General features: G+C 45.9%; 6 protein-coding genes across 7 annotated transcripts; 3 read left to right on the top strand and 3 right to left on the bottom strand.

The window, feature by feature from the left end:
* Positions 1-883: 883 nt before the first annotated feature.
* Pdi (protein disulfide isomerase) lies at positions 884-15,979 on the bottom strand. The gene is made up of 7 exons (XM_037431082.2): positions 15,681-15,979; positions 12,537-13,006; positions 11,684-11,788; positions 10,113-10,238; positions 6,082-6,582; positions 3,034-3,123; positions 884-2,386 (listed from the first exon to the last, which is right to left on the bottom strand). Exons 1-7 carry the CDS (start codon positions 15,826-15,828, stop codon positions 2,327-2,329), a joined length of 1,500 nt encoding a protein of 499 aa, XP_037286979.2. The 5' UTR covers positions 15,829-15,979; the 3' UTR covers positions 884-2,326.
* Positions 15,980-16,514: 535 nt separating this feature from the next.
* Positions 16,515-51,314, top strand: LOC119179959 (methyltransferase-like protein 22). Of its 2 annotated transcripts, XM_037431083.2 has the most exons (8): positions 16,516-16,760; positions 27,355-27,483; positions 31,918-31,958; positions 38,113-38,260; positions 45,054-45,269; positions 46,445-46,541; positions 49,967-50,126; positions 51,021-51,314. In XM_037431083.2, exons 1-8 carry the CDS (start codon positions 16,643-16,645, stop codon positions 51,045-51,047), a joined length of 936 nt encoding a protein of 311 aa, XP_037286980.2. In that variant the 5' UTR covers positions 16,516-16,642; the 3' UTR covers positions 51,048-51,314. The 2 variants fall into 2 exon arrangements, with proteins under 2 accessions (XP_075724917.1, XP_037286980.2); XM_075868802.1 differs by lacking the exon at positions 27,355-27,483 and having other exon boundaries at positions 16,515-16,760.
* A 1,984-nt stretch (positions 51,315-53,298) lies between these two features.
* On the bottom strand, positions 53,299-65,716 carry LOC119179813 (ankyrin repeat domain-containing protein 54). Its single transcript, XM_037430933.2, has 9 exons — positions 65,492-65,716; positions 64,038-64,296; positions 62,133-62,180; positions 60,356-60,454; positions 59,663-59,734; positions 58,755-58,802; positions 57,697-57,821; positions 56,455-56,562; positions 53,299-53,750 (listed from the first exon to the last, which is right to left on the bottom strand). Exons 1-9 carry the CDS (start codon positions 65,666-65,668, stop codon positions 53,688-53,690), a joined length of 999 nt encoding a protein of 332 aa, XP_037286830.2. The 5' UTR covers positions 65,669-65,716; the 3' UTR covers positions 53,299-53,687.
* A 4,358-nt stretch (positions 65,717-70,074) lies between these two features.
* On the top strand, positions 70,075-71,316 carry thoc6 (THO complex subunit 6). The gene has a single exon (XM_037430550.2). It carries the CDS (start codon positions 70,209-70,211, stop codon positions 71,244-71,246), a length of 1,038 nt encoding a protein of 345 aa, XP_037286447.2. The 5' UTR covers positions 70,075-70,208; the 3' UTR covers positions 71,247-71,316.
* A 4,974-nt stretch (positions 71,317-76,290) lies between these two features.
* Positions 76,291-78,436, top strand: LOC119179774 (ubiquitin-like protein NEDD8). Its single transcript, XM_075868803.1, has 2 exons — positions 76,291-76,452; positions 77,657-78,436. Exon 2 carries the CDS (start codon positions 77,756-77,758, stop codon positions 78,011-78,013), a length of 258 nt encoding a protein of 85 aa, XP_075724918.1. The 5' UTR covers positions 76,291-76,452; positions 77,657-77,755; the 3' UTR covers positions 78,014-78,436.
* A 23,443-nt stretch (positions 78,437-101,879) lies between these two features.
* LOC142767193 (carbohydrate sulfotransferase 8-like) lies at positions 101,880-107,622 on the bottom strand. Its single transcript, XM_075868420.1, has 2 exons — positions 107,500-107,622; positions 101,880-102,476 (listed from the first exon to the last, which is right to left on the bottom strand). Exons 1-2 carry the CDS (start codon positions 107,620-107,622, stop codon positions 101,952-101,954), a joined length of 648 nt encoding a protein of 215 aa, XP_075724535.1. The 3' UTR covers positions 101,880-101,951.
* Between the last annotated feature and the right edge of the window lie 19,111 nt (positions 107,623-126,733).

Raw genomic sequence — 126,733 nt, forward strand, 5'->3', positions numbered from 1 at the left:
AAGAAGCGCAGAGAATGATGCAGTCGAGAAAGATGCAAATTAAGTAAATCAAAAACTTGCAAGTTTGATTGAGGATTGAACCCTGGCAATTAAAATACCTTCCTTTGCTTGGCAATGCACCGAAATTAACGTTCATCGTTTACAAACACACAATAAAACGGGTAATATCCCAGTCATATTACATTAAAAGGTGATTGCAGCGCTCTATAAAAATGGCTTTCGATGATGTTAGGACAGTTTGATCCCTGCCGAGTACGAAAACGATGCGAGCGTTCTCGGAAGTGAATGAAAATAGCACTTTGTAGTTAAAAAAAAAAAAGATGCTGCAGTTGCCGGACTTCTTGAGAAGCCAAGCTGACGCAGCAGTGCCATGCTAGGTATGCTGCGTAGTTTGCAACAGCAGCACAGCTACAGCGAGGCCTCCACAATTAGTTCCAACAACAGAACATCACAGCACCGTGGAGGTCATGGTTGAAGATACAAGACACTCTCAAGAGAGAACGCATTTTTTTTTTGTTCCACTTTCAAAGTCGATCGAGCGGAGTTGCACTCAGTTTCACCATAGTTTTGCACTCAACTGACAGAGTCTTTATGATGCGATCTTTTAAAAAGTAAAATCTACGCATTTTCCAGCATAGTCCAAACGCTACATCTGCGCATGGCCAAGTGCGACACTCGACTAAACGTGCCTAGTAAGTGGCCGAACCGCATGTCGGAGTGCAAACTGGCTCTTCAGTTTCAACTTAGTGGTGCCCCAATTTTTTTAACACAACCAGAAAGTAATCAAAATTTATGTCTGTACTTCTTTTAGCAACAGCCAAGTTTGTTATTGCGAAGTGGCCACAAGTACATGTGAAGAAGATCGAAAGACAAGACACGAGAGTTGAGAAACTTTTTTTATTTTGGATATTTTAGCAGCAACGCAACGCACATTCCTCTGAGAGTTCTTAAGACGAGTGGTAAATGCCCAGCAGATGATTGTGCGCGCAACCACAGCCATGCCTCTGTTTTTCTCTTGCTATAGACAAACGATTCATACGCTCATCATACGCACACGCATTCTTGCAAGAAAAAGAAAACAGGCCACCGCAATAGGCAGGTGACACCCTCCGAAAGAAACCTTACTACAATCCCGCTTTAACAGTCCACAACAGCGCAATGAAGACAAGTACAGAATAAAAAATATGAGGTAAATCAAGAATGGAGCAACTGAAACTTTACAAGTGTAGTACAAATAAATACGTAGTGGTAGGGATAATTTTTTTTGAGACCTCTTCGAAAAACAGTAAATTGCACACATGTGCCACAGTCGAGAGCTGCGAGCCCATATCACGAGAGTGGTCCCTCTTAAAAAAACAAAAAAACTCTACAACATCGCTACAAGGTCTTTGATGCAGTTAGAAAAGCAAAACGGGAACAGGGAAGATTTTTTTTTCTTTTTTTTCTCTTCTTGCAAAAGCCACAACACTCCACGCTAGCTCGACCAGCAAACAAGGGTCGAGAGGCAAAAGCCGAAGACCGTGGTGCGGCTTGTCTCGGCTTCAAGACAAGACGGGAAGCACACATTGGACGTTTTCCACGGCGTTCTTCCTTACATTAACAGCAAGTCTCATTGATGACAAGTCTCGAAAGCAACTATTTCCGTCCTTGTCTGCCTGCACACTTGGTCGACCGCAAACAGAGATCGGAGAACGTGGGGATAAAAGAAAAAAAAACTTATCAGCGTTGAAGGTACGTAGAATAATAATAAAAAAAAACAGAAACTTGGGAGATGGCTGGAGCAAACGGTACAACAATTGCACAATGCGGGGCTTGAAATGAATGAACATGTGAGGAAGAATAAGAGGAGGTGCTACTTGAAAATATTTCTAGATAAACTACGGCAACATGAAGTGGAAAAGTAGGCCTTCCAGCCTGTACATTTACAATAAAAAAAATTTTCAACCTCTATTCCTTTGCATTAAGCGTGAATGTAAACTTGCTAGTAATGTAAAAAATGCAGAACCCGGGGTGTCCGGGTTCTGCATTTTTCCGCAAGAGTGTAGAAGCCCCGATAACTGCTTACTTGAAATTCATAATAAATATACAAGCGATGGAATTTAAAGAATCCTTAGTTTCACGAAATTGAACCCGACAAATGCATTAAAAAAACAAGAATTTGCAATGCGAGACTTAAAATAAAAAGGCTTGCATCTTCTTTTTGAAGCAGCACATCCTCTTAAAATTAAGCAAAGATGAAACAGCGTTGAGGAAATAGAAAACAAGGGTGGGCGCGATGTGAAGGATGAAAAAGGTTGGGTGGTGGTGGCAGGCCAAGCTTGTTCGCTCAAAGCTCGTCCCTCTTCTTGTCGTCCTTGTCTTCCTCCTCCTCTTCTTCCTCTTCAACCTGCAAATCGAATAATGTGGTTGAGAAAAAACACCAGTCCGAACACAAAATATTCACAGACATTCAAAAGAAACAAGGCATAGAACTCAAACCTCGATATAATGAACAAACTAACAATTAATACAGCATTACGATTACACACTTGAAACAAATTTCGGGATACAATAAGCTTGGTTTTGTTTGTTGCGAGGTACAAGTGTGCAGTTGACGAGAACTCCAATGGACTCTGCATCGCCTCTTTTGCGCCTTGTGGCCTTCTCTCCCCGTTCCCGATAAATCTTCATTCCGAAGTTGAACAGAACATTGACCCACACGTAGCTACTAGCAAACTAGAACTTTTTGAACCGAATTACTGCCGAAATGGAAATGTGCCATTCCCGACTTGAACGACCGATTTCATACTTGAATTCTGTGCCATTGTTTGCTTGTCGGCAAACGAAACTTCCGTTGAAAGAGACAAGTTCCCCAGCTTAATATAGGTCCATTGTTATTTATTCATACTGGTATACAGTAGTTCAAGGTTAACCGAAAATGAGACACTATGTCTGGACTATTCCAACCCACTCTTGTCAAAATCCCTCCCCCAATGAGATTAATTGTATTGCAATGTAAATAAAACAAGTTTTAAAATGGGAAAAGTAACGTACTTCCTCAGGAGGTGCCTGGCCATATTCTCCGTTGGTGTCGATGAACTTGGAGAGTCCCTCGAGTGTTCGCTCGCCATTGTACTGCACAACCTGCACAGGAGAACAGAAAGAACGCAATCAAGTCAGTAGGCAGTTTAGCAGGCGTAGCGAAATAACACAATCTAGACGCGAATGCGCAGTACGCTAAACGAACTGTGGAGTTCACCACACGCACGCTATTCTGCAGAAACTGTACATAAAACATGGCGGCGGTTTCGGATGCCCACTTCGAGCGGAATGAACATTCATGTAGACAAATCTACTTTATTTGAAGTAAGCGACTGTAATATGGCTTCCATTTGCCTTCAGGTAGCGTCGACGACCAATAAGACTACTTGTCATTTGCGGTGTGAACAAGGTGACGTTCGCTTTGGTGTGTAGCTCATAATTATAACTTAGTGCGACTGAAAGTACTAATGACCACTGCATGCAGAAACATGGGCAAGCATTCAGTGTTCTTTCCGTTCACATTTTTCTTTTAATGTATTCATCGTCACCAGGAGATGCCACTCTCCCAGCTTGGACACAAACTATCCCTCTGAACTAAAACAAGCTGGAGGCAATGAATGTTTCCGGCACAGCAACGCTATTCTTCGAAGCCCAGCCATCATGCCAACACTAAACTACGACTGTGCAGTGAAAAAAACATGGTCAAACTCTAAAATATTGTTCCATCAAGAAGTGCACTTCTCTGCGCTGCATGTCCACCCAACTAATTACAGCCCGTCATGCTTGAAGTGGACATAAATTCTAGTTGGGTCCGAGTTTAAAGCAAAAGAGCAGGTCCTATTTCACATGCAAACATTGACGAGAAGCTATTTGCAAGCATTATGCGGAAGCTTGTGTTTACAGTTCTATTGCCAAAGAATTGCAGCGAAATTCTGAGCGAGAAAAATGCGAGTACCCTTTTGCAGAATGCATCCTTGAACTACGTTGAATACCTTCGAGACAGCGGGAAGATTGACGAGCATCAGTGGGCGTTCGATCTTTAGACATGTTCATACAGCGCGACCTATGTCGGAAAGAACTCCGTGCACTTTACGGAGTCAATGCAACATTTTGACCGACGGCCCACTGTCCGGTTACTTCGTTTTCAATGAACGACCTCACTTGCAGTATTAAGGCGAGAATGGAAAAAGTCTTTCAAGATAAAGTCTCTACCGTCTTAAATGTCATCACTTTCCCAAAGCTTGCAAAAGACGGAAACTCGAGCCTTTTAGCATTTATGGCAATGAAACCTCACAAGAACGCGAAATTCGTACACCTCGACAGGGTTCGAACCCACGACTATCAGCTTAGCAGCACAATGCCCCAACCAGAAACAAACCTTATGTTTTTAGATTTTTGTGCTCTTGACATCCCAAATGAAGAAAGCAAGCTAGGATTCACAGAATAGCGATCTTTCATCCTGCATTTAGTCCCACCTTTCTTTTCAAAGGAAAGAAATAAAAAGCTTTGACTGACCGATTGATGGCTAGCACATAAGTCGCATTAATAAGTCACAGTAACAAGGACAAGTGTAATGCCTATGCCACACACTTGCAGAAAAAAAAATCACAATAAACTGCCAAGACATGAAAATAATGCATCAACAAATTAGTGTCATCTGGCCGGTTTATCGTTAACTTGCTTGCCAGAACCTGTCTAAGTGCGAAATGTGCACCTTCGACACCATAGCTTGCATGAGGCAGTTTACGAAACTTTTCAAATATATTCCCAAGGAAAAATACACACACCATGGGCGCCTTGTAACTTTACTTCGTATCCAACATTCATTAGCTAAAGTTGTTGCAGTCAGTTGAAATGAGAGAAACCTTACACTGGCCTTGTACACAGAACTCAAGAAAAAAAAATATGCTGTCTCCCGCAAAAGGGAGGCACGTGCAGATGCGAAGCAGTGGGCGCCAACGCATCCACTCGCGGCGGCGTTGACGCTGGGACTCATCGAGGCATTGCGCAGCAGAGAAACTTGGGGAGGTGCAATGCGCGCAGTGATGGACCGGTGTTTCCTACTGAAACATGCCAATCACTGCTATTGGGCAATGAGGGATTGAAGACTGATTGGTTACAGAGACCTCAGTCCACTTGCAAGCACGCTGCAAGTTATCGTTTCAAAAACAGACACGAGAAATCGCCCACCAGGGGAACCTTGGAGGTCAAGATGTGGGGCGGCCAGTGAACGATTGTGCATCGGAACCAGCCCGTTTCAATCAGTGAACTGTAACAGATGTTCCCAGTGTCGGCGTTGCAAGGCGAGAGAGGAAGAGGGGACACGCATGCGCAATGGCCGTGTAAACACTGCGGGGAGGAATGCCTAAAGGAAAGGGGGGAGCAAGCGCAGGCTAACAGACACTCCTTGCGTCTGCATTGCAAGAGGGGGGAGCAAGAGAGGAGAGAAGGGAAGAGATACCCATGCGCAATGGGGGCGGATACCCCCATTGGGGGAATCCACCCCTAATGGATACACTGCTAGGAGGGATATCCAGAGAGGGGAAAGCAACCGCAAGCAGGTGGCGGTTGGTGGAAGTGGAGAGAGTAACAGTTTGAGACAGGCAAGGAGAAGAGTTGCGCATGCGTAGTGCGAGTGAGGACATTGCAGACCTCGCAGGAGATGGGTCCGAGCAAGAGATGCTTCGTATCTAAAATGCCCAGTGGCGGCGCTTCACCTGTGAACGACAGCCCCGCCTGGGGGTTTCCGCTCGAACCACAACCACTTCCTATGGCAACGTAAAGGCTTCAATGAAATTTACAGGATGGTTGAGTTTCAGACCTAAAGCAAAGACACCAACATGTATGCATGGAAAAGTCGACTACTCAAAACATCAAAGAAGTGCTTGATGCAACCGCTATAAGTAAGCACTTCTATATGGAGCATTTGTGCTAATCTTCTGGGAAAGGGATGGCCGTGGGTGGAGGCAGCACTTAGGTTGGAACTACAGACTTGACATCTTTGCTTGAGACATAACGGACTACAGATCTTTACAGACTTCTAGAAGTGCACAAACTCACCGCATTTGTTTCTTTCTTGTAAAGCTTGATGGTCGGGAAGCTGTCGACCTTGGTGTGCTCGAGCTCATTTGCTGTGGCGTCCATCTTGACGATGAGCACATCCTTGCGGTCCTTGTACTTCTCGGCCAGCTCGTCGTAGATGGGCGCCAGCTGCTTGCAGTGTCCGCACCACGGGGCGTAGAACTCCACCAGGACGTCCTTGGTCTTGTCGAAGACAACCTCGTCAAAGTTCTTCTGCACGACCACCTTGACGGGGTGCTTGTCCCAGTCGTCGGGGAGGTCCTGGGACAGCAGGCTTTGCTTGATGGTGCCGTCCAGCACGCCCTGGACGAAGGTCTTGATGTCCTCTGCCTTGAGCGAGTCCGTCTCGGGCTTGAAGCGAGTCATGTCACCCTCGAGCTTGATGAAACGCAGGGCCGGCACCTGGTCCTTCTTGAGGCCAAAGAACTCGAGGATGCGCTCGTGGTCCTCGTCATCAACGTCAATGGTCACAAACAGAACCTGCCCCGTGGAGAGAGAAGTCGGCAAGCATTGGAGCAATGTAGAACGGCAAGCACATGAAGAGAGAATGAGTCTGCAAACAAGGGTAGTCGATTGCTGGACAACATTACCGGCGACACAGCGTTTAACTAGGACCGATTGCGATGACACACGAGTAGAAATGCGAGCCAATTAAAATAGTTTGAGAAGCTACAAAACACCAGGTTGACCGCTCGCTTTATTCAACACTGCATTCCTTTTGTTCTAAGGTGTTTAGTTGTCTAATTTTCATGCTAGATGATAGTCGTATGTTTGTGTTGTATTGTTTGTAGCAAGATTTTGATTATAAACTGCTACAATATTTTTTAATGTTCTAAAAAGCTCATGTGACAGGACATGTTTGATATCAACACAAAGATGTGAAAGCTGGGAAAGTAATAAAATTCTGCTGGCAGACAAGAACACCTTCCTAAAGCCGGATATGCTCTTCATCGAATCTGGGATTTAAGGGGAGATGCTACTCGAAAAACGATTTTCTTTAATAAGAGTCTGAATTTTACACAAATTGGCATGCTAATAGAGTTTTTGTCCTCTTTTCAAATATGTCATTTTCATGTAGATTGCTTGGTTTTGTTTCTACAGGTCAGATACTGCAAAATTATGGCCATTGTTATGCAACAATTCTGACCTATAAGAATTTGAGATAAAGCATGCAGATAGAGCTGACTATGATCCTTTGGAACTGTAGAGTGCAAAAAACTATATAAATTTTGTGTGTAAAAAGGTGAAATACAATAATAAAATAGAAAAATTTGCTATGGCTCTAGTTGCCAAGGGCTTTCAATGTTATGCAATTTTTGAATAACATAATCAAGCAGTACTGACAATCTGAATAGATACTTGCACTCTATGGGCCTTCATCATGCTATGTGCAAAATTTTATAGAGGTATGATAATTCTAAGTATACGAACTAGCGTGTATAAGAAGCACAGATCACACAAAACTGCAAAAGGAGAAAAACGCATTTGAAAGTTTGAAACCTTTTTTTTTTTTTTATGACAGAGTTGTTAGAAATGCATAATCTTTGGCTATAATGTTCAACAGAACTTTGAAAAGCACTGCAAGTTACTAGAACTGTCCTGCAGCATAAATTGTGCCCTCCCGGCATTTGCGAGCACTCTCTTCTAGCCGTGCCCTTTTCACTCCACGACGACAGTGGGCCCTTGCTTCTGCTGTCAGACGCTCGGACATTCTGTTGATGCGCCTCGCATCGCGGGAATCACTGAAAGTAACTAGATCTCTAGATGGCAGTATGTTGAGCTCTTCCAGAATGTGCTCAAAAGTAGCATGACCCTTTTTGAACCACAGAATTGCCATAGCTGCGTCAGTCTCGACAACCGTTCGGGAGACAAACTTAGTCTTGGGGCAAAGTAGCCAAATTTTGCTGTTCAGGGATTCCGATGCGTTCTGGGTTTTCCCTTTGATGCATCGAGCAAGGAGCTTCTCATCCGTTAGCGGATTATAAATGGGCAAAAAAGCCAATCCCTGTGCTTTTGTCAGGAGAGGTGTGTGGCGTGGTGCAGGTTCACCAAGTGCTTCAGCGCGTTGATGTTTGCACCACGACTGTTCCTGCAGGGCAAAACTTGTGGTTGCCAGCATAGTCAGTAGAGCATGAGTGGAAGTACGAAGCCCATACTGCAGTGTACATATCCCGTACACTGCCCCTGTTGCTTGTTATGGCAATCTGATAGTATGTGTGGAGCTTCTGAATGGCTGGCTCTCATTTTCTGCCCTCGTGGTAATGGCACATGCAGCTTCCGTAGCGCGGTGCCAAGTCTCTTGGCCACATGATTAGTGCAGTCTTCTTTTCCTATATTGACAGCACCATAGACTTGACTCTGCAACTGCACTATATGCTTTGCTGTCACCGTCACTCAAGAATGTCATGAAATGCAGTGGGGTGTCATAAGTCAATGTTCTCTGCCAAATGCGCATTGAAGCCTCCGTTTCCATGGCATGGGAGGAACAGTCTGCATATTTTTCACAGACTGGGCCATGGAATGCCTGCCACACTTCCTTGTCTGGACCCATATCCTTGTGCCTACTGCATGTCGGGCAGTAATTTGATATGACCTCGAAGTCTAAGCAGAGGCCAGTATCTAAGGAGATAACTGCGTCAATCCTGTTGTGGCTTTTGTGGCCCCTCTTCTGCCAAGTGCCGTCGAACATAACAGCCACATTAGTTTCGCCTGCTACTTCTTTCGTCAACTCTCTGGATCGGCGCAAGTTTTCACTCGCAGCTGCCATGTCAGTGGTGTGCACCTTCTTTGCTATTGAAAAAAATCCTCTGTGGTGCATTGGCTTTGGGAGTCCAATAATGGAGCAAAATCTCGACAATTGCTCATGCCCAATGCCGACAGCGCGTGCAGCCAACACCGCCTTCACATTTACAGCGAAACTACCTCGGGAGCTCCCACTGTCGTACCGTTGGCTCATTCGGCTGCTGGCGTTCGCCGTAACGCGCAGTGAAGTATAGGAGCACAAAAGAACAGTCGCTGAGCATTCGCTGTTTTCGCAATGAAGTTCTAGGAGCGACGAAAGTCCCTTGCGCTTTTCTGCCGGCTCCTGAACGGCAAGTTTTTGAATACCGCAAGCAGGGCATGCCGCACCTGCCACAAGTGCCGTCGGCAAGATTGTGTCGCACAAAACAGTCGTTGCACAAACCTCATCGCGCTGCCTTTCGTCTTTTTCGAAGAAGCCGAGCTTCTTTTCCGAAGCACTGACGAAAGAAAGCGCAGCGTCAATCCCTTCATCGCAGCCACTGTCGCTTGCGCACTCGTCGATGCCGCCGTCAGGCCTAGCACACGTAGGCGCGTTCTCGTTCGTCGCCGTCGTTCGGGGCGCTTTACGCCGCCTTGCCTTGAACTTGTGCTTCGTTCGAAACTTCTGCGGTCTCACGTGGCACTTTTTCGGGCTTGTCATCGCGGAAATATGCGTAAACGCGCAGAAAAGCAGACGGACCAAATGCCAATGGCCGCCACCAACACAGCTGACTGACTCGGTAGCCAATGGCGATGTGGCTTAGGGTGCCGCGCGTTTCAAACTGCTCAAACCACGTGATAAAAAGGCCTCGTTTTTTAATTTTTTTTTTTGCCCACGTATGAAACTGGCGGTCGTCGGAGCTGTAAGAAGAAGGCCGGACGCAACTTTCCCAACCGATCGCGATGGCGGGCGACACTGCGACGGGGAGCAGAGCGCAGTCAAAGATGGCCAGTATCGGCGCAAATTCACGAAATTTTGAGCTACCGCGATGCCTTCATACACATTTTTTTGCATTTTGCGGTGCGAATGTAGTTTAGTTAATGTAGTTCGAATTTTCACAGATAAAAGAAGAAGGTTTGAAGATTACAATGCAATAAAAATAAGAAATACGAGAAATTTCGCTAAAACGCGATTTTTCGACTCACATCTCCCTTTAAGATGCGGGATTTTGATCTGGGCATGATGTATTGAAACTAGGCATCGCTGCACAGCATGATTAAAGCCTCACCTGGTGCCTGAAGGCAGCAGCAGCCTCCCTAAAGTTCTCCAGAACTTCCTTGAAGTCTGCGCTCTTCTTGCTGAGGAAAAGCAGGTTGTGTTGACGAATCTGGCCGCTGAACACGTTCTGGGCGCTCTGAAATGACACGAACAACCAGATGGCTTACCATGGCCGTCTCCATACAGTAGTGTTTTGTCCAAGAAATCATTACGTGTGCAGAGTCGAACGCAGACAAGATTAACACCTCTGTATTCAAGACCAGATAGAAGCCGACGTTTAAACGAGGTGGAACTCCAACTAATACGATGCGTTTGTTTGCAGAAGACCTTGTGCAAGAATGAAATAACACTGCATTTTCGTTTGCTTACACCTTTCCACCCAAGACTGGATAATGTGACTGCGACAGTGAGTCTGGAGCAATATATCTAGAAATTTCATTTTCATTCTTCGGTATACTAGCTTGAACGGTGTTTCAACAAAACCATAAATACACATTGCAGAGCCCTTGAGGCCACAGCAGCATTGGTGCTTAGGATTAAAATAGATTGCTCCCATGCATGGCCACACCAGTACGAAATTTGCAGCTTTGTCCTGAATGCAGATGTGACCGAGCAAAGTACAGCTTTTTTCTCTCTCTCTTTCTCTCTCTCTCTCTCATGTGCAGCAGATTAGGTGCTTGTCGTTGAAACTACTAAAGCACAGCAGAACTTTCGACCATCTACAATGATGAATAAAAGTTGCCCGACAAAATATATACGCTCTCTTAAACAGGTCATTGGTTAATACGAGTTGGACAATAAGTTTAGTTGTCCAGTCCCCGTGAAAAACAAATCAAGATTCTACTACAATTAAGAAAATTACGGCAGTTGACTTAGTAATACAGAAACCAAATTAACCAGGAAATCACTGCAACAGGTATGTTTCGCTTACCGAAAGATTAACAGGGGTGAAAAATTGAACAAAACACATCATTACAGAGGGACTTGTTCCATCAGCATGAAAATTCTCAAGAGTCGACTGTATTGCGTCTGTTATATCCGATTCAATAATGGTACCAATAGACGCATCTTCCGAGAGGCAGAATAAACATTGCAGTTTTACCAGCTTGAATACTAGTGAAGAGTTCACTATCGATGTGGTCGACTCTGGACATATGTGGCATTCGTGTTATGAACACGCCATTGAAGAATAGAACAAGGATTAAGCATTCTAGACCTGGCAATCAGAAACCACAAATCGTGCACAGACTATCAGCTTGCCAAGTCTGAGCAAATCAGTGAAGGCACAGCAAGCCTAATGTCAGAGGGACTGCCTTTATTTTTAGCATTCCCAGATAGGCAATCATACGCATGCTGATTGGAGCTTGGAAGACTGGCGATATCCTGCGGTCACAAAATACTACCACGCAATCATGTTGCTCTGCGATGCATGCACAGATGCACACTCCACCAGAATGTTTTTAATAGCAGCCCTCCCTCTTGACAAGAACACTTGCTACAACAGTACGAACACTAACAGCTAACGCCAAGGAAGTTGACACTAGCTAGAGTTGGCTGGCGACTTGCAATACAAATACTCACTTCGTGCGTGAACTCCACAACCAGGGGTAGGCTGTTCAGCTGAACAAATGTCTGAATGTTCTCGGAGGTGACTTCCTTGTCTAGAGTGTTCTTGCCCTCGTCAAACTGCAAGGACCAGTAGAGAACATCAACAGCCATTTTGATGCAAACATACATTCACAGACTGTTTGCACTGAAACCTGGCCAACAATGGTGATAAAGCTGAAGATCACAAAACAGTTGGCAACAAACCTGTTGCTAGTGAAGATGAAATCCCACTTACATTGCCAGCTATTACAGCCGATAGCAGATTTCAGTTCAGTAGCGACATATGCTATTCCCACCTCCATTAGGACTACATGCATTAACTCGGAGGTGCAGACAATTAGATTAACTACAACTGCTAAAAGCACACTGCAAAACTAAGGCTCTACACAAACAGAATGAGCACAATTTACAACGTCTATCATTTTTAGCTTTTGAATGACATTTTGAACAGGCATGCAGAAGTGCGAGCCCTTTACAGATGAGGGTGGCGTACATTTGGCTGTGCGTAAGAAATCATAATACGTTTCAAAAACTATGGCAATGTACGAGCCCATGAGGTTTCTTTTATTTCGCACGCCTGCATACTGCAAAGAAGGCGCTCCAAAAAAAAAAAAAAAGAATGTAGAGAAGCGGTAAACGTGGCAATATGCTGCAGAGATGAAGGTACACAATAAACAAGCGCCTGCTGCATCTAGACTTCAAAAGCAATACAATCAAGCTTATACTGCATTGAATGACTGGCGACAGTCGCCTCATTCGGATATGCAGTGGAAAGTGGTACGAACTATAGTGTGGCCCCAATCTCCACAAGTGCTGCAGCACTGACCTTCTTGAAGAGCATTACTCCATCCTTGTTGGCACCAAGCTCCTTGTAGATGGCGTCATCGGAAGTGATGGCAAACGCGTGGCGGTCGACGGCATCCGCGGCCTTGAGGAACTCCTTCGCCTCCGCACTCTCCTGGTCCTTGAAGAAGCCCACGACGACGACCTCCGCACTGTCCACAAAAGTCTTGGCCTCGTCCACGGAGCCGAGTGCCTGAGCCGAGGGTCCAGTCTTTTTCTTGAGCCAGCGGATCATCTCCTCAGCAGTGCGGCCACCCTTGTACTCGAGTGGCTGTCCGTCACGGAAGAACTTGAGCGTCGGGTAGCCGTGCACGTCGTGTTGCTCAGCGAGCTGGCTCTCGACGGTGGCGTCAACCTTGGCCAGCTTGATGTCCGAGCCTTCCTCCTCAAGCTGCTTGGCTGCCTTCGCATAGTCTGGCGCCATGGCCTTGCAGTGGCCGCACCAGGGGGAGTCTGCGAGGGAGACCAAGCATTTAGCCTTCACAGAACCCCCTAAGCAACATCTCAAATACAAAGTAGCACGTCGCTATGTACCGATATGACGCGATCTTTGCAACACAATTCGCAATACCGGCAGCCCATATCGCATCACAAGAAAAACCCTCGTCTCTGAAGTCCCAGTTATATAGGGGACTAGAAAGAGGTCAAGATAAAGCCCAACTAGAAGGACTACACACTAAACTATGCACTTCAGTATGCCTCCACTGCACAGAACCGTTCTTCAGACCCTTAAAATTAACAGTTTGTAACAAATCATATCATCTATTTATCTAATAGCACAGCGGAATGAACATATGCGAGCTCTCCAGTAAAATTACACATGCCAAGAGTAAGCAACGTCGACAGTAATAGACTTCCCCATTACCACTATTGCATGTTGCTCGGGAGGTGTAACATATTGCTCACACAATTCCCTCAAGAGGCTATCAAAGCTGCTCTATGCATTAAATCCTTGAAGCCATTAGTGGTCTGGGCAGAAGACGTGTGCCATGCTGCTATCGCTTCAGAAAAGTGCATTAGGTTCAAGTGAGCTGCGTAGGCAGTACGCATAGCTGTACCTACTACAATCACTACACAGCAACTGCGCTATCAATGGGTTCCCGACAGCAGTACATGTCATGTCCTCCTTAAGCCCGCAGAAACACTGCCACGGTTTACGACTAATGCCTCCTTGTTGGGCTAAGGAGAGTGCAATGTCCCAGGGCCATGGAAGAGGACACGACCACAGGGTACAGGCCTCCAACGAAGCCCTGGGGATGAAGGCAACTTGCAAGATTTTCAACCAAGAAAATGGAAAGTGAAGACTGCATGCTCTTGCAAGCAATTCTAGACAGTGCAAACAATGAGGGCACTGAAGAAATGCCACGGAAGACTTGCTCATCTTGCACAAATTAATCCCTCATACCGATTCTTCCCACTGTTCACAATTTGGAAGAGTGAGACACCTACAGTCAGTTACCACACAAGAATAGCAAGAAGCTTCTCTTGCAAGATCTCAACCTGCCAGTCAATCATCTATGCATGAGAAGGCCAAGGGTGACACTACTAGTTCTTGGGCTGTAACCAACTAGATGTTTGTAGTGCCATCTCAAGGAACCTTTTTACAGCTGTAGCAATTTTGCAATGCCACATGTATGGGCTTGCACATCAACTTGGAAGTTGTATGCGACGTCAGGGTTATCAATTAGGCCTCACCGAGCGATATATTGACCATCTGATTAGCCAGCTCATGTTGTAAAGGAACAGACCTTGAAAGGCATGGATAGGTCTAGAAATCTCCAAACTAGGAGTGCTACTACGAGTCTACTACGACTGCCAGGAGCATGGTCGAACTCCCATGTTTTCGACTCCGATTGGTTCAGAGGGGCCGCTACAGACTGCAATTGGCCGATAAATGGCGCGATTTTTAGAATTTGACAACACGGCGCGATTTCAACGTGTCCTGTATGGCAGGCCAGGACTACTTTTTGCAACTGCCAAGGAGCCTTTCCGCGAAATCCATATAAAATTCGGATTGCAGCAGAAATATCCACAGGACAGGTGGTACTCAATTCTTTTTATAGCATCACACGAACAAAATTGAAATTGGGTCTGTTGGCAAACTGACAAGCGATACTGATAACACTGCAAAATTCCATTGACATTGTTGTGGAAAGAATAGAGCGCAAAAAGAGTCAAGCGGCGTGTGCCGACGGAGGCCACGTTGGAAGTGACTTTCCGATTGACGTTTAAAATAGCAAGTGCCGCATCCATCAACATCCGAAGCAAGCGTGACAGCTGGCGAGCGGTGCATCATAAGGACACTCAATTAAATCCCCGAGAGAACGGGGTAAGAAAAAAAAAGAAAGGCTTGTTTTTCTGTTCTACACGTCATTACACTGATGCGGAACGACACGGGAAATAAACTGGCTAATGCTTTTGCAGTAATTCGTACTCCCAGCTTAAGCCCAAATCCGGCGTGAAGAGGAGAAAAAAAAAAAGATAAGCCACCAATCGTCAGAAAGTGCGTGGCAGTCGAATAATCTGCGATAAGCCGTGGGCACTTTTTTTTTTTTTCTGGGCACACGTCCGATCCAGTGGCTTCAAAGTGCTTTCGCGGCCATGGCGACTTGCCATGCACCCACGAAGAAAGGTTTTCGAAAGGAAAAGAAACGAACGGGACAGCAAAAAAAAAATAATAAAGAACGAAACAGCGGTACTCCGCATCGGCAGATCATAGCCTCCCCTATAATATAGGAGGCTATGGGCAGATTTGGTGACGGCGCGTGGCATGTACCGGTCAACGCACTGAAGTGGCCTGCGGAGAGACCAACCGTGCGTTTCAGTGCCGAGAAAAAAGCAACAAGAAGACTGAAAAGCTCTCCACTACCCTTCTTTTAAAATGTAAAACGCCGCACCAGCTGCGAACTCACACCAACGCGTGACAAAAGCTTAGCGCAAGCCGTCCTTGTAGGAGCCATCCTAACTTCCTTGAACTCTCCCCCAACTTGTTGGGCGGTCAACACCGTTTACATTACATGTAATCTCAAGATGACACGGCTAGACTGTGCGGCTCTCTCGATACGGCTGTAGTTAAAAACGTTCCAGCAGGCGAGTTAGAACGAGACGGCAGCTTGGTCATACTCACAGAACTTGACAAAGACGTGCTTGTGGTCCTTGATGCCCTGCTCGAAGTTGCTCTGCTTGAGGATGAGCACACCATCTTCCGTCTCGTAGTCGGTGCAGTTGACCGCCGCTAAGCAGCACAGTAGACCGATTAACCTTAGAGAAATCATGTTTTTGTCTTCGTAGAAACAACGGAGTCCGACGAGTTTGTAAAGACGAACCGGCTTTCCGCACACCGCACCACCTCAACGACCCACCACGACGTTGACAAGACAAGAAGGCCACGACACGAACGTGGCACTTGGGAAGAGCCCGACCCACCGCGTCATCACGGCGCATGCTCAATTTATGGGAGTCGCCATACTCGTGTTGAAGCGCCATTGGTGCGATTGAGGTCACGTGATGAGACGGCACGAATTTATATAAAATGCGAACAAAATTTGAAGAGATTAGATTAGCCGCAAAGTTTGAACATATTTGAGAGGGAGGTGCGCTTGGGTTAGAACAGCATCCACGGTGCTCACTTTTCTGGCTACGTTCGGTCTAATAAGATTTGTTGCTCCCAGAGATTGGCAGAGCACGCAAAAAACAAAGCGCGCCGCGCTGGATGCGCGCATTCAGTCACATGCAGTAGTTTATGGTCTCTCTACAAAATGCGAAAATTAAACAGTTTCGTACGTCCAAATTGCAACTTAAGTGCAATGTCTGGGTTAAAAAGACTTGGTAATATTATTAAATAATTATTTAAAATGTCACAATTTAGTTTAGTAATTTCAGGTTAAACATTTAGCGTTAATTAGGTGTTTATTTAAATACGAGAATCGTAATTGCAACGTGCTAGACTTCACGCGACAATCAGCTTTACTTAGCTGGTTTTGCTGATGGCGGCGCACATGTGTAACTTTGCGGTGGCTTTGCGGCGTCTACGGCGAAAAGAAAAGGCTGACTCTGTGCACTAGTTTATCTCGAAACCTCTTTCGAAGCATGCAAGAGGACGAGATTGTCGTCTCTGAAGTCCACGTCGACTCGGACAACATCGTGAAGAACGAGAACGACCCGCTGCTTGAGATGATGCCCGCAGCTTTGAGAGGCCGACTACAAGGTAGTCGAGCGCGTCTACTCTTATAGGTTAGAAGTAGTGCCGATAATACAACAAATGGCGGTGCTCTGCATGTAAAGAGGTATCAAGATCGTTTCACAGGTGTCGAAATTAGTTCCTCAGTCCCCCCTGTCGAGTGAGCCGACGTTAAATTTCTCTTTTACGATCGGTAGTACGCTTGGTGCGTTCTCAATCGTGCGTCTGCGCCGTGTGTCTGAATCAAGTTGCAATACTGATGCTGATGACCTCAGATAGATGGCGCTCACCCGCAGAGGGGGGTGGGCCGAGAACCTGGTGGCAGGGTACTTAAATGAAACTAAAATGAAATTAAAGCCAATCTGAAAAAAAAAATTAGTTTAAAGATTATACTGCCAATAAATAAAAGTGTTTGCTGAGCAAGCGGTGAAACCATCTCTTGTTTCTGACAGACATCGCTACGAATTATAAACTAAAGATCGGAAAAGGTTAGGGTTCACTAGCACGGTAATCTTTTAGTTGCATTGTTGTAATCAAACGCAGTTGAGCATATATCCCTGTGGCAGTAACCAAATGAAGTGCCGCCAAGTGATAAAAGTACTGGTAGATTTACTTGTATTCCTAGCTTTTGTAATAGGGCTACTAAAAATCTTTTTCTCTGATAAGAATAACGACGACAGAATAAAAAGAAATGTTTCAATTTCGATCCAAAAAAATGCACAGCGGTGACGCTTTGTGTCGAGCTTTGTTAAGGTAATAATTTAGTTGTGGAACTGTACAGCGCAATCTTGTATAAGTGACCTCCAACTGGCGAGATACACACCACTGTTTATTCCAGCAATACCTTAAATGCTCGAAATCTTCAAATTTATCCAAATTACCTAACGGGTGAAGGCAAGCACGTGTCGACAAAATGTCTTCTTCTTTCTCACTTGGTTTCGTCACATGGCGCTGACACACAGAAAAGACGCTGCTGCGTACGCTAAAGATTTGGGTGGCTGTAGTGCATCTCAACGGAGTACAAAACTTTGAAGGTCAGATAACTTCTGGGATAGGTTTGCCTGGCCGCACATACATCATTTATAAAGTATAAATGGCGAATATTGCTGAGAACATACTTCAATTTTTTTTTTTTTTGAGTGCGTGTCGCGCAATTTCACTCTAAACGCCCCGTCTCACGAGATCAACGCCAACTTGTTTTTGTTGTAAACGACCTACAGCCACTGCATGCATCACGAGTTGGTCGTGGTTTTTGCCAGCGTTTGCACCCCGATTTTTCAACTGTAAAAAGGGAGCATTAAAGAGTTGTCAACGTAATATTCATGTAAACTGCTCTGAAACCGCCTCCGAATAATGCACCCTTGTGCACTTGAGCTAACGAGGTTTTCAGAGGAAATAAGTCGGTCTAGGAAAATTTTTGTGTCGGTACCTCTTTAACTACTTTCTTTTTGCTGATGCATAGCGCAATCGACCGACGCAATTGCGTACAGCTGATTTGCGCGTGGCAGTGGTCACACGTGAAATTTCAAAAATATAGGCAGAACTGGCTCCATCCCATTCTTTGTCTCGCGGTCTTTTTTTTAACACGAAAGTGTTTTATGACATGAAGATTTCACTAGTATCATATCACTTTGGTCTCGTAGTCTTTGCCTGTAAATAATGCATGCCAGTAAATCACACATAAAAGAAAAAAATTTTTAGCCAGGCGCTCGACCGAGAAATCACACTAATACAGTCTAGAACATAGGAACAGCTCATCTGCATTACTCGTGCCCATGTGATTCGAGTTGTTGATGAATTCACCTTCGCGCTGCCAATCGTTAGCTTCCTGGTTAGCTCTATTGACCTTTTTCACTACAGGTACAGCGCCCTTAACGGCGAGAGCCAAAAGCGAATTTGGTGGCTTTCTGGTCAATGCGACAGCGTGGAAGCTTGTGCATTCCTTTGCACTTATCTTCTCCGAGATGGTGCGCCCACAGGTTTCGGAGGCCACGAGCCACCAAAAATGCTTCGGGGTGGCGTCGTTGAAGCGTTTTCGTTGCGCTTGCGCAGATGGCACCCGTGAGAAAGGTCCATTAGTAGAGCAACCTCCCTGGAAAGGCCGATCAAGGTCGATCCCTGAACTAGGTCAAATTTCTCGGCAACTAACAGGCTTTTCTTTCTGTGAAATCCGCACGGATTTCTTTGTGGCTTCGTGCTAAAGACAAGCAGTTGTCTACTTTCCCTTTCTTAACCCTCCCACCACCTTGCGGGTCTCCACAGAACTCATTTACATTACAGCCTAGAACATGCTTCAATTTTAAAGTGTTCATTTCGCAATTGCTCCCAAAACACTCCACCTCACAACATCAACAGATAGACTTGTTTTTATTACATGTCCAACAGCAACCTGCATGATGAGTACGCCGTGGATTTTTAGCGGGAAAGAGGGGAAAATAAATCATTTCGACGCGGTGTTCTTGTGAATGCAGTCCTCAAAAGTATGGTATGAATTTGTACTTCTTAAATTAATATTTGTTAATGCACAATCCACCTGCAACTGCTTTTTGTGAGGACACCTAATACTAAATTCACCAACCCTACCCCTGTGAAGGAGGGTTCATCTGCTTTTTATTTATATATTTATCAAAAACCAAGTGTTTTGGCACGAGCAAATCGCTCTAAAGTTACAAACTGCCATATTTGTCGTTGTTTTAATATACGGCGTAGACGTCTTTTACTAAAAGGCTATATATACCTGCGATATATACGGTTGAAATAGGTAACCTCACTCTTAGCGAGCGAGTGTATGAGCTTGAGAATGGCGTTGCGACCGGCGTCATTGTTGCGACAACGAGGCTCTTCTGATGTAGGATCCATTGTGGTAATTCAATGGCTGTGGAATTAAGGCCCTGAATCTGAAGGTTGAAGGTTCGACAAGGATAGCATTTTCACTGGAGCGAGCTGGGTGCATTTAAATTTACATTTGCGAGGCCACTAGATTTGTTTGGGTGCTTGTGTGTACAGATGTGCATTTCAAAACAGCATGTTAAGAAAGTGCTGATGGAATTGATGCCACTTAAAGTGTGTTGAACACATTTTTAATTGGGATTTAGCCATAGGGGTGCATACCCATTTTTATGATGGACTGTGATTACATGACAAACTGTGACAACAGAAGACGCCAACAAACCTAGTTCCACATCGAAAATGAGGCACTGTTGCTGCAAACCTAGTTCCACGACGAAAATGAGGCACTGTTGCTGCAACGGAGATAAGGTTGAAAAAAAAAGAAAAGTTTCATTTCAAGGGATAAGCATTAAATGTAATTGCAGCAAATTGTATTGTAAGGCTGGCAGCGAACTCTTTTGGATCGGGTATCACGTAAATTTAAAAAATGTTGGAGTAAGAAAATGAGGCAGCTCTTGGGAGAGATGCTTTTTTCGCATAGTCTGTTCATGTTAATAGTGCAGTACTTCCAAGAATATACGAGCCTACCATTGATGCCCTTTGCCAGGAATCGCGACTGTGACCTTAGAAATAATCACAGTTGCTGCATGGGCCCTCCGTGCAACAAAAACGGGCTGGCTCGTTTGATCTCTGCTTAAGCCATGTTCATCGCCCCCGCTTGTGCGCTTTTACCAATGGGTATGATGTGCGAGGGTGTGTGATTATTTTGGATTTTATATGGAGCATGACGACGATGACAAAAAGAAACGTCGAGTATGACCGTATAATTACTATCGTTTTAAAACTAACAAGAGGGGATGGAGAGCACTTGCTTGGTCATTAATGCATATTTCGAATCTCCTGAAAAGAGAAAAGAACTGTTTGCTAGATATTTTGGTATGTGACATAACCCCCAGCATATCACAACCATGTAAACTAACATAATGCGCTAGGAAGGCGCATATCCCTAGTAGCAAACGATGGTTACACTTCTGCTGGTAATGCCTTGCGAAAGCCTCTACATCATATTTTTTTATCACCTCATTTGGAGACATGTGAAAGTCTTAATTAACCTAACTAGACAGCTAATTTTGTCAAAATGTGCTGCTTTGAGCGGCGGGGCTCCACACTTTAGGCTCGGCCAATCGTTAAATGACCGCATTTTTATTGTGAATAGTAACTGTTCGTTAAATAAAGGCGGTGGAGGGTGTGCCATTATTGTGGATGCTCAAACTTTCTGGTTGGTGAACTCCGATTAGCCAAGAGATCTGCTGGGACCTCTCTGATTCAATTAAAATGCTGCCATCATGGAATTTCACAGTATGGCGAATGAGCGCGAAAAGGCAGCTGTCTATATTGGCACCTCTCACGTGTAGGTAATAGTCAGGGTGTTGAGAGAAGTGGCTTATTTTGATCAATAAAAAAAAAGAACAATATTGAACCCTGATGCGAAACACCACAATGGCCAATACCGTGTTAAATTTCAGTGTCCAAATAGAGAAACGCTAGCAGGGTGTAGCTCACAAACTTCTAAACAACGTGCCATAAATTCATATGTAAATGCCGCCCCCATCGAAAGTTTTGACAAGGACTGCTTTATAATGCTATACTGATATTACAGTGACCAATAGATGCATTTTTATGGTTTTAGTGATTTTTTAGGCATCCAAACTGCGGCGAGGCATTTGAAAGACCTTTTACTGTCTTCTCCAAAAGGTTAAGTGACTGCGTCAGCCTAGGGCATTACACTCCAATGAAGAAAGAGGAAGAAAGAATCTACTCTGAAACATATTTCTTGGAAGAAACGTGCTGTGTTCTGGTGACAATCGCCCATCATAATTCTGGATAAACTCCTGCTGGCAGATTTGAAGATGCGCTGGCGAGTTGACATTGTGTAGCAGCTTAATTTTGGGCATTTTGTGCATGTTGACCTCGGAGATCCAATACCATTTTGCATGTTAACAATCTCAGAGACCATTGGGTGTTGTACTACATAGAGCATTGCAAGTTCTGATGATTTGATTGATATGTGGGGTTTGACGTCCCAAAACCACCATATTATTATGAGAGATGCCATAGTGGAGGGCTCCGGAAATTTCGACCATCTGGAATGCAAGTTCTGTGCACCGTATGAGGCATCAAACGTAATATGTATATCACGGCGCACTTGAAGTGCTGGAGCAGTGACACATCGCAACAATTTCGATTTTGGGAGAATTCGCCCTAAACATAACTTTTGAAATCCGTGCTACCTTACGTGACATATATTGGCAGCCATGTATACATATGCACACCTTCAGTATGGTGTCTAGAACATACTGGTCGGTGTTTGCTAGGCACTGTATCACCAGCAATGCACACGTGAGTAGATGGGCACACAAGTGCAAATTGAGAGAACGCCATCAAGCACGAGGCAGTCACGGTCGTTTTCTCATTCTCTAACGGCACTCTGATGGAGCGAGTGTTTTTCTTTTCTTGTTGCACGTACATGCAGCTGCTTACAGAAAAGGGGTGTTTCTTTTGAAAGCGCTGACGTGCGACAGCTGGCGTGGCCTTTTGAGCTGTCTTGTTTATAGTCGTCTCGTGTGTCGGGAAACGCGGGGTCCAAGGTCTGGTGCCCAGACGGCACGCTTGAAATAGAAGTAAAGAGTTGTCTCGAGCCTTTTGAATGTGTGGGATTTGTGGAACACTTTTGTCATGATGTGGCACATTTACCCAAGAAGGATCGCTATTAGCCCGTGGTTATGTGCGCACAGCCAGATAGGCTGCACGAAAGGGGTGTGTGGGGAGCAGGGGGGGGGGGGGCACCCTCTCCTGCCAAATCATCTGAAGGGGAGTGCCAATTTCGCCTCATACGTTTACTCAGCTGAACACTTCTCGTCATCGGTTTAATGTGCAAAGTTATGGGAATGCACATTTTTGTCGGTCATGGCGACTTAGGTCAGCTGATGTGGCACATACAAAGAGCTCTTTAGTTCCATCTTTTACTCCATACGCTAGTCAGCAACCAGCGCCATGCCTAGTCACTTCCGTTTCATTTTTGTGTAGCTTTTGTTCAGACTTATCCTGTTTTCAACCAACTGGAATGGGGGAGTGTTAAGTACGTCCAAGAGGGCACAGATGTGCTCTCGTCAATGCAAATTCCATCTCTTGCATGACTGACTTGTTTTTGCAGATTTATGACATTGTTAAAAGGGAAACTGCTAAAGAGTGTGCAGCTGTCATTGATGGATCAGGTTTTGCCCTTGCAAATCCCTGTAACAGGACAAAATTAGATATTGGTGTTTTAATATGTGGCATGTCCTAAAATTAGGCTGATGTGGTAGTATGTTTTTATTCATCTTTGTCAACGTGTCTGTTCATCTATATGACTGTTACAAAGATAGTAGTTTATTTCGTCATGTATTATCCAGTTGTTTAATCCATCTATGCTATAGTGTAAGAAAAATAATGTAGGTGTGGACATTCTCCGTTGGTTGCGAAGGAGAGCGCGTCCGGATAATGTTCACCTTTATTATGTTCACCGCCGCAGTTCTATGGGGGGCGCTGTGACATGGGGGCTTAAGAAACTAAGCAGAACGAGGTGAACGTGAATTTTTTTTTTTCACCTCGTGATATTTCATTTTTTAACTGGGCATGCTAGCAGCTAGCTAGAAATGCATGCTGCATTTTTTGCAACCGAAAGATGCCCTATGTGGCAAATGCCTCAATTGGCTGCATGGTGTCAGAAAAAAAAAATGTTATACTTCTAATGCTGTCAGAAAGACGGGGACAAGCGCTTGTCTTTGTCTTTCTGTCTGCGTCTAAGTAGTGCGCTCTCATTTCAAAACAATCAAATATCACCAACTCACCCTATTAAGCATATTGACAAGTTATGTCTAATGCTGAGTTCTCATGGTGCAACGCCATTACGGACGCTGCGCACACAGCTCGTCTTCTGTAGTACATGCACCGGCCGCAGTTGTGCGGGTGGTGCTGCAACGTGAGGGCCGAGAAAACGTAGCCGAACGTTATGTGGACGTGCCGTCGGGCAGAGTGTCCATACCTAAATTGTTTTTCTTACACCGTGGTCTACGCTTTCTAGTATACCTCAATCGCATCATGCCTAATCCTGCAATGATTTCAAGGTTTAATGAAACACAAGCTCTTGGCAACATACGTTATGTTTTTCGTGGTGACTGGTCACTTCAATTGTAATAAGTGAATGCACCAAGCTGTAAAAGCCTTCTTAAAGTGCTTTTTTTTTTTGGCTCTTTTTAGACATCAAGCATGTAATTCATATTAAAAAAACATAAATGTGGATTAAACCCATGTCATTCTTAGTTTGCCCATTTATTTGCAGGAATTCAATTAACAAGTTTGACTTACTAACTCATCTTGGCAGGCATATACGTCAATGTAAAATTTACAAAATGTTCAACTTGGGCACTGAGGACTTGTCGCACATCACATGCCATCGCCCTCATAACGCAACGGTTACACTCACAGAAGTCTTGTCCGGGAAGTCGTTTCATGCAGTACACGGGGACAAGCGAGTAAGTAACACCCGCCAGGTGTGGGAAGAAAAAAACGACTTCATATTCCAAATGTCAAATGTCATTCGCTCACTGGCTTCCGCAGCGCTCGCTCTTACTAATGCCCTGTGCTAGAGACACGCCTTGGAGTGCCACAAACTGCGGCATGCAACTTTTGTTCTCCCCCCAATACAGGGCCCTGATGCAATTCAGAGAAGCAAGATAAGAAAAATAATAATAAAGAAGTATATACCGTATATACCATTTTATGTCAGATGTGCCAGCGCTGCAACTCTGAGCTCTTAAAAGAATGCTCTGTTATTTTTGTGAATCACAATGTGAGTTGAGTAGGTCATGAAACATAGAACACTGCAACCTAGCATGCACATATGACCATTGTGTTTGTGTAGTTGTTCTATATATACAAAACAACAAAGTGAACAGCCCACTATAGCAGCCCGGAAACTCATTCATGAAATGGCGTATAGTCACTGCTCGCATAACATACAGCCTTGATGTAATCAAAATTTACACATCTCATAGTGTTTCGCGTCTCGTGTGACCTATGTATGCTTTACAGGTGTTTTTTTTTTGCTTTTTTAAGTAGTATTACTTGAAATGTCTCTTGAATATTGCAAAGTTATTTTCCATATGGTACCGTGGTTTTTCTTGAAATATCACTTCATCCATGCGCGGGTGCTAGACACGTCAAATGATAGCTGGCTGCTGTGACAAACAGCTTATAGGCAACAGGCTTTGTGATTGGATAGCAGCCTTGTCGTACTCAAAGGAGGCATTGGGTGTGCTTTTCTTAAGAGCATGTGTTCGTAGCCTTGTAATATCTACACAATGTCGCTGAATCTCTGTTTTAATTTTTAGAATTTGGAATGTGTAGAAATACTGATGCAAGTCGTACTCATTGTGTCATTCTGAGACGGGGACAGATGCTTGCATTGTTGCGTTACATGATGGATAAGGACATCCAGATCGCTTCTTTTTTTTTTCATTTCTTTTGCTTAACTGCAAGCGTTTGCATAGCATGCTACCTCTGCATTTCTGCTATGCAGGCTATGTCATTCCTCAACCGTTCGTGCTTCCGTCATTTACGTAGTACACGTCGCCTAGAGTTTAAGTACACGTGGCTTAATTGTGCAGGTTATAACGCTGTAAACAGGTGCCTGTTTGATGGCCGCTTTTTGCTATCAACATCGCCCACTGTCGCTTGCTATCAACCAGCGAGTAGCCTTCGTTGAGGTGGACAAGTGGCATACGTAATTGCTTCGTGCTGCCAACTGGTACGTGGCGAGAAGAAAGAACAGAAACTGTGAAACAACTACACTTCACTTGCATATTGTGATGCCATGCTGCATACCAGTTGCAAAATTTTTGTGGAATATGTTTTGGACATATTAAGTATTTCATCTATCGAATTAACTACATATGGAACTCTTTTGTGATTTCCTTCAGATTGAACATATTGAAATTCGACTTTGCTTTGAGTGTATGGCATGCAATGTTTTGATCGTAAGCATTGACATCATACTGACCGTGTCAGACCTTTTGGCATCAGAGGTTGGAGCCTAATGCTGAATAAAATAACAAAATGTGGTGTGAACATGGCAGATGCGAGTAGTGAAAGTAATGTTTTGACTCTGTTGTTAAGCCTGCTGTGAAATAAAAAGTGTGTAGTTTTGGAGAACACTAGTTAATAATCTAAGAGATCTAGTTAAGTGATAATACAGTGATATAGTTTGTCTACCACAGCACAATGGCTAAATTTTTGCATTCATGCCTACAGCTGTATCCATGCATAAATTATGATGCAACATTTTAGCCAACTATATATAAGAATAAAGGAGATTGGGTTTTTAACTACATTTATATCTGTTAGACTTGTCCAGTTTTTTTCCTGTTAACACGTACTGGTGTGCCGGTTAAACAGTCATGAAAGCTTATAGCATCGCACATCAAAAGGACGGTAAAGAAACATGAGAATAGATGAAAAGCGTAAGCGCTTACGTCTTTTGTCTATTCTTAGGTTTCTGTTTGAGAACAGGCAATTACGTAAGTTCAGTGCTTATGTTTTTTGTTCATTACGTGTCTGTCTCATCCTCAATGTTCCCTCCGTGAGCTATGGTGACTCCATTGTGTTTGCATTATGTTCTAAAAAACTTTTGTTGACTTGTTATGTTTTTTTTTTTTATAATTTATAACATACCTCATAGTTATTTAAGCGGCCACGTCCTTCCGTGATCTCATTCAACCTTAAGGGTAGCTGAAAAATGTGAATGTAAGAAAAACATTTACCCTACTTTATGTTACTCTAAAGGGGGTTCACAGGTGGCCAGTTGGGCATGTTAATAAACGATCATTCTGATTATCATTCGAATGTGAAGTTTCTATCCATAATTCTTTTAATAAGGTAAGAGTGCTGTTAAAGCAGCTGTCTTACCATTAAATGAAGAATGTGGACATAACATACGGTTAAACATAGCGAGGAAAATATAAATAGATTTGCACCGATATTGGTGCATTATGAATATGTCCTCATAGTGACTATTGCCTAAGGACAGTGTTTTAAGTGCAAAGCTCGTTAAGGCTTTTGTCTGCTGTTGTTTGCTGTCATCTCTTGTAGCTTGGCGCGCGCTCGCACCAAGGCAACGTCATCTCCCTCACGTTTTTCGAACGCCTTGATGGTGATGCTAAGTGCGAAGAACTTTAGGGGTCTGGGTTGTTATATGCTTTCATATGCTTTTCTTTGCTTGGTGTAATGTGGCCAAAATCACATTAAAAATAGAAAAAAGAAGGAAGCTAGCGGGAAATAAAAAAAGGAAGGAAATACGTAGAAAAATAGGAGTAAATATAAATGAAAAGGAGGAAAAGATAAATACAAAAGAAAACTGGAAAAAAAAACAAGAAAGGGAGGCCAAAATGAAAAGAAAGCTGACAAGAAACACAGAAGGCTGCCAGCTTCGCATTTCCTTCATGCTTGCTGCCAGAATTGTGAAGGTATATTAATTTTTTCTATTTGGCGTAAGTTCGTTCAAACTTCTGCCAGAGAGCAGATTAGGCTGCGTTTTGTTGATGATTTGAAGATGCTCCGCACGGGATGCTTTCTTGATTGTGTGACACGTAGGATCCGTGCGAGTGGTACTGATGAAGAACAAATTACGTTTCAGTGGCCCAGTCGAGGTTGCACGTCAAGTTAAACACCTACGTTGAATCGGTCAAACCCGGTTGTTTGACACTGGACGAAGATGGAGATCTCGAGCTTTCCAGGGCCCGCACGAGTGCGAGAGTGCTTCTAGGTGAGGTTGCTTTTCGTTTGCAGCGTTTCTTTTTTGTAGAGTGTGAGAGTTTTAAGAGTTCCTACAGTGTCATTGATGGCACACAAGAGCAGGCTTGATGTGTAACTGAAAGGGACACTAACGGGAAATGATGAATCAGTATTTAGACTGATGAATTGTTCTTGGAGAACTCTACTGTCATTAATTTCACCATCATACATTTGTTATTACAGGAACATCAAGCTAAAAGTCTCTGCAATGCTCTGACATTTGTGTATTGCTTATTGTACGTATGTTGTTGTGTAGTGTATGTCATGTTTCTAGTCTATCCCCCTTAATGTTGTTTTGCCGTCATGACCTCTCACCTAATGCCTCGCATAAAGCCTGTGAGGAAGCCTCTAATGATACTAGTCCCGTCGATATTCACGGACGTTACACCACTCACATCCAACAGCAGGCATGCATGATAATCCACCCTACAAAAAGTGTTCATGAGTGCTGCGTGCTGAAGCACGTGTAGCTACGTGTTTAAGTGTATGCACATCACACGTGCGCTTTGCAGCACCCGCGTTGGTAACACGTGCCACGTTCGCACAATGCACATGCGTACAAGGTGGAGTTCGCATGACCTGTGGTAGGTGCACTCGTTCGTACTATCAATGAGATAGTACATGACCACTGCAAGCCGGTGGCAACATGCTTAGGGTTTGCACGTGCTTCGCGACACTCGTTAGTGACACACGCCTGCCCTCGTGCCGCGTTTATTCAACCCACGTGCAAAGAGTGTAATTCGCACGCTTTGTCCCTGGGCCAGCCGTTTGTACAATCTGTAAGGTGGTCGATTCGGATTGTAAGCCTTCTGGTGCCACGTTTGACAATGCGAAGCGCACACCTGTACCTTGACTCGCACGCTCTCTCGAATCGTGAAGCTGTCCACGGTCTTGCCTTTGGGTAGCAACGTGTGTGCTGCTTCCAATTGAGAGGACTCTTCCTATTGTTAATGGATATAGCCATTCTTTCTTTTCTCTTTGTCTTTAGATGCCTGTAGTGTGGGCACAGCTGTCTTGCTCTTTTTGTGCCAGCTGTTGTGTTCGAGACAGCAGGAAGGGACGTGCTTCGTCGAGTGCAGTGAACTTGTTTTGTTTTTTTGTTAGTATTCTTTCTTTTTTCGTTCTTAGAAATGCTAGACTCATTTCTTTTCAGCTTAAGTTTCTATTTCATATTCAATATAATAACCCTTGAAAGCTGGAGCATTACAGAGAGAAGTGGCATTACAAAAGTATTTGAATGCCAAAAACCTTAACATATACATGGTATGACAAATTTCTGATGAATGTATCAGCATTTCCCAAAGTTGTACTGTAGTCTCGAAGGTAATAATGTCTGTTATGGAGGCAACGGAGGGTTGAAGCAGGTTCCAGTCTTCATTTGTTTTAATTTTTTCAAAAGAATCAAATTAATCTTTTTTTGTTCGTACAATGCTTATGAACGCCTGCCTTGAACGAATGATCTCCATCTGGCGGCAAGCATGGTGGGCACAGAAAACGACACGTAGATTTTGGTTAAGGCGATGCCCTTGATTGGAAAGATTGAGGCTCAAAATTTCGCACCAGAGTGAATGGTTGGGCATGTTAAGATTTCATTTCATATGACTAGCATTAGCAGTACGAAATATTTTATAAAAATGATGTGGATGACACAATATTTAACAGCATAACACTGTGTTTTAAAAAATGGGTCATGCATGGATGACGAAATACTCCAGTCGGGATTGTACTCGTGTTTTATACAACAGCGGTTTAATAGGAGGGCACAAGAAAAAATTCCAATGACAGGCGATTAAGCATGATTACCATTACAGATTGCACAATAAAAGGGAATTTGCAAAGAAAGATCATAACAAATATGTGTATTGCCGTACCTGAGGTATATATGAGAAATTGCTTCGTCGCTGAGAAAGTGTGTGCAAGGATTTTTGCTGGTAGTTGGACAGGGCACTCTTGTTAATTGACATTTCGTTAACCAGGGGTCGAGTGACAAGTAAGAGATGTTATGTCGGACTACTTGAAAATCAAGCCAAGATAATCACACAGAATGGTTTTGAATTTCTTAATATATATTGGCATACGTTTAATTATACATAGCAGGAAAATAAAGAAAAGAAAAACAGTCAGGAGACCGAAGCGCAGAAATTTTTGTGTGCACAGAGTGTGGTTTGCATTAGAAATTCACCATATTTTTTATATTCTAACGTGCATTTTTTTGCGCCAAATGTAGCACTATTTATTTGCGCATTACAATGGAACTAATAAGCAATATCGGCGTCAAGCTATTTTTCTCATTGTTTCTTGCGTAAAACCACCTGCACATTACAGTGGGAATGTGCTGCAATCCTGCACATATGAGGAGATTTTTACAGCAAAGCTGTTATGAGATCGGAACTCGTGTCTCACACAGCGCCGTACTTGTCCGCCACCGCCAGTGTCCACAACCACATCATGCGAAACTAGAAAAAAGAAAACAGTACCAATGACACAGTGGAGCTCGAACCTGGGTCCGCTGGGTACCAGCCCAGTATTCTACCACTGAGCCACGCCAATGCTTGGGGCTTGTTGGCAAACTTGCCTTAGGCTTGATGTTGGGAAAGCAATTGGATTAATACGACTTATAAAGCATTTTAAAACAGCGAAAGAACAAGCAGTCGCTGTACAATGCGAATAGCGTAGCGAGTGGGCCGTCCAATGCTCCAACCCATTACAAAAAATTGTTTTTGTTCAGCTATTAACTGTGGTGCATACCCACTTCAGGCATAATTCCTCATCGTCGTCAGCCACTGCTTGTACAATCGGCACAAATTTCCTTGCAATAGTTTAGCGGATACAACGCTTCTCAGAAGTATGACGAAAAATAGCATCGTGAATGCTGGTTCACTACCCAGAAATTTTTATTGTTGATGCCGTAGTGGGTACCCAGCAAGTGTGCTTGCAGCAGTTACCCAAAGAGTGTTTAGAAAAGGCTGTGAAAGGCCACTCTTCTAGCTTTCGCTGCAACTTAGCTGCGCTTCCGTGCAGGCCTGGTGTTTTTTTTTCTTCGAAAATCTGCCGAATTTAAAACTGAAACTCGCTTGAATGAGGTTCTACTGACACATACATACTCTCAACTTTCTTCTAAAACAGTAATAGTGAACTTCTAATTATTATTAATCACTTATTGTTACTTCTTTATAGGAAAGGTGAAAGTATGCATGCTCCAGTAGAGCCTTATTTAAGCGAGTTTCGGTTTTGCATTTGGCCCATTTCTTAAAAAATCTCCTTGCACGACAATTAATATCCCTTGACTATGGATTACTCAATCTGCTTAATGACTGTTACATGCCAAATCCCGCTATTCCGTCTCAATTGTCCTATTTTTGTGTTGCACGGTGTGCTCGACTGCCAGTCTTGACACAAACAACTTCAACCTGTTTAAAATGAGAGGCATCATGGCATTCTAGCTATCCTGCCCTAGACACATTTTGCTGGCATTTGTTGACAATCATATAAGGTGGGGAAAGCCCAGCTCCTAATTATAGGGCGTGGGAGTGATATTTCGGTAGTCCACTGTCGATAGACTACCGTGTAAATGCCGTTTCCTGAACTTCAGAGCAAGCTGCTCCTGGCCTGTCGCTCGTTTATCAAAAGAACCCAGGGCCATGCTTCTGTTAGACTGAATGTGAAACTGAAGTGTTGCAGACGTATCCCGCAAAATAGTAAGGATAATTGATAAATTACATACACAAATATGTAAACTAGGTCACAAGAGGTGTGAGTGCTGTGAAACGATGTAAGTTTAATTTTGTAAGTTCAACTGCAGAGGCGGTATTGTGTCTTAAAACAATTTACTGAAACTCTTCATACCGTAACATATGGAGTCATTATGGTACTAGTATTAAATTTTTAAGAATGTAGTCTAAGAGTTAGTGGTAGATTCTGTCGGAGGGAATTGAAGTTTCTGCTTGACTAGTAAACTGGCTTATTTATAGATACTCACCAATCACTTAGTATTGCTATTGTTTCTTTCTCACTTATTAAAGGAATAGAAGGCCTGTGCATGTGTTTGACTTAATATGAGACCAAAGTTTTGCAGTTGTATCCTGCGATATAGTGGGGATACTTCAAAAATTTATCATGTAAACATGTAAACTATGACATAAAGACTTCAGTAATGCTACGGAACAGTACACATTGAATTACATTGAGGGTACTTGGTTTGTGGAAGTTGGTATCATGTTTTAGAAAAGTTACCAACACCTTTTTGTACCATAGCATACAGAGTCATTACAGCGCTAGTATAAGAATTTTTAATAATTTAACCCCTAAATTCGCGACAGATTCCGCCGTAGGGGTTTGTAGTTTCTATTTGGCCTAGTTGTTGAACCTCGCCGATCGCTTAGTACTATTGCTTCTTGTTTCCCAGACCACTGCCCTGCCACCACATTGCCTACTGTTGGACTACAGGTGAGACCGCATGCATTCTTGTGCAAGTTATATATCCCCCTCATTTTAAATAATTTTCATATTTATTGTTTGTTAGTTGTTTTGTTTGTGGTAAGTCCTAAATTAATATAGCCCCAAGTTTGAACTCAGACGTGTTTTGAATATGCGAAGAAGGTTTCTTTGCCAACTCTTATGGAACAGTTGTATATATTCTTCTTCCTGGCTTCTAGTTTTGAAATAGTAAACTGGATTTTCATAACCACCGTTTGTGGGGGTGCCGACACCTTCTGTGAAATTGTTTGTGCCGCGTGGCGCACCTGTCTCGCGCAGAAGCCGTATTTCGGTAGTCGGCAACTATTGAGTGGTAGGTGGCGTTGTGCTCCTGAGCATTTATTGCCACTATCATCATTATCGTGGTTAGAAAACGTTAGCGCCGGTGGGGACACCTGGCGGAAAGCCTTGGTGGCAGTGCGCAAGAAATAAGCTGATCTCTTTTGGCATGGGGCGATAGCACGAACAATTGCCTCCAGCGGTGGGTCTGCCGTGGATGGCACTGCGGGCTGTCTGTGGTGGGCCCACGTGGTGTGTCAGGCGTTAGCGACACCGCCTTGTTTGATATGTTGTTTAGTGTTGTTTAATAATGTGTAAGGTTGTCTTAGCATGTTGATTACAATTGATGTTATAATAATTTGGCTGACGATACCGTCATTCTAAAAGTAGTTAAATGAACGAGTGTTGTTTGGTTTGGTCCGACCGTGTCTGCTGTGTCTGTTCACTCCAAAAGCGGTGGTGGCGATCACCACTTTCAGACCCCACACCTTTGATATAGTTATATATTACATTTCATTTATGATAGTTAATATAGCACTTTTTAACTCCCTGCTAATTTACGGTACTATACATATGCACTTTCTGTAAAAGTGAAATCGTTGGTGAATAAAAACTTGGTCAATTGAAGACATCAGTGTGCTGCATGGTGTCAGCTTTAGCATTCAAGCGTTGTTTACCTGCATTTGAGGCTGGTATACCTGAAAACTTGTTGCAACGTGCAGAGATATCTGCTTGAGAGTTTCAACTTCTCAAACTGGATGTGCGTGCATGAAGAAACAATGGCAAAGCTAATTGGTGAAACGCTGCAACATCACTCTGTAATTTAGTTAGAGTTATGACTTGTGCAGTTATGATTGCTTTCCCTGATTTTGTAATCCAGTTGGTGGGGGTGGGGGAATCAAAGCTCTTATGAGATCACAGAAAGGGTGTTGTAGCTGACCGTTGCCTGTGTCCATATTCGCTGTCACATGAAATAAGAAAAAAATATCAAGGATTGAACTGGGTTCGAACCTGGGTCCTCTTTGTGCCAGCTCAGTATTCTACTTTTGAGCCATGCCGCTGCTCGAAACTCCTGCGCATAAAAATCCTACACAAGGATCATGTCAGCAAAGAACTGTGTTAACATGTGCAATATAGCACGGTAGAAAAGCAGAATAACATCTAGTGCATTACGAGTGGATCGTTGAATGCTTCCAACCCATTACAAAGGGCTGAGCCATAATTATTCATCGTCATTGCCACTGAATCAGTTAATGGAATAGCGGGTACCTTGCTAGTGTATTTGTATCAGTATCCCTGTTGCAGAGTATTCTCTTGGAGCGGGCTAGACTATCGAAGAGGATGAAGTGGAGATAAGCACGCGCAAGGAATGGACAGCTTGGTCTCCGTGCAGAATAATTGGGTCGTCTCCGTCTAGCGTCTGTGGACCAGTTATTTTGTTACATTTGGTGCACGAAACCCGGAAGTCCACCCCTTCGGAGACTTCCCTGAACGTCACGACCATGGCGACCGCTGACCATCCTCGGAAGAAGCGCGGCTCGATCAGAGCTGGTGTCACCCGAGCCCTAGCAATGTTATCGGACCTGCTGCAGCAACCGGATCCAGGCGCCTCCCATATTACCGGCCACATGGACTTCCTGAAGGGTAAAAAAGCAGCACTTTCGAGGCTCGACAAAGTCATTATGGCGTCAACGGATGAAGAAAACCGGGATCATGAAGTGGAAACAGCAGACGAGTACAACGCAAAGCTTCTTTATGCCGTGTCACGAGCAAAGTTCTGGCTACAGGAACGTGAGAAGGCAGCCATAGTGCAGTCGCGAGCCACTGGACCCGGGCCAAGCAACCTAGAACTTCCAAGCTCCGGCGAAGCAGCATGGCAGGTGAGAGCGCACTGTCCGCTTGCGGTTCAACTGCCCAAGCTCCAGATACAAACTTTTGATGGTAGTCTTTATCAATGGCAGTCCTTTCGGGACCATTTCTACGCTACCATCCATAAAAATACCGAGCTACCGCGCATCGAAAAGCTCAAGTACCTCCTCACTTAACTGGGAGCGCAAAGCGAGCTGTCGAAGGCATCCGTTCAGCAGAGCAAAATTACGAATTTGCAATCAAGACCCCCACGGATCGCTTCGGACGCCAGGATCTCCTCGTAAACGAGCATGTTGATAATCTCCTTGCGCTGAGCCCTGTGAAAAGCTCGTCAGACGTCCGAAGGCTTCGTCTGCTGCACGATAATGTGCAGTTTCACGTTAGTGCCTTGGAAGGCCTAGGAGTTGCGCCCGACCAGTACACGGTGGTCTTAAACCGTGTCCTAATGCGATGTCCGCCAGAGGATGTCGCCATTATGTAGAGACAGAAATCTAAAGAATCGAACTGCGCCTCCAGCATTCAAGTAGAAATCCAAGAGTAGGGCCAGTTACAGTCTCGTCGTGTGTCACAAGACGAAACCAGAACACACATTTCTGAAGAAACGTATGGCACAGAAATGATACCATCAGCGTCCGCCCTAATGGGGTCTACGTTGCCAGTTAGACTGGCGTGCCCACTCTGCCACAGCAAGGATCACATGATCGCTGCTTGCAATGCCAACCTATTGGCTGAAGAGAAGCGGGCAAGGCTGCAGTACTCTAATTGTTGTTTCCGTTGTGGAACACGCAACCACATCGCTAGAATGTGCCGGAAGTCATTCAATCTTAGATGTACCTGTCAGCGATGCCACCTGACCATCCTCTGCGAGTTATCACGCCCAGCCGAAAATCTGCAACCCAACGCAGGATCCCCAGCATTTTCTCAACCACCCCCATTAACCATGCCAACGGTCACAACCACCCAGAGTCACGTTGAGCCCACTCACGTATCGCTACAGACAGGTCGAATTTGGGCAGAGTCTGGAGACCACTGACTCCTCGTGCAGGTACTGCTGGACAGCGGCAGTCAGCGCACCTACATTCGTGCAGACCTGGCAAGGATGCTTGAGTGCTCCGTTGTGGGAAAAGAACCCTCCCTTGTCACTTTTGGAGAATCCAAGTCACGAAGGCGACTCTGCACCGAGTGTGTCAATGTGTGGCTTCAAAGCCAGTTCGACGATTCAACGATTACTTTAGAAGCGTTGACGATCACTGAAATTTGCTCTGTCACAAGCCCACCACTCGACTCCAACATTTCGCACCTACTTCTTGAATGGCAGTACAACGTAGCTGACCACATTCAACCGAGTACGTGGCAGCCGGACGAGATCAGTGTCATCGTAGGACCCGACGCCTATTGGAAGGTCACCACCGGCAAAATTGACCACGTGACGTAAACGCTAACAGCAATAGAGGCAATGTTTGGCTGGATGGTACAGGGACCCTTGTTGTCTGACAGCATCCAGCGCCCGTCTAGCACACTGTTCGTCTTGAGCCGCAATCCTTCTGCAACGCACACAGACATATCTTCGATGTGGCGTTTTGGTGCCATCAGGAGCGTTAAAGTGTCTTCACGAACCTCAAATAGGCACCACGATCTATCTGTATGGGAGCAAAGTGTTTAGATCTCAGGAAGGAAGTGCCATAAGCCTGACTACGCGGTTGCTGGCGGCAGGAACTTGGAAGACGCGGAGCCGCCGAACAAGCACGTCAAGGCTCGTCAATGCCGTGTGCGTCGACGTCGTCAGCACCAGCATGTCCATGGTGACGTCGTTCTTGAACAACTCGTCTCAGACCAGCCACCTTTTGGGCGATGACGACGACAGGCATCGCGTCTTCGGAATTCTGCACGCGCAGTACGTCAGCTTAAAGCACGTCAAGAACAACCTCCGTCTCATCAGCATCGGTTCCAGAGACAGCAAGGGGTGCGACAGCCACGAATCGACGACCGTAGTGCACAGGAACTCTCGGTAGAAAAGCAAGTGCATTTCAACACGAACTGCGTTCTTGGTGGGTACGATTCTTCTTGGCCCCCCCTGGGATAATGTTGAATAATAATGTGGATCAGAACAACATAGAGTGGTCCAGACTTCATCGAAGTGTGCGAGTCATCTTGGCCCCCCTGGGAGGATGCTGCAGAATATTCTTTTGGAGCGGGCCAGACTATCGAAGAGAACGAAGTGGAGATAGGCACGCGCTAGGAATGGACAGCTTGGTCTCCATGCAGAATAAACGGGTCGTCTCCGTCCAACCTCTGCGGACCAGTTATTTTGTTACATTCCCCAATATTGTTTGCGACGGGTTCTAAAATGGCACTGTTCTAGTTTTAGCTGGGACTGTGCTGTGCTTTCCGCACAGGTGTTTTTTTTTTTAGGCAATTATTTTTTTTTTTGCTTAGGGAAACTACTTGTGAGAATTATCCACAAGTGGTGGTACAGCCGTATACTGTTCTCGGAATGAGAATTCCGAGAACAGGATACGGCTGTACCGTCAATGACACCCTGTATATAGTTATGTGTTTAATCAGTACATACGGAGTTTTTATTTGAGTGGGTAATGGTGTTCTGCTTGGTTGCTCACCCAGGTGCGAATGATGCGAAAGGGCCCTCTGAGCTTTGAGCACTTCGAACAAACAGGTGCAGCACATAGATCAGGTCGCGGTGTTTATGTCAGCAGAGCGAGAAACGCTTTTGTGGCGTGGAAAGTAAGCGAAATTCTAAATTAAAGTTTGCGCACCCTTTTTCTAGTGTGGGTCGCGTGTCAAGCAGGGTCCGAAGTGAAAAGCTCCCAAAGTTATAAAATCGAAAGCGCACGCTGCTTGTACGTCAGTGACGATGCCATGCGACTTTTGTTGATGCGCCTATGCGAAGCTTGCTATGTCATTATTGGAAAGACACGGTTAAGCATAACAGAAAGAGACAAAAGAAAAACGGTGCAGTGCTTGTTATGTAACATGATCCACTCCCTTGCCCTCAGCACATGAAAAAAAAAGCAAGGATGGTTTGGAGCTCACAGGTGGTAAGTGAAAAAAAAAAATAGTGTAGAGAAGTGATTCTCAGCCATGGATGTGTCGGGGACCCCTTGTGGACTAGTGGAAGTGATGGGGGACCCCTTGGAGGGGAGAGAGGGGGGCATGTAGGTAAATTGACACAACTGTAGCGTGAAACAGGTGCCTTTTATTGCTACCAAGAACATCGAACCAACGTGGCACTTTATTTTGGACAGCTCATAAATACGGGGCACAGTCGTGCTTAAACAGTGTTGCACATGTAAAAAACAAAAAAAAGTTTAAAAAATGGGTGAGGGTTTCGCGGATCTTAGAAACGGCTTCGCTGACCCCCATTTGAGAACCACTGATGTAGTGTTTTTATTGACCCTGGCTCTCCCCTTCTCACAGCTTCGTTGTAAGACAGTTCAGGTTCAAATGAAAGCATTTGAACTGCTGCAATAATTGAACTGATCTGAACATCATTTCGGTAAAGCGGTACTCACGGACGGTGCCTTATGACTTCGTGTGGGTAACGAAAAGTTGCTACTTGGTCAGGTGAAGGGGCTATTTTAACGTACGACCGAGATCAGCTCTGAACTTTTAGAGGAATGTCGCTGCGTGGCTATCTGTCACATACTGCCATTGTCGCCTCTTCTACCAGCCGTAACCATGAGCCAGGGCAAAGGAAGCCACACCTCGTGCTCGTGTTCACATCGGGGCGCCACTTCCTTCCCGCTCATTTCTGGTCGCTTGAAGGGTCTTTGCTTCGGACCACCACCTTCGAGGTAGAGCAAAAGACCCTGGCGGGCAGTTCATTTCACGCTCTCTAATAGGCAGTTATTCAAAAGCCTCTGTCCTGTCGTGCCTGATTTACCTAACACTGTACCAAGTAATGTTTGCTGTAGTGAACCATCATAATCATTATCTTCAATCACTTCAATGTGTCCAGGTTTGGAAGGCCGCCTTAGTGATGTCCGACTTCCTGCTGTATCGTGGAAGGGAGCTCCTGCAAGGAAAAGGGGTCGTCGAACTGGGCAGCGGTGTCGGACTGTGTGGCATTGTGGCGGCCGCGTTTGCCGACTATGTCTTCTGCACCGGTGTGTACCTTCTGTGGCTTTTGTAAGCCTCTTCTTATGGTAGCAGTGGCTTTTCTCGTATTGTAACGCACTTTTCAATAAACTCTTTTAATAAGCTAACGTAGGCTGGGCGAACTTGTGCCCGAGAATTATAGCACAGCTAGATTGTCTCGAGGATCGCCTTCTGCCTCTTCTTCTACGTTCCTTTTTTCTTTCAACCCGGTTCGCGCGCAGCTGGGTCCCGCAGGCTCGTGCATCGCAAATCATCAAGAAGGCACAAGTATTTGCTAGCGCGCGTAATTTGAAGTCACATTGTGTCATTGCCCCCCTTTCCAGAGTGCATCGTCCCGATGCTTGTGTCAAACTGGTTGCATGGCAGTCATTCACAAACCCTCGTCGGGGATGTCGTTAACGTCAAAGAACGTTGTATCTTCAGCGTTTTATTGCCTGTCGTGATATGGTTTCATCCTGACGACATGCACAGTTTCCGTGCGATGCCGCCGTCGGGATGAAATATCCTGTCCCTCTGGCATAACTTCGTAGTTGAGCGAGCCGACGCGGCGGAGCACTCTGTACGGACCGAAATAGCGGCGAAGCAGTTTTTCTGACAGGCCACGTATTCGTACAGGAATCCACACCCATACTCTGTCTCCTGGTGCGTACTGGACGTCTCTTCTTCGCAGATTGTATCGATGCGTGTCGGTTTTCTGCTGTTGGAGAATGCGATATCGTGCCAGCTGTCTAGCTTCTTCTGCTCTTTGTATGTAGTCGTGAACGTCATAGTAATTCTCGGGCGTCTCGTCAATAGGTAACATTGCATCTAAAGGTGTCGTTACCGTCCGGCCAAAAACAAGTTGGAATGGCGTCATCCGTGTTGTCTCTTGCATCGCAGTGTTATAGGCGAATGTTGCATAGGGCAATATTTTATCCCAAGTACGGTGTTCTATATCAACGTACATTGACAACATATCAGCCAGCGTTCTGTTCAGTCGTTCCGTTAGACCATTCGCTTGAGGATGATATGCCGTCGTTTTTCTATGACTGGTGTGCGTTAATTTCATGATACATTTCATCAGGTCGGCCGTAAATGCAGTCCCTCGGTCCGTGATCAATGCTTTTGGAGCTCCGTGCCGCAGTACTATGTTGGAGACGAAGAATTCGGCTACTTCAACGGCTGATCCTTTAACTAGAGTCGCTGTCTCGGCATATCTGGTTAAATAGTCGGTCGCAACTATTATCCACCGTTTTCCCGATGACGACGTAGGAAATGGGCCCAGTAAGTCCATTCCCACTTGTGTGAATGGGGCTTCTGGTGGTTCTATCGGTTGAAGGAGACCTGCTGGTTTTAGCGGTGGCGTTTTACGTCTTTGGCAGTCCCGGCAGGTTCTGACATAGTGTCGTACAGAGCTAAGCAACTTCGGCCAGTAGTATTTAGTGCGGATGCGTGCTAACGTTCTGCTTACTCCTAAGTGTCCAGCTGATGGATCGTCATGGCAAGCCTCCAAAATCTCTGGTCGCAGAGGTGAAGGGACGACAAGCAGGAATGTCGCTGTATTGTTGTCAAAGTTCCTTTTATACAGGATGTTGTTTCGTAGGACAAACGCTGACAAGGCACGGACAAAAGGTCGTGGAACATCGACAGACTGTCCTTGTAGGTACTTGATCAAGAGGAGTATCTCAGGGTCGGATCGCTGCTGATGTGCCATCTCTGATGGTGTCACAGCTCCCAAGAAAATAAAATCTTCACCATCCTCGGTGGACGCAGAAGCAGCAGGTTGAATCGGAGCACGTGACAAGCAGTCCGCATCACTGTGCTTGCGACCTGACTTGTACACAAGCGTGATATCATACTCCTGTAATCGCAAGCTCCATCGTGCAAGCCGTCCACATGGGTCCTTGAGATTAGCCAGCCAGCATAGCGAATGATGGTCGCTTATAACTCGAAAAGGCCTACCATATAAATATGGTCGAAACTTGCTGATAGCCCATACCACGGCAAGGCATTCTTTCTCGGTCGCTGAGTAGTTCACCTCAGCTTTCGAAAGAGTGCGACTGGCATACGCAATGACTCGTTCTTGTCCGTTTTGCCATTGGATGAGCACGGCCCCAAGACCTAAATTGCTTGCATCCGTGTGGATATCGGTTTCCGCTTCCTCGTCAAAATGCGCCAGAACAGGATGGCTTTGAAGGCACTTTCGTAGTTCATTGAAGGCATCCTCTTGTTCGGCAAGCCATACGAAAGGCATTTCCTCTTTTGTCAGCCGTGTCAGTGGTTCAGCAATTCGTGAAAAATTTTTAACGAACCGTCGATAATAGGCGCAGAGACCTAAAAATCGCCTAACAGCCTTTTTGTCTGTTGGCTTCGGAAATCTTGCTACGGCCTCAGTTTTTGCAGGGTCTGGGCGGACGCCTTCTGCACTGATGACATGGCCGAGAAAAAGGAGCTCACGGAAGCCGAAATGACATTTCTGCGGTTTTATCGTCAAGTCCGCTGATTTGATCGCAGTGAGCACGGCCCGGAGCCTTTCCAAATGTTGCTCAAAGGTAGCAGAGAAAACTACAACATCGTCGAGATAAACCAGACATGACTGCCATTTAAGACCACAAAGCACTGTGTCCATCATCCGTTGGAATGTGGCGGGTGCTGAACAAAGGCCAAAAGGGAGTACCTTGAACTCGTATAAACCGTCCGGTGTCACAAACGCTGTCTTTTCGCGATCTCTTTCGTCCACTTCTATCTGCCAATACCCACTTTTAAGATCCAATGAGGAAAAATACCTGGCATTTCGCAGCCTATCCAGAGTGTCGTCAATTCTTGGCAGAGGATAAACATCCCGTTTGGTGACGGCATTCAGCTTCCGATAATCAACGCAGAAACGTAAGGTTTGGTCTTTTTTCTTCACAAGAACAACAGGTGACGCCCATGGACTTGATGAAGGCTGGACAACATCGTCTTTGAGCATTTCTTTAACCTGATTACCAATAGCTTCTCTTTCTTTTGGTGACACTCGGTAGGGATGCTGGTGTATTGGCCTCACTGACTCGTCGACAATGATGCGATGTTTAGCGACAGGAGTGCGTCGAACCTTAGATGACAACGAGAAACATTCGGCGAATTCCCTTAAAAGACCCTCTATTTGCTCTTTTTCGCTTGGTAGTAGGCCTGGCTCGATGTCGATGGCTGCAAGGACAGACTCCACGTCTTCGAAATCAGAATCATTGGTTTCAAAAGTTCGCAGCTCCGTAACCTGGACGAAATCATTCAGACTGGCGACGACGGTTCCTTTTGCAACGTGCTGCACCTCATTTCCAAAGTTTGTGAATAGAACATTTGCACATCCGTCACGTAACTTAACAAGGCCTCGTGCCATGCAGATCCCTTTTTGGAGTAGTAAGGCAGTGTTGTTGTCAGCAAATCCTTCAAATTCACTGAATGCTTTGTTGTTTACTGCGACAGATATGCTCGACCTTGGCGGAACCATGACGCCATCATCTGCAATACAAAGGTCATATACGTTTTCTTCCGTTTCAAAGGTACCAATCGCGTGCCTAGTCGAGAATGAGACGGAAGATTCTCGCAAGTTAATTACAGCGCCATTAGCTCGTAAGAAATCCATGCCGATAATCAAGTCTCTTGAGCATTCCGGCAGCACAATAAAACTGGCGACGTACGTGAAACCCCGTATTCCGATTCTTGCTGTGCATATTCCAGTAGGGTCGATGAGGTGCCCTCCTGCTGTGCGAACTTGTGGTCCCTTCCAAGGAGTCATCACTTTCTTTAGTATTTTAGAAAGTCCGCTACTCATCACTGAATAATCTGCGCCGGTATCTACCAGTCCGATGACTTCGTAGCCGTCAACGAACACACGTAAATCGGAAGCAACGTCACTATCGAAGCACCGGTTTCTGAATCGGTCGTCGTTCAGAGTCAGCAATGGAGGTTTTTCTGCATTAGCGTCGACAGCGGCCTTGCCTCCACAGGTCGCTGACTCTAGTTTTCCCGACGCGGGCTTGGGGAACGAGACCTTGGGGAGCTTGCTGAAGGTCGGGGGCTAGGCGATCTATACCTCCCCGTTGTCGTTGCCCGAGGTTGGTGTCGTTGGAAGCCACTTGAGGTTTGACGACCTGACAGGTATTCTTCAATTTCGAAGGGACGTTCACCATTTCGTGGTCGAGGTGCATTAACAGGAAAACCACGGAGTCCTGCCTGGCGGTAGTGGCACGTTCGGTAGAGATGACCAGGCTCCCCACAGTGGTAACACAGCGGTATCCTGTCGGGAGTGCGCCAGACATCGCTCTTCCTTAGTCTCCTCTCTGGCGTTGGCTGCAGGGTGCTCGGCGGCATCGGGTACTGCATAGGTGTAGCCGCCGCGACGTCCGCACGTCCTGGAGGTCCTCGTAGTAGCACATCAGCATACGTCATTCTCGTCTTCTGTTGTAGTGGCGGCCCTGGCTGTGCGTTGCTCGAAGGTTCGCGTACCACCTGCCTGACCTCCTCACGGATCACATCGGCCAGAGACGAAAGCATTGGAGCGTTCTGGTCAAGACGCTGCCTCTGCAGCTCTTCTCGCACAACAGACCGCACCAGCTCGCGTAGTGCTTCCATGCCGTTACCGAAGGCTGGTGGCAACATGTCCAAGGAAGTGACGATCGCATCCCGGTTGTATAACCTTGCTCGCTGTTGTAGCGTCCTTTCCATTGTAGTCGCCTCGGAACGAAACTCGGCGACGGTGCGCGGCGGGCTTCGAATTAGTCCGGCAAAGAGTTCTTGCTTCACGCCTCGCATCAGATGGCGCAGCTTCCTGTCTTCGCTCATATTTGGGTCCGCTCGGTGGAATAAGCGAGACATGTCTTCCAGATACATGGCGACAGTTTCGTTATTGCGCTGATTTCTTGTCTGGAGCGCAGCTTCAGCTCTTTCTTTACGGTCTGTGTTCGGGAAAGCAGCGAGCAGCTCCCGTCGAAAATCATTCCATGACCGGAAGGTGGCTTCGTGGTTTTCATACCACGTTCGTGCGCTATCTTCCAGTGCGAAGTAAACACTTCCAAGTTTGCGCTCTTCCCCATATCCGTTAGCCTTTGCGACGCGTTCAAAGTGCTCAAGCCAGTCCTCTGAGTCCTCGTAGCTTTCACCGTGGAAAGGCTTTGGTAGCATTGGCTGGTTTACGACAATATTGGCTGGAGTGACCTGAGCTGTCATGTCGGTTGCGTACCCGTTCACAGCCGTTGATGTTCCAAGCGAAGTCGATAAAGGTGAAAATTCAGGACCCTCACCACGTAGGCGTCGACTGCAGCGCTGATGAATAGGCGTCAGCTCGTTGGCTCGAAATCGCTGTGGTTCTGGACTGTGCTCCGTCACTCGAGAGGGGCTTGGCATCATACCCAGCACCTCCACCAGATTTGTAACGCACTTTTCAATAAACTCTTTTAATAAGCTAACGTAGGCTGGGCGAACTTGTGCCCGAGAATTATAGCACAGCTAGATTGTCTCGAGGATCGCCTTCTGCCTCTTCTTCTACGTTCCTTTTTTCTTTCAACCCGGTTCGCGCGCAGCTGGGTCCCGCAGGCTCGTGCATCGCAAATCATCAAGAAGGCACAAGTATTTGCTAGCGCGCGTAATTTGAAGTCACATTGTGTCAGTATTGTAAAGGGGTAATGGTACAGCACAAGTTATTCCTCTATTTAGTTTATTTTCGGTGTACAACCAACAACTAGCATGCATGAATTCTTCTTAAGAGAACTGCTGCTGCAGCCAACGATAGAAGTCCTGTTGTTGATATTCGTTCAGCGAACTGGGAGCACGGGAACAGACAAAAGAGAGCCAACTAGGTGACCTTTCTATCCTATTGTCCTGTTGTTTTGCAGTCGATTGCCTTTATGATAAACACTTGTACAACAAAGTGATGTGTAACTAAGTCCTTGCATCATGTTTATATGCTCAAACCTCGATAAAGTGAACCTGGATATAATGAAATACAGCTTATAACGAAATAATTGAAGAATACTGTTGCAATAAGTATAACTTTAGGAATATACATGTATATAACGAGTTTTCGGATATAACAAATTTATTATTGTATAAGATGTAACTTCGTTACAAAGAGGTTTAAGTGTATTGCAAGTGCTATGGTTTGCTTTATTCTTACACACTGTCAGCAGCTTTTGCTTTCTATGATGTCGCAATAGCGTTGGTGATGCCATGCTCAGTGTTTCGGGACAAAGTTCAGTGTAAAATTAAAATGCTTCATGAAGTGTTTGCATTTTAGTGTTATGTTTTTGCCATGTTTCACCCATTTGCTGACTGTAATTCGCAACATTGCATTTTGTAAGTGGTCGAAATTTTGAGACAGTGTCGCTCATAGGCCTTGTACACAGACTTTTTATAACAGTGAACAGTCAAGCATAAATATAACGTATACAGGTGCAATGAATCATTGGTTTTATTGAAGCAATTAGTACAGTGTATAAAGCGTACGTTTACTCTTAACTCTTCGATATAACAAAACGGTTTTGGTAATGGATGCGGCTGTGTTATAGATATGGTCTGACTGAGGAATGTTGTCTTATGGTAATTTCTTGGCGAATACTTCTGTATTTACTCGGATATTGCTGGCTGAAGTGGGTCGTCATTTAGATTGGCATCCACTGTTAATGTGGCAACATTTTTATCAAGGATTTCATCATCGCAGTCCATTGATGGAGTTGTCTGGTTTCTTACGCAGAGTTTTTTTTCTCCCTCTCTCTTTTTCTTTTTCAGCCAAAAAGTGTGTCTGAGCTCCCAACTTGAGTTTCTCACATTTTTTTTACTTCTCAGATGTTGGGGAAGAAGTTCTGCATCTGTGTCGAAGAAACCTGGACCAAAATGAAGACTTCTACGATGCCCTCACTGCGGGGCAGTGTCCGACGAAGGTCAGGTGTTTAGACTGGACAAAAGGACCACCGGGAATGCAGACCGTGACAGGTGCCTTTGCCTGGTCTGCGAAAGACTTGGACGAGTTCCGCAAAGCAGAAGTTTTTCTAGCAGCTGACGGTGCGTCACGTCATTCAAGTTTGTCGTAGAAATTGTGACGATTACCAAGAGTTCGCTAACAGCGTGCATACTCGTGTGATACTTAAATCAGCCTTTTTTTTTCTTTGATTCTGTCAAGGCCAATTTTGAACTTGAGTTGGATTTATGACCACTTTCTAGCATTGCAAATGACATTATGGATGATGTACAAAGTATAATCATGGAAATTTACATTATAGACATGTTTATTCAATATGGTAATTTTGAATGTTTGTTTGTTTATTTAATAATACTGTCAACCCCAAATAGTTTTTACAGGAGTGGAAAGAAATACGTACAATTATATAAGATGACACACATCGTTGTGCTGCAATTCGAGCAAAAACAACTGGCCAAGAAGTACATTACATAATAAAGGCATACAGTGAACGCAGGCATGTACACTTGCATTGTGCGCATTCAAAATAAGATAAGACACTAGCATGTACACATGCAATGAGCGCATTGAAAATAAAAATTGACAAAGAGAGAAACAAAATAGACTGAAAGCACTTGAAACATGCATCGCTATGCAGTCCAAGTTTGTTACTCGTGTGAATATTCCTATTTGTTACCGGCATTTGAACCTACTGATATGTATGATAAAATAATACAAAAAAGATGGCTCTTTTCATGTTTGGGCCTTACGAAGCAACATTGTCTCAGGTCTGGTGTTCTTGTTTTCATTGTGGGAATACATCATTTTCTTGAGTGAACCATGGAAAGCGACATCTTATGCTTGGTTTCTCAAAGCATTCGATGCCTTAATAATAAAGGACCTCTATAGTTATTGATTTCTTACATTCCGGCATATCATGAACATTATTACTATTCACAACCTTATAATGCGTAATAAATAATAATAAGTAGTAATGAATGCAAAATGTGAGTGTAAAGAAGTGTTTTAGACCTCTTTATCACTTCATGTTACACATACACAACACTTCCTTACATCAAGGTTTAACTTGTATGTCATCTGTATTGCCTTACAAACAAATTCAAAAGTGCTTTGCTGCATATGGTACTCTTTTTGCATCAAAGGTTAGCTTAGTTGTGTACGCTGTCTATTGCAACTCAAATTGTGCTGAATTACACCTCATGTGTTTCTCCCCGTTCTTGTGGTAGCTCGCAGTAGGGGTCATCTGTTCTGGTTGCAGTGGTGTACGATGACTGCCTGACGGACTGCCTCTTTGAACTGGTGCTCAAGACCGTCACCAGGGGCAGCCAGACGATCTACGTTGCTCTGGAAAAAAGGTTAGGCCCCGTTTGCTGCGCGTCATCCTGCTGTTGCGGTTTTTGATGCCTCAATTGGCAAATTTGGTGCTTTGAGATTACTGTGGGGTTACGACTTCACAGTAAGTGTCAAGAATGATTGCGAGTGTGTTACTCCACACCGACCTCGGAGCGGTAAGGTTGAGGTTATTGAGAGATAATAATTCCTCTAAGCCTTTCAGCTACACTGGCCTTAGAGCGACAAAGTTGAGGTTATTGTGAGGCATTACACTCGAAACCTCTCATTAGTGCGAGACATTGAGACCCAAACATTGCCATTGTGCAACGTTTGTCCACAGACTTCCGTTGTGTTGTTTCACTAAAAGCAGAAGTTGCGCTTTGAAATGTTAAAGCCCGCCAGTCTTATATGCATGTTGTCGTATATTGGTGAACGGCAGTGCCGGAAGCGTAGATGCGCGCAGGGTATTCCACTTGGGGTGGGGTGGGGAGCCAAGCCTTTTTGTAGCCCCTCCCGCTTCCTTGGTCAAGCTCGAAAAAAAAAAAAACCGAGCTCCGTATTGCATGCAAAAAAAAAATGAAGATGAAGCACTGACGTGCATCTCGCATAGGCCTAACTATTGTCCTTGTGCATGGCTTTCCAGGATAAAAGTGAGGCACAAATATTTCCTTGAATTCAACATTGGGGTTCCTTGGTTGCTAACTGATAACTACTCATTCTCGGCACAATGCCTCAACGAAATCCATACGCATTTCTCGGAAATGTTTCTTAGTTGCCGAAAAATTCATCCTGGTCCGGGGATCAAACTAGGGGGCAAAGCCTTTCCGGGGCGGTCGCTCTACCAGCTGAGCTAACCAGGAAACTAGGAATTAGGAGCATGAGGGTGAATTCATTGATTGCTCGAAGCACACAGACACACGTTACTGCAAATCTGTGTGCGGAATCCAGCGAGATGGTGGTACAGGCCGTTGTCAGTTTTCTTTTCTTATCCATTCTTCCACCTGGTGGGATTCCTCAGATCTGATTTGCAATGGGTATTCAATCCTTGTGAAAAATTCAATGGAGTGAACACTGATAGCACAAGCATCTAACACTCTTAGCACAATGATAGTGGCGAGCAGAGTCGACAGTAATGACGTCTTCAGAAAAACACATCGGGCCTTGTGGGGGTGCTGATACCCCCCCCCCCTGTAAAGTTGTCTGCGCCGCGTGGCGCACGTGTCTCGCCCCCAGGGCTTTGTTTCGGTGGTGACCACCGCCGGGCGATAGATGGCGTTGTGTTTGCTTTGAGTACCACTGTTGGTAGAGTGGTAGCGCCGGCGGTGGCCCCTGGCGGAAGGCGGGCCTTGGTGGTGGGCGAGCGTTGAGCGAGGCTCTTCTGCGCGTCGCGGCTGCCGCGAACAGTACAGGTATTTTGATCAGTACAGGGATTTTGTTAGAGCCGGAGTAGAGTAGGCCTAGGGGGGACTTCTTTGCTAGCGTCGGTGGTGTGCTTTGTTGAGAAGCGAGGAGATTGGTTTTGTAACGTGTTTCAATTTGTCGGCAAGTTGACTTTCTATTTATTTTTTTTTGCTCGCAAGTGTTGTTATTTTTGTGTTGTTAGTTTTCAAAAACGTTGAATTAGGACGAGAGCCATGCGGTCCGCATCCTGGGGTGAGCAAGGCCTAGAGCACGTGGTTTGTAGGCCAGGCCCGAAGCGAGTGAGTACGGAAGCCTCGTGGGTGGTCCGATTTTCTGTGAATAGCTTCTTCAATCTCTTTGGGCTCAGGGAGCCGGGCGTCGTTGCTGACTTGTATTGCGGCTCGACGCCGAGGCGTCGTGACACCGCCCGGGGCGGTGGACGCCGATCGCTCGGTAAGCTGCTGTGTGCGGCGAGCGATAGGGCCACCTCAGATTGGACGTCTCCTCGCGGCTGCCTCTTCTGCGCCTAGGCTGGGTGCTGGGTGGATGCCGGTTGTTGCCGAGCGACTCATTAGGCCTAAGGCTCTACGCAGCCGCCTGTCGCACGTGGCACAACTATGTGGATCGTGGCGTTGAGGTGTTGCGCTGCGCTTCCCTCACTTTTTTTCTTGTGAGCACGAGTTAGGAAAAGTGATTTTTGTTTTATTTTGATGGGCGTCTCGGCCGCCACCGATGTATTAGCTAGCAGTACTGACCACCGTACCACGTGGCCGAAAAGCCTGAAGCTCCCTCCCCTGGGCCGCGCTCCTTTGTTTCTTTCGAGTTTTGTTTTTTGTTGATGTATTCAGCGGGAGGGATGTCATCCACGGCCGGCTGTCCTGCACATCGTCAGCGTCGTTGGCCAGGAATGCGGTCGTGAGGTCGGGCGATGGAGATGCCTGCGACCTGCGCAACTGCCTGCAGTCCGGCGCCCTCGTGAGTGCTGGTCGCAACTGGAAGACGTGTCGGCGCTAGCGACGGATCGTCGCGCCGACGGCAACGTTGCTGTTGCGGGGCCGGTACTGAGGTGAAGTCTAGCCGGACAGTGCAGCAGTGTCGACTGGCGGCGGTGTCGTGGGGCAAGGACATTATGGTCGTGCGATCTCATTTTTTTGTTAAAGCTTGTGTAGCTAATATTGATTTCGGGATATGGTTTGATTTAAGGTTGGGGGAATGTGGGGGTGCTGACCCCCCCCCCCCCCTGTAAAGTTGTCTGCGCCGTGTGGCGCACGTGTCTCGCCCCCAGGGCTTTGTTTCGGTGGTGACCACCGCCGGGCGATAGATGGCGTTGTGTTTGCTTTGAGTACCACTGTTGGTAGAGTGGTAGCGCCGGCGGTGGCCCCTGGCGGAAGGCGGGCCTTGGTGGTGGGCGAGCGTTGAGCGAGGCTCTTCTGCGCGTCGCGGCTGCCGCGAACGGTTGTCTGTGTCGCGGGTCCCCGGTGCTCGGCACCGCGGGCTTCGCACCGGGGTCCCGCGAGGAAAGTCGGGCGTTGACGACGCCGCCTTGGGTATGTGTTAGTGTGTTGGGTGTGTTAGTGTGTGTTTATCATGTTATTGTGTGTTTAGTGTGTCACTGCGTTATGTTGTTTGCATGGTAGCGTGTTAATGAAAAATTGATGTATCATTTAACGGACGATATCGTCGTCTAAATTAGTTAATAAATGTATGTACGTTGTGTGCTTTGTACCGACCGCGTCAACTGTGTCCGTTCACTCCAAGAGCGTGGCGTGGCGAGGCGCTCGTTCGCCTCGCCACGCCACAGCCTTCATTAGATGTATCATTCATTAGACACCACAGCCTTCATTAGATGTATCGTTGAACTTGAGCCGCTGGTCTCAACAATGATGGTGATTTGACGAGATGCCAGCCAATTTCCAAGAGTGGAAAGAATTCCAGAGTGTTTGCTGTTTTCACACTGTCCTGGCTGTAGTAATAATGATCACACACGCACATGCATGCACACACAAAACCAGCTTGCTTAAGCCCAAGACATTTTGTTCTTTTTCAGGGTGAACTTTACCCTAGAGGACCTCGACACTGTCAGTCCCTGCCACAGGCACTTCTTACAGTGGTTGGAGAAGTTGCGAGAACTGGGCTGGAAAGTTTGCGTCGTCGACCTTTCAAATGTGCCACAATACTTTGGGAGCTACAGCAGGGACTCGTATCTGGTAAGTCATGTGTGATCTCTTCACCACTGTGTTTCCCAGTGAAGTAAAGACAACTCACGATGCGTGTTACATGCTTTTCTGCCTCCTTGTGGTGCTGCAAAATTTTGCCGCCGTCAAACTATTTCGTGACCATTGAAGGACGAATGCCTTTCCCGATATGCGTCCTCTGAACCTTAGTCACGTCTGCATATTTTCTAATGTAGTCACAACACGCATGCAACCTCCGCTGCTCTCGTCTCATTCTAATTCCTCAACATTTCTCAACTTAAGTGCTACAACGCAACATCGGTTGTGCGCTCCGTGTGCTATGTTACGTGGCCTTGGCTTAAGTTTCAGATTTTATATATTTGTGAGCGTCCACTCCGTAGTGCTTCTGGGTCCAATTTCCTTTCTCCGCAAAGTGAAAAATTTGTTGTGTGACAAAAACACAAAGAAGAGGGAGGGGGAGCAAAAAAACGATTCCCGGCAACAATTTCACGAGTGAATAATTGGAAGTTTTATTGTCATGAAATGCCGGAAACTCCCCGTGTTGAGTTATATATCTATTCAAATACTATATAGCTTATGTGCGTTAAGTATATCATTTAAACAGCCCTGTGTGTTGGGCAGCAGACTGTAAAAATAAAGCACGGAGGCCTATTCTCAGCAGGGTTTGACAAACAAATACTATTTGAGAAGTATCAGGTAAAGTCGTATTTATCTGGCACCAAGGTGAATGAATGATGAAACACTGATGAACTGTTGCTCACATTTATGAAAGGTTTATTATTGTCAGATTTCACATGTCATTCCTATGGTATGTAACTGGGCATGAGAAGTGTGCAACATAGTTTTTTATGACGATATGTCTTGGTATTTTTCTCAGCTTTTTCCTCATGCTTTTGCTTGCTATAGGAGCTGTGGCAGTTGAGACCATGCTGATGATCGTCAAGAGAAGATGTCATCAACTCACAAACTCAAAGCAAGGTCGACAAACTGACGCATCTTTAGCCACTATTTCGAGCGGTCTTCAAACAACTTTGTTCATATGGCAGCACACCACATGTTCAGAGTTTGTGAACTATGAATGGCATTGCGCTACTGAAAAATCGTACGCAAACAAACCGGGCAGGGCTAAGATGTGGCCTTTTCTGGAAACAAAATGATGCAACTTGGGCTTTATTTGTAAATAAAAAAACCTGCATGCTACCTTTGGTCATGATGCTTCTTCATTACATAAAGGAATTAGCTAAATGATTAACTTGCATTTGCATGCCGTAGTTTGCAGAGGAACACTGGGACGAAGCGACTTTCAGAGAAAAATTTCTTGGAGAGTTGAGAAAAAGTCATAAGTTCATCTAGCAAGCAGCATGCCAGCATCTTGCGACAATAAAGTTATTCACAAAACTGCTTAAAATTGTGCTACATTATTCAGCGCTTTTCTGTCAAAACACTTATCATGAAACCACTAGAAGGTGTGGTTCATAGCGTAGCTATTGCATATCAAACATAAATGGCATCAGCAGTTTTCAAGAAATGAAGTTATCGACCGAGTTTTGTACTCGCTGTATGTCGGTTTTTATCAAGTATTGGTTTCCTTTGCTTACCAGTACAGTAGCACCTAATACGAGTTGCAACATGCTGCCCATGGTGCCAACTTGGGTTACAACTATGAGTTGCATCAGCAGTTTCAACTGCTCCCGTTTCCAACACCAATTTCACGTTTGCCGGTGTTGGCAATGGGCGCCTTTAACAATGCTATTCGTGTTGCAACTCAAATTGAGAGCCACTGAACATCTTGGCACGTACTCAAACCTCATTATAACAAAAATGCATCTTACAAGAAAATAAGTTTGTTATATCCAGAAATTCTTTATAAAGGCTAATCCTAACACTACCTGATGCACGACTATTTTTCATTCGCTTTGTTATAACTTATGTTTCTTTATATTTGTGTTTGTTATGTAGAGGTTTGAGTGTATATCTTAAAGGGACACCAAAGTGAAATAACAATTTACAATTTAAAATAACAATGGCTAAAACATTACCAACAGCAGTGCCCTACTTAGCGAGAAATTAAGTTAAATGCACGGGAACACCTGCGCCGTGAGTAGGACATTTGTAAAATGATCCCAATGACGTCGGACTTAGCAGCGCCTACGTTTAATCACTAGTAGTCGAACCAGCTGCACTAAATAAAAACCTTGCATGCGTAAATAGATTAATGAAATGCTGCTTGGTTGTTTTAGTTTGATTCATGGAAAAAAGAGCCGCTGGACGTTACTATGGAGAATGGCACGAGTGGTTCGAAAGTTCAATTTTCGCCTGGTTAAACTGCACAGGTCGTGCCATCTAGTGGAGCCCAGTTGAACCAAGCACGCCTGCCATCTCAGAAGCCATGGCAGGAAATCGTTCAATGGCCATTGTTGCTGCTGTGGCACCTGCTACTTCCGTTCTGCCGCTACTAGCGAAGCCCGGCAACGTTGTGCACGGTAGCAGTGACGCGAAAGATTCCACTTGAGGCGGGCAATTTGAAGTGCGCTAACGCGATGTAGACCACTCAAACATCATTTTATTTCAGAATGAGCACTTCCTTGGCATAAAAGTAGCACTACGACATTTCTGGACCGCTATTTCACCAATCAACATTGACTTAATATTAGCCTTTAGTGTACCTTTAATATGTCGCTTCTTGTGATGAGCGTTTCATGAATACTCCATCTCCGAGAGCTTCCTCTGTGAACAAGTGACCACGCAATTCACAAATAATCAGCGAAGTTGTGCAACTTTGCTTGTCTAGTGTCAAAGTCCTTTTTTTTTTAATGGGCTTTAGGCACAGTGCAAATGCACAACAGTACTATAGGTGTGTTGCACTAAGAAGTCGGCTTCATGGAAATTGGCCGGGGGGAGAAATGGGGGGTAGGCCATCTTCCTATACCCCCCAAGCCACTAAAAGGACCTGCGCCTCAATCCCCAACGGCGCATCAACATGACATGCTACTTGCACGATCATAACTGAAACGAACAACACAGTTTCTTAAAACTTGGAAGCGCAAAATCGATGAGGACAGAAAGGAACACTGAAAGATGGGACAGGGCTTGTGTTCCCGTGTTCCTTCCTGTCCTCGTCGATTGCGCGCTTCCAAGTTTTAAGATTATGAACCAACTAGCCCAGCAACGCATTCTTTTAAACGTAGTTTGAAACACATATTTTAATGCGCAAAATGAGTCAATAACAAAATGATGTGAACACATTGCACAACACTCGCACACCACACTTGGGAGGCAGTTCTGGTAGATGTTCTCTTCCAGCCCTTTGAAACTGTCCTTGTAAAAGCCACGTAAAGGGGAAAAAATAAAAAGAAAAAGCTGCCCCCTCTTTCTTGTCGGCCTCCGCACTACATCCGTCGCTTGCGTAATATGCCAACAAAGAAATTGACTTCCTGAGACACTGATGAAGCAGCACATGCAGTGTTCATGTTTTTCACAACATGTATATATACGTCTATGTATATTGTTTTTTTTCCCTATGGCTTGTCTCTTGGCATCCATCTAGCAGAAAGACCAGAGACATCAGGTCGCTCAGGTTTTGTGCAGGCTCAAATGAGCCAGGCTGGATAGAAGATCCTGCACATCGTTGTCGACCTACGAGAGAGGAAAATGAAGCGATGGAACACAAGTTTTCTTACGTCTGTTTTCTATGCGCGCCATAGATGGCCGACGTGCGAGACCCGAAATGAAACGTGGACGTGTCAGAAACAAGGAAGTTTGAAAAACTTCAAACTCCTAACCTCTGTGTCCTGCCACATTGCTTTCAAAATCTCCACCCGTAAAAACTGGGGATGCCCTGATGCCCACCTAAATCTAAGTGCCTGAGTGTACCGTATATACTCGTGTAAGGGCCGCCCTCGTGTAAGGGCCGCACCCCAACTTTGAAAGCGGATATTTCGAAAAAAAAAAAAACAAAAGTTCAAAATGTCCCGCCAGAAAAGTGTAGTTAGTTCATTTACAGCCAGATGGCGCTGCACGCTTTTCCGCTTTTATTCTACTTCCGCCGACGCGCCGACCACGCTGTTGACAGCGCGCCGCCATATTTGCCTTGTGCGGCCTCTTTGTTGGCATCGTTCCTAGCATCGTGTCGATACGTTGGCAGCGCGACTTCAGATCGGTGTCGTCGGTGTCACTTTGTTGGTTGTAGTGAACCCTGCAGAAGCCAGCGCACGTGACGGACGATGGGCCGGCATCTGAGATCATTCACTGCAGCATTTAAGCTGCAAGTGATTGACTATGCCGAGGAGCACGGGAAGCGGGAAGCTGGACGAAAGTACGACGTCGATGAGAAGCGCGTGCGTTACTGGATGAATCAGAAAGATGCCCTCGCCGCTACTAACAGGAGCCGAAAGGCGTTTCGCGGGAAAAAGTGCAAGTACCCGCAACTCGAAAGCGAGCTCGTCAACTACGTCGTCGACACACGAAGGGACGGCTACGCCGTATCGACTGACATGATACGCGTCAAAGCCCTCAGCATCGCTCGCCACATGGAAATACCCCCGGCACAATTCAAGGCAAGTCGGGGCTGGGCTACGCGGTTTATGAACCGTAACCAGCTTTCTATTCGGCGCCGAACGACGATTTGCCAAAAACTGCCGCGCGAGTACGAAGACCACGTCATTAAGTTTCATCGCTTCGTGAATGCTCTCAGGAGGGAGCATGAATACGACCTGTCCCAAATTGGGAATGCGGACCAGACACCTGTGTGGTTCGATGCACCGGAAAGCACCACAGTGGATTTAAAAGGTGCGAAAAGTGTGTCTGTGCGCACGACTGGTGCAGAACGCCAAAGGTGCACTGTGATGTTGTGCATCACGGCAGACGGCAGGAGGCTTCCGCCGTACGTCGTATTTAAAAGGAAGACTCTCCCAAAAGAGAAGTTCCCTCAGGGAATCGTCGTACGTGCGCAAGAGAAGGGCTGGATGTCCGAGGAACTGGTCGTTGACTGGATTAAGACCGTCTGGGCAAACAGACCTGGAGGGCTGTTACAACGGAAAGCCCTCCTTGTTTTGGACAGCTTTAGGGGCCACTTGACCGACCGCGTCAAGAACCGAGTTGCCGCAACTCGTACGGACTTGGCCGTCATTCCCGGTGGCCTGACGAGTGTGCTGCAGCCGCTCGACGTATGCGTCAACAGACCATTCAAAGTGGAATTTCGCCGATGTTACTCTGAATGGATGGCTGGAGGCGTCCACGAGAAGACCCCTACAGGACGGCTGAAGCGGGCGTCGCTCCAACAGGTGTGTGAATGGATTTTGAATGCGTGGCGTGCCATGTCAGTAGAAGTAGTTGCTAAAAGCTTCAAGGTAACGGGAATTTCGAACTCCATGAACGGCACCGAAGATGACCGTCTCTGGGAAGACGCGGACGCCGAGGCGAGCTCCTCCGAGAACGAGGACAGCGAAATGGAATCCGAATAAAAACATTTCTGGCATGTCATTTGTGACTCTTGCACTCTGCTACTGTTGCATAAACAGTACAGACCTTTGGCCTGTACTGCCTGTACTAAATCGGCCTGATTCGTGTAAGGGCCGCACCTAGCAAAATTTTCGAAAAAAAAGTGCGGCCCTTACACGAGTATATACGGTATCTGCATTTGGCGCCCATCAAAATGTGGCTGTTGTGGTAACGAGCTTAACCTCACAAATTTACTAAGGACAGCAATGAAACCTTTATAATTGCAACTCTGGTGTCCTCCTTGGTCGAGAGTTTAAACCACTACCTCTCTGCCTGGCAGTGAGACACCAATGACGGCTGCACCACTGCCAGGCACGAAATTTAAATTAAACACTTGAAAGAATAGTGACTTTTATCACATTAGTAAATTACTCTTTCAAAATTGCAAGAACACCACCCTTGCAGCAAGAAGACACTATGTAGGTGAGAAAATGTGCAAAAAAAAAAAAAAAATGCCGTAGGTGAAGCCACTTTGACATTCATGCACCAAACGCTGTGACGTCATATTTGATTGGGTCGCACGTAGTTCGTGACCAGTAAAAATGAAGTACATTGTTCACTGAGAGGGTCTCAGACTTCACGTACCGAGTTGTCGGAAGTCTTGTTGCACCAATGTCGCCAAAATACAACAAATACGCTTCGAAAGGACATCCCTTACAACAAAAGTGGATTTCACTGTGAAATTCGCAAATGAAACTTTCGCCTTGATTTTATCTTCTATTGACAAGCCCCCAGTGGTGAAGCTTTACGACATTAGCATTTTGAGAGTACTATTTATGAATATGGATGGATTGAGCGTATCGCTTTAGTGTCCCTTTAACAGACCAAAGAAGCCATTCACCTCTTGCCGCGTCTGGTGCAGGCGCAGCCTCGTGGAGAAAGCACCCAGCAGGTCGCTCTCTGCTGGCTTGCCGCTGCGCTGAAGGTACACTTGCAGCATCTCGATCACCTGCAATGAAAATTGGAGTGTCGGCACATTTTGACAGCTGGTATGTCCGAGGCATTCGCAAGAGTGCCAGTTGGTACCTTCGCTCGGGAACGAGCTAAGAAGTTAAAGTAACCTTGATGTCTGTAAATCTGGAAAGTTCAAGGCCAGCAGGGCGTGGGCATCAAAGTTTGCTAGGAGGACTGGCAGCACAATGACAGGCGAGCACAAGGGGGAAAGTCCACTGACAGTGCAAATAATAAATTTTTGTTCTAAGATGGAGTTGCACGTTTATTCATTTATTTACTTTATCGAAGTCCTATTTTGGGATGTCGACCTACATTGGAGTCGACTTACAATCATGTAAAGGTGGTACAGTAAAAACTCGTTATTTCAGAAAATTGGATCATTTGAACGAGTTCGCAGGTCCTGGCCAGCATATAGTACATTGTTTAATGGCATCACACTTTCAATGATCCAGCCACATTTGACCGCAATTAGGTTAATTCGTACGATCATCGGAGCACGCTGAACTCAAAGTGCCGTCAATGCACGATGCAAATGAGTGAAAACAAGGGTTTGCAGACAACTGAAACAGGGTGGCGCAGTCCACATCGCTACTTTCGTCATTTAGTGACCACCGTTGCATCCACACGCGGATTGGGAACTCGGCAGCTTTACATGCGATTTCATATGCCGAAGAACTGGTATTGTCTTGTGTGCATGGGGGGTGGTGTCGGTACTCAGTGAGAGAGGGGCGCAGAGCAAGTTATGGGCTAGCTAGACAAGGAAGCCCGGCGCTGTTGCCGTAGGAAGAACGAAGCTGCAGGATGACAAAAAGTGCAGTATTTACACTGATTTTATAGAAAATTGGTGCAGGATTTATATATAATAATCAAGAAAATAAAAGTGTATTGATGCAAAAGACATTTGCGTACTGTTTTCTCAACACCTTCGATAATTGAGACATCAGTCCAATTCGAAAATTTCTTCCTGTCCTGTAAGATCTGAATGAACGTGCTTTTACCAGAGCAATGTCTTGGTACTACTCAGTCACTATCGCACGTGGTGAAGAGGCCTTGCGACTGCTGCTAGCAAGTTTGGCAGCTTCGTTACGCCAAAGTGAAAATGTATGTACGGTGACAGGACGGCGCTTACATTCATGACTTCCTGTTTGACGTTCTCCGAAGACTTTGCGACGTCCACCTTCAAGACGCGCAACTTGGACTGGGCTAGGTGCAACGGAGTGCGGCCGGAGTTGTCTAGCGAGTTCACGTCCGTTCCTGATACAAAACAAATTTGAACGTAAAACGGTGCACAATGACAATCAAGTAAAGCAACACAAACCAAGGGGCTCCAAGTTTTTTTTTTAACGACTGCACTATTGGTTTCATGCGTAAATTTAGAATACATGGCCAAGTTGCCGCTTTGTTTTACTCAGCTGGATGTAATTATCGAAAATCGTAATGACAATGAGGTCTTAGTCATGACACAGTAGCAAAGTTAGACTTCTAGATGCACATCAAGCTGCAGAGTTGGATTTGGTGAAAATTCCTGAGCAACATTCAACGTTCATTGTGAGCACGCCTGTATTCTTCACATGTAGATATCGGTAATGTGCCATTCACTTAATTGCAAACGTGTTCGTTATGACGATGTGCGGCATTATATTACGCTGCAATTCGAAATGAAATGCACAAGATTGGGGAGCATTTCCACAACAACACCTCAATGACACCAGCAGTTTATGAGTGCCATAAAAATGTACACAACGTGCCACTCCAGTGGCAACGGCTGCCTCGCCGCGAACTACACTCAAGCCTCATTATAACGAAGTTGCATATTATAAGAAAACAAATTCGTTATATAGGAAAATTTGTTTTAACGATTAATCCTACCACTGCCACTTTTCCCATTTACTTTGTTATAAGCAACATTTCGTTATATCTGTGTTTGTTATATTGAGGAGCAAGATTACTTTGGACAAAACATACATTTCATTCATGACCATAGTTAGTCAAACTTATGGTAAGAGCAGAGTTGTGGGCAAATTTGATTTGAATCAAGTTTGCATGGAGCACTTGAGATAACTATCGAGGTGTTGACTAAGATCGGTTCCTTTAACGACGCGCAGGGAATCAATTTCAACTCGGCTCAATCACAAGTGACAGCGATCGCGCAACACCGGCCCTGCTTGAAGTGGGGGCAACGCTTACCGGCTTTCAGCAGATGCGTGATGACCTCTGTATGACTCGTGCAAACGGCTGAAACAGGAAGTAGCACCACTGTCAAGCTGACATAAAAGAAATATATATATACTTAAATTGATTCTGTGGACCAAAGGTCTCTCTGCGTAGCTCTATGTCGTGTAAAAATTATTCAATGGACCCTGTCCATAATTCCCAAGAGCGCTTCTCTGCACTGCATATTTGCCTAAGTGATGGTGGCATTTGTAGTGCTTCAAACGAAGACGCAGTCCTAGTTGAACGTGCTGAGTCTAGTCTATTATGGGTGTTCCTATCAAGAGAGCTGACCCCACATTTTCCACGTCATTGCATAAGTGAACCGTGCTTAAACAGGCTGTTTGCAGTAAGTGATTAGTCGTTTAAACTGCATAGCGAGAAAGCTAACCTTACAATTGTGAAAAGGGTACCATATTAAGTTTACTTATAGCTCAATCGCATTCCCAGTGGAAAAAAGGATCGAGCTTTGTTTCGAATTTCAGATCATAACTGCGACACAGCTAACCGCAATGCACCATGGTGGATTTCATCGTATTATCGTTGAATACGTTCAGCATTCACGGTCTTTTAAACGGGACACCATTTCCCTTAGTACAACAGCTGCAACGAGCAATCCCACATGACGAACGCATTTTCTCCTTAAAAATCTGGCTGCCAAAGTTAACGCTGGCTGTGATATAAAGAGTCCGAGACAAAACTGCACCGGTATGACACAAACTGTAGACACTGGAAGCAAAAGTATGTGCGTTACTTATCCCTAAATCGTCACATTTCGGTCAATCAGCATTGTACATTTGCACGCGTGGTGCACTCGTTAACTAAGCCCACACAACTACAGCCCGTGCTTATGGGGTTAATTGTCAGCCGGGAGTGTCTCTCACCTAGATGCAGCGGAGTGTTGCCAACAATGTCCCTCTGGTTCGGGTTGGCGCCGTGTTCGAGCAGCATTTTGACTGAACAGAAACACAGCGCGAGGGTTTCACATTACGGGCAGAACCCAACGTTACTCCAGTAGCGACAACCACATGTTTTATCGACACAAACAGTGACCACACAGCATTTACTGAATATAACTTATTAGTCATTTGTCACCGTTGAGTCTCTGCAGCACAATCGGTTCCACAAAAAGTCTAGACTTGGCAGGCTTCACATTTGAAGAAGGAAATAGAAGTCACTCTCGAGTTGGCTTTTTTTTTTGCCCGTTAGATGAAAGTACCATCTGTGAAAAACATATATAAGCGAATCATGAGTGGCCTGAATCATTTATTATAACACTTGTTTAACCAGTTTCAATAACTAGGATGCCATAAACTTGTAGCACTTACTTTTTTTTAAATGAGCATAACTATATCTAGGCCTAATGCCGTACAATGTGGACAAAATTCGCTCTGCGCAATTCCGTCAACTCCAATAATGCTTAGACCCAGCATTTCTCATCTAAGCTTTGGTGTACAATTGGAATCTCTCACAGGGGGTGGGACTGCCGGAGCCACACTGGGCCCAATTTAGGAACACGTAAACTTGAGTATGGGAGCAGGTTTAAGCAACAACGACAAGAGTGCTGCAGCACTCACTGATATCCAGGTGACCCTTGCAAGCTGCGAAGTGTAGGGCAGTGCGGGAACGCTCGTCAGCTGCACATGGATTCACGCCAGTCTCCAGAAGCCGGCGCGCTGCGGCATTTAAAGGCAATGCAACGAGTCGAATACAGTGAAAAATTTTGTACGCTCAAACCTCATCATAACAAAGTTGCACTCTCACACAAAAAAGGTTCTTTATATTCAAAAATTTGTCATAAAGGTACATTTTTAACGCTATCTATTGCAAGACTATCTTTGTTTACATGGTTATAACTGATATTTCGTCATATCCAGATTCGTTATATTGCAGTTTGAGTGTACCACGTTCCACCTTTTTTGCGAATAAGGCATTTATCAACCAGAAATAAAATCTAAGCTGACTGATTACGGTGCATTTAGGTTGAAAAGTATTATGATGAAATTCATATTATGAATATGTACAGTGGTGAGCATAACATTGGGGACCACGGTAAAAGCAAAAAAAGTTAAGAGTCCTTCTAATGCTGCTACATATTATAATATCGTAGAACTGCTTCAACGGACTATGTTAACTGAACATGCATAAGCACTTAGGCTGGACCACTCTATTTTGACCAAAATACTCGGGCTAAGAGAATAAAAATAATGACAAATTGTTGCAACGTCAAATGGTTCTCAAACCTTTGCTTGCAACTGCGTCATTGCAAAAGTATCACAGCAATTCCAAATTGCAGCTACTCCACTACCTTCATATTTTGCTTTGTGTGAGTATTTCTTTGCCGTGAATGAAGGAAAAACATTTTATTTAGGGCTTCTTTTATTGTTTGACACAACTTTGATTGAACCAGCAGCTAATGAAGGCAAGGAAGATGCAGGCGATGTTAATCGCACTGTTTCAAGTGTATTGTAGTAATTACGATACAGATTCAAAGAAAGTAAAGGGAACAAATAGACAACTTGCTGCCGGCAAAGACGGAACCTGTAACCTTTGTAAGTTTTGTTGCTTCTAAACTGATCAATCCTTTAGACCTGTTTGTTGCTCATTACTTGTGATTAAGCATCTGCGTTTTCCTGCTTCCTCCCGTGTTCATGTGAGGACAACAGGCCCGTCAAGTTTTTGGTGAAACGCTCTTACTTGCACATCTTTTCGCGCTGTATTGTGCCAAACAAAATAAACAAAGCAACACATGCAACAAGCAGGTTACCCATGCTTCTGAGTACATTTTATAAAATGATAAGGGGAACACAGGAGATGGCGTAAACCCACACAAGATACTCATACTCGCGATACTCGGTTCGTACTGATGATGCTCGTATAAAGGATAACCAGAAGCGATCACTCGATTGAATTGTTCCTCCACCCCACTCTACCCCACACACCTACAATTCCCTATTTGAAACTTTCGCGCCTCAGCCCTCCACCACACACGGGATCAGCCCACGAGTGACCAAGCAATCGGCCATGGGACGACATCATCAGATCAGGTTGTCACACGATGCCACAGTGACATCACAATTAAGAGGAAAGCCAACAGCGCTATACACCGGATCGTGCAAGAACGACACCACTGGTTCATTGCTAGGAAATCCAGTATATACCGAAGCGGCGTGCAGAGGTTCAACGAAAATGCAGTGCACTCAAACCTCATTAAACAAAGTTGCATCAAACACAAAAGTAAGTTCGTTATATCCATAAATTCGTTATAAAGGTATATTCCTAACACTATAGCTATTGCGAGATTATTTATGATTTACTTCGTTATAACTGGTATTTAGGGCCACCGTCACTTACCTAGTGGAATCTGGTTCGTAATAGCCGCTATCCGCAATTTGCGTTCACCTGGAAACATAAACGGCAGTCGTTAAGTCGGACTTCGGACTTGCAAGGGTACCACATAAAAAAGAGATTCAGCACCCTTAGACCAGCAGACCTTTTCTCAATATGCGTGAGAAATGTAGTCAAATTAATTTATTTAAAAAACAATGAGTGATCCCAATAGTACTGCAGAAGCAAATATGTCGGTGACTGGAGAAGTGAAATATTTTTTTTGTTTCTTTTTCGACAACACTCACGCAGCCATCACGACAGTGACTGCCCTCTTCCCAGCGAAATACAGAACAGTGATTGTGGAGGGGGGGTCTGGCTACACTAGTTTATTTTTTTAAAGCTCAGGCGAAAAATCTTTTCGTTGTAACATTCTGTCATCTTCGAAACAGGGAAATAAGAACAAGTTGAATAAGTGCAAGGCAAATGTATATTTGCATAAACAAGGTTATTGTATTCATCAGTGTAATACACTCTGACACAAAGCAATATCAAAATAAAAGATTGGCAGCTGAAAAAGCAGCGACTCAAAAAAAAAATAAAAATACTGTGGCTAAGTTTTTCACACAGCGTTTGTCTCGATGTCTGATGTCATATTTCTCATATCACTCGCCCGAAGCCACCAAATTTCGGCAGCTAGCACCAAAAGTGCTCATCACAGCCACCAGAGTGGACTTTTCTCGAAGCTTGCAGCTAATACGTCCAGCTGCAATAAGAGTCGAAATGCTGTTTTTCCCAACTTTGACACAATATTTTGGCAATGTGTTTGCTTCGTTTGCTTCAAAAGTATTTAAATCATTTAATATAGGGACATATTAACCAGAAAGTGTAAATATACTACTGGGAAAAATTTGTGCCTTTTATAAAAAAAAACGCTATACATGCAGCATATTGCAATTTTTCGCCAAGCCGAAAAATAAACAAAAATGAAGAAACTATTATGGTCATTAAAGAGTAGCACCTTGAGATTCACGAAAAAGACTGTTTCGTATTAATTACCTAAACCAGCAATATTATATACAAAGTTTTCCTTGGGCACCCGAGTCAAGCCCCCTCTAGGGAACACACAATTTTTATGCGAACTATAACACCTCGATGATTACTTCTCATATTCACATATACCTCCACGATTTCTTTCAGCATGATCGGAGATGGCAAAAAATTGACTGGGTACACTTGATATGAAATAATTCATATATATATTGAATTTCTGCTGAATGCCACACATTTTGTTCGTCACTTTACTTCGTTCACCTAAAGCTATGTATAGCAAAATATTTACACCAGAAGGAATTCAACAAAAATGTTTAATTGAGCACTAGCTTAGTCTTTACGGTCTCTTCCTTGCCAATAATAGGGCACAGATATGGCTCATGTGAGTCTCGCCTTCAAATGAGAATGCCGTGTCGCAAATGGCTACGTACACAATGCCTACTCTTGGGTCTTTTGAAAACGCAACTTTTTCAGCTGTTCCACCCTGTCTCTGTGAAATGGTGCGGAGCTGAACTTGGCTCGAGTTCAATCCTTGCTAAGTTAAGCGCTTTCCACAATTCAGCTGCATGACTAAGCTAAAGTGGGTTCATTTTCGTGCAAATAATGTGTCGAGTGACAATATTATAAGAGTACCGTGCACTTTTTTGCAACTTTAGCTGTATGATACGGAGTAGCCAGCGACTTTTAATGCTTATTATGCACATAAATATTCCTTTACAGTGCACTTTTCATGTATGTGTAGGTAAATTGACCTTCTACGCCTCTTTCTTCATTGAAAAACGCAAGTTGCTGGGTGACCGTGTCACGGACCTTTCAAAAGTGACGAGCGGAAACCTGCTTCGAGACAAAGCAACAGAGCCGTCATTGATAGTTTCTCACCGATAATGTTTCGGAATGCAGCACAGTTGCCCGACAGGTATCGCCACCTGCGGGCACGCCTTTGCAGCATGCGCATCTTGCCGTGCCAGGCATGCAACGATGACAGGTCGCCGTCTGCCATGGCTCCGCCGTGGCCGAGCAGCGCAGCCGAAGACTCCGTCGCCATGGCGCCAAGACACTGCACGGCCAAGGGCTGGACACTGCGGAAGAAAGGCGCCCCCGCATCACCCACTTCCACGTCCTGGGGCTCGGCGTGATCCTGCAAGCAATGCAAAGAGACAAGCCACCTTTGAAGATTGACAGTATGACCTTTTCTGAGCTGATTGACACATTTTCAGGGCATATATTGATTGACTGATTGCTTGGATCATTGACTGAATGACTGATAGCCGCCAAGGCAGTACAATAGGTATGCAAACTGCTTTAAATCATTCTCAATGCAGACTTTTTTTACTGAAGGCTCCCTGGGCGCCTTCATAGTCCTTTCTTGGCTGGTTTTCACCCCCCCCCCCCAATGCACTGCCAAGGCTGTGACGTTGGCTTTATTGCTCCCGCGCAACAGCCGAGAAAGGAAGGGATCCTCCTTTCTGTTAAAAATGTCTATAACCAAGAAAGACGCTGAGTACCCTCCGTCACTCTATGCATGATTAATCGATTGTTTGACCAATTGATACTAGAAATCACGAACTGATTTGAATTCTTCCCAAGGTAACCAAGTATGAGTACTCTATGCATCAGTGATTGATTGATTCATAGCCTCCCTACATTACTCCTACAATAAATCGCAAATCGATTTTAATCCTTCCGAACACAACCTAACGTGCGACTGAGTATACTCCGTCACTTCAAAGGACCAGTAAGCAGGCTACGACATTTCTTTTACACCTTCCAAACAAGCTGACTAGTCCTGTAGAGGTTACAACGCTGTATTTGCAAATTTGGGGTTTCACTGATTTCGCGTTTGTCCCCTCCACAAGCCAGAAACCAGTTCTTCGACGAAATTTCGATGCGCAAATAACGAAACATTTGGGAAGCAAGAAAATTAGACGACGCGGGACTGTCGCGCTTTCGTTCAATTCCTGCACAGCCAATCACGCACGCATCGCACCGTGTTTGCTTTACTACAGAGCATAGCAAAATGAATCACATCAGTGCAATGTTCGCAACCCAATACAGGTGTTCCACTACGCACCTTGAATCGCGATCGAATTATTCGTTCCCTTTCGCGCGCAGCTTGCGCAAATAGGCCAACCGCGATCGAACCTTTTCGGGCCACTCGATCGCGGTCGGATTTGCAGCGTGTAACCTCTGCAATGCACTGAAATAATAGGAGGAAATGCACTGCAAGCCTGTTTTGCTAACATAACAAGCGCTGTTCGCCGTGCTTCGAGCAGCTGGCTATTTAGCGGCCATACTGGTTAAGGTAGTTGAGAGAATGGAAAGCACGATCTTACGTTGTCTGCATTGGGCCTGGGCGGAGATTCCACGGACATGGATGTGCTACCGTTGCTTTCGCTTCCAGTCTCAATTCCAGAATCGGTGCCCGACATTTTTTGAGTAATGCTGCACGCACGACGTCGTGAGCGCAGACCGGAAAAGGCTGCACGCACGATGCGGCATAGTAGCGACATCTAGCGGGTGACGACGCGATTTAGTGTGATCCGTGTGATCAGCGTGGCATTAATGTGGCCTTTGAGATCCGCAAAGCGCGGTGCGGCACAGTCATGGACGCGGCAAATTCTCGACATCTAGCTCATGGCGGTTTAGAGTGTACTAGAATATTGTCGTATGGTCCTGGCCGTCGAGATGCGCACAGCGCTGCGCGAAAGGATAGAAATTCGCAGCGAGGACTCGCCCGGTTATCCGCTCTGGCATGCCGAGTAAGTGACGTCGTTTATGGCCACGTTGTGCCTTGGACGAGTTTCACAACTTTGACGATGAAAAAAAAATCGAGAAAAGAAAACGCGTTAAAACGAAAAACGGGCGCATGCTCCAGACCACTGAGCGATTAGACCAAGCAGTTAGCATCGCCTGCACCTCAGCACTCGCTACAAAAGCACACGCAAAGTTCTCTTGACGCGGCGCCACGGTTTTTTTTTTTTGTTTTTTTTTTTCCGCGCCCAACCCCAGCACGTATCCATGCATTTCGTGTACGACTGGAGCTAAGTTCTCACGGCACTTGAACTGTGTGAATATGTCCCCAAGCGGCGCGAAAAACAAATTAGATCCCAGTCACACGGCCGCCTGGATCGGGGGCGCGCGGCGGTGTCCAGGCGACTGTGCCAGTCATCATCTCTCAAGCAGGTGCGTAGCGAGGGACAGGGGGGGGTCAACGACCCCCCGGCCCTGGCTACAAGGGTGGAGATGAAACGCCCTTCGACAACAGGCTTTAACTTTTAACTTTGCATCGAGCTTAGTTAGACCGGCAGAAAGCCGGGAGTTCACAATGTCCACAGTCTTGCTTGCCTTTGTGACAAAAAGAGTGTTCGTAGTCACTTGAAAATCTCTGAATGCTCGGTCAAACTCGACGAAGCTGTCGAACTTCGCGCCCTCGTCCATGTCTTCGAAACTCGCACGCTGCCTGCTCCTTAATTAACGCGCACCGCCACAGAGACCGCAGGCACGCGCGTGAGAGATGAGTTGATAAACGCCGCCGAGGGGGTCTGCGCGGTTTGCGCACAACCACTACTGACACAGCTGTGTTGACTACGCGTGAGCGTGGCCGGCGTGGCGTCGGTGGCGTTTCGGGCCGCCACGTGCTAGTCATGTGCTAGTAGCATCGTCACCGTCGTCACCCGCTAGATGTCGCTACTATGCCGCGTCGTGCGTGCAGCCTTTTCCGGTCTGCGCTCACGACGTCGTGCGTGCAGCATTACTCATTTTTTTTCCCTCCCAAGGAGTATCGTCTCTCCTCGGCTGTTTTACGTGCTCGAATGTCGGTCACCGTTGTGCGCACAGATTTACGACGAACACCAAGCGAGGTGAAACGCTCCCACGATGAGAATTACAAAGCGGCCACCGTACCGCGGCCCTCCCACATCGGGCGACAACACCGAGCTGCACAGTGCGTGAATGCGTAGCACAATAAACAAACAACGCACATGATCCGCAAAAATTGCGTGCGTTCCGTTGGCCGTTGAAAATGACGTTATCTCACAACATGACATCACAGTTTTGTGGAATGCATTCGATTTGTAAATAAAAAAAGTGCTTGTGGCTACACTTGAAAAGTACAAAATAAATTATATATAAATATTTATGTATTGTAGGCAGAGCCAGGCTGTGGTCTGTATTAAAAAGTTTGACTGTTGTTAATACAACAAATTATTTTTAAAAGAAAGCTTTATAACTTAATCATGCGAATTTGAGAGCACTCCCAGAACGTCCTAAAAGCACTTTTTTTTTTTTGCACCGGCAAAACAAAGTGTAAGTTGTAATGCAAATCATGAAGTTGTAAATTTTGTTTGTATTAAGCTATTTACAACTCTATTATTCAATAAAGATAGCAACAAATTAATATAGTGCAAGATATGTACATTTATTAGTACTTTATGGGTTTATCTAAGTATGCAAATATAGATGATAAAACTAGCTCATGGGCTTGAAGCTGCGGGCACACAAATATAGTTCCTAATTTTTATTTCCTTTCAATAAACTGCGCCACGATGTGGCAAATATTAAGGTTGTTCTGAGGTTTATTTCAACTTAGCGAGTATCACAATTTTTCTTCATTAATTTTTTGTTTAGAGTAAAGTAGTATACACAGTTACTTCAGTTTGAAATATTGTGTGGCGCTCTCTCTTGATACTTAGCAGAAGCTTTAGACTGCCTTGAAGATAAGAAACGTTATAAAAGTTGTGTTGCTTGTCTCTGTGTCTGCATCAAAACCCAGGTTAGACCATTCAAATGCAGGTGATAAGCTATTGCGCGTACTTTCATGCTACCACTAAAATTATTTAACATTAGTTCTTACACAATAATAGCATTCCAGGGCAACAAGGCGTGTGCTGCCATCTAGCTTAGCAACTGAAAAATATACGCAAAAGGCTTACGGCCTCCAAGACTGGCGCAGTGGTGAAGGCAAAGTAAAAGGGTCAAGTCCACACATACCTTGCGAAGGTTGTATTTAAAAAGCTTTTGCGGTAATGGAACCACTTTGACTGTGCCTAATGGGCCTAAATGGTGCATCGATCAATCATGTACCGTCACTTAGACTGCGGAAAACTCAGCGTATCGCCAACACGCCCATTCGACACGGTCGGTAGTGTTTGATCAGAGTCATTAATTTCGATCGGATCAATGTTAGATTTAACGTTACTGAACTCATCCGCGCTTCGGCACATCAGTGCGCGACCACGGGTCTCGATGCGGCGATAGTTTGTGCAGACTACGTCTTTTAGCCCGCGTGCACTCACCGCAGCCGTGGTCTAACGGTTAGGGCGTCCGACTCGGCTGCGGGAGGTGGCACGTTCGAAACCCACCGCCGGACACCCACCGGTAAAATTGGGTACAAGCGTACGCCCGGCCAGGCGCCCGGCTTTTTTCAGGGTGTTGCGCTTGGGGGAAGCCTCGCAAACCCCGCTTCGCCCTTCGGGGCGAAATCCCAGTTTCGAACGCAAACCTAGCCTGCAAAGGTGGTTCTTGACGTGGTCTCCACGTGGATGACCTTCGGGTCGGTTAAAACTTACGAGTTCACCAGGTCACGCATCCGTGCGTCATGGCAAACACAGAGAGAATCGTTTCTCAAACTCGCGAAAGCGTACAAAGCGTTCCTACCACAGAACCAGTGAAGTCAGCGGAAGCCAGGTCGGAACAGTGTATTGTGACGACTGCTAATGGCGAACAATGACAATAAAAAAAAAAAACCGGGTGTGGCCGTGACAGTGGCGGGGGTTGCGGTCAATTAGCCCGCGGGGCTTCTTTTTGTTCCCATATTTATTACTTTTTCCAGCTGAAAGGCTGAACCAAAAGTTCTTCCAGCTTGAAAAGTTTCTCGTTTAATACTCCAGCAAGAGCCCTATATAACCTATCTCGAAATTAATGAGCCTCTTAAATGGAATATAGCCGAATACTGTCATTTAACTGACAAAGTTCCTGTGTATATATCTACTTCAAGCTGAGTTATAGAATCAAAAGCATTTCCAGCTGGGAGATTTCTGGCTAAATAATTATGCAACAATCAACTATTTTCACTAACTAATTACTTTAACGAAACGTGAAGAAGCGCACACTCATATGCGATCGGGATCAGGACGATCGCGATTTGAGTGACGTGCAGCAGCCGAGTTACAGAATTTGACCTTGGTCAGGCCCAATTGCGCGTTCCGAATAAATTGCGGCCGTTTGACATGCGCACCAAGTGTTGCGTTCATTCAGGGCTGTAAACGTCTTGTAGCGATCGACTGATTAGCCGACCACGTACGTTTACATTAGTTAAATATATCCGTGTATTACTGAACATACTACTATTAACACCATGACCTCTCTAAAATGGATGTTTTTACAAGACAGCCCACTTCAACGCCTAGAGGGGCATAGCGGAAAATTTTATGGGGGGTCCAATTATACTTCATGTATGTTCGTGAGTGCGTTTGTATGTGTGCGTAAGCATACTATACGTCATGGCGACAGGTGTGATACGTTTGTTTTATTTTGCATACTTCAGCCGAATGCGAGAAATTAGCAGTTGGAAACAGCGCTCCACGTAAATTGTATAATTGTTTTTGCTGTACGTGTAAGCACCCAGAACTAGACTACGTGGATCACACTCTAGCACAACGACATTTTGTATGGTGGTGTCAACATGAAGGGGTTAGCTTGTTTCACGCTTTTCTTGTCGACATAAGATAACATAGTCGTGGCGTGCTCGTTGCCACTCATTGCCACTCCCACCATCGATAGTAGAGACGACTACCGTGACATACGTGAAACCCTTTCGCTTTTAGCGCCACCTAGAAACCGTCGCAACAAGTACGGCACGCATTTGTTGCTTGCTTCTCAGAGGTCACGCTTTACGAGACCAGTGATTGCTGCTTAGTTTATGCACAAGTCGCCAGAGTCCGCTGCCTCCTACAAACGTGCTGTATGGTGGTGTGTTGTGTTTGTCTTGCCGCGTGTGAGAGTTCTCTTGTTCTGCGATATCTCCGAGTTTAGTAACCGTCTTTTGAGTGAATGGTGGAAACTGCCAGCGGGGAAGCCGTCATGGAAAATCTGCGCAAGTATTACACCGTTATATACGCCCAGTGCTTCTCCCCGTGCAACAAGTACCTCGTGGCTGCCAGCAACTACGGCGAGATCGCGGTCTTCGTTGCTTCCAACTTCCTGTCAACCGCCTACGGCAGCGACGACGAAGATGGGTCACCTTCGAGAGAACCGTTCTACAAGTTTGCCGCGCACTCCGGCAGCATCTTCGCGTTGGTCGTGTGCGACGACTTTCTCATCAGCGGCGGGAGCGGCGAGATCTTCGCCTGGAACTGGGACAAGCTGAAGCGGAGGACCGTCGAGAAGTCCTGGGCCCTCAGCATCCCCCAGGGCGAGAGCATCGTCCAGCCCGAAGTGAACGCCCTGGTTCTTTCGGGCAAGGACTCGGACCAGAGGGTACTCATAGCCGGCTGCGGTGACAACAAGGTCTACGTATGGGACGTCGAGACGAGGATGCTGCTGTCGACGCTGTCGAGACACACGGACTACGTCCACGACCTCGCACTGGCGTCCAACAACACCCAGCTGTTCTCGGCGGGCGAGGACGGGTCCGTCTTCTGCTGGGACGTGCGAAGCCTTCAGCGCGAAGTGTTCCACATTGAACCTTTCAAGCGGGAAGAGTTGCAGCGTCCCCGCTTCGGCAAGTGGATAGGATGCGTCGCCCTGGAAGCTGGCGACGAATGGTTACTCTGCGGAGGTGGCCCCAACCTGTGCGTTTGGCACGTTCCCACGTCTTCGCCAGCGACGCCGCTTGAGGAGTTGGCGAGGCCCGCCCACGTCGCCCACTTTTACGAAGACATGATTGTCGCTGGTGGAGGCGAGCCGAACCTCTACCACTGGGACTTCAGCGGCCAGCTCAAGGCTAAGATCGACACATCCGCATCTAGCCTGTACAGTGTCGTATTTCAGCTCGACCCGCCGCACAAGGGACTCTGCGCGGCCGGTTCCAGCTACAAGATCGAAGTGTGCACGAACTTCCTTTACAGGGACTTCTCGTTGCACTTTTGAAGTGAACCCCCTTGTTGCTTTTTCATCGCACTGTCGTGACGTCATCATTAAATTACTCCTCATTGTCAGATTTGCCGTCTCTTCCTTAAAGTATTTGGGTCACCAACCTTGGCCACTGGCAAGTTCATAGATTTTCTGATAAATAAATTATAGTAAACTCTGGCTCTAGTGTCTACGGTAGCTGCAATGCTTGGCACTTCAGCCAGCATGGGATTGAGTGCGTTAACTTGAGGAGCTCTAGCATACTCTAGCCAGAGGTGTGCGTGACTTCCGGTGCGTTCTTACAGAGCACGTTTCAACCCTGAGACAGTGCACAAGGGCCTGCATAAGAGCTTGCCCCTGCTACTGCTTTCACATGAATCGCGTATTTCTGACTCTCTTCTCTAATGAAGGGCATTCTCCCTGCCCACTCGTTGCTACCATGGAAGCAATGTAACATTCACCATGTAAGGATTTTGTGCCCCCAAAAGAAAACAGCAGAAATCGCTGTGAAAGGCGTCGCACTCGAGTGCAGTTGAGTGTGTTCTTTTGAAGCTTGAAGTGTGTTAACTTAGCATGCCCAACGACGGGTAGGACACAGATTTATCTAATCTTCATTGTTTCGGCTCCATTTGTCTTCGTGTGGGCTGGATATGCTTTGTCACAAGATGAACTTGAACGAATGTTGAGCACTTCCATATTGCCACCTTAACCTTCTGGGCTCGCCACTTCAAATCGGCTCACAAAGTTCACAACGGTCTATTTTTTTATGCGCAACGGAACAAAAACACGGCAATAAACAAAGCCACAAATGCATTTTAAGCCCTTGAGCATGAAGACTTTGCAAGCCTGAGTACCACTTATCGTTCCCATGGTGGCTGAGCAATCACAGCACCAGAGTTCTTTTTAGTTCATTTTAGAAAACTCTATGGGCTGGCCTACCTGTTGTTTTGTCAATGCACTGATGGGCGAGTCGGTGACCAGTGAAGAACTGCAGGAAATTTCGAGCGAGAAACAAAACAAATAGAAGAAACAGTAGAAATGTGGGAGAGTTGTTGGAAGAAATAACTCATAAATGTGGTAGTTACTCGTAAGTGCTCACACACATTCATGATCACATGTCCAGTACACCCACATAATCAGAGACAACAATTACATGTGCATGCTGTTACCTATTATGAGTGGTCAGGATACACGAGCTCTTTACCATTAGCTTATGTAGCACTTCTAGATAAGACCAGCATTCTCTACAAATAGGAGACTCAGTTTCACCGACAAATATTAGAAGAGTATGGCATTACCAGGTTGTGAGATAAGTGCATCGGCCAAGCTTCTGTATCTCTTCATGATAGAAAGCTTATGTATCTTGACAACTGATAACATGTAACCACTTGCGCATGTACGTACGTGTTGTTTCATATTATGCAGGCGCACTGGACATGTGATCACGAATGGACGTGAACACTTGCAAGTAATTTCTGTGCGGAAATGTTGTTTTTTCCGATGAAATTTCAGCTGAGAGTTGGTGATTGTCTTGTGTATTTTCCTTTTCTTTTTTAGTCCTCGTTTGAAATTTCGTGCTCGTTTCTTTCGATGTTGGATTGAAGCCGTTGCCTGCAACTCCAACGGGTTGGTGTTTGCAAGGCAGTATAGACGTCTTACTAAACTCCAGTTATGACAGAAAGAGAAGTTACAGCAATCGTTTGCAACAGATGTGGGCAACCTGTTTCCCACAACTAAGACAGGCTAACAACTGGTTAGCCACAATAAAAATTCTGGTTTGCTACCCTGCACTGGGAAAGAGGATAGAGAGGTAAGAAGGGAATAAGAAAAAAAAGGAATGGTTAACAAAATAGGAGAGAGAATGCACGCACACTGAACCACGGGAGTATCGCAGTCGTTTTGCGAGCTTAGTTGACCGCAGAAACTTCAGCAGCGCATTCATCGCTTTCTGGCTAGAAGCTCGAACGTTCTGGCACTCCAAAAAGAATTCTCTGAAAGTGGCTGGTCGTCGAGTCGTGCTAACGTCCCCGAAAGCTGTTCTCTCTGGGAGCTGTAATGGGAACAATTCCAAAAAATGTGTGCAATGGTTTTCTGACTGCTGCAGTGATAACTTGTTCCAATGTCAGAAGATGCGAATTGGTAAGCAAAACTGTTCATGAAAGACACCCCAAGCCAAAAGCAGCATAGTACAATACAGTACTACAAGATGCATTATTTTTTTGCCACAGGAAATGTTGATATACAGGTTTTATTAGCTGCTCCACAAATGAACAGAACTGATCTCGATTTAGATTATTTACAGTTCCGACTGGTAGCGCATTCGAAGCTTTCGCATTATGAAAGAAATGGGCATATTTTTTTGCATATACTGTTTTTGAGCACGGCATTATGCCTGTTTTAATATACAGTAATTGAAATGCTTTTTTTGATTGGAAATAACTAAATTGTGCAGTTTGGGGAACTTAAATCTTATGTTTTGTTTTCATATAGTACTTGGCCTCATTAATTATTCATTCACAAATTTTGCGCATCTACTGTCACAACAAGAATGAAATAAGTAGAGAACAGATTTACAATTACCAAATGTCCCCAATCGTTCACATGAAGTCTCCCTTGATTTTCTTCTATCCTGTGCAATATAGCCAGGCAGACATCCGTAGCGACCGTCTTGTCTTTCGCAGTCCTTTTTTCGTCCATTCGCATCAAGCTGTCAAACTTGCTCAGGAGCGGCACTGGCAAGGGCATGGGGCGCTATGCCCGCCCTTAAATTCTGTTGTATCCCCCCCCCCCTTCAAGATCAAACATAATCATAACGCCACTTCTAAGTTCTCCACATTATGCCCCTCAAAGGGACTTGTCGTGGCTTCTTTCCCTCCCCTTCCAGTAAAAGAAATCCTGGCACCACCCTTGTACTTGCAGCGAATGTTTGGATCTACTGTGCTCATTGGGTGAAACGAGACATCAAAATGACACGCATAACGACTGGTATGCACAATTGCTAGAGATAACTGTATTAATTGTTATAACTATGTTGCCAGAAATCTGGCCGGTAAAGGTAATGGTATGATATGGCTCTGACATTGCAAGCACATTTGAATCGAAATTACACCTATATGACACGAACTGAGGAATGAAAATATGCGTATTACCTAGCCTTAAATTTCTGTGTCTCGATTCGTGAGCACTGGTGCTTTTCATGTGTCACCCAAACGTCTCGTTGCAAGTGACCCTGGATAAAAGTAATAAAAGATGCGTCTCGTAATTTATAGTCTGGCCAACAGTTTCTCACGTTAGAAGCACCATTTCTTCTACAGCAATTTGATTAAAGCAGAAGTATAGTATTTGGAAGAATCATTTTCTCTACATTTGTGTAGGCAGTCACTTAATTTCACCGAATAAACAATTGCTTACCAAACCACATGTGATGTCATATCCAGCTGGCCAGAACAGAAGAAGGTCTTGTGAGTAAGACATGCATTAGGAAAATTGGCACATTTATTGTGGCAGTGAGAAAAATATTCTACCTTTTTTTGAACACTAAGAACTTTTGCCAATTTGACAAGTTGTAGTTGTTCGAAGCCTTGGCTGAAAGAATGCACAGGATGCTGTTTTTTTCAGTTGTAGCAGGGAAGCCTTTATGGTGATGTTGTATATGCTGATGAAGTTATATGGTTTTCTAAACTTTTTCTATTTGTGTGCTAGCTCCATAAAGAACCAAAACAATGGGGGACCCAGAATATTTACTTCGCACTGTATATATAATCAGGAAACATCTGCATCAACCACAACCAATCATGAGCGAGTTCACTGGTGGTCTTACATTTGACAATAACTGGAAAACGGTTTTGTGTATGATTAACAACTTTTTTTTTTTTTGAGACAGCACAGATGTTCTTTACGTGTACATTGAAGGAACTCTACACCCATGACACACTATAACTTATGCCTGCAAAAGTTTCATATGACTTTTAATGAAAGAAAGCTAAGAAAATAATACATGAATTATATAAACCTAATCGATTAAAAACTTATGTACGACTTGATCATGCCTCGTTGGAAGGGGAGAGGATATGAAATTTCGCAAACTTGAAGGGCCATCTCACACAAAGTTATGTTGGCTGCAGCAATACCTTTTCATTGTACATTATTTATGCTTCTGGTTGAAACTGCTCTTTTTTTTAAGAAACAATTTTCCTTTAACGTAAAATCACAAAAAAATTCATTTTTTGATAATAACTTGGAATTTAAAAATTTTGCTGTATAACAGGGCTGAAGGGCCATGGCGCAGCTGAGGAGTCAATGATTTAGTTTTGGCATCCTGGTGGTGTTTCTTTAATGCGAATCCAAGTACGTCATGTCTCTTGCGTTTCGCGTCCATCGAAAAGCAGTCGCCGCGGAAGGAACTCGAAACACCGCGCCGGGGCCCAGCAGCGCGGCACACATGGCCACCAAAAAATTGTTAACTCAACACAACAAGATGCATTTCCATATCTCTACAGTTGATCCACTAACGCTGCACCTTGTATCACAATCAAGATCGAATTTCGCGATCGTAGTTTGCATTGGCTTCTTTCTTCAAGCTGCGGAATGTATAAAAATTTTGCCACATCGTCTTGGAATGAACATGCTAAGGTAGTCGAGCATTCATAGCTAGTACTGGCACAGGGGGGTTGAGTGGGGTTAGTTCAACCAATTCCCCACAACGCCTTAAAAAAAACTGACTATGCTACTGACAGCTAGGGTACTCGAGCATACACGGCTAGGGATACCCTAGCTGAGCTTTTTTTAATTTTCCGCGCTTGGACCGTGTTTGTGTTGTTGTCTAAGCGTTGGGCATGCAAAAGTTTCACGAGCAAGACCGGCTGCGCGTTACTTGATAAAACAAGCTATTGTTAGTAATTGCAAATCTAAAGTGCAAAAAAAGAGCGTAGCAAGTTGATTATTTGGCTACGTTGGTTGGTTAAGCGCGATTTGCGTGCATGCGTTCTGTGATGATGGTGATAGCGACTGAAAATGGACGACGGATGCTGATAATCAGTCAACTTCCGTTAAACAGCAGGACTGTGGAGTGAGCGGAGCGGTGTGGTCTGTGTGGTGTACTAACGCCGGTTGTCACCTTGTCAGCCTCAAGAAATTCCGGCCGCTTCCATCACGCTCGTGTACAAACGAACGATCCGCACGATTGTGGCCCACCGTTATCTCGCTTGAAAGCCTTTCGCAAGCGGTAAGCGAACTCTTTCTCCGTAACTGATGTAGCGATTCGTTTAGTCACTGAGCCGGCGTAATCGATGTGTGCTCGTTTTCTGAAACTATGGGTGGCTCTTCCCGCCAACAATAGATGGCAAGTGCCCTCGTTAAGGATTAATGGGCACGGAATCTCATAATTTGTAGCCCGCTCAACCATCGATGTTCTGGGTAGCAGCGCCATCCCCTCGGGAGCACCGGTCTCTCCTCTAGTGTGAGGCCTGTCACTGAACTTTATAGAATAAGCCAGTGCATTTCAAAACTACACCTTGCGTCACGACTGCTAACTCGGAGGTCGCGGGTTCGGTTCCGGTGGTGGCATTTCGATGTTGGTGAAATGCTGGAGGCCCGTGTTCTGCGTAATGTCAGTACATGTTAAAGAACGCGGCAAGGTTCCTTTTGGCATGACGATAGTTATAGCGCGAGAACAAAACGACGACACAGAGACAAGAAGGACACGAAAGACGCGAGCGCAAGGACACGAAAGACACGAGCGAAGAAGGACACGAGCGCTCGTGTCTTTCGTGTCCTTCTTGTCTCTGTCTCGTCGTTTTGTTCTCGCGCTATAACTATCGTCATGCCATACCAACTAGCCCAAGCTGCCACACTTCTTTTTGGCGTTGCATAAGTCAGTTGCCAGACTGTGGAGTGTTGTTGCCCGACTGCCGCTAAATTTGGCGGAAACATTTTCTCCTGTAGTTGTGGCTTTTCCGTAAGAGTTTGGTGCCATCCGGTAGCGGCCCCCGTCGTAGCGCGCGGTCGACGCGACACGATCAGCTGAGAGAGAAAAAAAAAAGAAAAGTAAGGGGGGAGGGGGCCAGCGCATCACCTCTTGCGACTCTATTCAGTTTTCCCCGTCATCCCAGGTGGTCAAAATTTCGGGAGCCCTCCACAATGGCATTCCTTATAATCGCATCGTGGTCTTGGGACGTAAAACACTAGATATTATTATTAATAGTAAAGAAGCGTACATTTAACGGCTTGTTTTATTTGTTAATGAAAACTGACAGTCATGCTAAGGAAGTTATTGAAAGTAATTTTAAGCAAATATTACTTATAATAACTCCTATTCTTTCCTTGGCATCATTTACTGTTAATTCCTATTAATATTGTTACTAGAAGTTATTATTCGTTTCCTCGCTACTTGGCATAATCGACATGTCCCCGTTTTTCTGAAACCGCAGGTAGCCGACAGGCGCTAACTACAGCAACTCCAAAGACCGCACCCGTCTGAGACATCTCTTGTTTTTTTTTTTTGTTCTCACGTCTGAGAAGTCGGCACGATGCTGATCAAGGTGAAGACACTGACCGGCAAGGAAATTGAAATCGACATCGAACCCACAGACCGCGTCGAGCGCATCAAGGAACGGGTCGAAGAGAAGGAAGGAATTCCTCCGGCTCAACAGCGGCTCATTTTCAGCGGCAAACAGATGAACGATGAAAAGACCGCGGCAGATTACAAGGTCACCGGCGGCTCAGTTCTACACCTGGTGCTGGCACTGCGAGGCGGCACTGTCACGGGTAGATGGTGTCAACAGTAGAGCGAGACACTCCATGGCAGTCCACCTTGCAAGCGAACGGCTACAGCGCTACCCAACAACACCGCTGCACACAAAGTCACGAACCGCTACTAGCTGCAGGTTTATGGTAATCCAGGGCAAACTGTGAACTTCTTGTATAATAACTGTCTCGGGTTGAACAAATGCTGTAAGGCTCTAGGTTACAACCAATAGCCCAAACATTGAAACATAACCCGAGCTGTATACGCTTTGTGCCTTTGAATGTCCAGCGGTTCTTTTTTTCTTTTAACAAAAAAAACTTGTCCTCATCTGACCACCTGGCATACGCACTCGGTGAGGTGAACCGTATTCGATACTGTAGCCGATGCCATTTTAGTTTGAACCGAATCACAAGCGGGCCTCACTTTTCTCTTGTGCCAATAAACTGGAGAAAAAGTAAGAAAAGGTTGTTCGTCTTTTATCAGCAATGTGTGACAAATCTTGAATGTGCTAATAATATTGTTAGCTAAAGGATAGAGTTTGGGTATGTTGGTTGGTCAGTGCTAAGCAGAATACACAGTTCAGAAACGAATAGAAGATAAGACAACGGTGGGATGATCACTTTTCAGAACACTTTATTGTAGATTGTCCTCGTATATAAGCACTATTTTTGAGACTGCAGTAAAGAAAACCACAGGCAACAGGAATGCCGAACGTAAAGTAGGCCAAAATTTTGAATTACCTTCGTTGAAATTATTATTGCTCGTCTTGGGGTCTTCTACGACTGTATTCATTTCAGCACTATATATTCTGCTCAGCATTTTTATCTACATTGCAGCAGTCTCATAGTTTTCATTACTTGTGCACATTCTCACGGTTTAAGCATTTTGTATGCCTGGCACGTGGGCTTTGTTGGCTGGAGAGAAGCATACACGATTGAAGTCTTCAAGCCCTTGTTGGCCATGTGCCTTACGAGAGCTTGTGCAAGGAAGCCACTTGCAATTGAAAAGTGCTTAAGTGACTCCAGTAATCGGTACGCACACACTTGATGTAATTTAAAACGTGTTAACAAAATGATATTGTGTGATGCACTCTAGTAAAATTCGTTATTCACTATCCATAAATCTCGATAAGTGAGGCTAACTTTTGAACATGCATCCACACAATGTGGGCGAGACTAGTATGACAGGTGTTACAGGGGTTTATTAAGGTACGCAGTGACCAATACGGTAGCAGCAACAGCAGGAAAACGTATCCAGGGAGCGAACAGCCGAGCGAGCCAGGCGATGGCAATGCGCTTCTGCACGTGTCTATCTTCTTCCTCACACAGGGAACAGTTACATTTTATTTGATAGTTTTGATTATGTATCTAATTCGATCTGGTTCAAGTGACTGCTACTCGGCAACTGATTGTTGAGCTCGTGACCAGGGATGGAATTCTGCCACTGCCCACTAAATGGATGGCTCATACCGGTGTGCTCTGATTGGCTAAATGTTGGGAGAAAGCGAGCCGGCACCAATAGTGAATTCCGGCTTCGATCTTATTGCAATCAGTGCACACTTAAATGGACAGCCCATTTAGTGAACACTTGCAAAGTACGACCAATGCTGTCATGATGATTCATCTCTTTTCAACCTGTTTGATTATGGCTGCTGCAAGATGTAAGTCTCTGTCAATGATCTCCAACAGACTCTAATTTTATGCCAGCCAATTCCATCCTGTGCAGCGACTTTCTTAATTTTGTCGTTACTGAACCATTCGTTATCCTCGGCTGCGTAGTCTATTTCCTGATATCCGCTCCGACTGACTGTCGCTTAGGTTTCCTTTGCATTACGTGACTTGCCTAGACCCAGTTATAATGTTGGCTATGCCTGTTTATTCACTACATGGCTCAGCTCTATACATGCCTTTTAGTGTTAAACTTATCACTTTTCATTCCAATTTTCATTATAAGTTTCTTAGCCTCTCAGGTTACCAAGGGTTTCCATTCCGTGCGTTACAACTGCCAGTATACAGTGGCTGTGTTAAGGAACTGCAGGGAAATGTGCCATCATAACTTGGGAGTGTCTGCTGTAAGTGTTCCAGCCCATATTTCTGTGAATTTTTCATTTCATGCGGGTGCCCCCGTGTCGGTGATCGGCCTGAGTATACTCACCCTTGGACAGACTGCAGAGGTTAGCTGCCAATAATCAGTCGTGATTATTAGTAAAAAAAAAGATAGAGACGAGAAGAAGAAACATGGGACCACGCTAGTCATGCTAGCACTATCGTGTGGGCTCTCTTTTTGCCCCCATCTTCTTTTTCGCAAATTATTACAACCCATTAATCTGAATACCAGCTAGCTCAACTGTCCACCTTAACCACCAGTCATCAACTCTTTCACCAGACTTTACTTGCTGTAATAAAAAGAATGCCAGTCTTGGTGTTCATGCCGTACGACTCCCTAGAACCTTTGACAATGGTTCTGTGGTTAGTCCATTAGCAGCAGTCACATGGTCCAATTGTGCATCTTCGATGTCTTATTTTTGGTCGAAGACTTGAAACGCTTCGCACAGCAGCATCCATAAAGTTGCATGTACCATGGCTTCACAATTCGGGCTTGCAGAGTGTTGACCGAGGTGTGCAGTGGTCATGCAAGTCTGTTCAGCAGTGCTAAAGCACTCTTCTATCACTTTCGGCTCTAAGGTAGAGAGAGAGAAAGTGCTTTATTTGTACCCGTTGAAAAGTATGGGCAACGGGGAGGAGACACAGGTCTTCCTTTCATCCTTTACATCTCCTCCTAGGTGTCTGCCAGTACCAGTGGGTTTCTGGCGGCAGCCTGGACTTTACGGATGACTTGTCTTTGGTCCTATTTTTTCTAGCTGTGGAGTGAGGTGAGTAATTGGATGAATAATTGTGGCCGAGCCCTTTTGTAGTTGGTGGGAAGTTTTGAGCCATCTACTCGTTATGCAAATGTCGTTGTGCGAGGCATGGTTGTTACTTCACTCTTCCACCATGCTATATTACACGACTTAACATGGACCCTTGCTCGGCACGGCGCCTGTGTATGGTCTTTTTACAAGGGAACCTTGAACACCGATGTGGCACTGTGGTAGAACACTCGTCTGCCACACGGCAGGCCTGGGTTCAAATCCTGCTCGATCCTGCACGTTTTTGTCTCGATGTTTGCGAGAGCTGTTGTGGACACTGGCAGCAGACAACTATGCCACCAAAATCAACTGTTGGGACCTTGATGACAGTTTCTGCTGTAAAACAACTTCGAATGTTTGTGAGCTTTGATTGTGTAATGGAATGATCGCATCTGCTTAGATTGGTTTCTCATTTCAGTGGCTTTTCGGACTGGACTTTTTCCGATTTCGACCACCACAGTGTTCGTCACGGCGATCCGTTATCATTAGGGTTAAAGTCGTCCTTGTTTGCTCCACTTCCTGTGGCATCGTGTACTTCATTTTTCCTTGTGCTTTCACAAGTATTGTTTTCTACTCACCGAAATGCATTTTGCGCTTTACTGTATTGTAAAAAAGCAGATACAGAGTAAACAAGACACCACAGGCATGCACTCGCAACCAAAATTTATTGCAAAAAGTTGGAACGGGAACACCAATGCAAATGAACTGCACTGTCACCAAAACAGAACATTTGTGGATTCATACAAACGTATAGGCAGAGAGAACACCTTTATTAAAAAAAAGACGAGTTTGGGTCCACCTCCCCCCACCAAAAAAAGGCAAGGTCTACCATAAAATGCAGAGCAAGTGCCCTTTTCCTGTTTCGGGAAATCTGCAATAAGTGCCAATGATCGGTTCGGGATCAAGCAAGCGGGCCCACCCAAAACTGGTTGGCTTGTCATTGCAGTTTACGGTAGTCATCACATGGGCCTTTGTCCAAGCAGTGCCTTGACGATTTATCGAAAGGATTGGTGAACCATAAGTCAGTACAAGCATCATTACACGATATGCGATGATGGATCGCTAGGGTTGGCCCAGTTTCGTGTTATTCATGTTGTAAGTATAGCGTTCCGCACATGCCCCGCCGCGGTGGTCTAGTGGCTAAGGTACTCGGCTGCTGACCTGCAGGTCGCGGGATCGAATCGCGGCTGCGACAGCTGCATTTCCAATGGAGGTGAAAAGTTGTAGGCCTGTGTGCTCAGATTTGGGTGCACGTTAAAGAACCCCAGGTGGTTGAAATTTCTGGAGCCCTCCACTACTGCCTCTCTCACAATCATATGGTGGTCTTGAGGTGTTAAACAACACATATCAATCAATCGTTCCGCACATTTTACCAACTCGCAACCAAACAGTGACAAAGATGAAGATAAAAGAACTACAAGAAGCCAGTCAGAGAGAAGGAGGACGAAGAGAATATTGTTATCATGTAGCCTTATAACAAACCACCAGAGGCGCACTGCTTTCGTAGGCTTTCACGATGAAGTATGAAAATTGCACGAAATGTATTTAAAAGGAGATCCCGTAACTGAAAACTGCATGATGGCGTTAATGATAACAATAATGGCAACATGTAAATTTAAGTAACGGAATCGGGAAAAACGAGAGAAGTGTATTATCAGCTACGGGGCGTGAGTGTGAATTATAGCAGTAAAAGCTACGAAGACTTCGGCATTTTTCTCATCGTTATTTTCTCCTAACCCTTTTCTCCCAAACACCAATTCGTCCAAATGTCTGTTTTGCTAGTGATAGCATTTTTTGAAACAAAGAAAGGGTGGAGGGAGCAGATAGACAGGTACATGAGTTATTGTGAAAAAAAAAAAATCTACAATGACGAAGGTCAGTCTGATAAAGAACATTATTAGGTCTTGTATTGAGCCTACTAGCTTTTAGCAATCTTCAAGTTAATCCCGCCTTTAGAAAATATTTTCGCTACAGAACTTCGAGACCGAATGCACACTGGCACATGTTTAGCCAGCAGTCTTCATAAATAGCTCTTCAATTAACCTGTGTGTAGATTCATGTTTGGGTTGTATTAAAGCCGCAGTCTAGTAGAAGTATGAAGCTGTATGAACTAGCACAAAATGTCAAGCATATGCATGGGGCTTCACATGATTTAATAAATGGAGAGAATTTTCGAGGGCTTGTTTTTTTGTTTGAAACTACCTTAATGAGAGCCTGCAGATAATGAACCCAAGAGAGGTACAGAGAATGCTAATTGTATTGCTTTAGGTGCAATGTGATAATTGTGATACATATGTGAAGAAAGTAAAGTGGACGAAAAGACGACGCTGACAGGGAGTGCACCTGCGTAATCGAACGTTGTAATAAAAGGTGCATGGACCAAAGTTTGCTGGTCTGGGCACTCCCGGTGACAGTTAGACTTTCCATCCTTTTTACTTTCCGTGCCTTGCTGTCACGTTTACTACAATACACCTAAAATGGCGCAGATAACTTACTTTATATCTTCCTTAGATCCTCGTTCACGTAAATTAATCACATTTGGTGCCCTGCACATGCAACCTTACGGTATCTTTCGACAAACCTATATGCCCAACACAGACCAGTACTGGACGTACTCGTACTGCCCTGTTCGCACCGGTAGGCCCAGGTGCTATGGTGATAGATGAGATGAATAGATGAAATGGTGCGCAAATAGCACGCTAATGCAATTTGTTGGAGATGTCACGAGATGCCAAACAGGACAGCGATTGAAGCCATAAAGGCTGGATATTTTTTAACAAAGCGCTCGAAGCCCTCAGCTTGGATATATATTTTGTTTATGAATACGCAATGCAAGATAATAAGTGGCTATCACGAAGAAAATTCAAAACTTGACATGCTATCTTGATGCCACCACGACAAAGTGGTACAACCTATGGCTTCTTGACAAGACACCATTGTGCTGCGAGCAATATGCAAAATGAGACGAATTTCAATGTTTGAAGGGAGTGCTACACAAATATAAGGTGACGTGCTAAGTTATCAATACAAATCTGGATCACCCCTAGAGAAACGTCGTCTACTACGTGTAGGATTTAGTATCATCGCAGACCGCCCTAAACCTAGTATTGAGGAGAATTCGTGTGAACAGCTCGAAGGAACGCAGAAGAGCGTCTGCAATGTCTGAAAACTTTGTTGCCTAGGGCAGGAATGGAACAAAGAGTGCTGGTATGAAATAGAAAGCCTGTTTCCAATAGAGATGGCTTCTATACCTACCGAGAACACACTATGCCTATCCACAATTCAGGATGTATGCAGCTGCGTGGACAGTACGTGCCAATGTGTGGTTTCTGATGAGGACAGCTTTACTACACCATACAGCATTGCGCATGATCCAACACTCCATTGTTCGCTGCCAGAAGTTAGCAAGAGTAATCAAAATCACACCAACTGGGTGACGGTGTATCTGAAATTTCCCAGCCGACTCCGTATGCCTGTGAAAATCGATCGTGTCAAAATAGACGCATAGGAGGATGGCGGAGCTTCCTGGTCCAGGGTTCGAGTCGACATCAAATTGTTTGTATGCAGTACGCACTCTTTAAGGACCCACATGCTCTGGAACGGTGGTCAGCAACACTGACCACCTCATGGCAGCTATATCACAAGCAGCAGTTTTTTTTTCGGGTGTCCAATATAGTTTTTGTAAACTTTTCTCAAAATGCTTGCACGAAAATTGGATGTTAAAAACGAAGACATTTTCTGTGCGTCAAAAAGTAAGGCATGTTGTTCAGTGCATCTAATTGCGCTGCATGTGACATTTCAATATTACAAAACATGTAGCCGAAGAACCTTGGGCACTTGAATGGTTTCAGCGCCGTGCAGCTTGCGGAGAAACAGTCATATCAGTTTGGTAGAAGCTTGCCAGCTGAATGAAGATTCAAGGAAAAGTTAAGCCTGTCTGTGTGAACGAACAAAAGAGACTGACGGATCTCTCCGAATCAAGCACATCACTCTCGGGGAAACAATTCATTCCATGCGTTTGCAACTATTTTCTAGCTTTTTATATCAGGTCACTCATCTTGGAGGAGGTCGTCGATATTGCTGTCGAAACATAGCATAAGATATATGATTGCATGCCAGACAAAAATACACTCAAACATCATTATAACAAAGTCAAATCTGCTTAAAAAAACTTTGTTATATCCAAAAATTTGTTACATATTGTTATTCATAACAATGTATCAATGACAAAAGTATTCTTTGCCTACTTCGTTATGACCAATAATTCGTTATATCTGAGTTCACTACATCTAGGTTTGAATGCATGGGGCTGGCTCGATGCTTGCATATTGCCGTTAACAAAACTGTGTGCTTGAAATAAAAGTTGCAGCTACTGTTGCAGCAGTACTAAACTCATGTGATGCCTTTTCAGAGGGTGCTGTCAATAGAATAACCCTAGCTCTATCGACTGTATGAGTTACTGCACAGATTTAGCACACAATCTAGAGGAACGGCGCCCCAGAGGGCTCATGCATCAAAATCAACTGACCACAAAGACTATTGCCACCATTATAGTACCCTGACAACATTAACAGCTCCTAAAACGCGTGCTAAAGTAAATGGTCATATTCAGTCTTCCTCATAATTAATAAAAATGAGCTAATGTGAAGTAGAGTGGTAAGTACGTGTCAATAGAAAGCACAGAATATGATGCACAACTCAGTCAAAAGATGCAGTATGGTTGACAGACGTGCTAGTTGGTACAAATTCATGATGGAATAATTGGAGGTGCAAACGAAAATATGCACATTTGGCTGTGATCTCGAGAGAGAGAAAATAAAATGTTCGTGTGGTCTCTCAGTGAGGTCAGTGGATGCGATCCTTATTAGTCTGGGATCCCAACGGGGTTGCCTACAGTCCTTACGCATCTCACAAGAACTTCTTGGGTCTTGAAATCCGAGCTGTACAGAGCTGCTTGCCACCCCTTTTTTGTTGGGTTGTGTCATGGACTGTGTGGGTGGCTTGTGTGGACATTCCCATCGCACGTGATACAGGGTGGCTGTTTAACTGTCGTAGAACCTGCACAGAGGTGCATGTGTGTCGGGATCTATCATATATTTTATGTAATATGTATGAGTTGGGTACGACGTACAGTGTCTGCCGGCGGTGCCAAAGTGCCATACCTGGGGTTCTTTACTGAGGTTGGGACTCGGGGGCAGACGTTTCCCTCGTTTGATGTTGCAGAATTTTAGAGCATGTGTGTAGAAGGTCCATATATATGCGTGGCCGAGGGTGGGCGTGGTATGCCAGGGTCTTCGATCTGGAATCGTAATTCTCGGACCAAGGCGTTGGCAAGCTCACTGCCTCTGACTCTTCGATGGCTGGGTTTTCATATCAGCTACTTTCGTTCTCCCAATAATAGTCGTGACGACTGCGATGCGAGTAATCGGTGTGCAATGAGCATAAGCTGGCATGTGCAGAAATTTTGGTATGCTGCTTGTGAGTCGCTGCCATGCTGTATAGTAGGTAAATTGCGTCCAGGGCGTTTGCTTTTCACTGGTCCAGCTGCAAAGAGCACGTATGAGCATTTTGCACGCTCGAGCCTTGGCCAGTGTTCAATATATGTTGTTGTTGTTGTTGTTGTTGTTGTTGTTGTTATTCTCCTATTGTTAGTGAAGCATACTCACTGTGGAGGATTGGCCAAGAATCTAGTGGTTTTAAAATTTACTGTACAGATTTGGAATGATGGACGTTTAACAGAAAGATTGCCGATAGCCTAGGAAAGTGTGGTGCTTAATGTAATGCATACAAATATTTACATAAACGAATTTATTCTTAGAATAGAGCAATAATCTGATTTTATATGTATATAATTATGTGGACATGTTATGATAATGAAACTGGTTAATTAGTCAACCTATTAGTTTCATCAATATAGTCCCGGATGGCCGCGCATACTGTCGCATTAGAGAAACCAGAAATGGAAGCTCCAAAAAACAAAGTGACAGGCAGAGATAAGCCCATACCGATACCACGTAAAGGTATTTCTAATAGGGTTTTTCGTAATGTGTTAAACCGCCTGCAGGTCAAAAAGAAATGGTCTATTGTTTCCAGTTCATCACAGAATGCACACAGAGGCAAAGGTGCCTTAGCAGACCCGTGTTTATAGAAATTTAGATTTGGTACCCGGCAACGCAGCCTTGTGATATTTCTTGTTTTCGAGTGCGGCAAAAGTCTCTTCGCCAGGGATATAATAAATTGCTATATTCTGTAGAGTTTGTTAGTGCTGAACCTTTAACGACTTGCATAAGCGTACGTCTGCGGAATCGAGCAGCAGTCACATAAGGGGATGATAGACAGAGCGGTAGAATTGGTTCGCTAATTGACAACTTAGCTAAGGAATCGGCTATTTCATTTAGAAACAAACCTTAATGTCCAGGCACCCAAACTAATCGTACTTTTCTCAAGTGCGCAGGTAGTAGTGCACGGAACGCCTTTGTTACGTGATTATCAGCACCAACAGAAAGTGCCACACAGAGATAGGGAATCTGTTATTATGACAGCTGATGTAATTGCTGTATCTAACTTGCATAAGGCGAGCACTACTGCCAGAAACTCAGCCACAAAACCGGCTATGAAATCGGGTAGTCGAAGAGAATAAACCCGATTTAAAATCGGGCTGAAAATACCAACCCCCGACTTTTCATCGTATTGTGATGCGTCTGTAGTAATAATAACGTTCGTTGTAATACCGCGCAAGTGATCTTGTAGTAAACCATCCAAAATATTATGGGGAAGTAATTTGGCAATATTAGAAAAAATGTCATCAAATCGAATTCCCACCGGGACTGAATTATCACGACTCGGCATGATGTCACATATACGTACGTTTAGAGGCTCCAGTAAATTTTGCACAAATATAATTTGTGGGGTGTGAAATCGTGGCCATCTAGCAGCAAAAAATGATTCCGGGGTGGAAATAAAGGCTGTTTCTGGATGTCGTAATGGTGATTTATAAATTCTTAAGAATGTCTGAACAGTCAGAAGGCGAATTCTACAAGAAAGCGGAGGGACCCTCGATTCGAGATACAACACATTGTTGGCAACTGTTTTGGAAAGGCCGAGGCATAAGTGCAAAGCTTCTCTTTCCAGAAGAATTAGAGGCCGCAACTTGTAAGCTGGAACTCCAGAGAAAAGTACACAACCAAATTCTAAAATGGGACGAACGTATATGCCATATATCATTATCAATGTGTCTCTTCTCATACCTATGCGGTAGTTGCTTAGCCTACGTAATATGCCAATGGCCCGCACACCTTTTCCAACGACATATTCGATATGAGGTTGCCACTTAAGCGATGTGTGGTAAACTACTCCAAGCTATTTAACAGATTCCACCTGTGGTATATCCTCATGATGGTAAGACAGAGAGATGTTCACAGGGTATTGCAGTGGGAAAACAAAAAGGGCACATTTACTCGGATTAAGTAAAAAGCTGTTGCCATCGAGCCAGCTCTCCAATATATTACGGTAAGTCTGCAGCCGTTCATATAAGGTCTGAATGTTATCTGCCATTGCAAAAAATGCGATATCGTCTGCATAAACATAAGTTGTTATATCCTGTTTACATGTAATGGTGCTCATTAGTAAATTAAATAGCACCGAGCCTTGCGGTGCTCCTCTCCTTTGGGTATGAGTAGATGATAAAAACCCATCTTTAAAACAATAAAATTTCCTGTCTGCAAGAAAATTGTGAACCCACGCTACTATGTATGATGGAAAATCAGGGTATTCTAATCGATCTATCAAAATACGGTGCTCCACGGTATCATATGCTTTAGCGATGCCTAAGGTAACAAAAGCTGCAGATTTTTTATGTAGCTGAGCTAATTGAAGCCGACTTTCTAAATCAACGCGGGCATCCCAAATTGAACAACTAGCCCTGAATCCAATTCGACACGGACTTAGAATTGACCTCATGGTAATAAGTTCACTAATTCGTATATTGATGATTCTCTCAACCAATTTCACTAAGTTTGATGTAAGTGCAATCGGCCTTATGTTATTAAACGTGTATACATCATTTTCATATTTTAGCAACAATACAGTTTTGGCAAGTTTCCATTCTGGAGGTGTCCATGCGTTCCCTAACGAATAATTCTCTAGTTCTAGCAAAAGATTAGGTGATTCCTGGAGTAAACATTTCAACATAGAGTTCGTAATCCCATCTGGTCCGGGAGCCGTCCTCGGTAAGCATAATACTGTCTGACTCAACTCGGCTAAAGAAACTTCTGGAAATTCATGCAAGTTTACCAGAACGGACTGAATAGCCAAAAAATTAGCAGTGAAGCGGCATTCTAAACCTTGCGCTATGTCTTCTAGAGAGGTGTTCATTTCTTCCGGCAACAAGACACATGACTGCAACGTTAAAGGTGCTGGCAGTACTTTTCTTGTCCGAAGATAAGCGAACAAAGCACGCTTATTTTTTGATTTAGAAAGATAATCGAAATGTCTACTGTCGTATTCTTCTTTCACGCGGTTCACTGTACGGTTAAATACGCCAGAAAGGAATTGATAGTCCTTCCAGTTTGTTGGGCTCTGATTATGGAGAAGTTTTTTCCAAGCGGCTTTTCGTCTTCTATAATCGCGTGTACACTCATCGTTCCACGAACGAGGGGAGGATCGTTTATTGGATTGAATAGAAAATTTGGAATTTTTTCTAGATACCTCCAGCATTGAACCAATCGTAGATGCAATCTCCTTAGTACAGGCATTTCCAAGCTTGGAAATGGCAGAACGGAGGCAAGCTTGAAATTTGCTATGGTTGATGTATGTGCGTTTTGGCTGATCTAGAGTTATTGTTGGACAAGTAATCTCAAAAACTACAGGAAGATGGTCGCTGTTAGTTCCCGAATCCAGAACAGCCTACGACAAAACCTTGTTTGCATTGGAGCAAAACGTTAAATCCAATACTGAGCTAGTTTGACCTCGGACAAATGTTACATGACCTTTATTCAGACAGGAGAGGTTGTGATCAATAGTCCATTCCCACAGTCGCCTACCACAAGAATCTGTCCTTATACCCCAAGACAAATTATGTGAATTAAAGTCTCCTGTGAGTACAATTTCCTTTTTACATGCTACCACAATGCTGTCAAGATAACGCGTACTTTGCACACCGGAGGGGAAGTAACAATTTACAATTGAAAAAGGGCGGTATCAGGGGAGACACAAATCTGATGCTAATATTTCACAATCCATGTCTAACAATCTGAAATAAATTTTCACCCTATGGCATAATTTAGTTGATACAAGGATCATTAAACCATCACCACGTGATGGGCAATCTAATCGAAAAGAACGAAAACCTGCAAGATGGAAATTTTTGTCTGGTGTGAGCCAAGTTTCTCGGAGAATTGTAATATCAAGATTAAAATTATTGCGAAAGTGATGCAAGTCGGTTAAGCTGAGAATATAGAGTGGCAGTTCAACTGTAGTACCCTCAACTGACCTATGGTGTTGAGCACACCGCAGAGGCGCATGTCGCGCCCTTGTTAGCATCTTCACGTGAAATAGCTGATTCATTCTGTTTAGATTTGGACTTGAGATCGGTGAAGATAGGGGTTCTGGTACGTTTATTAGTTCATAAATCGAGTTCCATATCTGTAGCAGTACTTGTGCTCGGCTGAGGCGTATGTCTGTCCAAGTGCACCTGTGTTCCTGACTGCTTAGCCTTGCCTGCAGATGCAGAAAGTTCGTCCAACACTACACTGCATAGCTGTGTGGCATCGCTGGTAATGTCTAATACTGCAGGTTCTGTACTAGTCTGTACTGTTTGTCCAATCTGACCCGAAAGAATTTGCACCAAACAGTCGGAGAGGTTAGATATGAGTTTATCCATTGCCTTACTCACTGCCTTTTCCACAGCAGTTTCAATAGCCTGCGATAGGTTTGAGTTCATACTGGAAGTGCAGCGCGCTGTAATACCAGAGTATCCAAAAGCCCTGTCTCTAACTATGTCAATGGCTTCTCTTCGAGAACAGCGGCGACAGTCAATAACTTCTAGGATTTGAACCTCCCTGGAACGAGCGGAACAGTCAGAGTTGTCGGCGCAAAGGCTTCCCCCACAGAGACAACACTTTTCCGCTGTTGCAGTACACTTGCTTGAAGGATGGCTCTCTCCACAGGTGCTACAACGAACGTTAGATTTACATCCTCCCGCACTGTGGCCGAATCTCCAGCAGTTCTTGCACGGAATCGGACGAGAAGCGAGGGCTTCTACTCGGAAGATCCGTGCCCATAATTTCATTTCTGACGGGCATTTTGTGCCCATAAATGTCGCAATGACAGATTCAGTTGGTACCCTCTCTTTGTCGACTAGGCGATTACACCGGTAAATTGAAATTACGCCTGCTCCAGAGAGCCTGTCTAGGGTCTCAGCTGGACTCAGCTTGGAGTCGACTCCCCGTACAAGGCCTTTGGTACATGCAAGGTGAGGTGGAATAAAAGCAATCACCAGGGTAGCAGCAAAGGAGGTACACTTGAGAAGATCCTGCACGCAGGTCTGATCCGGCGACCCACACACGATACCTCCTTGCCCAAATGGGCGCACATCTGTGATGGTCTGGAAATGGTTTGAAGTTGTCTTAAGTTTCTTTCGAACCGCCTGAGGGTTCGTAAGTCTGATGAAGCCTCCATTTGTAGGTATCAGTGCCACGGGAATGTTGTCGATACCACTGTGGAAAAAGGAGTCTAGCGGTAATTCATTAGACGGCAGGGACGCTGACCAGGCGGATCGCCCCTGGCCAGGAGAAGTAGTCGACATGAGCACTAGAGATATGGTTAGATTCAGAAACAGATAAATATAGAATCCGACTCTAAGACAGAAAGTTAAAACCACTCAATCCTCAGCCAAGAACACCCCAGTAGGTTGAGCACGGGCAAGCTTGAAGGCGAGACTAGAATGGTCTTGCGAAGGATCTTGCCACGACAGAAAAGCACCGAACACGCCAAGTGCCGGTGTAGATGTTCGTGGAACTGTGGATGCATGGTGAAGTCCCGCTTCCATTCGCATAAGATATGCTGTGTCTTCCCACTCTGAATAGGTGCTGCGGCCGGAGTGTCTGTAGTTAATCGGATGCAGTCTAGGCGCGGATACAGCCACTGAATTTAAGCGAAGGCGGTCGCTTGAAGAAGGGAGGCTAGAAGTTCAGGCAATGTACTTGAGGTAAAACCGATGTTATGTGGTGAAACCAGAGACGTCGAGGGGTGCTGAGTCTTTTGATTTTAGTAGTTACGATAATCGCAAGAACCACATCACGTCCTAAATACTGAATTTCTGCTCACCGTGGTCTATCATTTGTCCTAATCGTTGGACGACAGGCACTGAATTAGGAAAGATTTGGCGGTGCTAACGCAGGCACTGAGAGAAGCGATCGCCCCCCCACCCCCCCTCTGCTGGACTGAATGCTTACTGGGCGCGATTACAGAACACCTATATACTACCATCTTATCCAACGATCTAGTAGCGTTGCACCTTTATCAATGTCCTCTCCAAGTTCATACACTAAGACCGTTTTAGTAGCTTGTTTGTTTTGTCTGCAGAAAGCGCGACAATCGGCGAATCTCAACTGCCTCAGAGATTGTCACCACTGGCGTATTTGTATTTCCCTTCATGCAGCCAAAGGTCTAGTTTCTTAAAAACATTGCACTGCGTGCAAAACGTTGCATGGAGCGTATGATAGTTTTACAAATCATAAGCGCTGTTGCGGAAGCGCTACGTTGCCGATCTCGCGATTTTCAAAGACGCTAGCGCCATCTGTTATTTGTATAGTGAAACGGTACGGTGCACATAAAACCCGCGTTGTAGCGCCAGCAGAGCCACCGCAGCCGTGGCCTCGTGGTTGAGTGTCCGCTTCGGCTGCGGGAGGTCGTGGGTTCAAACCCGCGTTACCGCCGGTCACCCACCGGTTTTCCAAATGGGCACAGGCGTCCCCCGGCCCGACACTCGGCTTCTTCAGGGGTGAAACGTCTGGGAAAGGCAGCCTACGCCATTCAAATCCCGTCAAAACATGTGAGCAACCACTGACCTGCAAAGGGAAGTAAAGCTGAAGAAAACAAGTCGCTCAGTTAAATCACTAAGACGTGCCGCGCTCAGTCGCCGCTGTTTACAAAGCAAACTCGAGAGACCGGTGTTCAACACCGCGTACAAAGCCTACTACCGTGCCCTGCACGCCTCACTCACCACGAGTGCGAGCTGCACGTTGCGCGGTTACCGCTCACAGATCGCGTAACTGGCTCCTATCGCAACATGGTCGATGTGCATGGCGGGTGGCACATCGGTGGGGCTCCTTTTTTTTTTTTCTTTAACGGCCAGATTGCCCCAGGATTCGAACCGCCACCGCTGGGCATACGCTCTAAATGCGCGTCATTGCGAACACGATGGCCGTAGTTCAGCTGGTAGAGAGTATCGGATGCATTATTCGAAGGTCGCAGGTTCGGTACCTGCCAGCGGTAACTTATCATTGTCTGCCAGTTCTGATAACTGTTTTGTATCTGACTAAGGAAGCAACAACAACAAAAAAGGAGCCCTTGCACCCATATTTCCCTCAATTATAGCGAAGCGCCATTCATGTCTGCGGAATCTAGGGATAAATCATTACAACTTATCGACGCGGTAAAACCTAAACACAGTGCAATGTTAGAAAATACGAATGGAAAAAAAAAAAAACAGGCAGGACGAGCGCTGACTAACAACTGACTGTTTTATTGCTTCGATGTGATTTATGTCAACGTGTGATTCGCAAATTTTACATAATGTAGACTCGGGGCCTAATGTTTGTTGAACCCGAGAAAACCTTGCATTATTAAACATTTTATGACTGCATTCGACCGAGCTAGTGGATGTTAGCGCGTTTGAGTACAGGCTGGGTATCTGAATTCGAAGTTTCAGTTAGTCAAAGCAGCTCTTGCGTCGCATGGCTTTCAGTTTTTGCGGTTGACTTTTTTTGGGGGTGAGGTATTCAGAGGAGGTGTCACCTGCTTAAAATTGATTTGGAATGACAGTTTGGGCTAGTTGGTACGACATGACGATAGTTATAGCGCGAGAACAGAACTGACAACGAAGAGACAAGACGGACACGAGCGATATTGTCCTTCTTGTTTGTTTGTTTTTTTGTAGTCGTTCTGTTCTCACACTATAACTATCGTTCAAATTGACATTCCGAAATAGCCCGGCGTGACACACCTGGCACCGTGGCACTGTAATTCCCCTGCTTCACTGTGATATTATGCTATAGTGTACTATAATCTATTACACTATAATTATGCTAGTATTTATTGGCGTGATATCGATTGTTACGAGAGAAGAATGAATTAAACTCAGTACCTTTGACAAATGAAACGCTGATAAGATATCTCAATAAATGGAACAGGCTCTCGCGCGCCAACGAACCACACAATAAATAAACACGAGTAACGCGTAGTGCGGAGACAATTGCTACCAATTCTACTAAAAACAACAACAAATTACAGGACGTTAGCGCCGTCTGTTGTTTTTACAACAAAGCTTGTCTGCTTTGTTTTATTTAATTGGTGACAGATGGCGACACCATTACAAAACTTGGAACAGACTCTTTGATTTGATATTTTGCAGGTTTCCGCAGATAAATTGCAGAAAGGAAACCAACTTGTCAATTACGCAGTGAAGCAGGAACTCGAGTGCTAGAAAGAGGTATAATTGAGGTCCATATCCCGGGCGAAATTTGACCGCTAGCTTTGCGCTACTCTGATTGCGGAGATGCCGTAAGCCAGGGGCACCAACCAACCACGTTTGGAAGAAATTCACGCCACGCATTCGATTACATTTTACACCTTGCATGCGTTTTCGTTCACAATTCACGCTGGACGGCTCTGCGTAGCCGTAAATAGCGCATCACCAACCTGCCACGCCACAGCAGCCTTGGCCTCGTGGTAAAGTGGCCGCTTCAGCTACGGGAGGTTATGGCCGGGTTAGAGTCCCGCTGCCGCCGGGTACCCACCGGATTCTACGAAATAGGCACAATTGCTCTCCCGGCCTGGCCCTTTGGCTATTCAGGGGTGATGTCGCTTGGGAAAGAAGCCTGCGCCCTTAAAAGCCCGTGAGAAACTCGTGAGCACAAATCGTGTGACCCATTTGTTGGCAAGATTTTGCCAGTCTAGCTGTGGTCGGGGGCCATGGCGACGACTAAGCTTTTACGTCGCGGTAAACGACGAACATAGCTCCGAAGCAGAACGTGGTAGATGACGTGCACTGTGCCTACTTCGCCGAGAGCAGCGTGGACGCGATACTTGCTCACGATGCCGCGCGACCTGACTCAATACGCCTGCGCGGTGCGCTTGGGTGGGTGGCACTTTTTTAAAATAAAGCACAGTGCAGCTGTGCAAGTTGTAGAGCTAGACGTCCGCCGTTATTTCCTGTCCAGGGGGATTTGACACCTCCCGCAATTTTTTTTTCTTCCTTTAGCATTTCGTGTGGTACGAAAGTATTCACACGCCTTCACACCGACCACCAGTTGCCCAAGTTAGCCGTTCCACATGAACACTTCCCGAAAAAGAAACAAAAAACAAAATACTGGGTACGGCCCTGGTCGTACTGTACTTGCAGAGTAACACGAATGTGAGGAAGCCCTCCTCCGTAGAAAGTCCGAATAAGTTGTTGACGATTATAATGTTCTCGTCTAATGAAGTTTATTAATTGATATGTGGGGTGTAGCGTCTCAAAACCACCATACGATTATGAGAGATGCTGTAGTGGAGGGCTTCGGAAATTTCGACCACCTGGCGTTCTTTAACGTGCACCACAATGAAGGTCATATGCGATCATAAAATGAGCGTTTTCATCGCTCAACTGTCGGGAAATGAAGTAGTTATGTGCGATTTTTTTCTCGCAGACGACGGCGAGGGGACGAAGAAACCATTATAGTCGGGAAAGACGAGGTAGGGTCAAAGTAAACGTTTATCAGAGTGGCCATGAGTGGCTAACAACGTAAACGATTTTTTAAGTGTGAAGACACTTTATCTTTAACGCCACTGCGCGCGTCCCCCACCCCCTTCGCTCGCTCCTCCGCTCTCCTCGCTCGCAGCAGCTGCGCGCGCACCCCTTTCTCTCGCGCGCCCGCCTTCTCTCTCAGTCTCCCGTCGAGAGCGGGTCGTGAGGGGGAGTAAAGTTAAAATCCGTTGGCATTCGCCAGTGAGTTAACGTAAACTCCCCCGTGTGATCAAATTGCGATTCCCAGGAACCATTTCACCATAAAGGCACCATAGTGTGATTAAGAAATATAATAGTGCGAATTAATAAATACCCCTCACAGCATCACCCCGTGTATTCGCACTTAACCATGTTCACCCTCGGGGAAATGCTTGGGAGTTTTGTTAGTGTGAGTGTGTGAGTGCTGACCCCCTCTTCCCCCCCAAAAAAAGAACGTAGAGCGCCGGGCTCACAACCCGCCATCAGCATGGCGTCGTACAGGCTTCGAATGACAGCACACTCTTTGTGACAGCAGGGGCAGATCCATCACACCAAGGAACCTTGGTCAGCGCCGTAAAACTAACATATGCGCACTGAAAAACGGTAAAACACCTGTAAAACGTAAACGGATGTTCGCACTGGAACTTCGGTCAATCCTTCACAAATATTATAACGAAATATACTACCGTACAATTTACAAATCTCCAAGAAGTGTTTCAACTCCACAAGTATTTCGTATTGAATTGCCCCTTCTCCTTGCCATAAATGCCCCATGCCTGCTGACCTGAAGGAGAGGGCCCCGCCGCGGTGGTCTACAGTGGCTAAGTTACTGGGCTGCTGATCCGCAGACCTCGGGATCAAATTAGGACTGCGGTGGCCATATTTTCGAAGCAGGTGAAAATGCTGTAGACCCGTGGGTTCAGATTTGGGCGCACGTTAAAGAACCCCAGGTGGTCGACATTGCCCGAGGCCTCCACTACGGCGCTTCTCGTAATCATATGGTGGTTTCGGGACGTTGAACCCTACATATCAAATTAAATACTACAGATCCGCGCACGATGAACGTTGAAGAGGGCATGTATTTCCGGAGCCCTCCACTACGGCGCCTCTCAGAATCGTATGGTTTTGGTAAGCAATACCCTAGCGATTAAAGGTGAAGCCCCTACAAGTTCTATGGGCTTGAATTAGAGGGCCCCTCACAACCTTGCGTTCAATGACGAGGGAGGGGTTTCCTCCTCTGCTTTGCTGCCCTTCATACAGGCGATATTTCCTCCTCGCCACGTATTTCTGAAAAAAACAAGTGCATGACGTCTGCACTAAGCGTTGTCGCTCTTGAGGTTTCACGATTGTCAGCTACGAGTTGTAATCCCCGCCTGTGCAGTTCGAAAGACACAAAACAGGTAAATCACCGAATGGCACACGGCAGTCATGCTTGGCATAGAAAATAGCATGGGTGGCTGCATGGCAGAGCAGAACAGGAGTCAATTCACGTATGATATTTTGCGTGCATGAAACAATGGAGAGAATGTAGGACTTTAGAGACGTCACGGAAATCGCTTTTCATGCGTCACGAAGTGCACCAGAAGAGAAACCCCAGGAGAGAATAATGTGGTCACTGTTTTTCTACTTTTTTTTTCATTTTCAGAGGCTGGTGGAGGGCCCTCTAATATTTAACTGCCCCATGCTTCCTGAAATGCGAGTTTGTAGACCGCACTATGAACATACAATCGGACGCTCTAAATGCTCTGAACATTGATATGCTACGAGGCCACGCCAAAAGTACGGTTTTGAGGCATTGTGCTATTGTTTCTTCAAAGTCAGTCAGTCGGTCGGTCGGTCGGTCAAGAACTTGATTAAAAGTTCAGGAGGTGTTTTAACCACCAGGGTGTCCACGACGGACATCCTAGCACCACGTTCCCGCCCGAGTCGAGGCGGGAACGTGGTGGCGTTACGGCAGTTCTTGGGCCCTCTGGACTGCCTCTAGTTGATGTTGGAGTTTCGGGCTCATGAGTGCCTCTTTCCAGTCGGACTCACTGGTGAGAGGTCCCTGGGGTAACGCGGGACATTGCCAGAGCATGTGTACGAGTGAACAATACACTTCTGTATAGTATGGGCATTGTGGATTTATGTCCGAGTTGTAACGCCTGAGTCGGCCCCGTGATAGCTACGATCGGTGGTGGGCCAAATACACTAAATAATTTAAAATTTACTCGTAAAATATACGCGTACTATTTAAAATGTTTATATTTCAAATATGTTTTGGCAAATGTCCTTATTATTACCTCCTTCTTGCACAACTTTGTTTTCGAATGTAGGATGTTGGTTCATATGTGAACTGGATTGCTTTGCTTGTGCCGTAGTGTTGACACCGTGCATCTGCGACGTGGGGCGTTGTCAAGCTGTGTTACGCAGCTTTGTTCCCCTCTCCCAAGCACTTACTAAAAAACAGTATGCGGTAAATAAACTCATCCCAAAAGAAAAGGGCGCGTCATTATCTAGTGTACCGCGCTCAGGGATAACGTCAAGCACCACTGCAAAATGTAAAACCAGTTGCTTACTGATATCAGAAAGCCATGGCGAACACGTGATAAGATAATGGGCTCGCTTGTGGAATGCTCGAGTGCCGATATAATTCTACAGAGATCCGTGTTTGCTACATTTTCATTGCTGAAAATACCCACCATGCCGACATCCGATGGTCACCACTGCAGTCTAGTTCACCCGAACGAGACGCCAGAGTCCGGGCAAGAGGTTCTACGTGCGATGTGGCGCCAACTCTACTGTTAAGGTAGTTGTTCCCCCTCGTGGGAAATCAAATCGCGGTGCCCCTGTTGTACAACGATGACCGCTACAGTAACAAGGGCCACAAAGCCCAGCTACAGCGAGATGCGTGATGGGCACCCGCTGCCTCCCATGAGCGAAGCCGGCATACGACCAACCACGGTAATATTGGCTTTTCTAGGTTTATAGCATCTGATGTACATGACATAGCCGACATTGAATGACCAGGTTTACTTTATTGAAATGACGAGGGGTCATGTTGGCGCTGTTGTGAAGTTTGAGGTCGTACCTCTGGGGCACGACTGGCAGTGCGGGTCATGGTACCGCACAGCTGCCACCAATTGCAAGGAAGTCCGAGGTCGTACCTCCGGTACTCAGAGCACGAGTCGTGGTGTCCTAGCCGCTGTCACCACAAAGGCAAAATCGCTACTAGCAAAGATGGCACGTGGCAGACAGCCACAACGCTGACAAGCCGACGTAGCCAAGGCCGGACTTCCGCTCAGAGGCTGAGCAAGGGGGGCAAGCATTTAGAAAAAAAATAACAACATTAGAGCAGGTGTATTTTTTGTCGTATAAAGCCTGCCAGCATGACAAAGTTGGCTGGGGTGAAAGCTGACGGGGGGGCCGGCACGGCCTTAAATAACGCATACACTTACAAAAATTTGTATTGGAGAAACAATGAGAACGTTATTGAGCAATGACAACAGATGGCATCAAAAATACATGACGGTTCAATTAAAATACCATTGAGAAAATTTTTGATCAGGATTGAAAACTTGCTCATGGCTTTCCATTGAAAAACCATCAATGAACTCGATATAGAAACAACGGAATTATTGTTTACGAAATACTTCCTCAATGGTATTTCAATGAAAATGAGTCAATGAGTGAGTGAGTGAAACAACTTTATTCGGTCCACAATAGACGCGAGTAAACTCAGCGTCACCTGGCTAGGCCCACTCGGGGACCATCAGGTTAAACCTGACGGCCCTCGCGCGGGCCCTCTGGACGGCCAGGATTTGAGAGGTCTGGTCCTGGGCCTTAATGAGTCGCTTCATTTCCTCTTGGGTGAAAGGGGGACCGGCAGAGGCGCAGCCCCACAGTACATGCTCGAAGTCCGCATAACCACCACACAGGGGGCAGTCCGGGCTTGGAAACCGTTCAGGGTACATTGTGTGCAGTGCCGCAGGGCTCGGGTAAGTGTTTGTTTGTAGCAGTCGGAGAGTAACAGCTTGGGCCCTGCATAGCGAGGAGTGTGGTAGAGGCAGCAGTCTTCTTGACAGATAGTGGTGCTTGCATATCTCGTTGTACGAGCAGAGAGGCTCAGGTCGCCCAGGAGATGACGCGTTACCCGGCACACGGTCAATCAAACCTCGTGCAGCCGAGTGCGCCTCCTCGTTGGGATTGAGCGAGGCACCCTCAATGGTTCCAAGGTGCGCAGGAAACCAGACCAATGAGTGATTTTTGAGGTCTTTGACTTTTTGAATAATCTGTAGGACCTGGGGAGCCACCATGCCCATCTGGAAGGCCTTGATAGCGGCCTTGGAGTCTGAATAAATTGTGTCATGTACACCGTCCGTCAATGCAAGAGCAATGGCAACCCGTTCTGCAACGCTGGAACTAGAAGTGCGGATGGTAGCGCAGCTGATGACTCTGCAATCACAGTCGATGACCACTGAGGAGAAGGCTTCTTCTTGAATGTACGAAGCAGAATCGACGAAGCAGGCTCGATCCTTGTCCAAGCGGGCACTGGCGAGCAGAGATTTACCCCTGGCTCGTCTTCGTGCTTCGTTGTAGGTTGGATGCATATTGCGCGGCATCCGCGCAATCTGGATCTTGGATCTTACGTCGTTGGGCAGCTTCACAGCGTCAGGACCGACAACCGTGGGGTTTCGTCCCAGCATGCCGAGTATGGCTCTACCCGCTGGGGTGCCAGACAGTCTGACAAACTGTGCAAACTCTTGGGCTTTGACAATTTCTTCGAACGTCGTGAAAATGATTGATTGATTGATTGATATGTAGGGTTTAACGTCCCAAAACCACTATATGATTATGAGAGACGCCGTAGTGGAGGGCTCCGGAAATTTTGACCACCTGGGGTTCTTTAACGTGCACCCAAATCTGAATCGTGAAAATGAGTCAATGACATTTTTATTGCAAAGTGCTCAACAGAAATATTGTCGGCAAAACTTTGAAGCAAGCCAATGAGTTTTACAGAGCCATTGATGATCAATAGAGTCAATCATTCGATGATAGTCCGACAATGGAAAATCAAGTCATTCTCATAAAGGATAGCCCATTGCCTCGTGTCTCCTTCCCGGTGCCTGGGGCATGATCCACATTGTTCTCTCAATTTAAGGACGTGCTGTCTTGCAGGGGGGGTTGTTGACCGATATATGAAACAAGTGGCTATTTATTAGTGAAGAGAAAAGAAAAATATCCTTGTATTTGTTTCTCTTATTGGGCCGGGACACGGCTAAGCGCCTTGCGGGAAGGGAAATGGGACTTGAAGGGGATAGAGAGATAAAGTGAGGAGATAGGGGAGTAGAAGAGGGTGTATTCCGCCCAGGCACGGGCAGAAGGCCGACGCATCCTAATTAAATTATGATGGAATTCAGCAGGTCCCGCAAACTCCAAGAAAACACGCAGGGCTGGCAGTGGTGACCGTGCAGGGAAAAGATTATTCTCCATGGATGCCACTGGAAGCCCAAGATGTTTCTAGCGGCGCACCAGTCTGCCGCAGGAGCAGATGATGTTCTTGAGCATTTCGGCATCGCCGCATCCGCTACACGCAGCTTCGTTGGTCGTACCCGAACAGCACGAAGTAGTAAAAGTACTTCCTATGTAGTTTTCCCACCTGACTAGTGGTAAGTTGGGCGAAGTAGCAACGTCGATGTGTTCTTCCGAGGAGTTACGACTCTCCAGCGTCTACGACTACTACGGTGTCCTTAGACCTACACGTCACCACAATAGTGCTATGTCCTGTTCAGCCGTTTTACGGATGTCCCACAGGTGTACTGGAAGAGACACGACTCGCAACGTAAGTATTACGGAGCTAAAAGCCTTCGTATTCCCAAGCCAACTTCACTGCAACAAGGAGCTTGTCGTGTGCCACATATGTCGCATAGCAATATCAACGCAAAATCCAAGAGGAAGGAAGGGTCTGGATATTGCACCCGTAATCCGTGCATGTCTTCGGCCTGGATCTTACGCAGGCTTCTTGTATCAGCACAGTGCAAGGCGTCCCGTGCACACATTGAAGAACGTAACTGTCACATTCATATCAGCTGGCGGTGCAGTGATTCAACTATCAGAACCGACGGTATAGTTTCGGTGGTCGTAGCCGAACAGCACAAAATCGTCGAAGTACCGCTGGTACAGTCCTTCCACCTGACTCGCCGTCAGTTGGTCGAAGTATCGTCGCCGGCGACGCTCCCGAGGTGTCTCGTTGCGATGCTCCAGTGTCGATGACTTTGGCGGGATCTTGAGACCCATGCGTCGCCACAGCAGCGCCATGTCTCGTCCAGCCGTCTCCAGGTGTCCCACAAAGTTGTACCGGAAGAGACACGGCTCGCAACGGGAGTAGTATGGCGCCCAGTGGTCGTCCCACTGGGATACAGGCACCCGAAGTAAGTAGTCCACAAACTGGGGAAAAGTGATGGCGCGGGTAGAGTTGGTCGTGGCGTCGCTGTTGCTCCTCCCGTTGTTGCCAGCCAGGATGCGGTCCCAGTAGACTTCGTAGAAGAAGCGTTCCCTGTCCCTGGGTTTTGCGGCCTTGTCCTCGAAGGCCGATACTAGACGCTCGAAGAGGTGCCGCACGAAAAGAACCTGCGGATCGAAGCGATAGGACAGTTATTGGCTGGCCGTGACTAAATGGCGTAGCGTGAATATCTTCATTTTGGCGGGAGGGTCGTTCCGCACCTTGAATGATCAATTTTAGTGTGCCCGTATTTTTGTTTGCGGACCCCCGACATCCCTCCTACGTCAATGCCGTGACTGAATCTGCGTATTTAGGGTGTTTAGAGGCATAGGCGTAGGCGGGATCGGGGGTTCGCCTCGAGCTCGATATTTATTCTGGACATCGCAGTGATGGGGAATTCGATGATGCGCTAAGTGTGCTCCTACAGTAGCTATCTCGATTATGAGAATTCTAATAGTAGCACACGTGCTCACCACAAATGTACAGTGAATAACCAAGCGCTGTGCTGCTTTTCCTAACCTTAGCATTACGAATAGTGCAGGCTCACCACCAAGGCGAGTCACTTTTCTGAGCTAGATGCACCGCTAGATGCTGCAGCGAATATCCAACGCACTGTGGCGTGATAACCTGGCGAAGCTTACAAGTTCTAAAATGTACAGGAAAGACTCAACATTCTGCGCTAAACGACCGTTTATTGCAAACGGGAACGCATACGACGCTCGGAAGCAGCGATGGCACCGGCGAAGATACAAATCCAGTTTCACGAATTTGGTTCGGTGTGATCGTTTCAAAGGTTGGGAGACATCGACAGCAACTCTAGTACAAGGAGAACGCCATAGGCGTCCGCGTCAAGGGCTAACCGCACGAAGGAAGTTTTTGTGATACAACTAGTCACGTAATTCGTTGTAATGTTAGCTTCACAACAAACATCTGTTCATCATCATGCACGTTGTGTTATCGCTCTAGAAGAATCTTTCAAAAGAGCATCGCCATGTTTGTCATCTGGCCTTCATTGCCAAGATTATTTGTTCGGCCGCCAACTATGGAATCAGCATTTCAGGGTTGCTTTTGTGAGCAAGTATGAGTACGGTGTCCGCACTCAGTGTCTTTTATTTTTTTTTAGAGTGGAGCACTCTAAACTCCCGATTCGTTTCCCATCCTTGCATATCACGTGGCTTGACCATGCTCTCAGTGAAGCGCGCAGTACAGGTCGCAAGAAGTCTAGCGATGCTCAATTGATGAAAATTAACCAGCAAGGCCAAAAATATTATAATTAACAGAAATGACCAAAATTTGTATTGAATTAACTAGAAATTGCATAACAACGTTTTTGAAAGCTGTGGCTGACTCAGGGGGTGCACGAAAAACGGTGCAACGCCTCATCTCGCCTCACCCAGCGAGCAGTGGCCCATCCCCAAAGGACAACTGCGGCGACTTTTTTTACCACGTCAGGATAATGGTGCTTTTATGTTCCTGAGACACTCTTGTCACGCGCCCGATAGCTGAAATGCTCAACAGATTAGAAAACAATTTCAAATTAGCGAAAAATTGACACATCAAAACCCCGCCAAGTGCGCTTCTACGTGCGACGCAATCCTTTGCCTGAACCATGGCCTCCGGGTTGGCAGGCGCGTCGCGGTTTGAGAAACACGCTCCGCGCTTGTCATCTCGGAGGCCATGTCTGAAACCTGCCTCGTCGCGCATAACGCCGCCAGATAACATTACCTCTCCACGCTGTCCAAGTTCAGGCCTGCGGCAATCGGCTAACACGCTTACGCTGTTATGATGAATAGATAGCTACAGTGCTCCAGATAATATGGCGAATCATGTGCGGACCTCAATGCAGCACCACTTTCCACCTATCGCACGCCCGCCAATACAGTTAATGGAATCGCACGCCCACTCAGGAAGGCGCCCATAGAGAAACATTCATAAAAAGAGCGGACACTCCCGTAGACCCCTGCGGCCGCACTACTGCGCTATTTTCCGCGCCACGACTGGCTGGTGAGACCCGATAATGTCTTCAGCATAAATGAAGTAACAAATTTTTCTTTCGGACGTTGGGATTTGAACCCGTGCCCTCATGCTCCGAAAGCAAGTGTAGGCTACACACCCTTGCTTCCACAAAAGGAATGCCTGTACAGTCAGTGCGCACATTTAAACCTCATGAATGTGCAGACTTTGTGCAAAACGAATGCAGAAAGAAAATATTTTCTAGTGAAACTCTACTGCTTTTTGTGCTAAAGCATTAAACGTTTTTAGCGAGACACGATGCAGAGCAGACATAAATAATTGCAGAAATCCATCAGACTTCTTCTTTCCGAAAATTTGATGCCGAACTTGGGCTCTCATTGTCCTTCTAAGGAGGCTATCAAATGTTTGTTTCACAAAGAAGTAAATGTGAGCATTAGTACGCAATTTAGCTGTTGGTCTGAAGCCCGTATCAGGCTTAAGGGACGGCGTTATGCTCTCCCATTGTAGAGTACCTCGTGCTCTAAATCGTTAATAACTATTTCTAAACACACTTGTTTGGCTGCGGAAAGGCTCGAGTGGCCACTCTCTATACAATATATTTCTCTACGAAGCGCCAGCCAAACCCATAGCGGACAAGTAGACGCTGTAGTGGCACATCAGTTTCGTCCCTTCCGCTTTGTACAAATCAACGCAACCCACACAATGTTGCCATTACTTCTGGCAAGTGAGGTGTGAGGTTGAAGGCAAGCTACAAAATCCACACGAAAAGAATCTGCCAAGCTCTCAAGCCTGCCAGTTGGCATGAATGGCGCAAACATGTAAACGGACGTACCCAGTGAATTTCATTGACCTTGAAAAATCGCCGGAGTTGGCCACACTCGTGCGTTGCATCGCGTCAGAGTGGAGGCTTTTTGACGCGGCGTCGCACCCTTTCCCTATGGAGAGAGAAAGCAAGCGGCGTGAACCTGTGCTCCCTCACCCTTCGAAGAGAGAGGGTGGCGGAGTCGCCGCGTCAAAACGCCACGTGCTGACGCAATGTGACGTGTACGTGTAGTCAGGCCTTTACGCTGTGTCGGAGCTGTGTAGCTACACCCGATGGGGAAACAACGTTACGAAATTCAGCTTGGATGGCGCCTATCTCAACTGCCCTAACAAGCGGGAAGTCGATACTGCGCACCAGCAAAGTATACTGCGCATGTTGCACACCGAGTTTTCGATCTTCCGTAACAATATTCTACTCACGCTGGGGAAACGTGTATACCTGCTAACCTCCAACTCTGAAGCGAAGGACGATTTGTCAAAGGTAACAGTGAAACCTGTACGAGTAAGAACTGTTGGATTTTCGGGATATACACTTCCTCAAGCTTCGCCGTAGCGGAGGAGGAGTACCATTTTTTGTGAGCGTTGCTGTGTTCCGCTACTGCTGTTGTGTAGTGACAACCGTTTGCCGATTCACACCTTGACAAAGTTAAATTAGCCTCCCTCAACCTTCTTCTCCTTGCACTCGATCATGGCGGAATTCCAATCAAGTAGTTATTTCTACTTGTCACTTGCCGGGAGAAGGTACGCGCTGGGCTCTCCGTTAGGAGTGGGGGACACTGGTTGGGAAAATGGCAAGGTTTCACCCGCCGCCCTGTCATTAACGAGTACGAAGAAGAAGCAGCCGTGTCCTTTTCGTTCTTTGTGTCTTGTCTCCGTGCGCTGCTTGAAAAATAAGCGTGCAACAACTCGCCCAACTTTTAACATTACGAAGAAGAAGCTTCGCGATGGATGCATGAAGCAAAAGAAACGGAACTCACTAATGACGTGCCGTTTACAGCAGCCTACCTTTGACGACCGGCTTCACGGGAGTAAAGAGGGTATGTACTGTCAACTTGGTACAGTAAACACTTCTTGAAGTACATCAGAGGAATTCAGCCATCATTGTTGCCAGAAATCTGGTTGGACGTAACCCTATATAATGGATGCGGGTATGCGTAATGGCGACACTGAAAGGGGCCTGGATCAGGACGATTATGACGTAGAGAAAGCAAATGTGAAATCCAGTGCTTTGGCTGAGCGTGCTTCTGGGAGACACACAATCTACTGGTGGAATCCACGTGTTCTGCACAACTAAAAAAAACTGTCACACGGATGTATCTACGCTGGCGCACATGCTTTGGGAGTGCGAGGCAATGTACACTAACCCCGACACTACTTCGGTCACGTGGGAGCCGGCCCTAGGCAGCTCCGTCCTGGCCGACCAACTTGGGTCGTCCAGCAGGCCCGCGGAATGGCCTGCTTGGCCTAACGGTCCCTACTTGGGAGTCACCCGCTGTGCGCTGACGTCCGCCTTCCAGAACCACAATAAAATTTCGCAACCAACCCACCAACACGGCGTCCTCATCTTGAGTCGCCCGTGATACAGACCACCCCGCACACTCTCAACAGGAATGGTGGCAATCTACCGTGTGCGCGCTGCCTGCGTGATATATTCGAGCCCGCAGAAGGCGATCTGCTCGAACACATGTATTCATTTTACTTAACTTATGAAAAAGGCTCCTCTGTAGGAGCCAAAACGTCGTTTTTAGATGCGATTAGCTTGCGGCAGAGTTCAAGACCGGTATGCGGCGTTCCCACTCTTTACGCGCATGCGCAACAGCTGGCCCAAGCACTGCCAGAACGCACTCACGCATGCGTCCAGGCCCGTGTTGGGTGCTGCGACACTGAGGCCTCTCTCTCTTACACTCTCTCAGCAGTCGTGTGATGGTGTCGGGCAACGAGGTTCTGCACATGCACCCGCGTGGCGCGCTCCAACTAGCGTTCGTGTCGGGTAACAGCAACAGAAACTACTGAGCAAATTCATGCTGTCCTTCACTTGCAAGAACGCGTTGACACCTGGCAATTCGCACGTGGTGAACGGAGCTTTAAGTCGACCCATGCGCCGCTTCACAAGCTGCTCATGGCTGAGGTGATGTAATATTTCTTGCGTGCTTCGAAATTCAATTTGATCGGCGGTGTGCCTACAGCTTGTTTTTTTACCTTCATTAGATAATAGGAGGCCATATCTTACTAAGTAAAGATATGGGATTCACTCGGCCCTTCTACTTGAGATGTTCATAGAAAGAGCGCCCCCCCCCCTGCATGCCCTCGCCCCCCCCCCCCGGTTCGCCCACCTATCTTGAAACTCACGCTCACCCTGGTGTACTGGTGCAGCTTGCTGAGATGCCAGTGCGCGGGGCCAATTCGGAACACCCGCTCGTTGAACGAGGAGTGCAGTTCGTCGTCATCCCGTTTGCCGAAGGTGGCGTTGATCCGCATCAGGGAGGCGAACAGGGACTTCACTTATGTCGAAGCTACCTGCGTCACCGCGAAAGGTAATGCGTACGCTGATTAGTGCTATGATGTATTCGTGGCGAGATCAAATAAGTGGTTACAGCAGAAGAGACATGATGAACAATCTGTGGCCCATCGAGAAATTCAAAATGGTCGTACGGCGAAGTTCCTTGTGCGCGATGACCGAGCCCCCTGATCATTCGAGAGAGGGGGGGGCAAAAAGTTTGCAGCGTACACTACACTGTTTTATTTTGTCGGATCGGTCTCGTCATGGTTTGAAGAATAGGGTTATGATCATGCGGGCTTCTGATGGTAACGGTGTCCGAAGGTATCTGACGTTGCATTGCAAGAAATGCCTACTTCCTGTTTTTACTATTAGAAAGCCAAGGACCAAATTCAGGCCGCTGTAAAAAGCATGTAATAGCTTCATCTTTATTTTTAAGCTGCTGTAAAAGCATGTAATAGCTTCATTTTTATTTTAAACCATTGCAAAACTTGTTTTTTGAACTCGACCAGGGGTGCCCCGCCGTGGAGGTCTAGTGGCTAAGGTACTCGGCTGCTGACCCGCAGGTCGCGGGATGAAATCCCGGCTGTGGCGGCTGCATTTCCGATGGAGGCGGAAATGTTGTAGGCCCGTGTACTCAGATTTGGGTGCACGTTAAAGAACCCCAGGTGGTCTAAATTTCCGGAGCCCTTCACTACGGCGTCTCTCATAATCATATGGTGGTTTTGGGACGTTAAACCCCACAAATCAATCAAGCACTGCGCATCATCCAATACTCCATTGTTTGCTGCCAGAATTTAGCAAGAGTAATCAAAATCACACGACTGGGAGACGGTGTATCTGAAATTTCCCAGCCGACTCCGTATGCCTGTGAAAATTGATCGTGTCAAAATAGACGCATAGGAGGATGGCGGAGCTTCCTTGTCCAGGGGTCGAGTCGACATCAAATTGTTTGTATGCAGTACGCAGCCTTTAAGGACCCATATGCTCTGGAACGGTGGTCAGCAACACTGACCACCTTATGGCAGCTATATCACAAGCAGAAGTTTTTTTATTCGTGTCTCCAATATAGTTTTTGTAAACATTTCTCAAAATGCTTGCACAAAAATTGGATGTTAAAAACGAAGACATTTTTTCTGCGTCAAAAAGTAAGGCATGTTGTTCGGTGCATCTAATTGCACTATATGTGACACTGTCAATATCACAAAACATACAGCCGAAGAACCTTGGGCACTTGAATGGTTTCAGCGCAGTGCAGCTTGCCGAGAAACACTCAGATCAGTTTGGTAGAAGCTTGTCAGGTGAATGAAGATTCAAGGAAAAGTTAAGCCGGCCTGTGTAGCGAACGAAAGAGACTGACGGATCTTTCAGAATCAAGCACCTCACTCTCGGGAAACAATTCATTCCATGTGTGTGTGGGTCGAACGCGGAAAGTAACTCTTTTCTAGCCTTTTATATCAGGTCATTCATCTTGGAAGTGGTCGTGAATATTGCAGTCGAAAAATAGCATAAGATATATGATTGCATGCCAGACACAAGTGTACTCATACCTCATTATAACAAAGTCAAATCTGCCTAAAAAATACCTTGTTATATCCACACACTTGTTACAAACAGTTATTCATAACACTGTATCTATGACAAATGTATTCTTTGCCTACTTCGTTATGACCAATAATTCGTTATATCCGAGCTCACTGTATCCAGGTTTGAATGTATGGGACTGGCTCGATCCTTGCGTAATGCCGTTAACAAAACTGTGTGCTTAAAATAAATGTTACAGCTACTGTTGCAGCAGTACTAAACTCATTTGATGCCTCTTCAGAGGGTGCTGTCAATAGAATAACCCTAGTTCTATTGACTGCATGAGTTACTGCACAGATTTAGCGCACAATCTAGAGAAACAGCGTCCTAGATGGCTCATGTATTACAATAAACTGACCACAAGGACTATTGCCACCATTATAGAATCGTGACAGCTTTACCAGCTCTTGAGATGCATGCTAAAGTCAATGGTCATGTTCAGTCTTCATCATAATTAATGAAAGTGAACTCATGCGAAGTACAGATGTAAGTACGTGTCAACAGAAAGTGCAGAGTATTATGCACAACTCAGTCAAAAGATGCACATTTGGCTGTGATCTTGAGAGAGAGAAAATAAAATGTTCGTGTGGTCTCTCAGTGTGATCAGTGGATGGATCCTTATTAGTCTGGGATCCCAACGGGGTTGCCTACTGTCCTCACGCATCTCACAAGAACTTCTTGGGTCTTGAAATCCGAGCTGTTGTTATGCCTGCGAGTCCACAGCGAACGGCCGTGCCTCTGAAAAAGGCAATCTGTGTCAAGGCCAGCCCGCTTGACGCGATCAACAACTCAACGGCGTCAGCACGCCACGGCGCCTTTCTGTCGGCGCCTCTCTGGCGCCCACGTGCAGTGAGCCAGCGCACGTGCCAGTGAGTCCCGTCGAGTAAACAACGGGCGTCTTCATGTCTGGGGGTCTGACGCATTGCGCGGCGACCCCATTGGAGGAGTCTGCCCTGACGACCAGCGGCGCTTCTGATTGGACATTTTGGTTGGACCCGGTGCAAATAAAAGAAGCCCTGCGGCGCGTCGCGATCGGCGGTCCTATGTGAGAGGAGTCCCCGTGTCCGAGGGATGTGTTCCCGGAACAGAGTCTGGAGCTGCATTCTCCCCATGACCCTGGAGGGACCTGGCGAACGAGCGCGCCTGTCATCCGAGCCCCGTGGAAGCAGCTCGTCTTTTCGGCGCATTGTCTGGCGGCGGGGGTGCTGTTATGCCTGCGAGTCCACAGCGAACGGCCGTGCCTCTGAAAAAGGCAATCTGTGTCAAGGCCAGCCCGCTTGACGCGATCAACAACTCAACGGCGTCAGCACGCCACGGCGCCTTTCTGTCGGCGCCTCTCTGGCGCCCACGTGCAGTGAGCCAGCGCACGTGCCAGTGAGCCCCGTCGAGTAAACAACGGGCGTCTTCATGTCTGGGGGTCTGACGCATTGCGCGGCGACCCCATTGGAGGAGTCTGCCCTGACGACCAGCGGCGCTTCTGATTGGACATTTTGGTTGGACCCGGTGCAAATAAAAGAAGCCCTGCGGCGCGTCGCGATCGGCGGTCCTATGTGAGAGGAGTCCCCGTGTCGGAGAGCCGACATGTGTGTGAATCGGCGGTCCTATGTGAGAGGAGTCCCCGTGTCGGAGAGCCGACATGTGTGTGAGTCGGCGGTCCTAGGTGAAAGCTGACATGTGTGTCAAAGCGGACCCGCTTGAGAGCAGACCTATGTGTTAGAGAGGAGAGCTCGGCTCATCGAGTCTCTGTCGGCGCCAGTGCCGAATTTGTAACGCCTCTGTATATATGCTGTACATAAACCTTGTTTAACTCACCGTCGTCTCGTCCGCTCGTCTTATCAGCTCTGCGCAGAAGCAGTCGCGAGCTGAGAAACATACGCTACCAAATGGCTGGTGACCTTCCCGGCGGAGTTGGAAGCAGTGGCGCCTTCGGGACCGTGTTGGCGTCGCCGTCTTTCGAAACAGTGGTTGCAGCGGTGAGATTTCGAGGCGCCCTTCGTAACGTCGTCGGAGGTGCGCTTCGCAACAGTGGAGGTCAGCGGTAGGATTTCGGAGGCCGTCTTTCGCAACAGTGGTTGGCAGCTGCGGGATCGGCCGGCGTCAGCGACATCGATGCGGTGAGTGCCTGATGTTTTCCCCTCAGTTCACCAGACTACTCTAGCTCAGGTTGTAGTTGTTTAGAGAAGGGCTGTGTGAAGCATTGAAGTGAGCTTTGATCGTTTCAAGCCAAGTCGAAGCGCTTTGAAACCAAAGTTAATGCAGAGGGGGTAAACACCGGAGTGTGAAAAATTGCTTGCGCGTCTTGCTAGTAGGCTTATAGTGGGTACGGCAAGTAGATTATTAACAGGGGCAAACAGCAAGAGGCTAGTGTGAACGATGGAGAACCTTAAAGTGAAGGAACTCATCGAAATTTGTGAGGAACTCGGCATTACTTTAGGCCGTGCGAAACGAAAGCAAGCGATCCTTGAGATCATGAGCGATGAAGGAGTTTCGGCTGAGGAAGTCGATGAGGCCTGGGAGGATATCAAAGCACGCCGCGAAGAAGCTGAAAAGCGCGAAGCTCGCGAACGTGAAGAAGCTGAAAGGCGAAAACGCCGTGAGGAGGCTGAGAGACAGGAGCGCCTAGAGTTGAAACGACTAGAATTGGCAATCCTACAGTGTTCGCAAGCGCGGAAGCTATCGCGGCAGCTTGATCTGGTTCAATGTGGTGAACTCTCAAGTGACCTTGTCGGCGGGTCGACGGAACCCCAGAAGGGAAATTTTCCGCATGAGTCATGTGAGCAGTCACGCGAGCGGCCCGTCGCGGAAGCGGCCGGCGCGGTATGCGTTGGGAGAGACGACATGGCGCCATTGAATCAGAGCAAGAGGGCTGAAACGCTCTCGCCTGTAGCGGAAAGTCGGAGCGAGCTGCCGAGAGTTGATCGAGAGACGCTCATTCGAGAGCAGCGTGAGGACCTCTCGATTGAAGCGCTAGTGGAAAGCCACAAAAATGTGGCACAAGTGCTGTCGAAGGAGCACTACGAGAAATCGGTGAAGAAGCGTGCTTTTGAAGTTAATAATCAGGTAATGCTGCTTCAGCCGTTCAAAAGGAACAAGCTTGAGGTTGATTGGGAAGGGCCCGCAAAAGTAGTATCGAAGCTTTCTGATACCAATTGTGAAGTTAAATTAGGAAGGCGGCCGAACAAAATTTATCACAGTAACTTGAAAGCAGTCGTAAATTTACTTTTAAGTGCTTCAGAGGAAGAGGAAGCAGAAATTTTTAGTTCTAGTGAGGTAATCGAAAGGAAATCGGAGGTAATCTTGGAGCCGTTAAACCTAGAGCCTAGGTTAAGTGATGTCCGGAAGGAGGACCTGAGAAAGATTGTTTCCGAGTTTGGAGACGTGTTTTCGGACCGTCCCGGAAACACGAGGGTGATCGAACACGATATCGAGCTAAGCGGTGAGGAGTCAATCCGTAGCAAGCCGTATCGTTGTTCCCATGTGCAACGTCGCAAGTGTGAGCCGCTCTTGGTGCCGCATAGGTATCGTCGCCTAAAAGTGACCGGTTACTGAGATGGAGCATGTTGCTCCACGGCGCAACTTTGACGTTCGCTAAAAAAAAAGAAAGGAAAGCTATACGCTAATGCAGGTGCATTGAGCAGTGCGTTCTAGTTAGTACCTTCTCAACCTTTCGGTTTCTCGCTGGCGATTCGGGGCAAAATTTTGACCTCATCACGACCTGGGCTGAGCGCTCTCGTTCAATGTGATCTCAAGGGGCCAACTTTATGTGGTATTCTAATTCGTTGCGTTGTTGTAATTGTGAAAAATTCAAGTTCTTACTTTAAGAGTCTTGTGTCCCACATGTGCCTCTTGATGTAGAGGGAACAAAATTCCGATAGACACGTAGATAGGTATATGTTGTACTATACTTTGTCTGGTGTTCTGTCGGGTGACCGAGGGCACTTGCTTGTGTCGTGTGTTGTTTGTTGTCGAACCGTTCTTAGCAAGTTGCAGAACCATCGACAAGTGCTGAAACCGAAGATGGTCAGAAGAGACGAGCGAAGTTGGCCAGCCAGTTGTGGCGACAAGCCAGTGGAGCTGGGATCTGTCGTCAAGAATGGGATGTGTTCCCGGAACAGAGTCTGGAGCTGCATTCTCCCCATGGCCCTGGAGGGACCTGGCGAACGAGCGCGCCTGTCATCCGAGCCCCGTGGAAGCAGCTCGTCTTTTCGGCGCATTGTCTGGCGGCGGGGGTGCTGTTATGCCTGCGAGTCCACAGCGAACGGCCGTGCCTCTGAAAAAGGCAATCTGTGTCAAGGCCAGCCCGCTTGACGCGATCAACAACTCAACGGCGTCAGCACGCCACGGCGCCTTTCTGTCGGCGCCTCTCTGGCGCCCACGTGCAGTGAGCCAGCGCACGTGCCAGTGAGCCCCGTCGAGTAAACAACGGGCGTCTTCATGTCTGGGGGTCTGACGCATTGCGCGGCGACCCCATTGGAGGAGTCTGCCCTGACGACCAGCGGCGCTTCTGATTGGACATTTTGGTTGGACCCGGTGCAAATAAAAGAAGCCCTGCGGCGCGTCGCGATCGGCGGTCCTATGTGAGAGGAGTCCCCGTGTCGGAGAGCCGACATGTGTGTGAATCGGCGGTCCTATGTGAGAGGAGTCCCCGTGTCGGAGAGCTGACATGTGTGTGAGTCGGCGGTCCTAGGTGAAAGCTGACATGTGTGTCAAAGCGGACCCGCTTGAGAGCAGACCTATGTGTTAGAGAGGAGAGCTCGGCTCATCGAGTCTCTGTCGGCCCCAGTGCCGAATTTGTAACGCCTCTGTATATATGCTGTACATAAACCTTGTTCAACTCACCGTCGTCTTGTCCGCTCGTCTTATCAGCTCTGCGCAGAAGCAGTCGCGAGCTGAGAAACATACGCTACCAAACGGCTGGTGACCTTCCCGGCGGAGTTGGAAGCAGTGGCGCCTTCGGGACCGTGTTGGCGTCGCCGTCTTTCGCAACACTGTACAGAGCTGCTTGCCACCCCTTTTTTGTTGGGTTGTGTCATGGGTTGTGTGGGTGGCTTGTGTGGACATTCCCATCCCACATGATACAGGGTGGCTGTTTAACTGTCATAGAATCTGCACTGTGGTGCACGTGTGTCGAGATCTATCATATATTTTATGTAATATGTACGAGTTGGGTACGACGTACAGTGTCTGCCGGTGGTGCCAAAGTGCCATACCTGGGGTTCCTGACTGAGGTTGGGACTCGGGGGCAGATGTTTCCCTCGTTTGATGTTGCAGTATTTTAGAGCATGTGCGTAGAAGGTTCATATCTATGCATAGCCGAGGGTGGGCGTGGTATGCCAGGGTCTTCGATCTGGAATAGTAATTCTCGGACTAAGGCGTTGGCAAGCTCACTGCCTATTACTCTGCGGTGGCTGGGTATCCGTATCAGCTAATTTCATTCTCCTAATAATAGTGGTGACGACTGCTATGCGAGTAATCGGTGTGCAATGAGCGTAAGCTGGCATTCGCAGAAATTTCGGTATGCTGCTTGTGAGTCTCTGCCATGCTGTATAGTAGTTACTAAAATTGCGTCCAGGGCGTTTGCTGTTCACTGGTCCTGCTGCAAAGAGCACGTATGAGCATTTGGCGTGCTCGAGTTTTGGCCAGTGTCCAATATATGTAGATGTTCGTGGAACTGTGGATGCATGATGAAGTCCCGCTTCCATTCGCATGGGATATGTTGTGTCTTCCTACTCAGAATAGGTGCTGCGGCCGGAGTGTCTGTAGTTAATCGGATGCGGTCTAGGCGCGGATACAGCCACTCATTTTAAGGGAAGGCGGTCGCTTGAGGAAGGGTGGCTAGAAATCTAGGAACTCTACTTGAGGTAAAACCGATGTTATGTGGTGAAACCAGAGACATCGAGGGGTCCTGAGTGTTTTGATTTTAGTAGTTACGATAATCTCAAGAACCACATCACGTCCTAAATACTGAATTTCTGCTCACCATGGTCTATCATTTGTCCTAATCGTTGGACGACAGACACTGAATTAGGGAGGATTTGGGGGTGCTAACGCAGGCACTGAGGGAAGCGATCGCTCCCCCCCCCCATCTCTGCTGGACTGAATGCTTACTGGGCGAGATTACGGAACACCTATATACTACCATCTTATCCAGCGATCTAGTAGCGTTGCATCTTTATCAACGTCCTTTCCAAGTTCAAACACTAAGACCGTTTTAGTAGCTTGTTTGTTTTGTCTGCTGAAAGCGCGACAATCGGCGAATCTCAACTGCCTCAGAGATTGTCACCACTGGCGTATTTGTGTTTCCCTTCATGCAGCAAAAGGTCTAGTTTCTTAAAAACATTGCACTGCGTGCAAAACGTTGCATGGAGCGTATGGTAGTTTTGCAAATCATAAGCGCTGTTGCGGAAGCGCTACGTTGCCGATCTCACGATTTTCAAAAACGCCCAGCGCCATCTGTTATTTGTATAGTGAAACGGTACGGTGCACATAAAACCCGCGTTGTAGCGCCGGCAGAGTCACCGCAGCCGTGGCCTCGTGGTTGAGTGTCCGCTTCGGCTGCGGGAGGTCGCGGGTTCAAACCCGCGTTGCCGCCGGTCACCCACCGGTTTTCCAAATGGGCACAGGCGTCCCCCGGCCCGACACTCGGCTCCTTCAGGGGTGACACGTCTGGGAAAGGCAGCCTACGCCATTCAAATCCCGTCAAAGCATGTGAGCAACCACTGACCTGCAAAGGGAAGGAAAGTTGATGCGTGAAAAAAAGTCGCTCAGTTAAATCACTAAGACGTGCCGCGCTCAGTCGCCGCTGTTTACAAAGCAAACTCGAGAGACCGGTGTTCAACACCGCGTTCAAAGCCTACTACCGTGCTCCGCACGCCTCACTCACCACGAGTGCGAGCTGCACGTTGCGCGGTTCCCGCTCACAGACCTCGCAACTGGCTCCTATCGCAACATGGTCGATGTGCATAACGGGTGGCACATCGGTGGGGCTCCTTTTTTTGTTTTTTTTTCGTATAACGAACGACCAGATCGCCACGGTGGTAAGGATTCGAACCGCCACCGCTGGGCATACGCTCTAAATTCGCGTCATTGCGAAAACGATGGTCGTGGTTCAGCTGGTAGAGAGTATCAGATGCATTATTCGAAGGTCGCAGGTTCGGTCCCTGCCAGCGGTAAGTTATCATTGTCTGCCAGTTCTGATTACTGTTTTGTGTCTGACTAAGGCCTTAAGCAACAACGACAACAAATAAGGAGCCCTTGCACCTATACTTCTCTCAATTATTGCGAAGCGCCATTCATGCCTGCGGAGGCTAGGGATAAATCATTACAAATTATCAACGTGGTAAAAGCTAAAAGCAGTGCAATGTTAGAAAAGACGAATGAAAAAAAAAGAAACAGGCAGGACGAGCGCTGACTAAAAACTGACTGTCTTATTGCTTCAATTTGATTTCTGTCAACGGGAGATTCACTAATTCTGTCATAATGTAGACTCGGGGCCTAATATTTGTTGAGCCCAAGAAAACGTTGCATTATTAAACACTTTATGACTGCATTCGACCGAGCTAGTGGGTGTAAGCGCGTTTGCGAACAGGCTGGGCATCTAAATTCGAAGTTTCAGTTAGATCAGAGCAGCTCTTGCATCGCGTGGTTTTAAGTTTTTGACGTTGGCCGTTGTTTTTTTTTTTGGGGGGGGGGGGCTGAGGTATGGAGAGGGGGTGGCACCTGCTTAAAATGGATTTAGAAGTGTGGCAGTTTGGGCTAGTTGGTACGACATCACGATAGTTATAGCGCAAGAAAAGAACGACAACGAAGAGACAAGAAGTACACGAGCGACGCGCTATAACTATCGTTAAAATTGACATTCTGAAATAGCCCGGCGTGACACACCTGGCACCGTGGCTTCACTGTGATATCATGCTATAGTGTGCTATAACCAGTTACACTATTATAATGCTAGGATTTATTGGCGTGATATCGATTGCTGCGAGAGAATGAATTAAACTCAGTACCTTTGACAAATAAAACGCTTATAAAATATCTCAATAAATGCAACAGGCTCTCGCGCGCTAAAGAACCACACAATTAATAAGCACGAGCAACGCGTAGTGCGGAGACAATCGCTACCAATTCTACTGTAAACAACAACAACAAAACACAGGACGTTAGCGCCCTGTGTTGTTTGTACAACAAAGCTTGTCTGCTTTGTTTTATTTTAATGGTGACAGATGGCGACACAATTACAAAATTTAGTGGATACTCTTTGATTTTATATTTTGAAGGTTTCTGCAGATAAATTGCAGAAAGGGAACGAATTTGTCAATTACGCAGTGAAGCAGTAACTCGAGTGCTAGAAAGAGGAATATTTAAGGTCCGTATTCCGGGTGAAATTTGACCGCTAGCTTTTCGCTACTCTGATATGCCGTGAGCCACGGGCACCAACCAACCACGTTTGGAAGAAATTCACGCCGCGTATTCGATTACATTTTGCCCCTTTCATACGTTTTCGTTCACAATTCACGCTGCACGGCTCAGTGTAGCCGTAAATAGCGCATCACCAGCCTGCCAAGCCACAGCAATTAGAAAGCACTTGAATCATATTTTGACGTCACTACATGTTGATGGGGAAGGACGCCTCATTTGTTGCGACTTATCTTTTCATTCCCATAATTGGAGGTTTATCCGTGTCTATGCTCCCTCCAAAGTGAATGAAAGGAATTCTTTTTTCCTTTCGTTAACTTCGCTACTAAACACTGACAGAACTTTGGTAGTTTTTGGAGACTTTAATTGTGTTTGTGACGCTAGAGATCATTCATACATAACAAATCGTTATGATGCAAGTGCAGCCTAATGGCAGAAACTATTGAATGACCACAATTTAATAGATCTGGGAGCGCATGCACCTTCCTCGGTGAGGTTCACGCACTTTCAAGGCATCTCTCATGCTCGGCTTGACCGTGTATATGTATCTCTAAGCTTATGGTCTCACATTCATAATTATGCTGTAAAGCCCATATTTTTTACAGACCATTGCTTGGTCACTGTTTATTGGGGTCCTAAAAATTTTCGTAAAACCCCTCTAAACTGGGACCAATGGAAGCTTAACGTACAGTTGTTGCGCGAAGATTGTTTTGTTAAAATAGTAAAAGAATCGGTACAAGAAGTAACACACTGTCGACAGCTGCCAATTTTTGCTCAATGGGAAAGGTTCAAAGAAAGAGTCAAGTATCAGGCAATTAGTATTTCATGCGAAATAGCGCAAAGAAAAAAAAGCTGAAAAGCGCTATCTTTATGAATTACTTCATAAGCTCCATACTTTTGAAAGTCAATAGCCGGGATTGTACGGGGACGAGATAAATGTGATTTGAGCACAGATACAAAAACATGATACAGATTTATACAGAAGAGCTAAGATTCGTTCCCGTGTTACCCATTTCACTGAAGAGGAGCCCACTAAAAAATCCCTCGGGGATGAAAAGAGATATGCACTTTCTAAACAGATACTGCAAATTGAGTCGCGGGGTTCCCTTTGCACAGAGACATGTGAAATAAGAGCCGCATTTGAAGATTATTACAAATGTTTGTTCACCGCGGCTGAGCTTCAGGAGAATTTTGAGGAAGAAGCTAACCACTTCATTGCCCTTGTGCCTCAGTTACAAGATGATGATAGACTCCCTGTAGAGGGGCCAATAATCGGAGGAAATTAGATTTGCAATAACAACGTTGCAAAAAAAAAAAAAACTCCTGGCCCAGATGGCCTTAGTGGCGAATTTTACATAGCTTTTCAGGAACTTCTGATACCTTTCCTTGAGCAACTTTTTAAAGAGGCTTATGACCATGGTGAACTTCCTCCTTCTTTCTATCAGAACCATACAACATTAATTCCAAAAAGTGCTGATCCTAACGCATTAAATGGAGTTAACGAATACAGGCCTATTCGTTATGTAACGTTGACTACAAAATATTTGCTAAATTGTTGACAAATCGGCTACAGACAGTGATTACTAAATGTGTAGGTGACCACCAAACATGTGGAATTCGTGGTCGCTCTATACAGACAAACATTCATATTGCACGTTCAGTTCTTGAGTGTATAGATGGTAGCACGGACCAAGTAACCCTCCTTCAAGTAGACCTTGCAAAAGCATTTGATAAGGTACAGCATGCTTTTTTGTTCCGGCTCCTAAGACACCTGCAGTTGGGTGATGTACTATACAGTGGTATCTCACTCTGTTATAAGAAGTGCACAACTAGGCTAATTGTAAATCGCACACTTTCCGATATAATAGATTGTTAAATTGATCTGTACGTCAGGGATGTCCGCTGTCACCTTTGCTTTTTGCAATTTATCTGGAACCATTAGGTTTGAGTGTGCTTCTAAAGTCCAGCATAAGAGGCTACCGATATGATGCTGAGGAAGTTAAAGTTCTAGCTTATGCAGATGACATTGCCTTCTTTTGCGCTGATAAACCCAGCGTTGAAGAAGCAGTCAACACTACTTTACGTTTCTGTGAAGTCGCTGGCGCCAGCATAAATTTCGATAAAAGTACTGGATTCTGGCTAGGAATGTGGGCTACAACTCCTTTGGTCTTCGCAAATATTCATTGGAATGCGACTCCTATGAAATACCTTGGTGTGCCTCTCGATGACTATCGTAACAGCGGCCCACACTGGACCGCTGCGATAACTACGATCCGCCGAAAGGGGGCAACATGGCACGGACGGGAGCTTTCCATTTTTGCCAGAGCGAAAGCGTGCAATATATTCCTTGTATCGAAGCTTATTTATATTCTGCAGGTGTTGCATTGCTCTAGGGTACACATTCAAGCCTTTCATAGGATATGTGCCTGCTTTATTTGGAGCTCTTCCTGGGAACCCATGAGAAGAGGCAACCTTTTTCTTCCACTCGAAAAACGTGGCCTCGGCCTTGTGCATTTGTTCGTGCGACCGTTGGTGTTGCGATTTTTCTACTCAAGGATGTGTGCCACCCATTTCTATTAGCGGTTCTTCGTAACCGTCTATGTTACCACCTTCCTTTTATTCATGTCACAACAAGCATTGCTAAGGAATTGCCGCTGCGGGGATTCCTAAACGAAATTGTAGATACTGTCAGTTTTCTGAAAGCCAGGTTTACCTTAGAGTATTTGTATACTATTGACAGAACAAATTTAACCGCTGCACTTGTGAATAACCTTTTCCCCGAACCTATTTATCGAAGGCCATATTTGCTTCAGTCTGGTCACGATGTATTATTTCGTGTACGTAGAATGTGTATATCTCCTTCAGCGAAAACATTTTTCTTTAAACTGCACACTTCCACGCTGCCAGTGAAAACGTGGCTGAATGAAAAATCAATATACATACCCTGGACAGTGAATTGTAGACTCTGCAACCAACCTGAGACTATAGAGCATGGTTTTGTTCATTGTCGTGATGCTTTTTTATTTTTGGGACATTCTAAACTGAACGTTAAGAAAAGAACTTCCAATCACAGCCCATGGTATTAGGTTCCTTCCGTTCAAAAAGAGTCTGACTGATAGCACTCCTTACAACTTGTTTATGTTGTTGGGACTTTATTCATTATGGAAAAGTCGCATGATCGATAGACCCGCCGAGCCACCACGGTCGACGAGATCTGTCTTCCGAGAAGCAGCTGCTCAAGTGCGCAGTGTTGTCGAGACTTTTGACCCCGTTCCGGAGTGGCTTCCCGTTCTTGACGCTTGTGTGTGTGGGCCTGACTTCTGACGAAGTATGTTCTGTGTACTTTACTGGTGACAATTTCATTCATTAAAGAAAAAAAGCAGCCGTGGCCTCGTGGTAGAGTGTCCGCTTCGGCTGCGGGAGGTCGTGGGTTCGAATCCCGCTGCCGCCGGTTATCCACCAGTTTCTGGAAAATGGGCACAAGCACTCCCCCGGCCTGATACTCGGCTTTGTTCAGGGGTGAGCCGCTTGGGAAGGGAAGCCTACGCCATTCAAATCCCGTCAAAACATGTGGGCACAAAATGAACCCTGAAGAGGGAGGAAATGGAGGTAAAAATGAGGTCAAGGATTCTGGTACGTCGTGAGAACGATGTTTCCTGCTGTGCATCGCACGCAGACTCAGAGCCTCACGTTGCGTGGTTGCCGCTCGCAGACCATGTGACGGGCTCTCTTCGCAATATCGTCGATGTGCATGGCGGGTGGCACATCGGTGGGGCTCCCTTTTTTATTTTGCTTTTTTCAGACAATGATGTTGGTAAAAGCCGGTATGAAAGGAGCACTGACATCAAATTTCAATATAGAGATGCGCCCATCATTCGTTCGCTTGGTATGCATACGTCTTATTGGCCAAATTTGAACCACATTCATAGCGTGGAAGATATTTTAATTTGATGTCAAACAGCGTAGAAAAGCCAAGGAGAAAAAACGAAAAATAGACTGCCCTGCGACATCGACACTAGTGCTACGTGTTCGGTGTGATATCGGGTGGGATAAATTCCACAAATACCATCCTGAGTGACCATATGCTAGTAGCGATGACGAGTACTACCCGAGTGTTCTTATCGTTGCGCCGAAGCACAAAAACGCACTCGCTCGTCGCGTCTGATCGTTGCCGCACCGAATTCAATGATTTGAAAGAACGGCGAAAGAAAAGAGTATGATTAAACGTGTGCTTCGTCTGATCTTCGTCGCACCGAATTGAATGATTTCAAAGAACGGCGAAAGAAAGGAGTATGATTAAACGTGGGCTTGTCGGTCAGCATGTTGGGGAATCGTGAGTTGCAGTCGTCTCGTTCGAAGCCCAGAAAAAGCGCTATGAGGGTGTCTTTTCATATCACGTATGTGTTGCACGCCAACACGACCACAAGCTAGCAAATGTGAAACAGCGTATACTCAGATATAATCGCTAACAAGCAACACGCAGGTGTCGTTTATTTTAGTTCACCTCTAGGCTTTGCGTCCACGTAAAAGTGGTAATATCATGTTAACCATGAGAGGCTGGATAGGTGGGGCCATCTGGAGGTGCAAAATAGAACCTGGCAAGCAGGAAGAACATAAACTTTATTTGTCGAATCCAGACGATTCGAGTCCGGCGTTTTTTAGTGGGCCTGGGCACCCACCGCGGATGCGGTTCCGAGACCTTGTCTCGAAGCGGCTTCCAGGAAACGTATTCCATTTCTACGCTGATGCTCATTCGCGACAGCTATATTGCATTGACCCCTCTTCGTTTACCTGAATGCTTTGCACGCCAAAACACACCAATTTAGCTAAGACACACGAGTGAACATGACTGAACCGTGCAACTTCAGGCACCTCTGCTGTGCGGCTTGGAACGGCGTCCATTTTGGAATCACTGTTTTGCAAAAGGTCATCGAAGCGAAAATAATTCGCGACGTCGAGAATCACGGGATTAGCAACGTTGCGAATCACGGGGCATCCAAGCTCGAAACTATCGTAGAGTGTCCGATTTGGCTGTGGGAGGTTGTGGGCTGGACAACACGTTCCACCGCTTACCCATCGGTTTCGCAAAATGGCCACAGGCGTCCTCCGGCCTGACACTCAGCTTTCCTCAAGGGTGAGCTGCCTGGGAAGGCAAGCCTTCGCCATTGAAATCCCGTCGAAACATGTCGGCACATAATGAGCCCTGAAAAGGGAGGTAAAGGATGTCAACGAAGGTCTGGTACGTCGTGAGAAATCGTTGTTCTCTGCTGTGCGTCGCACGTGGACCCAGAGCCTCACATTACGCGGTTACGCAGCTTGAGCAAATCGCAGATCGTGTGATCGTTCTTCGCAATATGGTCGATGTGCATGGCGGGTGTCATATCAGAGAGGCAGCCCCCCCCCCCTTTTTTTTTTTGCTTATTTTTCGGACAGCGATGTTGACGCCGGTGTTAAGTTTGCGCCCAGGAAGCGACTGACTGAAAGTGCGTGGGCGAGACACAGTTTAACAGTCAAGTTTCAAGTCAAGTCAAGTCAAGTTTATTTCCAACAACATCAAGTCGGAGGTCCTTAGGCGAAAAGATGTCGGAGACATCTTGAGAGAGCCCAAGAACCCGTTCCAGAGCAGCAGGCATTTTACAAAAATATCGCGTAATTCACTGTACATGCATAAGCCAAAATGAGAGCTTAGTACTTTTTCCTTTTAGTGAACAAAATACACACATAATTTCACGTAGGTCGCATAAATCTTGTATGCACATGCGCAAAACAACAATTCTTATACAAAAAGGAAAGAAAACATGTAAAAAACATGATAACGAAAGATAGCTAGTGCTGTTTGAGCAATTCCTATGCGTGTAACAACATACTTCGTACATGTTTCTTGAATATACGTTCAGGCAGTTCGAAGTCGATACTGGTTAAGAATTTGTTCAATATTGTTGGTATCTGGTGGTGTAGAAGGCATTCTCCGTAACGTGTGCGAGAAAAGGGAACTGGTCTTAGTTGATTTCGGAGAGCGTATCGACAGGAGCTGTCAATTGAATGCTGATGAAGTTTGTTTTTCTGAATATAAAGTATTAGTTTATATGTGTAAAGGTCACTTGCTCTAATAAGATCATGATTTATAAAGAGCTGATGAGTACGTGAGTACAGTCATTTTTTGGCCCTCTACTTTTTACTCTGAGTAATACCATAACATATTTTTGCTCACGCAGCGTAATTTGGACGTTCCACTGAAAAGATGATGTGGGCTACAGTAAACTGGCGGTCCATCGATAAATGAAGCAATACGCATGCGCAAATGAAACGATCAACACACACACGAACACACACACGCACACACAAACAAAAAAATTTTCTCTCTCTCTCTCTCTTTCTTTTTGAGTTGTGGCGCCGTCTCTTGACTGGACATCAAAGTATACTTGCCCAGCTTCGTCTTAAAGGCATTAGATGGCGGAACCAATCAATCTAGTTGCAGATTTTCGTTGACATTATTGAATACTGATGTTTCCTCCTCCTTGCCGCATATAAATTGGTAAATGGGGATAGTTCCGTTGATGGCGCTGTGAAGCAGACACCAGAGTGCGCTAGGGAAGCGTCATGAATTGCTTTTGCGCACGAATTTTGAGCACTGGCTTGGAGGAATTGCCACCATTTATTTTCTGACTGCATATATCTTACTATGCTGTTTCTTTATTTATGTTTGCCGTTTTTTCTAGTGCACTGGCACATTCTTTTTACACATTCTTGTAAACTTCACATAGTAGACACAAATGGCGCATAGCGCAGTGTCCGCATCACCGCAGTCGTGGCCTAGTTGGTAGAGGGTCCGCCTCGGCTGCGGGAGGTGGTGGGTTCGAATCCCGCTGCCGCCGGTCACCCACTGGTTTCCGTAAAATGGGCACAAGCGCTCTCTGGCCTGACACTCTGGCCTTGTAAACGCTTGGGAAAGGAGCCTGCGCTTAAAAAAGCCCGTCAAAATCTCGTGAGTGGCTTAACGTGGAACCTCCTCAGGGGGAGACGCGTGGTTCAATGTCTGTCTGCCATGGACAAGTCCGTGCAGATTACTCTTGGCCGCTGTTGTATACAAAGCAACTTGGTAGAGAAACGTGGACGGTAGGTGTTGAAATACAACTCGTGCCTCCACGGGGGCAGCATGGCGCGGTATTTGCTCACGAGACCGTGAAGCCTGGCCCATCTGCCTATAAGAATGCGTAGTGTGCCTCGACGGGTAGCACACCAACGTGGCTCCTTTTTTGCTTTTTTAAAAATTTTGCTTTTACTTTTTTGCCATTTTATTGAGTCTCACGTCCATCAACGAAAGTTCCAGTAGTTGGGTAAAAGGAAGGGGGACCATAATTTTTTTTTGTTATGCGTGTTTCTTCCGTGCACATATATACATATTCATGCACGCGCACACACACATAATGAAGTATTTGTTATGTTACGGAAATTCGGCAGGCTCACTCCCCTTGGCAATCGAGGTTATTCGAAGCATGCGGAGGGAAAGCGACCGTGTTGTAAATTTTTTGAGTGACTCGTTATAAATTGACGCTAAATACTTGTACAAATGTTGCACGCGCCTACATATGTTGAACTGTTGTAGAGGTATTTAAAAGCAGTTGTTTGTACTGGCACAACGATGCTAACAAGAACATGAGAGCATCACTAAAAGTGGTAAACTGATACATGACGCGCTGGTCCTCGAGGATAGAAGCTCTGGACACAGCTACGTAATTTTCGGCGCATGGCACCTTTAACTCGATGTGACGGCTATGTCGTAGTAGTACATGAGTAATGTTTATAGAATTGGATCGCCAACATGGCAACCATAATCGAGGTCTCAGGAACATTAAGGTCTATTCAAAAAGTGGTTCCAAGGCCTGGCGTGGCTCTGTGGTAGAACACTTGATTGGCAGCTAAATTGCGGGGGTGTTATTCGTACTCGGATCATGACATTCTTTATTTCTATTAGTCTGGTTAACGCTACAGATTACAGTTTTTAACACTCTCGCTGTAAAATTACCCATATGTTCAGCCCTATAGTTTAGCAGGATAGCGTTTACCTGGTTCACGAGCCCTAGCTGGTATGGTGGCGCCACCTATAGGAGCGTGAATAAGGGTGGACAATATTTTTTTTTTTGAAAAAGAAACACAAGAACCCTTTGACGTCGTAAAAGAATGAGCGCCAATCAGCGCCGTTTCGGAGCAATTTGATTGCGTTATGTGGGTGCTCGCATGGAACGGAACGAACCGCTCCTTGCAAAGCACGCGTTTCACTGGACAAACGTGAAGCGAGTATGTACGCCGAGTTTTTCAATGCGCAAGTACTCCTAAACCTGCACCTGCCTGTGAACACGCCACCACGAAATTCCGACAAAGAAGACACCGTATCACCAGCATAGCTGTAGTCTTCGCAGTCGTTGTGTTAGAAGCAGTTATATTGTAAGTCGATGAACAATGCGGACACGGAACCCCCCCCCCCCACACACACACACACCTCACACACACATTGTTACACAAATTGTTTGTGTTTTTGCTCATAGGTGGCGCCACAATAAGCACAGATCTGCAATAATTGTGAACCATGGTGATAATAGAAATCATAGAGTTTCATACAATAATACCTAGAGTGGAAAGTGGGGCTATTATCTACGCGGGCTCCTTCAGCGGCATTTGTACCCGCATGGCGATGATGGGAAGTAAAGGCATCGGATCTGCTTCGGATGGATCACATTCTTGAGATTCGCGACGCTTCTTTTTGGAGTGTTAAACAAAGTAATATGAAGTTATATCAAATTAAAAGTTGCTTCATTTTTTTGCAACTTTTATTGCAAACGGTTCTTGTGATTACGTGGTAGAAGTTAAACCTCGACAAATATAAGGTCCGTTTGATTCGCCTGCACCACGTGAACCAGTTCACGAGGTGCTGCACCTTACCATTCGTTTCAGCGGTGCAGCATTGACGACCGCTGAACCCTGCCATTCGTTTCGAAAGGTGCAGAAGAGGTGCAGCACCGGTTCACGATTTTCCTGCACCTCCTTCGCTGACGGTGCCGGCTTGGTGCAGGCGCGCGTGCAGCTGAGCAGACG

This window comes from Rhipicephalus microplus, chromosome 7 (genome assembly GCF_043290135.1).
Source record: "Rhipicephalus microplus isolate Deutch F79 chromosome 7, USDA_Rmic, whole genome shotgun sequence".
NCBI lineage: Eukaryota > Metazoa > Arthropoda > Arachnida > Ixodida > Ixodidae > Rhipicephalus > Rhipicephalus microplus.

Excerpts from the sequence above, each read along its gene's own strand:
- Pdi (XM_037431082.2), bottom strand. The coding sequence starts at position 15,828 with ATGATTTCTCTAAGGTTAATCGGTCTACTGTGCTGCTTAGCGGCGGTC. Across the intron at positions 6,583-10,112 it reads CTGCTGCCTTCAGGCACCAG|GTTCTGTTTGTGACCATTGA; the intron begins GTGAGGCTTTAA and ends TCCACGGGGCAG. Across the intron at positions 2,387-3,033 it reads GCCAGGCACCTCCTGAGGAA|GTTGAAGAGGAAGAAGAGGA; the intron begins GTACGTTACTTT and ends TTCGATTTGCAG.
- LOC119179959 (XM_037431083.2), top strand. The coding sequence starts at position 16,643 with ATGCAAGAGGACGAGATTGTCGTCTCTGAAGTCCACGTCGACTCGGAC. Across the intron at positions 16,761-27,354 it reads TTTGAGAGGCCGACTACAAG|TGGCCCAGTCGAGGTTGCAC; the intron begins GTAGTCGAGCGC and ends ATTACGTTTCAG. Across the intron at positions 50,127-51,020 it reads ACAGCAGGGACTCGTATCTG|GAGCTGTGGCAGTTGAGACC; the intron begins GTAAGTCATGTG and ends TGCTTGCTATAG.
- LOC119179813 (XM_037430933.2), bottom strand. The coding sequence starts at position 65,668 with ATGTCGCTACTATGCCGCATCGTGCGTGCAGCCTTTTCCGGTCTGCGC. Across the intron at positions 64,297-65,491 it reads CCAGGCCCAATGCAGACAAC|GATCACGCCGAGCCCCAGGA; the intron begins GTAAGATCGTGC and ends CATTGCTTGCAG. Across the intron at positions 58,803-59,662 it reads CAACACTCCGCTGCATCTAG|CCGTTTGCACGAGTCATACA; the intron begins GTGAGAGACACT and ends TTCCTGTTTCAG.
- thoc6 (XM_037430550.2), top strand. The coding sequence starts at position 70,209 with ATGGTGGAAACTGCCAGCGGGGAAGCCGTCATGGAAAATCTGCGCAAG.
- LOC119179774 (XM_075868803.1), top strand. The coding sequence starts at position 77,756 with ATGCTGATCAAGGTGAAGACACTGACCGGCAAGGAAATTGAAATCGAC.
- LOC142767193 (XM_075868420.1), bottom strand. The coding sequence starts at position 107,622 with ATGCGGATCAACGCCACCTTCGGCAAACGGGATGACGACGAACTGCAC. Across the intron at positions 102,477-107,499 it reads AGCTGCACCAGTACACCAGG|GTTCTTTTCGTGCGGCACCT; the intron begins GTGAGCGTGAGT and ends TTCGATCCGCAG.